Source organism: Taudactylus pleione, unplaced genomic scaffold (assembly GCF_031769625.1).
Source record: "Taudactylus pleione unplaced genomic scaffold, aTauple2 ptg000013l, whole genome shotgun sequence".
Classification (NCBI taxonomy): Eukaryota; Metazoa; Chordata; class Amphibia; order Anura; family Myobatrachidae; genus Taudactylus; species Taudactylus pleione.
The window spans coordinates 1,682,467-1,816,859 of record NW_028284416.1 but is presented as its reverse complement, the minus strand read 5'-3'; the positions used below and the strand labels follow the sequence as shown (position 1 = coordinate 1,816,859).

Genomic DNA, 134,393 nt, shown 5'->3' with positions numbered 1-134,393 from the left:
AGCAGGTGGGCTGTGAGGGAGAGATCTGAGATGGAAGATCAGTGCTAGAGAGTGGGACGGAGAAGCAAATTGGCACTGGAACGTTGAATAATTTCTATTGAGCTATAGCTTCAATGGGCGGGGGCACTGAAATAAATGTATTCAACCATGCCTGACATGGTTTGGGAACCGCTGGGCTAGATCAATATTAATAGGGAGGAACACATCCTATCCACCAGGAGCTAGTGACATAATTTAGACATGAGTCACATGACCAATATAAATACTATATTTTTTTATAGCTTTTTACTATAGATGTATAGGTCTCCCTTCACGCTAATGTTGGTTCAGCCCACAAAATGGATGCCTCCATAGCTTGTCAAGCATTTCAGATTCTGTTTAACTGATAAGATTTGTGATATTAATTTTATAGTCTGTATTTTAGCATTTAAAATACCCGCACATCACATTTTCTTATATTTAGTATCTGAGCATTATAATTAATTTATTTCAAGAGGGTCCGCAAGATAAAGTACTGTATTGTTGGGAATTTCTGTGACAAAGGTTTGCATATAAAACTGGACAGCATCAGTTGTTAATAGGCTAATCATGAACGTAACGCTCCCCCTTGCTTGCTTTCGCATGAATAAGGGGTATCAGCATGCCGATGTCACATTTAGGAATCTGTTATATTGTTAGATGCCTGTCGCTTTTAAACCTTCGAGGCGGCCATTTTGTGGGCTGTGGCAATATTCACAAAGAACTATGATTTTATTGGTTGTATCCTCTTCAATTTTTGCTCAACCCTCAAAATGGCTGCCCTGGCTGTGTGTAGATGATGGAGGTGCTATATGACTTTCAATCTGTTTGGGCAGTGGGGGAATTAAGGTTGCAATGCAGATATATAGCATTTATTATGTTAGCAATTTCTGTAATAACTTGTACACTGCTTTTTTTTTACTTCTTTCTTGCACTTATGCCTTCTTAAAAATTGTAATTGTAATTATTAAAAAAATATGTACAAATATGCCCCACCCTCTTTAAATAATACTTGCAGTTAATGCTCCATAGCTGTAGGCAAAACTAATCTAGAGTATTGCACATGTCACTTATTAGTAGAGTAACTGCACATCCCAAAAAAAATAATCATATTTTGCCCAATTAAAATCATATTTCGCTAGGTATCGTGCAGTAGAATAACTTCTGATATTTGAATGAGGACTTTTATCTGAAATTGGCTGCTGACACTTGACAGAAAGGAATGACGTTCCTAGTAAACAAACTTAGGCAGCAACAGACTATTACTGCATTCTAAGCCTGCAATTTCAGGCAGTCCTAGTTTATGTATCACACGTTATTCCTCTAAGTTACTATCCAGTATAATGATTTTTATGGAGAGTGACTCTCAAAGATGTCATGATCACTATGACCTATCTTTAATCCATATTTTGTACTAATAGAGAAACTGACCAATGATATTGCCATATAATACCATTTTCATAGCAAGTCGAATGGGGCCCAAGTCAATTTGGGTATCCACCTGGTGGGCCAGACTGCATAGATCTGATCAGATTGTTATGATCCATAAAAATTAGATTGCAGCAAAAATAGATTGCACACTCTACCCAATCTGTTTGGGGACCTGTCAATGACCATGTAAGTTTGGGTATCACCGACCAACATGATTTTAAATCCTGTAAAATCAAATCCATTCCAAATCAGATTTTTATTGGTCAGCATATTCATACACTGTACAGTGGTTGGTCTATTTATTTGAATTGAGCAAACTGACCTAATGCTTTTACTTTGTGTCAGCAGCTTTTTAATCCATTAACATACCACTGACATTATTGCAAAGTATGTCACTTTCTTTGCCTTACAAATTGTAAAATATATTGGACAATCAGTTAAAATATTATATATATTAATTTACAATTATATCATGGTTACTGTTTTCTTTTTAATAAATTTAGTCCTTAGTATTATATACTATAATATTGTTTTCTTTGCCTTCTGTTTTTGTTTACTCTGTACTGTATGTGCTAATGTCTTTTATATATATATATATATATATATACATATATATATAAAAAAAATTATTTATTCTGTATACTGATAGAGTATTATTATATAAGTTTATAGGACAGATTCAAATACACCCAAGCAGCTTCACATGATGGGGCCTGTGTACGTTACAGCAATTATGGTGGCTCATTTCTTTTTGCACCTCCATGGGATGTGAGCAAGGGGCACAGGCCACGCATCTGTTGTGGCGACATCTCACGTGCAATTGAATCAGCCTTTATTTGTAGTTAATAAATAGCCAAACACCGTTACAATTAAATTACAGATTATATATTTGATTATTATTGCATGCAGAGGTTAACTAGCAAAACATGTCAATTGTCTATATTAAATGTAGTAAATGTCCGAAATTTCGAATATGGTCTGGGTAATATTTTGGGTGTGTGAGTCTGTAAATGATGGGGTATTTTCCCTTAATTAAAAAGACTTGCACTAGACCTTCATCAGGCAGCCTGCGGCTCTGTAACTGTTGTGGAACTACCAAAAGACTGATGGGAGATGCTGGGATTTGTAGTTCCACAGCTGTTGGTGAGCAACTGATTGCCTGTCTCTCCACCAGACCACTGTTCGAGGTTCAAAAGACTAACAAGAGGGGTGATGTCAGACATACGTTTATAGTTCATATATAAATATATATTGCTATCATTTGTTTTTACAAATTTGTATTCCAATTATATTGTTGAATGCTCAGTAATTAGATTTTCTGGGTGACCGTTCCTGTATATATGCCACATAAATGTTACAGAAATGAAAAGAAATTTCTAAATAAAGTTCTTTCAAAAAAATATTTTTTCCATTTTTTTTATTTAATAATGTTATGACGTGAAAAAAAATTGTTAATTTTACTAAATCAATTTCCAAAAATATACACAAATTCAATGACTAAAAATGTAAATGTTAAATTACTGTATGTTGTTGAGAAAAAAAATATATGAAGGTGAATCAATGATTATGAAAAAAATATTGCAAAGAATTCACAAAAGTTAAATTTTGTTTAAGAAACAAGGGAGCAAATTCAATTAGAGGCGATAAGTCTGGTTTGGTGAAAAGCGCGATGATTTTGCCTCCTTCGCCTGTTTGGACGCAATGTTGTGGTCATGCACGTCCCCACTTTTCTCCCTATTTAATTTCAAAACAGGCGAAAACGCGGATAGGCGAATGTAGTGAATAGCAAAACTAGCGAAAAGGACAGCATTTTTTGTGGAGTCTGTACCCCATAAAAAGACTAACTTACCCAGGGAATAATTATAGAAGAGTATTAATAGCCCTTATAAAAATATTTAGTGAGCTTATATTGAGTGAAAAGGCTGTTATATGCATAATTGCATAAGTGTGGAAAAATAATATAATACAATGTTTTTTTAGAAAAATAAGTACCGTAGTTAAATTTGGGGTACATGTAAATGTGTACTAGTATATTTTGGTGTCTCTAAAGTGAAGATTTAAAAAAAAAATCTAAAAAAAAAACTTGCAATCCTAAAAACACCTGTCACTCTCAACCTTATAGCCCCCCAAAATACCAGGCCCACTACTTTTTACCCATTTCCAACACTTTTTACATTTTCTCCCCAAAAATGACATGTCTTTTTTGGGGTGAATTAAGATAATTTTTTTTGCCTAATTTGTCATTAGGGGGTGTCCAAAGGGTTCTGAACCAATTACCCAAATTTTTGCAACAAAATATGGCTTTTGCATTTCTTTTCTCTTGCTTTTTGCTGGAGAAACTTTTTCACCTGTTTTTGCCTATGGAGTTTTCGCCTAGGTGAAAACGTCCTGGAATTGAACACAGAGATACTTTGAAAACAGGCGAAAATCGCAAATCAGCGGAAAATTTTCGCCGATCACGGCTCTTCAGCCTCTAATTGAATATGGCCCAAGGTCTTAAAATGATTTAGTTGCAAAATTCGCAAACTAACAAAAAAAAGTATTTGCAATTTTACCTGTTTAAACAATGACAAATAGAATCGAATTACTAAGTGACTAATTTTGAGTTGGGTGTATGACCATTTGCTTAGTGAAAAATATGCATTCGTACTGTTATGCTCACAAAAAAAACATATGCCAATGTCCATGCAGACATTTGGACATGTCCGTGGTCTGGCAGTGTAGGGAAAGGGGGGACGCTGTCTTAATACAGTATGGGTACATCCTTGGAAGACAGACCCGCACTTAGACGCAGGTACCCCAGTCAATTCTCATATCACTTCAGTCGCATATTCTAAGAAAAACTTTAAATCTGTTTTAAAAGCCACTATTAATGGTATTTAAAAAAACAAAACAATTTTTAGACGTCTTTAGATGCACAATCGGTCGCAACATCAGAACTTTTTTGAACGCAGCCGCTTTTAGCGAGATGACCATATAGGCTTCGCCACCTTCGCTGTTACCTCTCAGGAACGAGCACTAAAATTCTCAGACTGTGCTTACGATTATGTGCTGCGTCTCTGTGCCCTGAAAATCAGAAGGCATGCGCTCTGCGACTCACGGCATGCACAAACTTAAAACATTGGCTGTTTACATGCACCATCAACAGTGCGGCCACCTCTGTATCAGGCCCATGGTTAACAAAAAAACTTATTGGCGACTCTCAAAAAAATTGTGATCAAGGTAATAAAATAAACATTAAAGCATGCATGAATTTTACATTACACAATAAAAAATATATCCTTCGTATTTTGACATTGACAACTGTTTTTGAATTGTGTTCAACTCCCATATTGGAGAGATTCATCTTTCGCAAAGCCAGTATTCTACTACAATCAATGACATTTTGGACAATGGTGGTTCTATTTTATCAAGCATGAGTGGCCATTGAAGGTGCAAACCACCGATTGTTGTTCACCACCGTTGGTTTTATGTCATTGAGTTAATCACTGATGGCTCCATCAGTGGTGACCATTGATGGTTTATCCACCGATGGCCACCCCTACATCACTGACTATGAAAGAGTGTTGGTTGGGGGGTCACATTAGGCACTGATTAATGAGGGGCAACTGTTACCATGGGTATGCCTGCTCTCAAAACCCACTGATTTGTGCATATTTTTTTTAAAGTAGAAAAAAAAATATAAAAAGCAAATTGTTTTGTTTTATTACAAACAAAACTGAAAAATGCCAAAAAACATAGAAAAAAGGTGAATTGGGCCAATTAAAAAAAACACAAGATAAAGCATTTTTTATTGTTTCATTTAAATAAATATTTTCATTAAATTTGGAGTGCAAAAATTAACAATAAATATTAATTTGGGGTAATTTGAGGCCATTATTGGTTTTAACAACTAATAATGACATGTAATTACTGGGCTAAATAAGCTAACGAGAAACTTCTAAATGCTTAATTAGTCTTAGGGGTTCTGAAGCAAGTACCGACAATCTTTCCTTAAAATAGTGAATTTTAGGAAAATTGCACTTGCTCTGACGGTGAAAAAAAAGATGTGTTAATTTCTATAGAAAATACCGTGCCTGATTTTCTTCATTTGAATAAGAAAACCCTGCGGCTGCGAGAAAAACCCCATGCCACGAGTTTTTTTTTAAATTTTGCCTGCACTTGGATATGCACCTTGGTGTTCATCTTGGTGTTCATCACCATGGATGGATATTATTACCAGTAGATGAACAGTGTAACATCTCTCTACTGTAGAGTCATAAAGGCCACTTTGGGGTCCTGTGGTGGTGCACTGTTACAAGGTACGTTAAAGTGCTTTTTTGACCAGATAGGTGCAATTTTGGACACAGGAGTGGCATCACCAGTTGGTCTATATACGGCACACTGGTATGTGGTGCCCATTTGTTATGCTCTGGCGTTTTCTAACAGTTTTCTTCTTGTACACATGCGGCCTCCTGTGGGCTCGCAGCAAAACCCGCTCGTAGCAAATGATTACTGACCCAGTCAGGAGGCAGAGTAAGATGCTCATAATGAACAATGCGATGCCTATTGACAAAATATATAAGTATTCGAAGAGAGTGAAGTAGTGCTGGCAGTGGTCAAATGAATCCCTCTCAATTTCCATGATCGGATATTGGTCCAGGTATTTCGGGACTCCGCACAGGGTCCTTTCCTTCTCTGAAAGACAAATATTATTTCACTGTTCAATAAAACATATATGTCAACCATATTCGTGTTTATTCATCTTAGTGGGAGCTGCCTTATCGCTTGTAAGGCAGAGGTACAAAGTGATAACAGATTTATGTTTTAATGAAACAGTGCCCTCCAGTGGCCAAATACTTACATGACGTTGCAGATTTCTGGGTTGGTTTTATCTGACACAGAACTACCTCAGACAATGCAGAGAAGAGTCGTAGGACTTTGATATCAAAATTTCCTGAACCTCGAAAGTGGAGCCATTTTGTGGGTTTATTCAATGTTTATGAGAAACAAAGCCTATCCATTCTGCAACCGGTGACATCACTGATGGCTCTGGCAAAATAGCAGAATCCGTAATGTGTAGAAGAGGGAGGGATGTGTGATTACAATAGATGAGAAGGAAATATTTTGTAAATCAAATAGGGTAGGCAGATACATATACTTATTATAATATGTATATATTATATATACACATATATATGTATATGCATATGTCATTAGTGAACATAGTATACAGTATATTCACATTGTATGAACGTCTAACAGAGATTAGTGAATCTGTTGCAGTTTGACCATATGTTGTTTTATATACGCAAACTAAGTAAAGGGTAATGTTAGGTACATGTACCAGCATGTCAGCAGACAGCCTGAATCCACATCCGCTGTCTGCAACAACCTGGTCTGAGGTGCACACATGTACTATTTACACGTGTTTCGCATGTTTCAATAATTGGGAGCACTGCTGTGCAGCATATTCTGAATTTGGGGTGCACTGATGTGTGGCCTAAGAATTGGGTGTGGTATATTATGTCGACATGTTCAGTATGCTGACATTTAACATGCTGACATTCACAATGTCGACACCGATTTATTATTATTATTATTACATGTTATTTATAGGGTGCCACAAGTGGTCCGCAGCGCCGTACATATAGTAAAGGGTACACAGAACATTACATTACAATACAGTAACCAAAATATAAACACAACACAGGTAACAATTAGCAACACAATTCTCCATACACCGTACAGCTGTGAAGGTGAAGGCTGTCATAGAAGTGCTGGAGAAGAAGGCTGTGAGACAGTGGGGAGGAGGACCCTGCTCCTAGGAGCTTACAATCTAGGGGGCTTAGGGCCTGATTCAGCAGAGAACACCGTTCTGGATATTCATGCAGATTTACGATTATCGGAAATTTGCGCACGAGCAGGACCCGTTCTGCACATGTGCAGAACGGGTCCTGCGAGATCGCATGCAGGCCCCCTCTATGCCTCTGCCTGATTGATAGGAAGAGGCATTTGCTGGGCGGTGTGGGGGAGGCCTGCGTTCCCGGAAATGGGGGCGTGGCGCCCCGTTCTCCAAAAGGGTCTAGGCTAGCTTCTGCATCTGTGGACGCAGACTTCTTGTCCTCGCAAACTGGCCAGCCTGCGTAAGCTGAGGCTTACTGAGCTTGTCGGTAACTTGGTTGCAGAACTGGAATCGCATACGCTGACAGGAGGAGTCTCTTCACTTCAGACGCCTCCTGCAGTATTTGAATATAAGCAGGACGGAATTGCAAAGGTGCTTTGTAATTCCGTCCACTGCTGAATCAGCCCCTGATGTTAACATTGCCAGAATGGTATTTTAAGCTAAACGTAACTCTAAGCCTAACCCTCAAATCATGTGCCAGCATTTGTTTTAATTAGTTTTAGTGTTACTTAGAATAAGATTTACTCACTATATAACCCTTTCCTAATTGCTGGGAGTCAAACTGGGAGAAATAAATTTGTGGCCGCCCGTTCAAAGTCTTTCTCTTGATATGGCAGGAAAAAGTTTGGACGCCCCTGCTGTAATGCCCAGCTCATACACTGCACACCTTTATAGGGAGGTGATTTCATAACCTATTTCCAAGTGAGCAGTCAGGTATCCTTTCATTAGCAGAAGCTAATTTATGCACGCCCCTGTAATGGCGTTCAAACGCCCTGGCACGCCTGCGTTTTGCCGACCACCCCCCCGTCAACACCCCCAAATGGTACCTACTATCAATCACTCTGCGATGGGTCTGCATAGTCCCTGCGATCGCAGTCCCGTTCGCAGTGGAGTGTTTGCGCACGCACACTGCAATGCAAACGCATGCGCAGAAGGCAAAAATCGGCCGATTACGTGTGTAATCAGGAAGAGTTGGGGAACCTCTGCCTAGAGATTAACTCAGAGGCAATTGCTGTTTGGTTGCAACTGCACAACTATACCATAATAACCAATCCCTCCCCCCCAGTCCCGACATTCTTTTAGGTTTGTTAATGTGAAATGATCAAGCCTGGAAGAGCTTACCATGGAGCAACTAAACCCACATCGCTGGCCTGTATATTAAGGACTTTTATTAGACCTTCAAATGTAGATGAACTTTTCTACAAGCAATAGCATCTTACCATTAACTTTCTGAGCATTGTCAAGCATCCAAGTTAAAAGATATTGAATCTGACAAGTGCACATCCACGGGTTTCCATCTAGCCTCAGATGCATCAGCTGTGGCAATCTGCACAGAATGTCTACCCTCAGGCCAGTCAGGGCATTGTTGTGTAAATACAGTATCTGCAGATTCACCAGGGGCTCTAGAACCTCCGCGTAGAGCCTGGCAATCCGGTTGTTGCCTAAATTCAAAGCCTTTAGACTGGGCAATGGGCGGAAAACCTCAGGTTTTAGAGTGGTCAGCTGGTTGCTGCTGAGGTCCAAGTAGCTGAGGTTCTGAAGGTGCTGGAAGGCCTGAGGGTCAATATTGGAGATGATATTGTTCTGCAACTCCAGATGTTTAAGGTATGGGTACTTGTTGAATGAAAAGGTCTTCAGGGAGGTGATCTTATTGTAGGCCAGCAGCATGGTATGAGTGTCTTCTTCCATATCTTCTGGAATAAAATATAGACCTTTCCCATAGCAGTCTATGTGTCCTCCAAGGCAACTACAGACATCGGGGCAAGAAGAGATCTGAAGGCTACTTAAACTTAGGAGGGTCAGGTATAGGGAGAGCTCCACAAAGCCCTTCATCGCGTTATATATACTCCATCCAAGCTGGCGTCAATTATCAACAGGGAAAAGTATCTGAAAACTTTCCAAGGCCCAAAGATAAACATGGAGAGGTGGACTACAAGCATCTCCTAGTCAATTCCAGGTCACCACAACCTTCTTCAAACGGTAGCGAAGATTTCCTAAGTTCTGCGAACCACCTTAAACGTTTGGTACGTAGAAGTATACTGGAGCAATTTTCTAAACCAGTCCTATCGTCTTAGGGAAACGACAGGTCACATGAGTTGTGCAAATATTAGCAGAGATTAATGAAGGGTTATGTGGCTGCTATATTCTTATTTCTGCATTGTTCTGCTATTGACAGAGAACCGAGACACAACTCCACCCTCCAGGATAGAGAAACAGATAAATATTTCTCACTATGCACAGAAAGGACATACTGTGCGAGATTAGCAAGGTGGATATTGACACTGGGGGATGAATCCTCTGAAGTTTCCTCAACTTTCAGGTTGGAATATAAGAAATAGTTTATGAACAGACTAATTGTGAGACATTAAAGGGACATTATACTGAAAGAAAAAAAAAATACTTATAGGCACACTTTGCTTTAAATCTAAGGATATACTGCAAATCCCCTGATTAACACATCCTGTTTGATATTAAGCTAAGAAGGAGCTTCGAGGGGGCCTGCTCATCATACTGCTGTTCATGAGCATGGGGTGGCATGATAGAAATGACCTGAAGGCGAATAACCCCTTATATTTGATAGTGACAATGTTTAAATGATCCCTAGTGGGTGAAGCCTTTATACTCCCATTGGTGTCCAACTCCTACGTCTCATGCTTTGAAACATTAATTTGAATGCAGAAATAGCACTGTCCTCTCCTGCTTCTCTGTATAGCTCCTGTTTTTGAAGTAGTTAGGAACAGAACAAGCATTAGTTAATTTTAGCAGATAACCAGAAAGCTCACAGCAGCACAGAGCATCTACAGAGCGGATTGTCTGATAGGGTGGCCGTCCAGTCCACACTATCAGACACTGTTCTCCGTTCTTTTCATGCCTTGCGTCTTCCCATCCTTCACTCTTTCTCATTGCCATCTTGCTCCTTCCCTATCATTTCTCACTGCCTCTCAGTCCCACCCTGCTCTCCCCGCTCCACGTGGGTTAACAACCCCCCATGCTTCAGTACATGCGAGGCTAGCGCTGGCACGAGACCCTGCAGCAGGCTCACACAAGAATCTTAATATACTGGAGTGTATTCATATAATGTGACGACTAGGGAGGCCAGTCGCGGGATCGGTGGGATCCTGGGATTTTGACCTAAAAATGGCCGGGATGGAAAGCCTCCAATCCCAATCCCAGCATTGGCCATAAATATTTTTTTTTTCAAATGCCGGGCAGCGCTTAGCACCTCCAGCTCCCCCTTCCCCCGGCACTACACAGTGTGATGTGAGGACAGAGGTCACGCTGCGCAGCCCGATGCCGGCTGGAACGCTGGTTGGGGGGGGGATTTCCTTTTTTTTTAAAACCAGGCCAATCCCGGGTCTCTCGAGATTGATTTTTTTTTTTTTCAATCCTGAATCCCGAAATTGAAAAAAAAGCCTCGGGATTGGCTTTCCTAGTGATGACTATTAATGTCATTTAGTCATTGTATTATTATAATATAAGGTCTATTTATGTAGTGTTAAAGTCATGTGGTGTCTTTATTAAATGTAGGGGCTAATAATATGTTGGAGGGGCTGATAATATGACTTGGCTTTGTATTAAATACAGCGGCGTCTCCAGATATGGGGCTGCAGCACGGTCCAAAATTCAAATATGGGATAATAAACACCAACTGCCAGTTATGCAGCAGTTGGGGTGGCAGTTGGTGTGACTCCCCTATTTCTAATTTTGGAGCTGCCACTGATTAAATATGAGGACTTTTTTCACTGACTGGCTCAGGGGGAGGCAACCTGTTTATTAAATGTGTGTGTTATAGCTTTAGACCCGTACTCAATTTGAGTCGAAAAGTCAGTTGCCAGACTTTTCGCCGTCATCGCTGGTTTCAGGTGCGAAAAAGTATCGCTCGCGTCTCTGCGTATCCCCGTATTCTATTCCAAATCAGCTAAAACGGGACCTGGCGAAATGCAAACAGGCGAAAAGTCGTGTCGTTTTGGGGAAATCAGCCTGACACCCCCCCATAAGATGCTCTGACATGGGGGTTCACTATGGGTACCCCCGATTAGCCCTGCTGAAGGTATTTTGGGGTCTTTCAATGGTCTCAGTAGGTGCTATTTAGCGTCTTTGGTGACAGGGGTGAAGAATAGTTTTTAGCAATTTTTTTGGGGGGGAAAATAATTATTCCCATCAAATTTGGGGTACATGAAAATGGGTGCAAGCATATTTTAAAGTTGCTAAAGTACAGCATTAAATAGCGCCAAAAACGCACCTTCGGCAAGCACCTGCAATCAAAAATACACCTCCCCCATACTTCAAGACACCCCCAAAAGCTATTTCACTACTTTTTGAACTTGTACCCCCACTTTGATTTTCTTTCACTCATTTTTTCAAAGTGCTTGTTTTGGGGTGTCTTTAGTGGGGGTTTCTTTGCGTTTTTGACATAATTAACATCAAGGGGGGTGTACAAAGGGTTTAGGGGGGTTGCCGCAATTTTTCACCCCAAAATCCCGATTCTGCACTTTTTCCTGCCGGGCGTCCATTGCCGATACTTTTCCGCTGGTTACAATGCGCAAACTTTTCACACCGGCGAAAAGTCGGGGAAATTGAACACAGGGGGAAATGAAATTGGCGAAAATGACGTCATTGGCGAAACTGACTTTTCGCTCCAAATTGAATACGAGCCTTGATGTTGGGTCTAGTTGGGGAAAGAATGAGATTGTGCCAAACTACACTTTTGAGACACATTTGCTTGCCTTGTTTTTAATTAGATTGTAAGCTCTCTAAGTAGCACGAACCTCACTACTCTTTTTCAGGTCTACATTTATTCTCGCTCTCTCCGGGGCTCGCTCACGCGTATTGCGCATGCCGCGCGTGCGCACTGGCCGACCATCGACCCGCTTGCAAGCGCTATGCATTCGCGAGGGGGCCTGGATCAGGCCCATAGTTTTGAGACTGGCGGCTGCGATGCTGCCAGTCTCAAAACAGATATCCAGAGCCTGACAAGGGACTTAAGATAGGTGTCAAAGAACGCCAAGACGAACGAGGTAAGTCCGGGGCGCCCTTAGCGTTAACGGCGGGGAGGGGGGGGGGAGGGTTAGGTTTAGGGAGCATAGCGGGGTTAGGTTTTGGGTGGGGAGGGTTAGGCTACAAGGTTAGGGGGAGAAGGTGGGATGGTAAGTATACTTACCCGACCCCTGTCGGGATACCATTGGGATGCAGCTGTCGTTAATCTGACAGGAGGCATTACATACCCATGCCGTTTATAGGAATACCCTATTGTTAGGTTCCGCTTCTTAGTACATATGATAATGATGACATCATGATGATATATAATGATGACATCATGATGACATATGATAATGATGACATCATGATGACATATGATAATGATGACACCTGTTTGTGTAGTTGCAGCTCCATTTGCGATCCTTCCGAATTCGTACCTGTGAGCAACTTAGAATCAGGCCCGATCCTTGTAGTGCCACATCAAGGCGCCTGTTTTTTGGTGGTCCTAACACTACATTATAATAGCTCCCACTTTGGGTCATACATTTTGTATTTTCTTATGCTACATGATAATAGCACAGACACATTTATATATTTCTAAAATGAGAGCTAACTCGCCTGGAGGCACCCCATGATCCGCCAACATGGCACTACAAGGACCAGCACACCCTCCAACTACTGGTCCCATACCTGCCTCTCAGATTAATAGTATACAGAATGGCAGTTGCTCAAATCAATTTATTGGTCCATCACAGGTGCTGGTAAGGAAGGGATTTATTGGTCCATCACAGGTGCTGGTAAGGAAGAGATTTATTGGTCCATCACAGGTGCTAGTAAGGAAGGGATTTATTGGTCCATCACAAGTGCTGGTAAGGAAGGGATTTATTGGTCCATCACAGGTGCTGGTAAGGAAGGGATTTATTGGTCCATCACAGGTGCTGGTAAGGAAGGGATTTATTGGTCCATCACAGGTGCTGGTAAGGAAGGGATTTATTGGTCCATCACAGGTGCTAGTAAGGAAGGGATTTATTGGTCCATCACAAGTGCTGGTAAGTAAGGGATTTATTGGTCCATCACAGGTGCTGGTAAGGAAGGGATTTATTGGTCCATCACAAGTGCTGGTAAGGAAGGGATTTATTGGTCCATCACAGGTGCTGGTAAGGAAGGGATTTATTGGTCCATCACAGGTGCTAGTAAGGAAGGGATTTATTGGTCCATCACAAGTGCTGGTAAGGAAGGGATTTATTGGTCCATCACAGGTGCTGGTAAGGAAGGGATTTATTGGTCCATCACAGGTGCTGGTAAGGAAGGGATTTATTGGTCCATCACAAGTGCTGGTAAGGAAGGGACAGATCTAAACAATTCCCCAACACACTGCAAAGGACCAGCACAGGAGGTTCTCATCCTACATTAGAATAGCAAAAATAACGTCAACATGTTACAATGACATTTGTTATACTATGAATGGAATTCAACATACATTGAATTTTGTAACAAAATGTTAATCAATTGTCTATTGGCATCTTCCCATTATATACTCAAATTCTCTATAATAGATCATGAGTAAACTAATACCCCTTTTACACCGGAGCTAAAACCCGGGTTATTGCAGGGTTAACCCAGGTAGCTCCTTGGTGTAAAAGGGGAGAGGGTTGGATTCCTTCGTTGTGTGACCCGGCAATCCAACCCAGGTAACTAGCAGGGTTAAACACGGGAGTAACCCGTGAAACCCTGCAGTCTGAACGGCGCGCTCCGGGTCACAATGACCTGGAGCGCGCCACATGCCGCCCGATTGGTCCGGCTTCAGTGGAGCTTGGAGATGACGTCATCTCCAAGCGTCCACTTCAACGCCGGAAAAGCCGGGTCTATGCAGACCCGACTCCAGTGTGAACAGCGCCGACTCGGGAATATCCTGGGTCGGCGCCAGCTAGATTCCGGGTCTGATCCAGATTGGAACCCTGTTCCGTCTCCGGGTCAGACTCGGAATTTAGGTGTAAAAGTGGTATAAATTATGGAACATTGGCTTTAAAAATTGGAACAAATATTCAGTAGCAAGAAAAAAATAGCTGTTTTCAGCTACGTCACTTTTAATAGATAGGCTCATTAGCGAGCCTAACATTTCTTGGGACATAGAGGATGGCAGCTAAGTCTTTATTCATTTCAATTTTGAAAAACTTCTCTCTCAACCAAGCCACAGAAACTGGTGTATTTAATAAGATTCTCAAAGAAACCCAAACGCTCGGCTATAGATCATTCTAGCTTTGTCGTTTTGATAAAATTCAATAGGTTGGGTAAGGTTGGCATTTCCATGGTTTCTGCTATTGGCAGACAGCGCTCTCCGAACCGCTCTTTATATTCCTTCATAAACTTCATACAAGTTACCACTTGTTACTTCCACAGTTTTGTTCACATCCAAACTCACATCATATCACTGCCCCTGTCACATGCAGCCCTGTCCTTACTAACACATTTACTCACCCATCTCCTGATATACTCTGTGCTGCTTGGGGACACTGCTCCTTGTACTATGTAATACCCCTTTTACACCAGAGCTAAAACCTGGGTTATTGCAGGGTTAACCCGGTTAGCTCCTTGGTGTAAAAGGGGACAGGGTTGGATTCCTGGGTCGAGTGACCCGGCAATCCAACCCAGGTAATTTGCAGGGTTTAACACGGGAGTAACCCGTGAAACCCTGCATATACAGTAATAAAGTTACAAACAAACGTGACGCAGTTATTACCTGGGCGAGTTGGGGCTCAGTATAAACTAGATAATGGAAATCAGAAGTCACAGTCACATATTTACAAACTTTATTGAACAGAATCCTATCTATTGTTACACAGGTGTTTACTGTCCCTGAGCTAAACAGTCTGACTTATTGCAGTTATAGCTCATTACAATCATCTCACCTTACAGAGGAAATAAATATAAAAGCATATTGAATAAGACAGGAGACTATGGGGGGAAATATTTCAAAAACATTCAATTTCTAGGTGTTTTTCAACTGGGGAACTTGACCTCCTCTCTGTGAAGTCTTCATGGTGCTTTGACACTATACAGAATGTTTTGGGGAGCGTTCTGTGGCCCCACGTCGGTGTCTGAGTAAATGCTGAGGAACTGTTGAGCTTTGAATTCCGTAATTGAAACAAAAGCAACTTCCTCATTGGTCAGGACGCCAGACCCGGTGGCTGTGGAATAAGGAGCCGGAAAAGAGGGATATGGTCATTCGTGAAAGCAAAGTATTCACAGCGAGTGTGGCTACCTACTCTGGGACCTGTTACATTAACCTCTAGGCTTATCTGTTAATGCATGGGAACTAGCCGGGATCAGTCTGCTGCATGCTAGGCCAACACAAGCTAACATATGATTGGTTTGCACTATTTACACCACTGACGCACCTAGGAAGCAGATGGAACTGAAGAGCTCTCTCTTTGCACTCCGACAGCTATCTCTATGGCTAATGACATGCGAAGATGACTTTATATTTTATATTTTATATCACTTCTATAGCTAATCACTCACCAGGACAAATTGGGACACACTTATTGCAGTCGACGGACAGTTTTTGCCGCAGGCAGAGTGAGACGCAATCCATCACGGGAACGTTACACACTGGAACAAAAAGCCAGATGGGGAACTACATGATAGATGATATAAAGACCAGCAAATCTTATCCCTAGCGCGTTTCGCAACAGCCATTAGATACATTGGGACAAATATTAGGTTCTGCACACCTTGTACCAGCTGAGGTCACCGGCTACCACATCAAGCAGCTTTGTGAATTGTAGGTACTAACATGAGAAGCATAGATTCCACACAGAAGTCACCCAAGCTGGCCATCTACTTATAATATTAATATCTGATGTCGATGAACAGCACTTCTCTGACATAAGTCTGCTAGAAAGTAGGGACCTCGGGCCTCTGCTTTATAAAGAGTTAAGGGGGAAGGTTTTTTGTTGTCAAAGAAGAATTGTGTGGGGTCTGCATAACCAGACTTTGGGGGAGTGGACCTACATAGCCACCAGTGGTTTAAGAGTCTGCATTGTATAGTGGACACTAAGATGCTCTCTGTATTGTATAGGGGTAACTTGGAAGGCTCTTTGTATTGAATATAAGCCATAAGAATAATTACAAACAGTTATGTGTATAACGTCAGACAGGGGAGTATTAAGAGAGGAGGTGGTCCATGTTCATTCCCCGTCCGGGGCCCCCTCCTCTCTCCTCGGCAGCACACCGATGAAAAAGTAGACTCTGGGCACTAGTCTGTGTCCAGAGACTACTGCACATGCACAGGTCACCGGGAAAATGGCGGGCATTTTCCCAGCGATTTCCCTATTGCGCATGCGCAAAACGCAGAGAAAATGGCCGCGGTGGCCATTTTCCAGGGTCTTTGTGTAGCTTTGCTACAGCCAATGCGGGGCTTCGGGGAGGTGAGTATAAAAAATATGGGTGCAGGATGTGCAATGTGTGCCCAGTGTGACCCAATATAGATATGCCCCTGACATCAGAGTACGGTGACGCCTGCTGGGGCGGGGGTGAAGGGCAGTGCTCGGCACGCGTTAGTTCTGCCTGTGCTGTGCTGATTATAGTTTAGGCAATAGGAGCTGGGGGATCAGTGGGTAACAGCCACTGAGTCCTTATTCAGGGCCGTAGCTAGAGTAGTGCAGCCGGTGCCATCGCACAGGGCACCACAGGTCAGGGGGTGCTGTTTGGGCCTGTCAAATTTCTGTTTATTATCATTCTCACTTGTAGCTTCCTCTTATTTCATCCCCAGCATCTCCTGGCCTCCCCTATCTCTTCCGTGGCCCTTCCCCATGAGGCCATGGCCCTTTTTTGGGTGCATTATGTCCCTTTGAAAAATGAGGGGGGCGCCAATGCTCTTTCTGGCACAGGGCACCAAAAAGTCTAGTTACGGCTCTGATGGTCATGCTTAATGACAACTAGGCATGAACATCAAACTGTAAGATAGTTTAGGTACTATCAGTGGAACTAAGATATGGATTATCAATGTGTCCGAATCCAACACTATTACTTATAGTACTACAGATCAGATATATAGGTTATCTTGATTATTAGAATAGAATAGGATCATTAGATAATTAGAATATGATATAAAATAATGACACTTGGTTAACGCAGTATTACTGATAACTAGAGATGTGCGGTTCAGTTTTTCTGAAATATGAACACACCCGGACTTAGAGGTTCCGAGCTGAATCGAGTCCCAGTTTGGAATCACTTAGGGAACCCGAGTGCAACCGAGTACCGGCTCGGGTCTGCTGCCAGTTCCTAACTCGGATTTATAACCGAGCTGAGGTTTTGGATTGCATATAAACAGTCAATTTGATCGATTTAATATAGATTTTTATGAAACCCCAAACCGAATCAAAACCGAACCAAATCACTTGAGGGTGGTTTTGCCAAAAACAAAACCAAAACACGATGAGTTAGAACTGAAACCAAAACACGGGGGTCCGCGCTCATCTCTACTGATAAAATATATTGTTATATAGTGTTAACAATGCTATTACTAATCAGATATTCTACTAAGGCTACTATTTATTAGATATGTACATATGGATAAATACATGATAATACAGTATATATTCTATAGATTTCTATGGTCCCCTCCAGACACTATAGAGGTCTTACCTACACCAAGAGGAGTTGCAATGCTGCCCGTACAGTCACATTTTAGGGCGGCCGCAGGTCTTTTCGGTACAATACATTGTGTCCCACTTATCCCGATGGCGCAGACTGGAAGAGAAGGGGTCATACAATAATTTGCAGTTAGAGATAAAGCTGATACGCCGTACAGAACAGGGCCAATATCAATAATGAACATGATGTCCCGGAATTAGAGACCCCATCTCACAAGCTGCTCGTCTATGAGACACCTAGAACGGCTAAACCTGCCGGGCTCCAGTTACACAATTATTATTACCAGTTAGTTATACAGCGCATACATATTCTGCAGCGCTTTACAGAGAATATTTGGCCATTCACATCAGTACCTGCCCCAGTGGAGCTTACACTCTATGGGCCTGATTCAGACCCGCTCACAAGTGCATTGCGCTCGCAAGCGGGTCCATGGTGGCCCAGTGTGCACGTGCGGCATGTGTACTGCGCTTGCGCGAGCCCCGGAGCGAGCGCAAAAAGCGCTCGCTCCGGGACTCACTACAAAAGGGGCGGCTGTCGATGTTGATCGACAGCTCGCCCCGTTTTGTAGGCATGGCAGGGGGGGGGGCTTCACAAACGGATAACACACAGCTATGTGAGCGGCCAAGAGGCCGCAACTAAAAAAACCTGCGCCCGCCCTGATTCAGAGCGAGCGCTGGCTTTTTGCGAGTGCCTCTGAATCAGGCCCTATATTCCCTATGAGATGCTCACGCACATACGCACTAGGGTTAATTTGTGTTGGGAGCCAATAAACCTACCTGTATATTTTTGGAGTGTGGGAGGAAACCGGAGTACACTGAGGAAACCCACGCAGGCACAGGGAGAATACACAAATTCTGCACAGGTAGGGACGTGGTGGGAATCGAACCCATGACCTCAGTGCTGTGAGGCAGTAATGCTAAGCACTACACTGTCTGTGCTGCCACACAAGTGGGTGTTGCATTTAATAAGAGGGATGGAGTCCATATTGCATGTTATGGGGGAGACCTGGCTTGGAGGGGATCCTGTGAAGCCTCTCTAACTTTGTAGGTCACCCATTAAAGGCTATTGGGTAACGCCATCTCAGCATGGCATTACCTAGCGGGGAAAAGCGCAATTGGTAAATTGAGGCAGATGGACGCCGCGGCCAATCACAGGCTACGGAACAGTGATAGACTAGGAAAACCCTCTTCCTAAATAGGAGGAAACGGTGATAACGCTCTTCTCCGGCAATAATGGTCTACTGCGCATGTGCAGGTCACCCGGGAAATGACGCGGCAGCCATTTTCCCAGCGATATTCCTACTCGGAAAATGGCTGCTGCGCCGACACGGGACTCCGGAGAGGTAAGTAATGAAGAAATGAGTACAGGGTGCGCGGTGTGGGCCTCCCTAGAGTCAGGGGCCTGTGTGCACCACACACCCTGCCTGCACCCAGTATAGAGACACCACTGTATATGAGATAAGAGAAGTGGTACTGTGCAGCTATACCTACAAACAGTATACTAACAGATAATAAGAATTACATCTAGGGTATGAGATAAGGGAAGTAATACTGTGCAGTTTTCCCTATGTACAGTATAAGAACTGATAATAAGAATTACATCTAGTGTATGAGATAAGGGAAGTGGTACTGTGCAGTTTTCCCTATGTACAGTATAGGAATAGATAATAAGAATTACATCTACTGTATGAGATAAGAGAGGTGGTACTGTGCAGTTTTCCCTATGTACAGTATAAGAACAGATAATAAGTACATCTAGTGTATGAGATAAGAGAAGTGGTACTGTGCAGTTATCCCTATGTACAGTATAAGAACAGATAATAAAATTACATCTACTGTATGAGATAAGGGAAGTAATACTGTGCAGTTATCCCTATGTACAGTATAAGAACTGATAATAAAATTACATCTACTGTATGAGATAAGGGAAGTATTACTGTGCAGTTATCCCTATGTACAGTATAAGAACAGATAATAAGAATTACATCTACTGTATGAGATAAGGGAAGTATTACTGTGCAGTTATCCCTATGTATAGTATAACAACTGATAATAAAATTACATCTACTGTATGAGATAAGGGAAGTAATACTGTGCAGTTATCCCTATGTACAGTATAAGAACAGATAAGAATTACATCTAGTGTATGAGACAAGAGAAGTGGTACTGTGTAGTTATCCCTATGTACAGTATACGAACAGATAATAAGAATTACATCTACTCTATGAGATAAGAGAAGTGACACTGTGCAGTTATCCCTATGTACAGTATAAGAGCAGATAATAAGAATTACATCTACTGTATGAGATAAGAGAAGTGGTACTGTGCAGTTATCCCTATGTATAGTATAACAACTGATAATAAAATTACATCAACTGTATGAGATAAGGGAAGTAATACTGTGCAGTTATCCCTATGTACAGTATAAGAACAGATACGAATTGCATCTAGTGCATGAGATAAGAGACCTGTGTAGGAAGAATTACACCTAGTGTATTGCTGTAAGGGATATTGCTGCAATGTCCATACATAAATAAGATGAAGCTATACTGAGAATTGCTCATAGTGTAGGTATACAGTATAGCACAATAGTTTGTACAGTGACAATCTCGGTCATTGTGGTATTATCAGGCAATAAAGAAGTGTTGTGTACAATGTACAGTCCCCAATAACCTGTCCCTGGTTCTCTCTTACCCTGGCGGGTATAAGCTGTAGTCCCAACGTTGGAGACCATAGGTGAGCTCCTCGCCGTCACCAGGTAAAAGTGTGCCCCGTTCTGTATGATGCCATGACACCGGCTTTGGCGGTAATGACAGGTCTCTTTAGCGCTGCTTAGGGTTTCCTCCACCGGAAACATGGAGGACAGGTCCCCGGGGAGGCCTTGGTCTGGGGACTCCTCGTACCACTCTGTGGCTGGGAACAGATTATAGCAAATGTCACTCTCCCACTACGGCTTTGTGAACGTAACACATTACACGGTACACGGCTGAGCCATGTGATCAGGATAGCCATGTGTGCTTACACCCCGCACCAGGTAACTGCGACATTGCTCAAGGTCCCTCTATCTCCCTACACTAAGGGCCCATTCATGACTATTTCAGCTATTCTAGATCGACAAATACTTGTAAATAAAGATGATTAGTAATATATATACTGTAGTATGTGTATATAGAATAAGTCCTGCTTATTTACACAGATTTATAACTGCAAAGCAGACATGACATTTGTGAGGTGCAGATCGTCTATTGCTTACTGGAATTACTGGGATCATTATAACAATAATCTGAAATATGGACTGGAACAGATCTGTAATCTGCACCTACTGTATCCCCACGAACAATACACACCTATGTGCAATGAATTATGGATAGCGTGTATTAACGAATATCATCTGGAATACTGCCCAGACTCATAGGTATCCGAGCCTGTTAATACACAGGTGTAGTGATCATGCCATGAGCTCTGTTACCAGTAAGAACATTGTTCAGGCATCTAGTGCAATAAAGCAATAAGCGGCTTGCGGTCTTATAGGTAACACGTGATGTGGTTGAGTGGATAGGATGGAATTTTATAATAGGAGAAGAAAACATAATGCTGTAACCAATGATAGAGCTGATGTATGAGGACACATCTGTATGTCTCTTATTACGGAAAGTAAGAACAGAGGCCCTGATTCAGAGCCAGACGCTCTGACAGAGCGCTCACTCTGAATCAGGGCCGGGCTATTTTTTTTTTTTTAGAATGGCCTCCTGGCCGCTCGCATAGCTGTGGGTGACCACCCACAGCTATAGCGAGCGGCCAGGAAGTTGGTCGCGATGGTCAAGACCCTTGTGGTAGGGTTTCGTTGCCGCAAGCCCCAGAGAGATTTTGGCTCTAACAGAGCCGAGATCTCTCCCACTGACATCACTCGTTTGGGCAGCCACTCCCCCGGCCCGCCCACCCTTTGGTGCGAGACTCAGAGCAACGGTTTGCCCGACGCTATCCGGGTCTCGCGCATGCGCACGACGGAGCCGGCTCCGTCGTGCGCATGCGGTCTGGGCCACCATCGACGCAGTTGCGAACGCTCAGCGCTTGCGACCGGGTCTGAATCAGGCCCAGAGAGCAGTTTCACTGTAACTCACCTGGAGGACGCAGGTGCTGCATAGATGCCGGATAATTGCACCTGCAGGCAGGTGTTGGACAATTTACATACAGGGAACGTACAGAAAACACACAGCACAGGTGAATTTCTTATGGCAGAATCGTATGATCAACAAACGTCAAATGTCACAGGTTTTCTTTAAGGACATTTCCAGGTTGCCACCTCCACTGTTATACTACAGGTATGCTACAGGTATGCTACAGGTATGCTACAGGTAAGCTACAGTGCACATTCACTGCATCCGGATCCCGCAGAGAGCAGCGACGCACTCACCTCCACTGTTATACTACAGGTATGCTACAGTGCACATTCCCTGCATCCGGATCCTGCAGTGAGCAGCGATATACTCACCTCTACTGTTATACTACAGGTATGCTACAGTGCACATTCACTGCATCCGGATCCTGCAGTGAGCAGCGACACACTCACCTCCACTGTTATACTACAGGTATGCTACAGTGCACATTCACTGCATCCGGATCCTGCAGTGAGCAGCGATATACTCACCTCTACTGTTATACTACAGGTATGCTACAGTGCACATTCACTGCATCCGGATCCTGCAGTGAGCAGCGATATACTCACCTCCACTGTTATACTACAGGTATGCTACAGTGCACATTCACTGCATCCGGATCATGCAGTGAGCTGCGACACACTCACCTCTACTGTTATACTACAGGTATGCTACAGTGTACCTTCACTGCATCCGGATCCTGCAGAGAGCAGCGACGCACTCACCTCCACTGTTATACTACAGGTATGCTACAGGTACTACAGGTATGCTACAGGTACGCTACAGTGCACATTCATTGCATCCGGATCCCGCAGAGAGCAGCGACGCACTCACCTCCACTGTTATACTACAGGTATGCTACAGGTACTACAGGTATGCTACAGTGCACATTCATTGCATCCGGATCCCGCAGAGAGCAGCGACGCACTCACCTCTACTGTTATACTACAGGTATGCTACAGTGCACAGTCACTGCATCCGGATCCTGCAGTGAGCAGCGATATACTCACCTCTACTGTTATACTACAGGTATGCTACAGTGCACATTCACTGCATCCGGATCCTGCAGTGAGCAGCGACACACTCACCTCTACTGTTATACTACAGGTATGCTACAGTGCACATTCACTGCATCCGGATCCTGCAGTGAGCAGCGACACACTCACCTCTACTGTTATACTACAGGTATGCTACAGTGCACATTCACTGCATCCGGATCCTGCAGTGAGCAGCGACACACTCACCTCCACTGTTATACTACAGGTATGCTACAGTGCACATTCATTGCATCTGGATCCTGCAGTGAGCAGCGACACACTCACCTCCACTGTTATACTACAGGTATGCTACAGTGTACATTCACTGCATCCGGATCCTGCACTGAGCAGCGATACACTCACCTCCACTGTTATACTACAGGTATGTTACAGTGCACATTCACTGTATCCGGATCATGCAGTGAGCAGCGACACACTCACCTCCACTGTTATACTACAGGTACGCTACAGTGCACATTCATTGCATCCGGATCCTGCAGTGAGCAGCGACACACTCACCTCTACTGTTATACTACAGGTATGCTACAGTGCACATTCACTGCATCTGGATCCTGCAGTGAGCAGCGATATACTCACCTCTACTGTTATACTACAGGTACGCTACAGTGCACATTCACTGCATCCGGATCCTGCAGTGAGCAGCGATATACTCACCTCCACTGTTATACTACAGGTATGCTACAGTGCACATTCACTGCATCCGGATCCTGCAGTGAGCAGCGATATACTCACCTCCACTGTTATACTACAGGTACGCTACAGTGCACATTCACTGCATCCGGATCATGCAGTGAGCTGCGACACACTCACCTCTACTGTTATACTACAGGTATGCTAAAGTGTACATTCACTGCATTCGGATCCTGCAGTGAGCAGCGACACACTCACCTCTACTGTTATACTACAGGTATGCTACAGGTACTACAGGTATGCTACAGTGCACATTCGCTGCATCCGGATCCTGCACTGAGCAGCGATATACTCACCTTCACTGCACTTGCATATAAATGGCCTCTTCTCATTGCAGTTACTGTCCATTAAAATCCTGAACTGTGTGTCAATCAGCACGCAGTCCTTAGAGCCACCATCCGCCATGTCGTCTTTCAGAGACCTGCAGAAAGGTATATATTATATTTATATATCCCTGAGGAAATTGCACAATTGACATGAAACGTTGGAAATAAAATTGCCTTATTTGTGTCTATTTTCCGGAGTGTCAGAACTCGAGCGCCATCCTTCACTGTTGAGTAATGTTATTATTTTATTGGACGGGCACCCTGGTAAGCTGATTATGGATGTGGAGAGTGCCGGACAGCTATGTTCAATATAACTGTATACATGTATATATGATTCCTAGATGATTGCTAATGCAGCAGCTCTTGCATGAACGGTTGCATGAATACGAAAATTATCATCTCAGCATTCCCTTCGTGCTCCATAGCGCAATGGAGTGTGCGAGCGGTGAGACGACCACTCTTAGGCTGCGCGGTCTGTGCATTGGCGATGGAAATAGTAAACACTCCAACATCGATGCAACATCGGCTGCACTATTGACATTTGCGGTAGCCTAGGGTATACTCTACCTACTCTCTAACCGAGCTAACCATGGCCTCTGAAGCTGATTTTTTTTTTTGTGCATGTGCAGTAGAAAAACATCGCTCAACCGCGGGAACATCGGCACTGCGGGCGCCCATCTCTGAATCCCAGAGTTGTACGTTTTTCATTTAGTATCGGATCTACTCACTTGGAAACCTCGGCACCAAGGGGCTCTCCAGTGCTCCATACAAACACAGACTCCATGTTCTGATCACTAAGACCGGTCCACAAAGACCCTGTGAAAATCGTGGAGACGGCATCCTAGGAAAAAAATAAAGATTTACTCGTATTAGGAACTTAGGGAATGGTTCACAGATGACCCCAAATCCAGTTTGCTGACGGATCTCTCTGCATTATACGTATCGAGCGCGCCCATCTATACCCGATTAAGAGTCATACGCGTCTTACTCACATCTCCACCTGAATGTGTGTAACTGGGTGGTAATGGGGCGCACGCACCTAGGCTAAGTCAGACTGCTGTATTGTGGGCCATGTTCAGACTTATGCGACCAGAGATCCGCCTGATGTCAGCCAGAACTCTAAGCACCGATGGTCAATGTTTTTGCCATCGATGGGGGAGAACCAACAGAGCCTGGCGATGTTTTTCCTTTCTCCCCGGCGCTGGGACATGGAGCATAGCTCTGCTCCCCCCGACACGACCTGCAAAGCCCTGCCCAACAACTGCAATTGGTCCGCTGCCCCTTAAGTCAGAAAGCAGGGATGACCATCGGTGGGCGAAACCATCGATGGTTCCCCATCCATGGTTTCATACCATCAGAACACAGATTGTTTTGGGGGATTCAACGCAGGCAAATTAGCAAAAAAAAAAAAAAATCGCTAAATTCCGTGAACATAGGCATCGCGTGCGACTGAGCGCCAGGCCCTGTGTGAGGAGCTAAATTACTTAGTGACTACCTTTTCATCAGGGGATGCGATGTACAGGAGCTTTGTGTCCTTGTAGCTGCTACAGACCAGCTCAGCCTCTGCCCATGTGACCGACATAGACGGATCCTGAAAATAGCAGCTTCCTTTCCAGTGATGCCACCCGGGATCAGCGGGGCAACGGGTCAGCAGGCCTGCAGGAGAGCACACAGACATAGGGCATTGTTAATGCCCAGCACGAGAGAGGCAGTCACAGATTACTGATGTCTTATCTAAGGGCTGGTGTAGCACAATTAGGAGACAAATCAATTAGCGGATCGTGTCCCTGAACGCAATCCTGCATTGCCCCATAGATCGTGGATTTTTGTTCGCCCCTATGGAGGTGCGCCACCAAAAATCTGTGATTTTGCCGCAATTCCGGTGGTACCATATATGACAATTTTATATACACCGCCGCATTGCTGGAATCGCAGCTCTCTAATTGAACTGATCCCTAAAGGTGTCCACACACTGGACGATTTTAGCCACGATTTCCATGAAAAGATGCATCGGAACTATACATCGTTTAAAAACGTTCAAATCGTGCAGCTTCCAGGAACGGTAACGATCCAATGCGCGGTCCCGCGGGTCGTTTGTCGTATCTTCAGATCTTACCTACTGCAGGTAAGATCTGGCAATCTCCTTAACGATGCACTGGAAATCATTAAGGACGCACGACAGGTCGTTAATCACACTGCACAGTTTAGCAAGATATCGTCTGTCCAGAAGTGCTGGTAATTTGCCCGGGGAGTTCACGGGAAATCGTTGATGACATTGCATCTTTTGCAAGTCGTCCAGTGTGTGGGCACCTTTAGAATAAAACTACCCTGGGGTTTACAACAGGATCATTTATGACCTCATAAGATGGAGAAACGCATTTGTTTTTCCCTTTTCTCCTACTAATATCATATCCTTGAAGCAAATATTCTATTTTTATCATTTAATAACAGATCATAATTAATAACTAATTATAAACCATTTAATAACCTACTTGCAAATTTACCCAAGATTACTGTATATACCTTTAAATCATTTGGATAATTCATTCATAAACGAGTAGACACAGGTAAGAAATAAAGTAAAGGAAAAGTGTATTTCAATAACAATTTCTTATTCAATAACATTCACATATATGTAAAACAGTATTATCACATTTCCAATATTTCAATGGGCTCTATTTACTACAATCCGCATATTGAATGCGGATTGTAGTGTGATATTACCGAGTGAATTCGCATTGCGAATTCAGGTAATATCACAGGGATTTACTATAAATCCCTTGCAGGGACAGAGCTTGCGATAAAGCTCTGTCCCTGCGGATCCCATCCGCACTCTAGTCGCGGTATTTTCGGAAAAAATACCGCGACTAAGAGCCCGCGCATGCGCCGACCGACCACCGCTACTACCCCCCACCGACGCTAAGCCCCGCCCCCTGGTGCTAAGCCCCGCCCCCCGCGATCGCGGACCCCTGCGACCCCCCTCCCTTCATTACACTTACCTGCATCCTCCTGGCCTCCGGTGGTCTTCTCCGGGCTTCCCGATCAGGTGATCTCCCATACTGCACTGGGGCCCGATCACCTGATGACCGGGCCCCAGTGCACTGTGGGAGACCAGCTGACCGGAGAGGAGCCATCACCGGAGGCCCGATCACCGGTCCCTGGATTCAGGTAAGTGAAAAAAAAAATGTTTAATTTTTTTTTTCTTTTTTTTACAGCAATCAGCTTGCGATCTATTTAGACCACACAGCTGATTACTGGTACCGGCTCCCGCCTCTGCTCTCCCCGTTAGAGCAGAGTGGGAGCCCGGTAACCGGGGGAGACCCTGGATAACGCCACCTCCAGGTAGCGTTATTATCACAGGGCTTCCCCCGGTATTTTTTTACAATTTATTTTTAGTAACTTGCACACAGATCACATTTCCCATTACAATTATGGGAAATGCGATCTGCTTTACTAAAAATAAGTGATACTGGGGGTTGGAGTAGAATTTTACTAATTCTACTCCAATTGCCCTGTAATAAATACAGGTGAAACTAAAATAATGTGAAAAGGGTGTGAAAACACCCTTTTTCACTTTATTTTAGTAAAAATAATGTTAATAAATAGAGACCAATATGTTTTAACAATATGTATTTAGAAAAGGTCACAGCTTTTTATTTATAATTAGAATTAATCAACCTAACCAGGGTGGCAAAGAGACGCTGCAAGACCAGTTCCAGCTTTCACCTCGCTTAGAATACTCGGAGGACGACTAACATGTCCCCCCTCTAGACGCACTAACAATGTGAGAATCTCACTTCCCTCCTGGGCCAATCCGAGGCGCTTACGCACAGAAAAGCACCCGGGTCCCCCCCGCACGGAGAATGACAAATTCGCCAGGGGCATCGAGGGCAAGTGCCCCCACAAAGTAATCTTACGCCACCTAAAGCCACTAAGCTGCAGCCTACTCCCGCCATGCTGCCCCTCCCCTATGTTGGGAAAAGAAGGTTAGTGTGACACAACATATAATGCATATAATGGGTGGGATGCTGGGTGGCGAAGATCCAGCAAAAGAGGCTGGTTAGTTACCAAACAGGCCAATATATACTAGCATTCAAACCCCTCCTTCCATCAATATCATTGGCTCATCACACCAGCTGACCACCGAAACTTACCCAGCAACAAGGCTGTCATCACCACAACATTCAGCAAAAAAACAGCAATCTTATTTATCCTCAATCCTATTCAGATTTCGTCTACACTTGTGTATTGGTGCTATGGGGTATGTGAGAGATTGAAGATTACATGGTACATGGATTACTTTACTAATGTATATTTATGGGAATAAACACCATATAAGGAATGATACATATCTACCATCTCTGTTCCTCTGGCCTCCATCTTCTCCTGCCCCTATACTCACCATACCTCCTCTTCCCTATTGCCACTATATATATATATATATATATATATATATATATATATATATATACCCCTAATCTCATCTAACTGGGATCTTCTCATGGCATGTTCAGACAGAGTGACATAACCGGTGATGATAATTACCCTCACTTCTTTGCATATTACGTTTCCATGAGGCCTTAGCATATTTGGACAAACACAAATGACTTGATCAAAAGTGAACTTCTTGTAAACAACAAATGGATCTATTATCTGACCTTCAAGGTAGATCAAAGGAAAACCTGTTCTGATTAACATTGTGGGGCCCATTTATCATTCAATATTTGAGGTAAAATCCCCGAAAACACATGTTTTCGGGGGTTTACCTCAAATACTAAGTATCCCCCGGATGTATGAAGGAGGGACCTCAGCAGGTATCTCCGATATCTATATATAGGATGATCTCCGATACCTGCTGCGATCCCTCCATTGCCGCCGGCGGACGCCTCCCCCGTAGGTTTCTATGGGGGATGCGATGCTGCCAAATGTATCAATATCGGGAATGCAAAGCATTCCCGATATTGGCCCCAGCAGCTAACGTCATCTGAAGATACCGTTAGCCGCTGTAGTCTATGGGGACTTACCGCATGTCAGCCAGCGGAGGGATCTCCCAGATCCCTCCGCCGGCAATGGGCGCCGCTCATGTGCAGTCCGCGGTACTACGCATGTGCAACAGCCCCGGATGCACTCCGGCCACATCCCAGGAACGGGCTCCTTTCAGAGCCCGTCACCCTGCATGTGCCGGTTAATACATCCGGCCGCTATGATGGCATTTTGCAATGCGCACATGGGCGGTACTGCATGCCCTGATCACATTGCAAAATGCGATCATTAATAAATGGATCCCATAGTAACTATTGTCACTTCACTTTCTAATCTCAATATCTAGTCTAAGCAAGACAACCTGTTTCTCCAAGATACACAATGACTGTAGTTGGCTCTCTAAAAAGCAATTATGGGAATGACATTCCTGCACAGCGTCATCCTGCCGGATTTCCCTGTCCTCCTAACGCTACTAGGAGAATATATCTACACCCAGCTTTATGCAACCATGGACAATGCACGTGACAGAGAGAATAAAACTTGGCCTCTAATAAGACATTAGTAGCCCTCCCTTTATTCATTCAACTTCTCAGTTTTAATCCTAGAATCCATCTCTGTTTGGCCTCCTGTATAGATTCATTGATCCCCGCAGTAAGTTTTTCATCATAAACCCTGGAACTGTAGGGAATGCAGATGGTTTCTCTACGCTACAGTGGTCATAAGATCCCTCTAAATTATATTCTTCGGTATGATACAATATATAGCAGAGGCATATAAGCTGTGGGCGACTATCCTGCTGTTATGGAACTACAAGTTCCAGCATTCTCTATCAGCCAGTTGCATAACAGCTGGATAGTTATAGGCTCCCTGACGCATAATATCTGAATCGCAGGACGTCAGTCACAGAACTGAGGGAATGTTACTCTCGTTGCCCTTAATCCTAGGCCACAAACATCTACCTACCTTCCATCCCCTCACATATAAAGAAGGAGGAGGACTGACAGGCTGTAGAACTTTGCTCCCCTCCAGCAGTGAGGACTGGGCAGTCTGTTGCAGCAGGAGAGTCACTTCCTAGCAGCCTAAGAGTTAACAGAGACGTCGTTTGTGACCAAAATTTAGTACTTTAACCAAGGGAAAGGTATTTGTTAGAGATAGAAAACCTGGTTCAGAGGGGGACTCAATGTCAATGTTTGCGCAGTTGAAGGATTTTTTTGCTACTGAGCATGTGTAAAAAAGATGAGAAACCCCTACGGAGCATGCGTACCACCGAGTGTACACAGAGACCGCTGTTGCGAAACGCGTCGCTTGTAATAGAGCAAGAGATGGACAGCCATGGGCGTTCCTGGGAGGTGGCCTAAAGTGAACGTGAATGTTATGGGAGGGTCCTGGCACTGTTAGTGATCGCAGCTTCATTCTGAAACATAGAGCCACAGCTGAAGAGGCCATGATCAGAGAAGGTTCAGTAGGTGACACTGCGCCAGCCATAGGGATTCATGTCGATGGTGATCGCAATGGTGCGCCGATTGTGGAGGGTTTGGGTCCACTGGCGATTTTGCACCGTGCACGGACATTGAAGGTGGGCGGCTCAAGGCTTGCAATCTCCGGCATTTGCAGTTACACAAGCGGGAAGCAGAGATTATCATTTGCAAATTAACGCAGCAGCGAATCCGGAAAAGATTACAGCTGCGAGAGCATTATCGCCCACCTCTAAATCAGGCCCAAAGTAACTGAACAAAGGGGCACATGTCTCACAAGAAAGCGGTGGGTCTCCTTATTAATAATTACATATAACACCTGACTCCCAATCCTCTTTGGAACAGTTTCTTTTTTCACACACAGCTGAGGCGGCCATTTTGTGGGACTAACATTCATGAGGTGCTGCTTCCTACTACATTCCCATTAATATTACTTCAATCAGCCCACAAAATGGCAGCAGTGGGTGGTGCCAGAACCATTGCTAAAAGATTTTCCTAAGAAAAGTGTAATATTGCCTAATGGGAGAAATAACCCATTTTATAACTGGGTTTTATGTTCTTTCTATCTAAAACTACTCAATACAATATTGGTTCTAAGTTTCCAACCAATGTATATTATATATTTGCATCTTTACTTTCTAAAGCCTCTACCTGCCAGGCAGTTTTCTTTATATCCCTCGCCCTTAGATACAAAAACCGATCTGATACTGTATGTATGTATACAATAGTATTTAGTGCACATGCATTAACTCTTTACTGAATTGGAAAAAACATATAATAATAATCATAATAATAATAATAATAATAATAATAAATAACTATTTTCTTACCAATATGTTGTATTCTTGACTAGGGAGCCCTGTGTCATATGCTGTATGGCAGACAGAATCCAATTCTGAAATGAAAACAAAACCTAGAAAATTGTAGGATATGTAATATGTGGGTTTAGCAGGATGTGTAATATGTGGGGTTTAACAAGATGTGTAATATGTAGGGGTTAGTAGGATGTTTAAGATATGGGGTTTAGCTGGATGTGTAATATGTAGGCTTAGCAGGATGTATAATAAGTGGGGATAGCAGGATGTATACTATGTGGGCTTGCCACTTTAACAGGATGTATAATATCTGGGGTTAGCAGGATGTATAATATGTGGGGCTAGTAGGATGTATACTATGTGGGTTTAACAGGATGTATAATATCTGGGTTTAGCAGGATGTATACTATCTGGGTTTAGCAGGATGTATAATATGTAGGGTTTAGCAGGATGTGTAATATGTAGGGATAGCAGGATGTGTAATATGTAGGGATAGCAGGATGTATAATATGTGGGGTTAGTAGGATGTATAATATGTGGTGTTAGCAGGATGTATAATATGTGGGGTTAGCAGGATGTATAATATGTGGGGTTAGTAGGATGTATAATATGTGGAGTTAGTAGGATGTATAATATGTGGGTTTAGCAGGATGTATAATATGTGGGGTTAGTAGGATGTATAATATGTGGGGTTAGCAGGATGTATAATATGTGGGGCTAGTAGGATGTGTAGTATGTGGGGCTAGTAGGATGTGTAATATGTGGGGCTAGTAGGATGTGTAATATGTGGGGTTAGTAGAATGTGTAATATGTGGGGTTTAGCTGGATGTTTAATATGTGGGGTTTACCTGGATGTAATGTATAATATGTAGGGTTTAGCAGGATGTGTAATATGTAGGGATAGCAGGATGTGTAATATGTAGGGATAGCAGGATGTATAATATCTGGGTTTAGCAGGATGTATAATATGTGGGGTTAGTAGGATGTATAATATGTGGGGTTAGCAGGATGTATAATATGTGGGGTTAGTAGGATGTATAATATGTGGGGTTAGCAGGATGTATAATATGTGGGGTTAGTAGGATGTATAATATGTAGGGTTTAGCAGGTGCAATATGTGGGGTTAGTAGGATGTGTAATATGTGGGGTTAGTAGAATGTGTAATATGTTGGTTTAGTAGGATGTATAATATGTGGGGTTTAGTAGGATGTGTAATATGTTGGTTTAGTAGGATGTATAATATGTGGGGTTGAGCAGGATGTGTAATATGTGGGGTTAGTTATAGTTAGTAGGATGTGTAATTACATGACAGGTATACCTTCTCCTCGGTATCCTCTATATGCATGAGCTGTGTTTCTCGGAACCTCTCACAGAACAGGGACGAGTCTTGTCCTGATTTTCCCGCTGTGGTCTCTATGTAATAACAATGTCCTTTCCAGACCCGCCACAGATCGCTGGGACACAGGCTGCTGGTGAGGGCTGGGAGCAGCACAGAGAGTACATCAGCACATGCTTAGTACATGGAGAGATGCATGTAAGAATGTAAATGGGCTAATAAAAGTGTTAGCGCACTGCCTACGTCATATTCTGTATATGAAACTAAGCTAAGTAAATTGGGACAGACAGCGCAATCCCTGATCATCTACACCACATACAGCCATGCCCCAGGACAGCCGATACCCCCCCCCTCCTCTATGGTAAATGGTGGCTGTAGGGGGTGTATATAAAATGACCATTTGCTAAAATCCCCACCACCAGCTTTGCTTCCACATTTTTTGCCTTGTTTTATGCACTCGCCCTATGAGCTGACGATCTTAGAAATGGAGAATAATTCCTAGAATTATACATTTTTGCTTGAGCTTTGTGGGGAAGGAGAATGAGAGTATATACTGTACCGTATACCTAGTAATTAGGCCCCAGCAGCAGCCACACCTTATATAACTCAATGCTTTCGTTCATTAATAAGAATTGCCGGCATATGCACCACATTATAACTATATAAATCGTTACTAATATAATTTATATGGCATCTAGTCAGAATCACAATGTCGGCACCAGAATGTCCACAGTTTCTAAATGTCGACAGTGAGAATGTCGACATGGACTTTAGGTTGACAATCAATACGTCGACATTCAAAAATATCGACATGATTAAAATAACAGGCTCATAATGTTGACATTTAACACGTCAACACCAGAATGTCGACATACGGTTTATTTTTTTGCTTATTTTTTAGGATTAGGCTACAGTAAGCAAAAAACAATTAAATGTCGACATATTGGTTGTCAACCTAACGTCCATGTCAATAGTCTGACTGTCGATATTCAGAACCTGTCGATATTCTGGTGTCGACTCTTCATACCACACCCAATGTATATGCGCTGGTGTTATAGTGTAAGGCTATTACTGCTCTGGGTACTTGTATACGCTAATTGATTATTACCGCCTGTATGGTAAATAAGCGTGATTATAGCGCTGATGGACACGTGGATCACTCACCGAAGTGGCAGTCTGTGAGGAGTTGTGTGGTGGCCACACACGTCTGGTCCCCCTGACAAACTCCTAGGACAGAATTACAGGTCAGGTCTTGGAAGCAGACCGGACAGCGCTGAGTACATCGAGGGCCGTAGAATCCCACCGAACAAGCTGGAAAGGAAACACACTGTGTCTGGGTGACTGCAGAATGGGGTACGGCTGGGGGAGAGGCGATGCTTCACTAAAATCACTGCACACCAGAATCCTACAAATGTATCTGAGGAACATACTTTGAATACAGATAAGCACCATATTAGGGATGGCCAGCGGAGAGTGATGGTTGGCAAGCATCGATGTTCCCGATCCGATGGAGAGGTCTTTTCCATTCGATGCTGGGACTGCAATGGTTTCCACCATTGCGTGCTAGTTTCTGGTGGCTGCGGAGTTCACTAGTACCGGAAGGAGGATCTCAGTGCTTGCGCAGTAGAGATCTTTTGCGCATCAGCAAACGTCAGCAGCCAACTGCGCACCTCCATACCATCGTTTGTAGAACCATTAAATCGTTGCCATGCGATGGATTCATGCCACTGTAAGGCATGTTCCAATGGCGGCAATGATGCCACTATCCATTGGTCCCTTTCGATGGCCGTCTGTAGTACATAGCTGCTATTAAAATTCATTTGTCACATGCAGCCTGGAGGCAGACTTACACCCCTGCAAAATATATCAGCAGTTAATGGTTGGTCATACTGAAAAACCATCACTGTGATATATCTGGCCCGGGGTGGTCCCGCTGGCCGGGGGTCGTGTCGCGCCCCGCTCCCTGGCGGCCTCTGCAGCAAGTGTACGGGCGGTCAGCTAACCGCCTGTACACACAACACGATGCATATCTGCAGATATATTGGGCATCGGCTGTGCAGCACTGCCGACGCGAAGTGTCTTTGAACTACGTAGTTTACAGACATATCTTTGGTACGCACTGGCCGACGCGCACATGATATACCGGCTGTTCAATTGATCGGCCAATATATCTGCCAGTGTGTACCCAGCATGAGACAGGACAATTCAGCCAATGAATTCACTAGGAAGCAGTGACATCACTGAGGCAGAACTCCTCAACTGAATGATTGCAGTTCAGCCCCCGAAGTGCCTCCGTCAATTAGGTCTAATAGTGTGTGTGTCTCTATCCTGGGTGGGCGTGTAGTGTGTGTGGCTCTATCCTGGGTGGGCGTGTAGTGTGTGTGGCTCTGTCCTGGGTGGGCGTGTAGTGTGTGTGGCTCTGTCCTGGGTGGGCGTGTAGTGTGTGTGGCTCTATCCTGGGTGGGTGTGTAGTGTGTGTGTCTCTGTCCTGGGTGGGCGTGTAGTGTGTGTGTCTCTGTCCTGGGTGGGCGTGTAGTGTGTGTGTCTCTGTCCTGGGTGGGCGTGTAGTGTGTGTGTCTCTGTCCTGGGTGGGCGTGTAGTGTGTGTGTCTCTATCCTGGCTGGGTGTGTAGTGTGCGTGGCTCTATCCTGAGTGGGCGTGTAGTGTGTGTGGCTCTCTCCTGGGTGGGTGTGTAGTGTGTGTGGCTCTGTACTGAGTGGGCGTGTAGTGTGCGTGGCTCTATCCTGGGTGGGTGTGTAGTGTGTGTGTCTCTGTCCTGGGTGGGTGTGTAGTGTGCGTGGCTCTGTCCTGGGTGGGTGTGTAGTGTGTGTGTCTGTCCTGGGTGGGTGTGTAGTGTGTGTGTCTCTGTCCTGGGTGGGTGTGTAGTGTGTGTGTCTCTGTCCTGGGTGGGTGTGTAGTGTGTGTGTCTCTGTCCTGGGTGGGTGTGTAGTGTGTGTGTCTCTGTCCTGGGTGGGTGTGTAGTGTGTGTGTCTCTGTCCTGGGTGGGTGTGTAGTGTGTGTGTCTCTGTCCTGGGTGGGTGTGCAGTGTGTGTGGGTCTGTCCTGGGTGGGCGTGTAGTGTGTGTGGCTCTGTCCTGAGTGGGCGTGTAGTGTGTGTGTCTCTATCCTGGGTGGGCGTGTAGTGTGTGTGGCTCTGTCCTGAGTGGGCGTGTAGTGTGTGTGTCTCTTTCCTGGGTGGGCGTGTAGTGCGTGTGGCTCTGTCCTGGGTGGGCGTGTAGTGTGTGTGGCTCTGTCCTGGGTGGGCGTGTAGTGTGTGTGGCTCTGCCCTGAGTGGCTGTGTAGTGCGTGTGCTCTGTCATTGATGGATTCTCAGTGCGTGTGGCTCTGTCCTGGGTGGGCGTGTTGTGTGTGTGCTCTGTCATTGATGGATTCTCAGTGCGTGTGGCTCTGTCCTGGGTGGGCGTGTTGTGTGTGTGGCTCTGTCCTGGGTGGATGGGCAGTGTGCGTGGTTCTGCCTTGAGTGGCTGTGTAGTGTGTGTGCTCTGTCATTGGTGGATTCTCAGTGCGTGTGGCTCTGTCATTGGTGGATGTGCAGTGTGTGTGGCTCTGTCATTGGTGGATGTGCAGTGTGTGTGTGGCTCTGTCATTGGTGGATGTGCAGTGTGTGTGTGGCTCTGTCATTGGTGGATGTGCAGTGTGTGTTGCTCTGTCATTGGTGGATGGGCAGTGTGTACGGATCTTTCATTGGTGGATGGGCAGTGTGTGGTTTTTATCCTGTGTGGATGTACATTTGGGTAATCAAGAGTGGGCTAATGCCACTGCTGATATAATCATGTGTGGGCACTGGCATGGCTGGTACACTGGGGATTAATGTTATGTGTGGGAGTAGTATTGGTATAATTATGTATTGGGGTATAGCTAGTATAAATGTGTGTGCAGGGGAGCGAGGATATGAGAGAGTCGGTATATGAGATGGGGATTAACAATTATATAAACAGCAAATTGTGATAAAATCTTTCATTACCCTGTGTTACAGGGTATTTATACGTGCGGGGTATTACCTGATCTCAGGTACGCCGCATCTGTAAGATGTGTACTCTTTACCAAGGCTGCCCCAGTGACAGCGTAATGAAGACCGCGCCTTACGGTGACACCAGTGCATTGTGGGATTTGCGCCAAGCAGCCAGCCACCGCAGCAGCCAGTACCCGGTGTCCTTCCAGACTTCTTAGCAGTGGCTCCAAAATGACCATCCCTTGGTGTTCTTCAAACGTGCTGATCACTGAGAGGGGACAGGGCAGATTGTGGAGACATAAATGCCAAAAGTCAATTGTGCAGAGTTGCCCTGGACAGAAGACTCTCAATACAGCCCTGAAGGGTGAAATTCTCATTAATCACTTTAACCATTTCAGATACTAAAAGCAGAGCCGGGATTGTGCTAAATCCTTACTCCGTAAAGTGTCCATCCTGTCCCCTTGGATTATTATAGCAAATATTTAGTATTAAATATGAAGGAGTGATTGGTATGTATATAAAAGCTGTATATTACTTAACTTTTTTTTTAACACTCTTCAATCCAATCCAATTAATTATTCCCATTTTTAACTTCATGAAACAGCCAGTACCCGGCTCAAGAGCCCTGGGGGCCACAGCTACTGTATAATCTCCTAAATCAGAGGGAGGCAACGTCTGTCACTCCAGCTGCTGTGGAACAACACATCCCAGCATTCCCTTGTACATTTTTAGCATGCCCTAACAGCAAAACCGAGGCAGGGCATGCTGGGATGTGTAGTTCCACAGCAGCTGGAGTGCCACACATTGCCTACCTCCTCCTACCATCCCTAGTAAGGCAGGTGGTGATGATGAAACTTAATTGTTATGAGCGGAGCGCCATGGGATCCGGAGGGTGCAGGAAAAGCCCCCTCCCTCCCGGCGCTATTTTGATGATATATACGCACAGGGGGAGGGACTGGAGGAGGGAAGGGGCGGCCAAACAGGACGGCGCTGGGCGCAGCAAAGCCTAGCGTCGGCCCTGGCGTTGCGCCCGGGTCTGAATCGCCCCCTGTGTGTGATCTGGGACTGAGACTCTGCTGCCCCCTGCTGGCTATCTTATAAAGTCACCAGCTATTGACTCTACACAGAATATTTTGGAGAGATATTTAGAAAAAGAGGCGCAAAAGGAAAAAAGTAGTGTTGCCCATAGCAACCCAGTTATAAATACGAGGGTTTTTTTTTTAGCGCTGTTTAGATAATAGAAGAAAATATGAAATGGGCTGTCATGGCCACAACACATTTTACCTGGCGCCAGTTTATATAAATATTCCCCTTTGTCAGTGAGAAAGCAGAAAACAAGTTTGTTTTTACTCAAAGTTCTTCTCATAGGCCCCAAACTCAGGACGACGGTAATGACGGCTACTGACTCAGAGACACCAGTACTGACATGTGGGGTGTAGGATAGGCCCGGATTTCCCACAAGGCAACCTAGGCGCTCGCCTAGGGCCCCACGAGTCCAAAGGGGCCCGTGGATGGGCCCCTTTGGACTCGCGGGGCCCTAGACGGGCCCCTTTTTCCCAAGAAATCTGGCCGGTCAAAATGCTCCCAGAGGAGCACTGTACAAGTACAGCGTGACATCATGATGTCACAAGGACCCGCTTATAGAGTCCCGCTGTGGCACCACTGTCTGCATTGTCACAGTGTGACTGTGCATAAGAGGGAGGGCAAGGGTCAGTGGGTCCTCCGACCAGCCCCATATAGCTCCAGCCCACCGCCAGCACAGCAGCCTCCGCCACTGACTGCCAGGCTTGCAGCTTGCCACCAGCAGCACGCATCGGTGGCACCCAGCGAGGAGCAGAGGGACAGGCCAAGGCAGAGTCTGGCTGAGTGAGACAGTGACCGAGGATCCAGATCTCAGGGAATCACAGCAGCCAGGCAGGTAGGGTCACGTACTGTGCTATTCTCAACTACTCTAATATAGATTGTATTATGTAGGATTTATTTTTTATGGTTGATGGGGTCTGGGAAGTGGACAGGACTGCCTTATATTTCAAGCATATAGTAATATACATTATGATGATCATGATATTATTAGTACATCAATCCAGGATGATGGTATTTTCATGTTAGGCAATTGTAATATACTATAATGCAGTCCTGTCCACTCCCCACCTACCATTACAAAAATAAATCCTATAGTGTACTTTAAAAAAAAAGGGGGGGGGTGTAATGGGGATGACTCCTCCCCATCATTGCACTAAGCTGAGCGCAGTCACAAACAATACTGGGCATGGCCACACCACAATCCCCACTGCAGATGCCACCTCGCAGCTACCTTCTAATCCTTAGCACTCCTCAGGCTTATGTGATGTATTTAATGGATAATGAGGAGGAAAACCTTAGGGTATTAGGTTTACTTTGGCTTTTGGCATTAGGGATAAGGTATTAGGGTTGGTGTATATGTTTGGGTTAGGGTGTTAGGGTCAGATTAGGTGTTTGAGTTGGGGTATTAGGGATGGTGTAGGGTTTAGCGGTTAGGGTATTAGGGTTAGAGGTTATGGTTAGGGTCAGGTTTGAGCTCAGGGTTGAGTGAGGGTCAGGATTAGGGTAGAGATGCTATGCATGAATCAGAAATGCACATAAAGTGCTATGGATTGTTTGAGGTAGGGGGGCCCCAAACTGGTATCTTGCCTAGGGCCCCATGAGGTCTAAATCCATCTCTGGTGTAGGAGGAATACCAGCTACACAATACATAGTTATCATATGATGTATTCCCAGTGATGGGAAACCTGAAACAATTCAGGGGTTGCATTTTCCGCCCTCTAACCTTCAAAGTGGCCGCACGTTACCAGGGCCATAGGGAGGGGTCTGCGAGTGGTGCCATCACCTAGGGCCCGGCACGGTCGCTGCCCCATGGCCTCTGCATCTGACTTGCAGCACGGCGCCTGGAATGGCACTCTGTCTCCAGTAGTGCTGCTTTAGTGCTATCAGGATGTCCTGTGCATGCGTCCTGCAGTGTGTAGAGCCGTTCAGAGCGTTACCAGAGATTGGCAAACATGGCCACAATAAGGGTGCTGCCCGCCCCTGCTCCCAGCACTTAGCTCTCAGCTCCTTCAAGCGAATCAAGACGCTATCACCAGGGAACTGGCTGATTATCCGAGGTGCCAGTTAGAACCAGGAGGTGGGGGTAGTGCACAGCACAGCCTGCCAAGCTAGGGCACTATAACAAAGAAATGTGACAACTAAGCAGGAAGGGTCTGAGGGCACAAACATCCTTGCCAACTCTCACTGAATGTCCAGGTGTTTTCTGAAACTCATACCAGCCAGTCTAGGGACTTAATGACCTGATTCACATTATAGGGGCCTATTTACCAACAAGCTTTATCATACGCAATGAGCGATAAAACTTGCTGCATATGATATATGATGCTCCAGCCAATCAGCTCCCAACCGTCATTTTTCAAACAGATAACAGTTAGGAGCTGATTGGCTGGAGCACCATTATCATTCGTAATGAGTTCTAAACCTTGCTGCATATGATAAATGATGCTCCAGCCAATCAGCTCCCAACTGTCATTTTTCAAACAGATGACAGTTAGGAGCTGATTGGCTGGGGCACCATTATCATACGTAATGAGTTCTAAAACTTGCTGCATATGATAAATGATGCTCCAGCCAATCAGCTCCCAACTGTCATTTTTCAAACAGATGATAGTTAGGAGCTGATTGGCTGGGGCACCATTATCATACGTAATGAGTTCTAAAACTTGCTGCATATGATAAATGATGCTCCAGCCAATCAGCTCCCAACTGTCATTTTTCAAACAGATGACAGTTAGGAGCTGATTGGCTGGGGCACCATTATCATACACAGCGAGTTTTAAAACTTGTTGCATATGATAAAACTCGTTGATAAATGGGCTCCCTAATAATCAACCCTGGATGACCCCTCCAGGATTCAGCCCCAGTGGAAATGTAGAAAGTCAGCGAGTATGGTTAAAGTAAATGCTATGAGGACTGCATGCACCCCTAAGGCTGCCTGCTGGTTCTCACTGCTCTAGAAACTGGAGTTAACAGGGGCGAGGGACACAGCAAGAAACGCTTGGAGAGCTAAATCTATACTCTGTCTCTGATGTGTGTATTAATGGACAAGACAGAAGCCGCAGAGAACAGTGAGTGGTGCCCAGCCGCAAGCCGGGCTGAATAATCCTTTACCAGGCTGCTCGCATACCCATCCATTGGGAACCGAGCAGGCCTCTGACGCCAGTGCAGCCGGGGTTGGACTTAGGCTCACGCAGAAAGCGTTCATTACATATCCGGGTGGGGCGATGGACCACCTGGCAAGGAAAGAACAGGTAATCAGTACTTTATACAAAGCAATGTCACACAGGGCATCACTGAATCTATAATGGTGGGGAAGTCTCACAATGATGGCGTATATGTAAAATTAGCTGCAATTCCCATTGAAAAATAATTATTTTAGAGCTGACTGGAGGCATTGCGGGTTGGGTTTATGGCCGGTAACATTGGTGCCAACGTTTAGCAACACGCCAGAGATCCAACGGGCGACTTCAACGTTCAACACGTTTAGCGGTCATCATGTATATCGCTCACTTCTATGATATTGTTGGCATACAGTATCCCATATGTCACTGACCAGGGTGCTGATGTATCGGGCCTCTGCCCGTCTGCCCAAGTCCATACGAGGCCCCGAGACGTGGTGCTGAGTCCTGTCCACACGTTGCTCTCTATCATGGAGGACACCCATCCCTGGTGAAAAGGAAAATCTGGTTAAAGGAGTCCACAAGTGTCAGCAACCGGGGTGCTTTTGCCTTTTAAATTATTTCCCCTTTTAAAATAGGGGCTAATCTGCTATAATTGCACCCGTGTCTGCATCTCGCAGGCGAATACATAAGGCTCATGAAGCCAGCAGCTCACAATGGGGGCTGTGACAAGTAGATATTCAGGGAGATCTCCTGGACCTGGTTTTACAGATGACAATCTCACCCCCCACTTATATAGTTATTGAGTGGTGGGTGATGGTCGTTGTCATTAGGATTGTTTTGGATAAGAGGCGCGAGGTGCTAACACGATCTGGTCGTCATGGATGGTGTCTCACATCGAACCAAGTCACCTTTTCCTCCAGGCTGTTAATAGTCAGAAGCCAGGTCCTCCTGTAATTGGCGCAGGCAAGCTTTGCGTCATCCCACGACTTGGTCTCACCGCCCTCGGATATGAAATAACATCGCTCATCCCAGAACCACCACCCCGTTTCCTGAGGACACTCCAGGCTCACCGCCTCTGTGGTCATTAGAGCATACGACAGACTTTAAATGAACACTCATCTAGTAATAATACACACAACGGTCTCACATAACACTACACATGATCAAAGGCAAATAATCACTCAAGTGTTATTTTATTCATTCATTTCATTACAATGAGGCTACTCCCATTGGTGAGAAAAGCATTACTCAAGTATAGAGACTCTGGCCCTCATTCAGAGGCGGTCGCAAGAAGCGACCGCTCGCTCTGAATGAGGGTGGCCGCTTGCTTTTTCTAGTGCGGGTTCCTGGTTACTAGCTGAGCTGTGGGTTACCACCAACAGCTTAGCGACCGACAAGATTGATGGTCGCGATGGTCAAGACCATCGCGACCATCGGGGCTTGCGACGAGACCCTAAGGTTGGGTCTCTGCAACTGCAAGCCCCAGGGAGCTTCCTGCTCTGATCGAGCAGAAAGCTCCCCACTGACATCACTGCTGATGTCAGTGCGGCCGCTCACAAAACGGTAGGCGTTTCTTAAGGAACGCCTCCGTTTGTGAAACCAGTGCCCCGCCTACAAAACGGGCCGAGATGTCGATCAACATCGACAGCCGACCCTTTTGTAGTGAGCTCCGGAGCGAGAGAGTTTCTCTTGCTCCGAGGCTTGCGCAGTGCGGCCGCCGCACGTGCGCAGGAACAAAACATCGACCCGGTTGCGAGCGCGCAGCGCTCGCGACCAGGTCTCAATGAGGTCCTTTAACTGGTCGCAGATCCATTAAACCAACAGAGGAAGTTGAACAGGTTTAACCATATTGAAGTCACTGTGACCAGATCCGACCAGGGGTAGAGTGTCACCATTGGTCACACATGATCAAAGAGGGTCACGTATGACTGAGCCAGCTCACATATGATCAAGCCGGTTTGCACATTTACATTTTTAAATGGACAGGAAACTTGGGAACTGCGACCGCAAAAGTATAAAAATTTAAATATTTTCAAAACTGAATATTTTTATTAAGTAATGCAGTAAAAAAGGGATTTAAGGAATACAGATTTGTTTCAAAGCCGATGACGCTGGTTATAGTTATTTCCAGCGATAACACTTTGTTGTATAGGATGATGCATTAACGATTAGGTTTTCACCTCTCTTCAATAGACCCCTCAGCCTTGAAATAAGCAGGATTATTTTCAAATATGTTTAATGTATATCAACAACACCTTAGTCAGCGTTGCACGCAAGCTTGCCGCAATTGGATTGTCATTGCGTGTACGCAAATAACAGCGAGGTATTCGCCTATATGTATGCTGAATTGTACGCATCTATGTAACTGCGCTGCCCCTGTCCATTCGCTTGGCAGCCGCCATCGTTATCAGCACGCACGCGCACCAGCCCTCTACCTGGCGCAGGAGATCTGTTGGAAAAACAGCTGGATCCCTGCGTGCGCACATCTGAGCATAGCCCGCAATCCCGCCTGCACGCCCTTGACACGCCCTCCCTAAGCTTAGCTCACAATGAAATGCCCCTTTACCACCCAGTAACGCCAATTCAGATAGACTGAGCTGCCTACCACTCTGAATGGTATGCAATCGGGAAGCCGGCGGACGTAAGCCTGACAGCTGGCTTTCCAACTGCTTTATCCCGGCGAGGGATTCTAGACGCCTGGCATTTTTTTTTTTGTCAAATATTTTTATTCAAATTTTCCAATATAACAATGACATTGAAAAAGAAAAGAAAAGCATACTTGAGTAAACATTTACAGACATATACTGGAAAATGGAGAGTCACAAAACACATATCAATAATAGATATAGTAATACCTGTACTCTCCAATATCACAAATATTATTGCTGAAGGGAAAACTTTTAACAACTGAGTTTTTCCATACTTATAATTCGCAAACATTTAGAACTAAGGATAACCAGTATCCTCAACTCAATTATCAAAAAGATCAAAGAGAGGAAAGCATATAGTAATTCCACTTCTAAATCAAGTATCTTAAGTACTTAAGTACATACAAATGCACACATAAAAACAAAAAGCAAAAACATAAGAACATACACAGGGTATACATATTAGGGAAAGAGAAGATACAATAGGAATGAGGGACATAGGAAAAATGAAACATAGAAAGTGTCATAATATATATTATCATTATCAGAAAATTACTGCAATCTTTGATATAAATACCAATTAGTAGCCTCGAACAGTTTTAGAATTCGCTCCCGGGATGAGGAGTCTAGGGTCTCAATATACGGCCCCCATTTTATATAAAATCGCAGTACTCCAGATCATACATGCCTACCCTCCCGGTTTTCGCAGGAGGCTCCCGATTTTTCGGGTAACCCCCCGCACCCTAGGAAGGGTAGGCATTTCTCCCGCATTCTGACCACTCCCTAGTGAAGTCGGCAGAATGAGGAGAATACCCGCGGCGATCGCGGGTCTCCGTGTAGGGGGCGGGGCTTAAAACATGATTCTACATGAATCTTGCCATTTGGCCCCACCCCCTATGCAAATTCTAGCCTGTCGCGGGAATTTTACCGTGAGGGGGCGGGGCTTAATGACACAAATCGACAGGCCCCGCCCCCATCCTGCTTCTCTTACCCGGGCTTCTCCCGGGAAGAGAACTGCAAAGGTAGGCAACTCTGCTCCAGATTCAATATCCGGTAATGCACATTGTCTCTCCAGATAAATCAAAAGTAATAGAGCTGTAGTAACTTGCTCCAGTCTTGGAGGGGAACGTTCTATCCATTTATTAAGTATAGCTTTTTTCGCTAAAGTTATAATAACAGTAATTAAAAGTATAAAACGTTTATGTGTAGATTGTACTCCCCAAGACGTAAAAGTTAGCACACAATAAAGCAACTGGTTCTAATGTCAGACTTAATCTAAAAGTCCTATTCAGAAAAAACACTATTTTGTTCCAGAATTTTTGAACCTTAGGGCAACTCCAAAAATTGTGAAAAAACAAAGCGTTGGGAGCACAGCATTTAGGGCATTGTCCTGTCTCTTCCTCGACCATGTGTTTGCGTTGACCCTGTGAAATATATGCCCTACGAAGGGTACGAATATGGACCTCTCGTCATAGGACCATTTAGACATAGTAGCCCCCCAAATCTTGTCTACATTAGAGAGAAGTAAGTCCCAGTATAGAAATCGAGTTTTGTAGGGAAGAGAGGCAGTGGCGGAACTCCCGGAGACAATGGAGTCATTTGCCGCCGGGCGCCAGCCCTGAAGGGGGCACCTGGCTCCATTGTCAACGGGCACTGCATGTAGAAGCGCCGCTGATCCCTACAGAGGGTGCAGGGGGTGCGGTTGCAACCCCTTCCCTCTCCAATTGCCGGGCGCCCGCTGAGTGTGTTACCAGCGGGCGCCCGCTCCTTCTTTCCTCCCCCCGGCGCCAGGAGCAGCCGGAGGACGGAGCTCACTCCTGAACCCCGTCTTCCGGGTTGCGCAGTGCACTATGGGAGTGACGTCATGACGTCACTCCCATAGTTCCGAGGAGCGGACGCCGGGGAACGACGGCAGCAGCACTGGAGCGGGGTTCAAGGTAAGTATTGTTTTTTTTTTCGTATGTGTGCATGCAGAGGGCTCACTAGAGAGGTCTTACTACTGGGGGCATTACAGGGGGGGGGCACTCCAGGTGGCTTACTAGTAGCACTACTGGGGGCATTACAGGGGGGGACTACAGGTGGCTTACTATTGGCACTACTGGGGACATTACAGGGGGGGCACTACAGGTGGCTTACTAGTGGCACAACTGGGGGCATTACAGGGGGGGGCTACAGGTGGCTTACTAGTGGCACTACTGGGGGAATTACAGAGGGGGGCATTATAGGGGGCTTACTAGTGGCATTATGGGGGGCACTACAGGGGGCTTACTAGTGGCACTACAGGGGGCTTATTAGTAGCACTACAGGGGGCTTACTAGTGGCACTACAGGGGGCTTACTAGTGGCACTACAGGGTGCTTACTAGTAGCACTACAGGGGGCATTACGGGAGGGGGCACTACAGGGGTCTTACTAGTGGCACCTCAGGGGGCTTACTAGTAGCACTACACGGGGGCTTACTAGTAGCACTACAGGGGGCATTACAGGAGGGGGCACTACTGGGGGCATACTACTGGGGGTATCATATGGGGGAACTACAGCGGCATTACTACTGGGGCATCATATGGGAGCATCATATGGGGGCACTACAGGGGCCTTGCTATTGGGGGCACTACAGGGGCCTTACTATTGAGGGCACTACAGGGGCCTTACTATTGGGGGCACTACAGGGGCCTTACTATTGAGGGCACTACAGGGGCCTTACTATTGGGGGCACTACAGGGGCCTTGCTATTGGGGGCACTACAGGGGCCTTGCTATTGGGGGCACTACAGGGGCCTTGCTATTGGGGGCACTACAGGGGCCACTACAATTGGGGGCACCACTACTGGAGGTACTGCAAAGGTGGACCATTACTGGGGGGCACTACATATGTGGACCTCTACTGTGGGAACTGCATAGGGGGACCACTACTTGGGGAACTGTATAAAAGGAACTGCATAGGGGGGTGGCGGCAGCTGGGGCTGGCATAGGTGCTAGGGGGGTGGTAAATTTTAATTTTGGGGGGGGGGGGCACCAACATTTATCTTGCCTTCGGGCACCTGGGATAAAGTTACGCCACTGAAGAGAGGAAACAAAGTTTAACAAAGATAACAACTGATCAGAAGTATTATCTGAATCATAAGCTTTAGGGATGGAGTGTACGTAATGTCTAAGTTGTAAATACATATAAAATTGCCTGTTGCTGATACCAAATTTAATAGCTAATTCTTGAAAAGAGAGCAGGCCACCCCCCCCCCGGATCGAAAACATCTTTAATCCTCATAATACCCTTATTCTTCCAAGATAAAAAAAACAGAATTGTCCAAGGCTGGTTGGAATCCCGGATTGCCACAAAAGGTAATGTATGGAGATGACAATGGATTCCTCTACAAAGACTTGTTGAAGGCCCACCAAGACAGATATGTATCTTTGAATAAAATATTTGACAAAACTTGGGAGGGAAGAGAATGTTTTGGAGAATGTAATAATGCGCTTGGGTAGTATGGGAAAAAGACTGATAATTCAATATCCAAATTAGTATAGGAAGACCTATATAAGAGCCAGTCTGATATGTATTGAAAGTGAACTGCATGAGTAAAGGCCATTATGTCTGGAACAGCTAAACCCCCATCTTTCTTCTGTAGTTTCAATTTAGCTGCAGCTATGCGTGACACAAAAATGCAGAAATCATTGTATTCCATGCTGCAATGTCTGACTGTGACATTCTTATAGGTAGCATTTGAATAGGATATGACAGCTTTGGAAATATAATACTTTTAATGACTGCAACTCGCCCTAATAAAGACAACAAAAGAGATCTCCAATTACTCAGACTGGCTGAAATTTGTTTTAGAATAGATGTATAGTTAACTATATATAAATCTTGTAACTTAGCAGTTAAATATATACCTAAGTATTTTAATTTAAAGGGTGCCTTTTGAAATTGAGTAGTAATTTCTAGAACCTTGGTGGCTAACCTTGACACTCCAGATGTTGTGGAACTACATATCCCAGCATGCACTGCTACCATTTTGCTATTAGGGCATGCTAAAACTGTGGCAAGGCATGCTGGGATATGTATTTCCACAACATCTGGAGTGTCAAGGTTAGCCACCACTGTTCTAGAACTTCCGAAGACACTGATGAAGAAACCAATGGGAGGAGCTCCGACTTGGCTCTATTAACCCTAAACCCTGAAAATGATTCATATTCAGCTATGGTTCTAAATATTGCAGGAATAGACACAAAGGGGTCTGAAATAAAAAGCAGCATGTCATCTGCAAATAAGGCAAGTTTTAATTCCATATGGTTAATATTTATCCCACTGAAGTCACGCAAATTTCGAAGAGCGACGGCCAATGGTTCAATTGCAATTGCAAAAAGCAATGGCGAGAGTGGACACCCCTGACGGGTACCTTTTTGTAATGAAATTGGAGCCGATAAATAGCCGTTACAAGCCACCCGTGACGAGGGAGATGAATAAATAGTCTGAATCAATAGGATAAATTCCTCTGGAAAACCAAACCGTCCCATTGATTCATACAAATGATCCCACGAGACAAGATCAAAAGCCTTTTCGGCATCTAGGGACAATATATATTGAGGTTGTGATGAGCCCGAAGAAGAAACCCACTGCATCGCTGCCGGGACGAAACTAGGATATCTGTCACCCGGTGCAAGGCAGCAATTTTGCGCCCCCTCCCTTCCTGTACCTGGAGTTTGTCCTTGCTCCTCCATAAGGCAGTGCGCTACTCAGATGTCCCTGATATAGTGACTTACATTATTCCACACACCATAAAGCCCATTACAAATTATGCCACACACTGTAATGCCTATTACCAAAGTGCCACTTACATATTTGCCCGACACCATTTTATACCCCACAGTAAGGCTTCTAATTACTTTAAAATTACATGCTCGTTGTCAGGGGTTACATGCTCGTTGCCATGGGGTTACATGCTCGTTGTCATGGGGTTTCATGCTTGTTGCCAGGGGGTTTCATGCTTGTTGCCATGGGGTTTCATGCTCATTGCCAGGGGTTACATGCTCGTTGCCAGGGGTTACATGCTCGTTGCCATGGGGTTTATGCTCATTGCCATGGGGTTTATGCTCGTTGCCAGGAGGGTTTCATGCTCATTGCCAGGGGGCATTGCATTGGCCTAACAGACACTAGAGGTCCAGTAGGACCTCTAGCATCTGTCTCTTCCTAGGCGGTGGCCATTTTTGGATGGCTATTTTCAGCAGAGTCCATGCGGACTGCTAGTCCACATGGAATCTGCTGAAAACGGACATCCAAAAATGGCCACCACCAAGGAGTGGACAAACCCTAGAGGGCCAGTAAGTACCTAGCATTTGTTTCCTCTTTGGCGGCGACCATTTTTGGATGGCCGATTTCTGAATCTGCAGCCCCCAAGCCACCTCGAGTCAGCTTTTTTCACCCTCTGCAATCCGGTACCCGGTGCACGTGCACCTCTAGCCCCCCCCTAGTTGCGGCCCTGATCGCTGCCATTACCTTACGAATGTTACAAACAGAATGCCGTCCCCAAATAAAACCTGTCTGATCTAAATTTATAATACTAGGGAGAACTAATTTAATTCTATCTGCCAGTATCTTGGTCATAATTTTATAATCAGTATTCAGGAGGGAAATAGGGTGATAGGAGCTAGGAAACTCCAAATCTTTACCAGGTTTGGGGAGGACTTTAATTATGGCATCATTAAAATATCTTGGCAAAAAACGATTCTTAATAATAGCCTATCACAAATAATAAGCCTATCACAAATACGGGAAAGCATAAGCTTATAATATTCTCCTGTAAACCCACCCGGGCCTGGGGATTTTAAAGGTTTCATTCTTGTAATACATTTACTCACTTCTGAAGTAACAGGGGCATAAATATCTTTAACTAAGTCTGAGTCTAATCGAGGTAAAGTTAACTTTGACCAAAAAGAGCATTTAGTCTCTACATCTATCGGGCCTGTGTATATAAATCATTGTAAAAAAGACTAAACACTTCTGCTATATCCTTACTATTAGAGGAGAAAGTATTATCCGGTTTACGAATATGTTAATAGAGGAGGACTGTGAACCTTTCAGTAGGTTAGATAATAATCTACCCACTTTGTTGCCGTATTTATAAAATCTAAATGAGCCATAAAAAGAGTGTCTTTCCCCCAGTTTGGATAATAATTCATCAAAAAACAGTTTATCCTCTGAATATCGTTGCTTTGTAACAGGGGAGGGTGAGGTTTTAAACAATTGATAGGACTCCGTCAGAGATGCCTGAGACTGTTTATACAACGTAGCAAACTCCTGTCGCCGTTGAGACATATACTCTATTATTCGACCTCTAGCTACTGCTTTGGAAGTTTGCCAACACATTAACGGATCATTTTGCGCATGTTGTATATTGTCAACTCGGAACTCCTCCCAGAATGACTCAACCTTGCTTTTAAACTTCGCAGATGATGCAAGGTGTGACGGAAATCTCCACTGTCTAAACGGGCCTCTATCTGTCGTGGTGGAAACCAACACCCAAACCAGTGCGTGATCCGAAAAACACATCGGCTCAATCTCAGACTCCAAAACATTAGGAAATAGAGCATCTGCCACAAATATATAATCTATTCTTGATAACGTACCGCGGGCAGCAGATAAGCAGATATACTCTCTGTCTAGGGGATGGCGTGCCCTCCAGGTATCAGTAAGCTTGAGCTGTCCCACAAAATGAGAAAGGCCAAGCCCAGGAATACGATGACTAACATCAGCTTTAGTATTAGTATCCATATATCTGGAGGTAAGCAGATTAAAATCTCCCCCTACTATAAGAGAATAAGACATAAAAGGATATAACTGCGTAAGAAGTGTTTGAAAAAAGGATTTACTATATGCGTTAGGTGCATATACCGTGCATAAAGCATAACGTGATTGATTGATGAGAACATCTACAATAAGATATCTGCCCTCCTTATCAACCATGCTAGACACCAATTCCACCTGCAATTGCTTTCTAGACAGAATCAGAACCCCTCTAGCCTTTGATGTATAAGGTGCTGAGGCCAAAACAGACCATTCTAAAGTATTACGTTTGAGAATCTCTTGCGGGAGGAGATGAGTTTCCTGCAGGAACACCATATCTAAATGTAATTTCTTTAAATATATCAATATTTTTTTCCTCTTAATAGGGGAATGAATGCCTCCCACATTTCAGGAACCTACTTTAAGTGTACCCATAATTGGTTATCCAACGTATATTTATTGACATAATTGCAGTAAACATATCGACCCATGAAACACTTAATGATTTAAAGTTCAGCAAAGATACCATAGAACGACAAGGCGGGGAAGGAAAGAACATGAGGGAAGGTAGACATACACTAAGACACAAACAATACACAAATAAACATACAATAGAATCAAAAATATATCTCCAATGACCCCAAAGTGGGTATGGAGAATTCAATAATATTTTGGACTTCACGGAGCAAATACTTTTCAAGAAATAAATGAAGCGAGAGAGCTCCAAACCAGCTCCGCCACACTGAAAATATGGAAATAAAATAGATTTGCTGCATTTTTTTTTCACACGCCTGTCATTTTACCGACGCCGGGAAACTGGCACCCGGCAATCCGGTCGAAGTGATGCCGGGCGCCTCTGCGGACAGCCACGCGGGGGGGGAAGGTTAGGTTTAGGGCTCCCGGGGGGGACTTAGGGTTAGGCATCCCCCCGGGAGGTTAGGGTTAGGCTAGGGGGAGGGAGGGTTAGGGTTAGGCACCCCCGGGGGGGACTTAGGGTTAGGCACCCCCCCGGGGGACTTAGGTTTAGGCTGCGGGGAAGGGGGGGTTAGGTTTAGGCACTTAGAGGGAGGGTTAGGCACTGGGGGGGAAGGTTAGGGTTAGGCACCCCTAAGGAGGGTTAGGGTTAGGGGGGTTAGGTTAGGTTAGTTGATACTTACCTGGGGACGATCGGGATTTTCACCCGTGTCGGCCTGCTGCTGTCGAGATTTGAACCGCCGGACTTGTGTCCGGCGGTAATTCATACCGATTCCCTCTGAATCACCCGCAGATCGGGGTGCACGGCTACAAAGCACAGCGCAAAAAAAACGTGGCTATTAGTGGTCACCTGTCAGCGACAAAGTCCTTCCCTGGCGTGCATCCGAGCGTATGAATGTGCAGGGTCTGAGACGCCCATCGTCAGCGTCCTTAGGCGCTGAAATACCGTTTAGTGCATCGGTATACGACACCATCAGCCTCGCCATTGGTTGCAGCGTCAAAACTTACACCAGCCCTATAAAAGGTGCAGTTTCTGTGTCCATGTACGGCCTCCTATGTAAGCGGTCGGGAGTCTGTGTACACGACCACTATTAGTGACATGGCCGCAACACTCTCAAGACATCTCTGATACCGCGCATCTCAATCGCAGCAGCACGTTTGTGCGTAAGCTCTGTGTAACGCATGCGCTGTAAGGAGGTTTTTAGGCGTTTTCGTGCATGCGCAGTAGCAAAGAATCACTCAGTTACGTGAACATCGCCATTGCGTGCGGCTCTGAATCAGGACCAATGACTGCAGAATACGAGTCTTTTTTTAATGCTATTTTCCAAAACCAAACATTATGAGAGTCACCTCTATAAATCCTGCATAGGCCCCTGGGGGCGTCCGGCGTGACGCTGTAAAAGGCCCGGGAATAAGCACTTACTTTGGCAGCCCGTTAGCTGTAGCCCAGCAATGCAAGTCACCACATTGTCACATAAACCTGTGACCGAGTTACAGGCGGCATCCTCAGGGCACTGGTAGCACTCGTTACTGCATTCTGTCCCGTAGAATCCTGGGGTGCAGGCTGGGAAGCACATGCAAAGGCCTCTGCATTAATACATTACATGCAGCGAGTGCAATGTTTTATGGGTGAATGTGTGACTGCCTCCAGATCAGAGTATCGCAACTCACCCGTTTTCAGATAAGCGGTGACAGAGATAGACGTAGAAGCCATCAACCGTTTACCCGTAACCAGCACATAGGCGCTGTCCCACTGGGTGACGCCGCTGCAGTTCTGGAACTCCAGGACGCAGGCTTCCTTGGCTTGGGTCAGGGTGGAGAGAGAACCGGGGTTGTAAGTTCCCGGCGTGAGCAGCGCTTGGCTGCGAAACTCCTGGAATAAATCTACACCTGGAAACAGATGATGGGGGTTATCCGGACTACTGCTCGCAATCTCATCGTGTACATTGTAATCAGCTTTCTAGGGAGCCTAATGCTGAGCAGATGTATACAGGCACATCAGTGCAGACCCTGGGGGAGATGTACTAAGTTCTGGACAGTGATAAAGTGGAGAGTGATAAAGTACCAGCCACTCAGCTCCTAACTGTCATGTCACAGGCTGTGTTTGAAAAAATGACAGTTTTTATGGACTGTGTAGGTGGCGGACATTCACCAAAATGTGAGCGCTGTGGGCAGATCAGGGGCGAGACGCACTAAACGGAAAATGCGGTAAAAACCCCCGTTTCCGGGAATTTACCGCATTTTCCGTATGCACTATTGACCTGGCCGCCGGGCTCCGATGCGGCATCGCGCTGCTATGAGGGATCTGATCGGATCCTTCCCAGCATGCCCCGCGTCAGCAATTGGTATGATTTACCGCCGGACTCATGCCCGGTGGTTGGAATCCCGACAGCGGCATCCCGGCAGAGGAGGAAATCCCGATCGTCCTAAGGTAAGTATTGACTAACCTATTTCTACCCCCTAACCCTCCCTTAGGGGTGCCTAACCCTAACCTCCCCCTCAGTGCCTAATCCTAATCCCCCCTCTAAGTGCCTAAACCTAACCCCCCCTTCCCTGCCGTTTAAACCTAAGTCACCCAGGGGGGTGCCTAACCCTAAGTCCCCCTCGGGGGTGCCTAACGCTAACCCCCCCTTCCCCTAGCCTAAACCTAACCTCCCGGGGGGGGTGCCTAACCCTAAGTTCCCCCTGGGAAACCTAAACCTAACCCTCCCCCCCCGCGTCTATCCGTGCCCGGCGTCCCTTCGTTCGGGATGCTGGGCATTAGGCTCCCAGCGTATGTCTAATGACAGGCGTTGGCATATCGACGCCTGTCTTTAGACTCTTGCCGGGATATGACAGTCAGGAAGCCGGCTGTCGGGATTAGGTCCGCTGGTTTCCCGACTGCATACCTAATATCTGATTGGTTGCTCTGGGTTTTTTTTGTCGTGCTTTTCACCGTGACTAATTTTACAAAGTACGCAATATGACAGTCGGGAAGCCGGCTGTCGAGATTAGGTCCGCCGGCTTCCCGACTGCATACCCCGCGTCACTATGCACATGCGCAGATGGACTCCCAGGTCATAAACCCGGAAGTCCAGGACGCAGCGGAGTTCGCAAAGGACGGCTCTTATCGGAAGAGCGGTCCTTTGCTGTACTGATCGCATAGGTTAGTGCGTATGCAATCAGTACAAATGCATTGACTGGCGGTAAGTTCTGCACTGTGTTAGTGCATCTCGCCCCAGGTGCGCCAGGGCCGTAACTAGGGTGGTGCGGCCTGTGCCATGGCACCGCAGGGCAGGGGGCGCTGTTTGGGTCTGTCAGTTTTTCTATTTATTATCATTCTCATTTGTAGCTTCCTCTTCTTTTATCCCCAGCATCTCCTGGCCTCCCCTATCTCTTCCCTGGCCCTTCCCCATGAGGCCATGGCCCTCTCTCAGGTGCACTATATTATGTCCCTATTTATCCCCAGCATCTCCTGGCCTCTCCTATCTCTTCCCTGGCCCTTCCCCATGAGGCCATGGCCCTCTCTCAGGTGCACTATATTATGTCCCTATTTATCCCCAGCATCTCCTGGCCTCCCCCATCTCTTCCCTGGCCCTTCCCCATGAGGCCATGGCCCTCTCTCAGGTGCACTATTTTATGTCCCTATTTATCCCCAGCATCTCCTGGCCTCCCCTATCTCTTCCCTGGCCCTTCCCCATGAGGCCATGGCCCTCTCTCAGGTGCACTATTTTATGTCCCTATTTATCCCCAGCATCTCCTGGCCTCTCCTTATCTCTTCCCTGGCCCTTCCCCATGAGGCCATGGCCCTCTCTCAGGTGCACTATATTATGTCCCTATTTATCCCCAGCATCTCCTGGCCTCTCCTATCTCTTCCCTGGCCCTTCCCCATGAGGCCATGGCCCTTTTTTAGGTGCACTATCTTAGGTCCCTATTTAAAAAATGGGGGTGGGGGGGGACGTGGCAATGCTCTCTCTGGCACAGGGCACCAAAAAGTCTAGTTACAGCTCTGAGGTGCGCAGTTTGGGTGAATCGGCAGTGGGGCTTAATCTGATTTTGCATGTGTAAATATCGTCTGGTACGACTTGTCTCACCTTCGTCTCTCTCACAGATCCAGGGTCTCTTTACTGTACAGTCCGCTTCAGGCACAAGTTTCCCGCCAGAATCCAGCTGTACACAGCCGCCAGCAGCAGATGGCACCTCACTGAGCCTGCAAGATGCCGGATATTCAGATTGGTGCATGTAATTAGGCTTTTACGATGGATCCACTTTGCCCTGGGACCTGCTCTCTGGGTATAACTGTAACACATGCACATGTGTGTGGGGGAAGGGGTGAGGGAGTGGGGGGCTGCTGGTTCAAGTCCTCACAAAATTGAAAGGTATGTATCCTCCTATCCCATGACCACAAAAGTAAAGGTCTGAGCCTGATGTTACAAATACATGATTGAAAAGCAGAAATGGAGATAAGACAATAAAACAATGTACGAGGGTGGATCAAAAAGTAAGGTAACAAGACCTCTCACATGTGTAATGTTCTCTGGACCTGATTCAGACCCGCTCGCGAGTGGGTCAATGGCTGGGCAGTGCGCATGGGCGTCGTGCGTGAGCCCTGGAGCGAGCGAGAAATCACTCGCTCCGGGGCTCGCTACAAGACGGGGCGGCTGTCGATGTTGATCGACAGCTCGTCGCGTTTTGTAGGCGGGTCGGGGGGGTGGCTGCACAAACGGAGGCGTTCCCTTAGGAACGCCTGCCGTTTGTGGGCAGCCCTACTGACATCACACGTGATGTCAGTAGTGAACTTCCTGCTCTATTAGAGCAGGAAGTTCACTGGGGCTTGCGATGGACGAGACCCTACCACAAGGGTCTCATCGCAAGCCCAATGGTCACGATAATCGCCAGGCCGCCCGCTAAAGCTGTGGGTGGTCACCCACAGCTTAGCGAGCGGCCTGGGGGCCGAGGTTAAAAAAAAACGGTCCGCCCTGATTCAGAGCGAGCACTTGCAAATAGCGAGCGGCTCTGAATCAGGCCCTCTGTTTCATTCTAATTTCCCGCCAGGCCAGGGCAGGTAGAGCATGGCTTCCCCTCACGCCCATTAGACCGCACCTCATATCAGTCATACTATCCCAACATCAGCTGTAAGAAGGCGGGGCTGGTGGGAACATGGTCACACATTGAGGTGCGCAGTGTAATCAGATTTCAGCATCTAAAGGGCACATCAGCAGCTGAAATTCATCTCCAACTTGTCAAGGTGTACGGTGATAACGTCATGCCACAGGAACAGGTTTGGGTTTTGGTGCACGGCAGGACAGGCGTTCGAGATGAGCAGCGATCCGGCCGGCCGAGCACGTCCACCACATATGACAATTTATGCCGCATTGAAGGTCTGATTCAGACGCATTCGAGTTAGTGATATTGCTGAAGAACCGAACATCTCAGTGGGTCCTGTGCACAACATCGTTCATTAGCAACTGGGGTACAGGAAAAGGTGCTCGCGCTGGGTACCGAATAGGATGGAATTGTCCCTCGTGCACGTTATGCGGTACCATGAGGCAGTGCAGTTCCTGCAGCGTATTGTTACAGGCGATGAAACGTGAGTGCGTCATGTGACCAGAGACGACCACCTTCAAGGGCGTGCTTTTTGTTGATTTCCTCACCAAGGCCTTCATTCACTGAAAACCGATATTGCAGAAATTGGTGGCAGAAGTGACCAACTTGAGAGATGAGTAGAGGAGGTGGTGTCGTTCCAGCATTCTTTCGAGACTGATTTCCATCAAATGCATCAAGCCATCTCCCAACTACAGGAAGACCATGAAGATCAAGACAATAGGGCGTGGAGGAATAATTTAAGAATCCGGGGGATCCCGGAGGAGGTTGAACAAGCGCATCTTGAACTTTACCTTAAACGTTTCTTTACCAAGCTTTCTCCTGAGACCCCCGAAGATCACCTCCTTTTGGATTGGGCCCTACGTTCTCGCTCACAAGATACCTCCCAACCCAGAGATGTCATTCTCAGAATGCATTACTTCACTGCGAAGGAGGCAGTCATGAGGGAAGCTCGACGACTTGACTCTGTATCCTTTGATTTCCTCACCAAGGGAGACACTGTGAATGCAATGCTGTCTGCTATTGTGACACACTGAGCCGGCTGTGGGGAGCATTTCGTCGAAGACAATCTGGGTTGCTGCAAACAGGCGTCGTAATACTACACGATAACGCCAGGCCACACTCCGCCAACCGTACGTGTGAGTTGTTACAGCGCTACCATTGGGAGGTACTGGACCATCCTCCCTACAGCCCTGACCTGGCACAGAGTGATTTCCATCTCTTTGGACCACTGAAGAATCACCTGGGTGGAAGGCGATTCGCATTCGTCGGTGAAGTTCAGCAAGCGCCATGTCCTGGCTTCAGGCGCTTCACACGGATTTCCTCTATGCCGGGATAGATGCCTTGGTGTACCGTTTGGACAAAATGCATAGTATGGGGACTATGTGGAAAAATAATCTGTACCAAGGCCATACTATTGGTTATACGTATATGTACGAGTTGAATAAATTTACACAATGTAAGGTCTTGTTACTTTATTTATTGAACCGCCCTCATATTAAATAAAAGTTGGAGGGTGGTACGCAAAGGGGAAAAAAGACATCTGAAGGTGGACCAGGCTTTTAAGGTTACTGCTTGGCTTAATACTGACCATGGAACTGATGTATCTGCTGGTGCCCCTCCTCCCCACGTCCATGTTCCATCTCTATCAAAGTCATTGAGCCCCGTCCAGCTGGGTCCGGAGATCATGGCAGTGACCCACATCTCACAGAGCAAAACACACAGAGATCATTCAATTAGCTTTATTCATAAATTACATTATATCCTTAATCCTAAAATAGAGATTGTTGATCAGTAGAGAGGAGTCAAGGCGTATGGTCCAGACTGAGAACCTGCAACTGTGGGCTATGCGGACAGAATTAGATGTAAGTGAAAATACACCTGCTTTTTGGTAAATGCGTAAAGTTTTGAAGCTGTGTGGTATCATCAATATGTGGTACTCATCATTATGTGGTACTCATCATTATGTGGTATTCATCAATATGTGGTACTCATCAATATGTGGTACTCATCAATATGTGGTACTCATCAATATGTGGTACTCATCATTATGTGGTGCTCATCATTACGTGGTATTCATCATTACGTGGTATTCATCATTACGTGGTATTCATCATTACGTGGTACTCATCAATATGTGCTACTCATCATTATGTGGTACTCATCAATATGTGGTACTCATCAATATGTGGTACTCATCATTATGTGGTACTCATCATTATGTGGTACTCATCATTATGTGGTATTCATCAATATGTTCTACTCATCATTATGTGGTACTCATCAATATGTGGTACTCATCAATATGTGGTGCTCATCAATATGTGGTGCTCATCATTATGTGCTACTCATCAATATGTGGTACTCATCAATATGTGGTACTTATTATCATTATGTGGTACTCATCATTATGTGGTATTCATCATTATGTGGTACTCATCATTATGTGGTACTCATCATTATGTGGTACTCATCATTATGTGGTACTCATCATTATGTGGTACTCATCATTATGTGGTACTCATCATTATGTGGTACTCATCATTATGTGGTACTCATCATTATGTGGTACTCATCATGTGGTACTCATCAATATGTGGTACTCATCATTATGTGGTACTCATCATTATGTGGTACTCATCATTATGTGGTACTCATCATTATGTGGTACTCATCAATATGTGGTGCTCATCAATATGTGGTACTCATCATTATGTGGTACTCATCATTATGTGGTATCATCATTATGTGGTATCATCATTATGTGGTACTCATCAATATGTGGTACTCATCATTATGTGGTATTCATCAATATGTGCTACTCATCATTATGTAGTACTCATCAATATGTGGTACTCATCAATATGTGGTGCTCATCATTATGTTCTACTCATCATTATGTGGTACTCATCAATATGTGGTACTCATCAATATGTGGTGCTCATCATTATGTGCTACTCATCAATATGTGGTGCTCATCATTATGTGCTACTCATCAATATGTGGTGCTCATCATTATGTGGTGCTCATCATTATGTGGTGCTCATCAATATGTGGTACTCATCATTATGTGGTGCTCATCATTATGTGCTGCTCATCATTATGTGCTGCTCATCATTATGTGGTGCTCATCATTATGTGGTGCTCATCAATATGTGGTGCTCATCAATATGTGGTGCTCATCAATATGTGGTGCTCATCAATATGTGGTATCATCAATATGTGGTACTTATTATCATTATGTGGAGCCCATTATGTAGTACTTATCATTATGTGGTACTCATCAATATGTGGTATCATCAATATGTGCTACTCATCATTATGTGGTACTCATCATTATGTGGCATCATCATTATGTGCTACTCATCAATATGTGGCATCATCATTATGTGGTACTCATCATTATGTGGTACTCATCATTATGTGGTACTCATCATTATGTGGTACTCATCATTATGTGGTACTCATCATTATGTGGTACTCATCATTATGTGGTACTCATCATTATGTGGTACTCATCATTATGTGGTACTCATCATTATGTGGTACTCATCATTATGTGGTACTCATCATTATGTGGTACTCATCATTATGTGGTACTCATCATTATGTGGTACTTATTATCATTATGTGGAGCCCATTATGTAGTACTTATCATTATATGGCACCCATCATTGTGGCCTATTCATCAACACTAAAATAACAGTTTTAAGGACATTTTCCTTAATTACCGTTTTTTTTAGTATTCATGAAGACACTTAACACAGAGTTACCACAGCTGTAGGCAGCCGATTGTGTGAACATAACAGCGCATGCGCAGCACTGATTACAGCTGCGGTAAGTTACAGCAGGCAGGGAAAAGGATCTATTTCCTGAAAAGCTGTCCTCGCAAAAATGACAGCTTTTCAGAATAGATAGTTATAGGGAGGAGGAATGATGGATTCCTCCGGTAATTACGTAGAGCTCCGTGCGAGTTCTAAACCTAATTAACTCCATCAAATTTTTAGTAATGATGAATAGGCCCTATTATGTGGTATTTATCATTATGTGGTATTTATCATTATGTGGTATTTATCATTATGTGGTATTTAAAATTGAGTGGTATTTAACATAATGTGGAACCCATTATGTGGTACTTATCATTATGTGGTACTTATCATTATGTGGAACCCATTATGTGGTACTTATCATTATGTGGTACTTATCATTATGTGGTACATTATGTGGTACTCATCATTATGTGGTACCCATTATGTGGTAATTATCATTATGTTGTACCCATTATTATGTGGTAATTATCATTCTGTAGTACTTATCATTATGATGTGCTCATTATTATGTGGTACTTATCATTATGTGGTACTCATCATTGTGTGGAAACCATTATGTGGTACTTATCATTATGTGGTATTTAGTTGTGTTTTTCATGATAGGTTCGCATACACACTTTCCTGTGAAAAAAACACTGTAATAGCTATGTACTGTATACTAACCTGTTAACCAAAATACAACAAAAATAAAATAAAATGTTCAAATGACAGAAATACGCTGAGAAAAAAAATTTGATGGTCAGTAAATTGAACAAAGATTGACTAACAATCACCTTCTCCTCCAGGCTTTCAATGTCCAGCAGGCCGGTTCCCTCGTAGCGGCTACAGGCCGTCTTTCCATCCGACCATGACTTGCTATCTGTTGTCTCTATATAGTAACAGTGACCGCGCCAGAACCACCATTTGGAGTCTTGGGGACACTTGACACTGACCAGGCCTGACAGACAAAATTAACAACACCCTGTGACATCACCATCAATCCAACCAAAAACCATATAGGTAAAAACAGGTCTATGGAGTTTTGGCCATTGGCAATGTAGAATCCACATACCGTGCAAGCAGGAGAGGGAATATCTTCGTACGCATCGGAGAAAGCTGTCACAGAGTCCCGTGGAGGGATTGCAAATCTGCGACTTGTGACATGGAGGACACTTCTCTTCACAGTTCTTCCCCAAATATCCCAACGCACATACTGAAACAAATACAACACAACATAACATGAGGCCGCATACACAGGTTTTAGGTAATACACCTCATCATATCTCGTTTACAGTTCATTTATCATTTTGCTTTCTACCATTTTGTCTCTTCAAAAATACGTAACGGCCAACTGGCGGCGTGATCCAATTATGGCCAGTCCCCAAAAGGCATTTATTTCGGGTCAGCCCAATTGCAGAACAAAAATTAACACTTCTACTGAAGGCAGAAAATACATTCACCTTTCATAGGCTGGATTTCTACGGGTAAGGGCAGTATATATGTAGAATAGAAGCATTTTCTGTGGGTAAGTGCAGTATATATGTAGACTAGAAACTATTTCTGTGGGTAAGGGCAGTATATATGTAGAATATAAACTATTTCTGTGGGTAAGGGCAGTATATATGTAGAATATAAACTATTTCTGTGGGTAAGGGCAGTATATATGTAGAATATAAACTATTTCTGTGGGTAAGGGCAGTATATATGTAGAATATAAACATTTTCTACGGGGAAGGGCAGTATATATGTAGAATAGAAATGTTTTCTAGGGGTAAAGGGGGAATATATATAGAATAGAAACATTTTTTGTGGGTAAGGGCAGTATATATGTAGAATATAAACATTTTCTACGGGGAAGGGCAGTATATATGTAGAATAGAAATGTTTTCTAGGGGTAAAGGGGGAATATATATAGAATAGAAACATTTTCTGTGGGTAAGGGCAGTATATATGTAGAATATAAACATTTTCTACTGGTAAGGGCAGTATATATGTAGAATAGAAACATTTTCTAGGGGTAAAGGCAGAATATATATGGAATAGAAACATTTTTCATACAGTAGTGTATGATTTGTCTCTTCTTCTGGAACAATGGGATAACACTTGTGTCTATTGGCAATCTTAGCAGCTATACAGCTCAACTCAACACAACTCAAGGACTTATCCACTCAAGGACCCCAAGAGTTGGTGGAACTAATTACTCAGGTCTGGGCTTGTCTGAAAGACCCGGGCCTGCCATGATTAAAGGTGCGGGCATGGCCACGCCCCCATGTGTAGCCACACCCCCATCTAGCACCTGGGCCCGCAGCATGTCTCGATAGCCCTGTAGCCACAAGAGCAGTTTTGCAGTATCTCTTGTTTAATTATCATTTATATATAATGGTAAACGGGCAGATGGGGGCTGCTACTATTTTCCATGTGTACAAACATGCCTTTAGAACGCTAGATAAATAATCCTGGCCAAACAAGTCTGAAACGTGGCAGAAATTCACATCTGGAACCTGTACCTGTCTTTATGTAGAGCGCTGCCTTTGATCCCGGGCTATCTGCAATCACTGTGCCACTGACTGCATAGTAAATACCGTTCAATTGAACAACTGTGCTGCATTTTGTGGCCATCATGTAACAGGTGTCCTGGGCCTCCGCCAACGATTTCTTAGACCAAAGCCCGGTGTCAGTGGCCGAAATCAATAACTTCTCAGGAAGTTCAGCAAACACGGCCTCTGTAGATGAAGACTTCTGATTAGGACATGCAGAGAACTTTTTGGAGAGTTAATCAACTAAACTAAGAGAATTTCTCCAACGTCAACCAGAAAAGTGGACTTCTATTAACTGTGCTGTTGTGTTTGGCAGTGAACTTGCTCAATGCCAAGATTTACAATCATTTTTATTTGATTTTCCACATTCACTACCTCTGTATAAGGGCGTTTGGTTAATTTGTCAAATTTGACCAAGCCAATCAACCGTTATATTGTGTATGTGCAGCAAAGTAATTACAATCTCATCAGTTTGGCAATGCAAAGACCCCTTGTTAATCGTTGAAGTACTTAAGAGAACCATATGGGGAAAATGACCAGTGATCAAATTTTGCACCGATCCGGCATTTTGATGGTCAAGCCTATACAACGCGTGGTGTGCACGTATTATAATGAAATAGGTCTCACCCAAAGGCCGCTGGCAGCTCCACCTGGGGATTAAAGGACATTCACGTGCTGGGTCACCACCTCTTGTAATGACGTCAGCCTCACAGGCCTGCAGGCACAAAGAGTTGGGCTTACAAGATTTCTTATGTTTCCAAAAACAGATCTATATGGGCCACTAGTTACAAAATACAAGTTGGACCCATATGGATAGAGATCTTTCAATATATAAAAGTATATAAAAAGTTTACGAATTGTATATATATTTGCATTTGGCATTTCAGGCTGTGAGTGGCTCCTGTCTGCAGTGTTATCCAAACTACAGTTTCCGTAACCACAGCTTAAGTCACTCGCCAGGTCGCCGGTTATTGTGGCCGCTGTTGCAATGTTTTTTTTTCTCCCGTCTGTTTTCTGTCACGTTACTATCTATCTCTCTCTCTACCAACTCCCCTTCTTCTCTCTCTCTCTCTTTCCCTATTCTCTCTCCATCTCCCCCTATTATTTTTTTTCCCTTTTCCCTATATTCTGACTTTCCTTCTCCTTTTCTCCCCTATTCTCTCTATCTCCCTCCCATTTCCTCAATTGTCTCTCACTCCCCTTATTTTTTCTCTATCTCCCCCTCTCCACTCCGCTTTCTCTCCCTCTCCAGCAATTTTGTGTTTCTCCCCTATTCTCTCTCCCTCCCTCTCAAGCTATTCTGTATCTCTCTCCCTACTCTCTTTCCTTCTCTCTCCCCCTATTTTCTCTCTCCCTTTCTTGCTACTCTCTCCCCTTCCCTCTCTCTCTCAGTCCTTCTCCCTCTCCAGTTATGCTCCCTCCCTCTCTCTGTCCTTCTCCCTCTCCAGTTATGCTCCCTCCATCTCTCTGTCCTTCTCCCTCTCCAGCTATGCTCCCTCTCTCTCTGTCCTTCTCCCTCTCCAGTTATGCTCCCTCTATCTCTGTCCTTCTCCCTCTCCAGTTATGCTCCCTCTCTCTCTGTCCTTCTTCCTCTCCAGTTATGCTCCCTCTCTCTCTCTGTCCTTCTCCCTCTCCAGTTATGCTCCCTCCCTCTCTCTGTCCTTCTTCCTCTCCAGTTATGCTCCCTCCCTCTCTCTGTCCTTCTCCCTCTCCAGTTATGCTCCCTCTCTCTCTGTCCTTCTCCCTCTCCAGTTATGCTCCCTCTCTCTCTGTCCTTCTTCCTCTCCAGTTATGCTCCCTCCCTCTCTCTGTACTTCTCCCTCTCTCTGTCCTTCTCCCTCTCCAGTTATGCTCCCTCTCTCTCTGTCCTTCTTCCTCTCCAGTTATGCTCCCTCTCTCTCTCTGTCCTTCTCCCTCTCCAGTTATGCTCCCTCCCTCTCTCTGTCCTTCTTCCTCTCCAGTTATGCTCCCTCCCTCTCTCTGTCCTTTTTCCTCTCCAGTTATGCTCCCTCCCTCTCTCTGTCCTTCTTCCTCTCCAGTTATGCTCCCTCCCTCTCTCTGTCCTTCTCCCTCTCCAGTTATGCTCCCTCTCTCTCTGTGTCCTTCTCCCTCTCCAGTTATGCTCCCTCCCTCTCTCTGTCCTTCTCCCTCTCCAGTTATGCTCCCTCTCTCTCTGTCCTTCTCCCTCTCCAGTTATGCTCCCTCCCTCTCTCTGTCCTTCTCCCTCTCCAGTTATGCTCCCTCCCTCTCTCTGTACTTCTCCCTCTCCAGTTATGCTCCCTCTCTCTCTGTCCTTCTTCCTCTCCAGTTATGCTCCCTCTCTCTCTCTGTCCTTCTCCCTCTCCAGTTATGCTCCCTCCCTCTCTCTGTCCTTCTTCCTCTCCAGTTATGCTCCCTCCCTCTCTCTGTCCTTTTTCCTCTCCAGTTATGCTCCCTCCCTCTCTCTGTCCTTCTCCCTCTCCAGTTATGCTCCCTCCCTCTCTCTGTCCTTCTCCCTCTCCAGTTATGCTCCCTCCCTCTCTGTCCTTCTCCCTCTCCAGTTATGCTCCCTCCCTCTCTCTGTCCTTCTTCCTCTCCAGTTATGCTCCCTCCCTCTCTCTGTCCTTCTCCCTCTCCAGTTATGCTCCCTCTCTCTCTCTGTCCTTCTCCCTCTCCAGTTGTGCTCCCTCTCTCTCTGTCCTTCTCCCTCTCCAGTTATGCTCCCTCTCTCTCTGACCTTCTTCCTCTCCAGTTATGCTCCCTCTCTCTCTCTGTCCTTCTCCCTCTCCAGTTATGCTCCCTCCCTCTCTCTGTCCTTCTTCCTCTCCAGTTATGCTCCCTCCCTCTCTCTGTCCTTTTTCCTCTCCAGTTATGCTCCCTCCCTCTCTCTGTCCTTCTCCCTCTCCAGTTATGCTCCCTCCCTCTCTCTGTCCTTCTCCCTCTCCAGTTATGCTCCCTCCCTCTCTGTCCTTCTCGCTCTTCAGTTATGCTCCCTCCCTCTCTCTGTCCTTCTTCCTCTCCAGTTATGCTCCCTCCCTCTCTCTGTCCTTCTTCCTCTTCAGTTATGCTCCCTTCCTCTCTCTGTCCTTTTCCCTCTCCAGTTATGCTCCCTCCCTCTCTCTGTCCTTCTCCCTCTCCAGTTATGATCCCTCTCTCTCTGTCCTTCTCCCTCTCCAGTTATGCTCCCTCTCTCTCTGTCCTTCTTCCTCTCCAGTTATGCTCCCTCCCTCTCTCTGTCCTTCTCCCTCTCCAGTTATGCTCCCTCCCTCTCTCTGTCCTTCTCCCTCTCCAGTTATGCTCCCTCTCTCTCTGTGTCCTTCTCCCTCTCCAGTTATGCTCCCTCTCTCTCTGTCCTTCTCCCTCTCCAGTTATGCTCCCTCCCTCTCTCAGTCCTTCTCCCTCTCCAGTTATGCTCCCTCCCTCTCTCTGTCCTTCTCCCTCTCCAGTTATGCTCCCTCTCTCTCTGTCCTTCTCCCTCTCCAGTTATGCTCCCTCTCTCTCTGACCTTCTTCCTCTCCAGTTATGCTCCCTCTCTCTCTCTGTCCTTCTCCCTCTCCAGTTATGCTCCCTCCCTCTCTCTGTCCTTCTTCCTCTCCAGTTATGCTCCCTCCCTCTCTCTGTCCTTTTTCCTCTCCAGTTATGCTCCCTCCCTCTCTCTGTCCTTCTCCCTCTCCAGTTATGCTCCCTCCCTCTCTCTGTCCTTCTCCCTCTCCAGTTATGCTCCCTCCCTCTCTCTGTCCTTCTTCCTCTCCAGTTATGCTCCCTCCCTCTCTCTGTCCTTCTTCCTCCAGTTATGCTCCCTTCCTCTCTCTGTCCTTCTCCCTCTCCAGTTATGCTCCCTCCCTCTCTCTGTCCTTCTCCCTCTCCAGTTATGCTCCCTCACTCTCTCTGTCCTTTTCCCTCTCCAGTTATGCTCCCTCCCTCTCTCTGTCCTTCTCCCTCTCCATTTATGCTCCCTCTCTCTCTCTGTCCTTCTTCCTCTCGTTATGCTCACTCTCTCTCTCTGTCCTTCTTCCTCTCCAGTTATGCTCCCTCCCTCTCTCTGTCCTTCTTCCTCTCCAGTTATGCTCCCTCCCTCTCTTTGTCCTTCTCCCTCTCCAGTTATGCTCCCTCCCTCTCTCTGTCCTTCTTCCTCTCCAGTTATGCTCCCTCCCTCTCTCTGTCCTTCTTCCTCTCCAGTTATGCTCCCTCCCTCTCTCTGTCCTTCTCCCTCTCCAGTTATGCTCCCTCCCTCTCTCTGTCCTTCTCCCTCTCCAGTTATGCTCCCTCTCTCTCTGTCCTTCTCCCTCTCCAGTTATGCTCCCTCTCTCTCTGTCCTTCTTCCTCTCCAGTTATGCTCCCTCCCTCTCTCTGTCCTTCTCCCTCTCTCTGTCCTTCTCCCTCTCCAGTTATGCTCCCTCTCTCTCTGTCCTTCTTCCTCTCCAGTTATGCTCCCTCCCTCTCTCTGTCCTTCTCCCTCTCTCTGTCCTTCTCCCTCTCCAGTTATGCTCCCTCTCTCTCTGTCCTTCTCCCTCTCCAGTTATGCTCCCTTTCTCTCTGTCCTTCTTCCTCTCCAGTTATGCTCCCTCTCTCTCTCTGTCCTTCTCCCTCTCCAGTTATGCTCCCTTCCTCTCTCTCTGTCCTTCTTCCTCTCCAGTTATGCTCCCTCCCTCTCTCTGTCCTTCTCCCTCTCCAGTTATGCTCCCTCCCTCTCTCTGTCCTTCTCCCTCTCCAGTTATGCTCCCTCCCTCTCTCTGTCCTTCTCCCTCTCCAGTTATGCTCCCTCCCTCTCTCTGTCCTTCTTCCTCTCCAGTTATGCTCCCTCTCTCTCTCTGTCCTTCTTCCTCTCCAGTTATGCTCCCTCCCTCTCTCTGTCCTTCTCCAGTAATGCTCCCTCCCTCTCTCTGTCCTTCTCCCTCTCCAGTTATGCTCCCTCCCTCTCTCTGTCCTTCTCCCTCTCCAGTTATGCTCCCTCCCTCTCTCTGTCCTTCTCCAGTAATGCTCCCTCCCTCTCTCTGTCCTTCTCCCTCTCCAGTTATGCTCCCTCCCTCTCTCTGTCCTTCTCCCTCTCCATTTATGCTCCCTCTCTCTCTCTGTCCTTCTTCCTCTCCAGTTATGCTCCCTCCCTCTCTCTGTCCTTCTCCCTCTCCAGTTATGCTCCCTCCCTCTCTCTGTCCTTCTTCCTCTCCAGTTATGCTCCCTCTCTATCTCTGTCCTCCTTCCTCTCCAGTTATGCTCCCTCCCTGTCTCTGTCCTTCTCCCTCTCCAGTTATGCTCCCTCCCTCTCTCTGTCCTTCTCCCTCTCCATTTATGCTCCCTCTCTCTCTCTGTCCTTCTTCCTCTCCAGTTATGCTCCCTCTCTCTCTCTGTCCTTCTTCCTCTCCAGTTATGCTCCCTCCCTCTCTCTGTCCTTCTTCCTCTGCAGTTATGCTCCCTCCCTCTCTCTGTCCTCCTTCCTCTCCAGTTATGCTCCCTCCCTCTCTCTGTCCTTCTCCCTCTCCAGTTATGCTCCCTCTCTCTGTCCTTCTCCCTCTCCAGTTATGCTCCCTCTCTCTGTCCTTCTCCCTCTCCAGTTATGCTCTCTCTCTCTCTGTCCTTCTCCTACCCCTATTTTCTCTCTCCCTTTCTCGCTACTCTCTCCCCTTCTCCCTCTCCAGTTATGTTTCCTCTCTCTCTCTGTTTCCTGTACCTGCCGCCAAAACTCTGTAGCAAAGCTACCATTACAATTGACCGATGAGATCACTGTGCAATGGCTTCAATTTCCAGCGAAGGATCCCGAAGCAAGCAGGTTGGCCAGAGAACAGGTTCTGTTCTGCAGCTTGTAAGTCCAGTTGTGATCTTCTCAGCCCAGCCTTACTGTGCCTATGATGAGAGAGTAGGACTGGGCTGCCTGGAGCGAGGGACAGGAAGCACTTAGAGGAAATGTTGGGGATGTGACCTGCGGGTAGCTGCCTCTTTAATACTTGGAGCCGTATTCAATTTGAGCTGAGCCGCTTTACCTCATATTCAATTTGAAAGTACGCGAAAATGGGACCCGCGAAACTTGAACAGGCGGAAAGTACTGTCAGATTTGGGGAAATCAGCCTGACACCCCCCAAAAGATGCTCTGACATGGGGGTTAGCTATGGTTACCCCCGATTTGGCTTGCTGAAGGTATTTGGTGTTTTTAAACGGGCTCAATAGCTGCTAAATAGCGTTTTTTTATACGTGGTGCAGAATAGTATTCAGGAGTATTTTTTCCTGAAAATAACTTATCCCAGCAAATTTGGGGTACTTGAAAATGGGGGTCAGCATATTTAAAAGTTGCTAAAGTGAAGTTGAATAAATCGTGAAAAATCCACCTGCCGCAAGCACCTGCAATCCAAAAAACACTTGGGGCATACTTGGGGACCCCCCAGAGTCAAGTTCGGTAGATTTTAACTTTGTACCCCAACTTTTTTTTTTCCGCCCCCTTTTTCAAAATAATTTTTTGGGGTGTCCTTAAGTGTTTTTTAAAAGTTTTTTTTACACAGTTTACCTTTGGGGGACTGTCTGAATGCTGCACCCCAAAACCCCAATTCTGCACTTTTTTCCTCCTGTTATTCATAGGCAAAACTTTTTCGCCTAGTACATTGCATTGACTTTCCGCCTGTATATTGTAGATGTTGTTTGTAGTTCTTTCATAGAAACCAGCTTGTATTTAAGGTTTAGCGGTAATTCATAATCATGATGATGGCCAATTTCTGAAGAAGAAAAAGTATCATTACACCAGAAGAGAGTTCTCCGTGCTGGCACTCACCACGTCCCACGTCAGCGTCTCCCTCGCCTCGGTGTACAGGAATCTCTGGCACACTAGCTCTGCTTCATCTCTGGACTCTTTAGATTCCGTATGGACACATAAATCATTCAGAAAACTCCACCCATGGAACGGGGGACATTTGATATGGTAAAAAACTGCAAGGAAATATTGCTACGGGTTAGTACTAGCTACTGTAACTATGACGTTATTTGTTCTGCACTGTTGTTGTAAGGCGGGAATAATTGTGCTGGTGACGCTCACCATCATCGGGATCTTTCCGATAAAATATCATCCCATCACAAAGACTGGTAGCGGGGTTACATTCCAGCCCAAACTCACAGGCAGGGCACGATGTCTGGCAGTCTGACCCGGAGTATCCTGGGGGACATCCTGAGTAGGACAATGTGTGAGTAATAAATACCAGTTACTTGGAGTGAGCATCCATGCTGCACATGTAGCTGCCCCCGCACCAAACTGCTTCCTACTGTTCCAACAGAGTGTACAAATACTGCCCCATCCATGAGTGACGCTGCTGCCCCATCAATGTCTATTCCTTCCATTAGATGGTCTATTACTACCACGCTATGAGTTCCCGTTACTTCCACCAAGCCACCAATATCTCTTACTAATACCACCACTCCGCACCAGTGTCTTACTGCCACCCCACCAATATCTCCTACTAATACTCTGCACCAGAGTCTTACTGCCACCCCACCAATATCTCCTACTAATACTCTGCACCAATGTCTTACTGCCACCCCACCAAAATCTCCTACTAATACTCTGCACTGTCTTACTGCCACCCCACCAATATCTCCTACTAATACTACACACTGATTTCTTACTGCCACCCTTTGTACAAACATCCCACCAATGTATAATACTGCTATGTAACTGCCTCTCTAATATCTAATACTACCACCCCACCAATATATAATATTACCATCCTACCAATATCTAATACTACCATCCTACCAATATCTAATACTACCATCATCTAATACTACCACCCCAGTAATATCTAATACTAGCATCCTACCAATATCTAATACTACCACCCCACCAATATCTAATATTACCACCACCACTACCCTACCAATATCTAATGCTAACACACCACCATTAGCTAATACTACCTCCCAACCAATATCTAATACTACTACCCTACCAATAAAGTCAGTTACTGTCATCCCACCAATATCTAATACTACCATCCCACCAATATCTATTACCAATGCCTAATACTGACACCCTAACACAGTCTGTTGCTGCCACCCTGTCGTCATCTAATACTACCTCCCCACCAATGTCTGCTATTGATACCTACGTGTCTTTATATATGTAACTGCACCACTGTCTATATTCGGGTCTTCCAGGTTTGCAAAATGGTGCCCGTAATACAAGTAATGTACTCCAAGCATCGTTACTACTGCGGAACACCCTAAGCCAAGTCTGGCACAATATCTCTTGGCCTCTTCGAGGTTCGCGTAATTGACTTCAGCCGACATCGACCCATAGAAGTATTTGCCCTTTAGTGTAATGTACGTCTCTGTTAATATAAGAGGAGACAGAGTTATGACAGTGTATTTGTCATTAGAATTAAAATTTTCTCTCAACAACGGTCAACGCAGGCTGATAAATGTACCGATGATTGCGGGTGACTCGCACACTAGTCCCAGCTGTCTGGAACAGTCGGTGTCTACCCAGAATCCACCTGGCTGCATCGATACACAGTCATAGCGTTGGCGGTCAGCACTGGGCGCAAACAAAATCTGCCTGAAAGGATGCAGAGAAACGTCAATCTCTTATCAGTTTAAGCATTGACAAAAATACATAGTGACAATTTACCTGGCAAAGTTTCGAATGATCCTTTCAAACATACTGCATCAGCCTTTATTATAACTGTATAATTCTTAATTGAGATAAATGTTTAATACATTTATCTCAATTAAGAACATAATGACAAAACCCGGTTGGTATTGCTTTAAAACTAAATGCAGCTTAAAATTTAGCTACTAAGGCCCGTATTCAATTTGAAGCGAAAAGCCGTTTTCGCGTGTTTTTGGCAAAAACTTTTCGCCGATGACGTCATTTTCGCCTGTTTTGATTTTACTCCGTATTCAATTTGGAAGACTTTCCGCCTAGGCGGAAAGTCAATGCAATGTCATAGGTGAAAAAGTTTCGCCCATGAATAGCAGGCGGAAAAAAGTGCAGAATTGGGGTTTTGGGGTGCAACGTTGCGGGAACCCCCCTGCAGCCTTCAGACAGTCCCCCAAAGGTAAACTGTGTAAAAAAAAAAAACACTTAAGGACATCCCAAGAAATCACTTTGAATTTGGGGGCGGGAAAAATTTTCTTTGGGGACAAAGGTAAAAACTAGCGAACATAACTCTGGGGGGGTCCCCAAGTATGCCCCAAGTGTTTTTTGGATTGCAGGTGCTTGCGGCAGGTGGATTTTTCACGATTTTTCCAACTTCACTTTAGCAACTTTAAAATATGCTGACCCCCATTTTCAAGTACCCCAAATTTGCTGGGAATAGTTATTTTCTGCAAAAAATACTCCTGAATACTATTCTGCACCACTTATACAAAAACGCTATTTAGCAGCTATTGAGCCCGTTTAAAAACACCAAATACCTTCAGCAAGCCAAATCGGGGGGTACCATAGGGAACCCCCATGTCAGAGCATCTTTTGGGGTGTGTCAGGCTGATTTCCCCAAATCTGACAAGACTTTCCGCTTGTTTAAGTTTCGCCGGGTCCCGTTTCCGCGTCCTTTAAAATTGAATACAGCGAAAAGCGGGCGCGCTCGCGGAAAGGGTTTTCTCCAAAAACACGCGATGTAGGCGGAAAGTCCGGCAGGCGAAAAGTCCGGGACTTTTCGCCTGAAATTAAATATGGACCTATATTGGAAAACTCATGACGGTGCTCCCAATTCACAGGATATTATATTTGGCTCTATGTATTCATGCACCGAAACACTGGGCTTGCACTCCAATTTCTGTACCATCAAAGATACAAACACACATACAAGGGCCAGTCAGAGCTATTCTGCTTAGGCTGTAGGAAACCAGAGGAAGCCACAAGGTCACAGGGACAATGCACATAGGGCCTGATTCAGAGCCGCTCGCAAAAAGCGAGCGCTCGCTCTGAATCAGGGCGGCCGCATGTTTTTTGTTGTTCGGCCTCCTGGCCGCTCGCTAAGCTGTGGGTGACCACTCACAGCTTTAGCGAGCGGCCAGATGGTGGTTGTGATGGTCACGACCAACGTGACCATCGGGCTTGCGACGAGACCCTTGTGGTAGGGTCTCGACCGTCGCAAGTCCCAGTGAGCTTCCAGCTCTAATAGAGCCGGAAGCTCACCACTGATGTCAGTGGGGCCGCTCCCAAACCCCTACCGTTTGGCCAGCCCCACCCCCCCGACCCGCCTACCAAACAGGGCGAGCTGTCGATCAACATCGTCAGCCGCCCCTTTTGGATGCAAGTGCCGGAGCGAGTGATTTCTCGCTCGCTCCAGGGCTTGCGCGTGCGCACTGCCCGGCCATCGACCCGCTGGCGAGCGCATAGCGCTGGCGAGCGGGTCTGACTCAGGCCCATAGTTCATGCTCATGGTACCCTTGGTCAGAATCAAACCCGAGGCGCTAGCAAGCTAACCACTGTGCCACCCATCTTATTTTATTTATTACCATTTATAGTCGGTAGTGGTTTTCAAGCACATGAATAAAGCAAGGCCGTGTATAATAACAGACTGAGTGCTTGACTCAGCACGGAACGCAGTTGCTAATACACACGCAATCGGCCGATTGTTGCGTTTTGCGCATGCATCGCAGTGTGCGTGCGCAAATCAGCCACTGCGATCGGGACTGCGATTGCAGTGACTACGCAGACTCATCGCAGTGTGATTGACAGGAAGTGCCGTTTGGGGGTGGTGACGGGGTGGTCGGCGAAACGCAGGCGTACCAGTGCACTTCAACGTCGTTGCATGGGCGTGCATAAATTATACAGTGCGATGCCGTACGCAGCCTGAGGTCTCATAGCGTGCGCTGAAGTTAGCAATTACTGAGTAAGGTCAGAGATTGTGCAAGTGTGCGTGAGGCTGCGATGGTACTCACTGTTACTGATGGTTTTGCAGTCTTGCTAAACATTACGGATGTGTGTAAGGTAAAGTGGGCGTCCTTGTGTAGCGCAGCGACGGCATAGCGATCGCAATGGATTAGCATACTATCGCAGTTGAACCTAGATCGCAGTAGCGATCCGTAGTGAATCGGGCCATGAGATTGGGGTAAGAGGGTACTGCTCACTAGCTTACACTCTACAGGGAAATAGAAGTTTCATGCATGAGGTTACATGTCAAATATTATATATTTGCAATGGGAAACTTACTTATATGTATGTACAAAAGAGCAATGACATTTAAATATTAGGTTGCATTCAGTCACACAACAGACACCATGAAATAAATGATTCTGTTACTTGTATAGAGTTGGGTTTAAGGGGGAACCATCTGTCCATAATCGATTGTCCTCACTTGCTATATCATTGAGACCTATCCAGCTGTTTGTCTTGATGTATGTCCTCAGCCAGGTCTGTAGAGAGAACGCAATGACAGGACGGCCATACGGCACTCTATAAAATCCAATCTTAAGATCCAATATTCAAATAAGAGAATGTAAAATGTATGTGGGTGACAGCAGATTAACAGACCAGATGTAGATGTCTGATTTGATTGGCCACAAAAAAGGGAATCGTGGGACGGTTTAAATGGCAATTGCAGTCTGTGCTTTCTAATCATGGGATAAAAGTCGACAAGTGTATTGTGTGATGTTGTATTGTGTGATATTGTATTGTGTGATTATCACTCAGCTGCCCTAGAGACTATTTACATTTTTGGGATAAATGGTGGCAATAAGGTATTATATACATAATTATAGATATCTAGTCATACATATATATACAGTAGTACATTATACTAATTCACACTTCTATCTATATAATTATTCTCTGAGGCAGAGGTTCTCGAAATCGGTCCTCAAGTCACTCTAACGATCCAGGATTTAAGGATATTAATGGTTCAGCACAGATAGTTAAATTAAAAGACTAAGGGGTCATTCAGACCCACTCGCAAGCGGCAATACGCTCGCAAGTGGGTCGATATTCCCCACTGCACATGCGTACGACGGAGGGAGCTCCGTCGTGCACATGCGCGAGACCCGGCGAGCCTCGTACCAAAGGGGGCGTGCTGTCGATGGTGACTGACAGCACGCCCCCTTTGGTGGGCGTGCCTGCCAGACGGAGGCGTTCCCATGGGAACGCCTACCGTCTGAAGCCGGCACCACTGACATCACTAGTGATGTCAGTGGGAGTGATTTTGGCTCTGATAGAGCCAAAATCACTCCAGGGCTTGTGGCTGGGAAACCCGACCGCAGGGTTTCACTCGCAAGTCCGATGGTCGCGATGGTCAAGACCATCGCGACCATCTTTTTAGACGCTCGTATATGCTGTGGGTGGTGACGCTCCATTTTAATGGAGGAGAGCCCTGATTCAGAGCGAGCGCTCTGGACAGAGCGAGCGGCTCTGAATCAGGGCCTAAGGTACTAATTAAGTCACCTGTGCCCAAGCATGGATATCCTTAAAACTTGAACTGTTAGGCCAGTTACACACCTGCCAGTTTTGGCCGGGCGGGCAAGAACCTGGTGGTAGCCGGACGGGTTTTTTCAGGCGCTCAGTGCCTTTCACAAGCAGCGGCTTTGAGACGCTTTTAATGTGTGTGGGTTTTTTTTATCATCTATTGGGCATGTGCAGCAGCAGCAGCAGCAGCACAGGTCCGGCCGGCACGATCCCGTGTGTGTGAAAGGAAACATTGTTTCCTATACACCACCGGCGTGCAGGGACGGACACGGCACGGCAGCCATCCTGCACAGTGTATATTCCCGGCTGTAACACGGCGACCGTGCCGTGCCCGTGCCGTGTGAAAGAAGGCACCTGCTTCCAGCCACCGTTATTTTTCACACCCGGCAAAAAAACGGGCGGCTTTTTGCCGCCCGGTTAAAATCGGCAAGTGTGAAACTAGCCTTAGGGTGCCTTGAGGGCCAAGTTTGGGAACCTCTGCTCTAAGGTCTGTCCTGTCTCCAACATGCATGCCAGCGCACGCTGCCCGTCCAACTGCTCCCACTGCTACGGGACAGGCCTAGCCTGAGAGGAGGAGAACCGCCAGGAACGGAGTAAGTATGGGGGGCAGGAGAGAGCTAGGATGGGACAGAGCAGCAGGGAGGCGTTACTGATCACCCAGGCTTTCTGGAGGGCCCCGCAGGCGCCTGGGTCTGCACGTGGTGTGGGCCAGGGTCAGCAAGCAGCGCCGCTCACAGTATTTTTTTGGAAGGGGGTGTGGCCACTCCCCATCAGGCGGAGTAGCGGATAGAGAGTGGGCTGGGTGGGACAGAGTGGTGGGCGTGACCAGATGGAGCAGGGGGCAGACTGAGGTGATCCGGCATATGCCGGGTACCGTTACTAGTGGATACCGATTTATGCATGTAAATTGATAAATAGATACACACAGGCATGCATACACAGACATACCTAGATACATAGATGGACATACATGTATACATAATCATACATAAAGTAAGATAGCAAAAGTGCACAGGTCATACTGAGCTCCTTTATCTACTGACCAATTTCTCCTGATTGTTCACCGTAATAAAATCTGAAGCCTCAAACTTCTGGCAAAATGTCCTTGCCTCCTGCCAGCTGAGGGACCTCCGAGGCTCTATGTACACGCACTGATCCTTCCACTGCTTCCAGCTATCCTCTCTGGGACAATGAGCCTCTGTGCACAAAATGATCAATATATAATGCTTTAGGAAAGTGTCCCTACTAAATACTAAGGGGGTATATTTACTAAAAGTACGAGTTTTTAGAAGTGGAAATGTGGCCCATAGCAACCAATCAGATTCTAGCTATTATCTTCTAGAAGGTGCTAGTTAAATGTTAAGTAGAATCTAATTGGTTGCTATGGGCCACATCTCCACTGCTAAAAACTCTCACTTTAGTAAATATACCCATTATTGTCAATGTATTTATTTTATTTATTAAACAAAAGGTGGGGAATGTCTGGGTTTCCCTTCCCCGATGAGCCAGAAGTGGTCTCCACCACTCTCCCCTGATGTAGCATTGGGGATGTTCCTCAATAGTTGTTACTATGCACTTGATGCATATTTTTGGCGCTACCTCCAAGAAATATAACTCAACATTCTCAATCTTCAAAATTAAGACACTTTTGGTCAATCTACTGATCAATTCACAGCTTGGCACATCTGTCCAAATCAGAGGGAGTGGTTCTGGAAGAGAGGGGAGGGGCTTAATAAATTATTACAGGACAAAGGAAGAACCAAACTGGAATTGCCTATTGCCATTATTTACTATTTGTACCTTACAAGTAATATAAATTAAACTAACAAGGGGTCACTCTCTGACAGGCCCATCTTAAATAACTTCACATACGAAACTTCACAATAAATCACTCCATACCTTCCAACAGTGCCACAAACAGAGAAGCACCAGAACATTTCTGTAGTTCAACAATCTCGGAGGACCTTGAATATGTCAAACAGAATCCAGAGTTTATGTTCTGTATACGTCCATCTCTGAGCAGGCGAAACGCGTTGGTTGCACTCTCTTTGCAATCTGTAGTCATGTACACCATGTGTAACTCAACGATCTGGAGTGCAAAGAGAATCAGACACATTGCCTCTATGTGATAAGAGAGCCAGGGTGTATACTCTAAATCTGTATCATTCTTTATTTGTCAAACACTTATCCACTTAGTGTAGTGGTCGATTGATGATTACCACTAATACTGTTTCTAGGCTCTTGCTGGACCGATTGAGTTGTATGGACTCTGGAATGCATTGGGCATTCCCTGGCAGTGACTGGGCGGTGAGTATGCAGATGCACAAAGAAATTTTATCTAATGGCCGTGTTATGGTAGCGTTGTGGGCATATCGCTGGAACGGTTTCGGACTCAGACGCATAATCACGTACATTGGAGACCAGACTCTCCTGATGGTGCTACCAATGGTTGCGACTGCAGGCGCACAAATTGGGCGTCACAGCTATTGCTCATTCAAACGCACGCTTGCACACCAGGGGAAGAGCTTATGATACTATTAGCACAAACTTGCAGGCTCAACCGCTAATGCGGTCCCTTTGTTTGTTATTTCTTTTTCTACCAAGACTGCAATGAGGTTCTATGATCACTAGTAACGTCAATCACTTTACCGTGACACAAGATGGAGGAATCATGACGTTGCGGAGTCTCCCGTTCTTTTGTTGGGCCCAGAAGGAGCTATTGACGCATTTTGCCAGTGTTGTCTCCATGTAGATCTTTTGGCTGGTGGCGTTCACACACAGGTGGGCAGAGGCGCCTACAGAATACAGCAGCCCGGACCACATGAAAGGTGCATCTGGATGGGAAGACAAGTGAGAGGAAAAGAAGAAGTTCTGGTCCAAGGAACCAACAATGTATATCACTAAGCTTCCCCAATCGATGGTAAAACCATCACACAGAGACTCATGTACATTACAGTGTGCATCCCCTTCACTGTAATTACCCTACAGTAAATATAAATGTGTGTTTTACAATAAGATGTTGTTTATCTTTAAGGCCTTGGTCACCATTGTCTTGTCCTGGAGAAACCATCTGGGCATCTCCTCTCCTTCCCTCCATAAAAGACATCCAGCTCGCAGCGTTTCCGGGGAATTTCCACTTCATCTTCGTAGAGGCCAGCAGCTTAACATCGTTGGGCGACAGGACGTGGTCCCAAATATTCAGTTCACTAATGTCACCAATGAATGACTTGCTGGTCTGGAACCCACCTGTAGAACGTGCGGGAAGATGGAGACAAGCTGGTTTTATATAGGGAATAGATACTGTATATACGCAGGTCCTGATGCAGAGTGGGATGGAAATTGGGCACATCTGCTCCCGTACCACCTCTTTCAGGCATCCCCATAATGTATCTGGGGGGACAGCTGCAGATATTGGCAATAATTGCAGCCCCCATAGGAGATTTAACACGTCCCGTAATGTGAAGCCAATGGACTACCTAAGCACATTTGTGTACGGAGGGGGACGCCCCATTAGGCTGACAGATAGAACCCAAAGATAACAATGTTGGGATATATCACACGCTATACATATCGAGCACCAATACCTCTATGTTTGCACTATAGGGTTATACAATTTTGAATAAACTAAGAGTAACCTAATATAGACTACTTGTTTGTGCCTAGAATACATTTACGTGATTTAAAATAAATAAGCAACAATTGCGACTTTCTTATTACACCGTCCTTTTATTATAGCAGCAAGACCTCTCATGGAATCTGTGTAACTGTTTAGCATATTAAAAAAAAAATTCTGATGCGTTTCATGGCCACCGAAACGTTCCTGGTTTTTGGTGATAAACCTAATTGGAAATATTGATACAATCGTTTCACCGGAACAATGCTTTATAACCTATAGCAACCAGGTTGTCTTTTTCTCTGAGCGTCTGAAGAAAATCAAACGCCTGATTGGCTGTCACGAATGACAGCACCTTTACCCTGCGCACCCGTTTTCATAAGCAACAATGACTTTGAAAATGAAGGAAGTAAAATCGTTATTAAAAACCGATGTCTGCACCTGGCTCAGAGGCGCGCTCTAGATCGATGCCACAAGCAAGCGGCAGATATTTTAAGTCTGCGCAGGCATCCGAGCCGCACTGTGCATGCGTACCACAGAAAGACGCAGAAGGAATTTGGACGCAGAGAGAGACAATTTCAGTGGGCGTTTCTGGGTGGTAACGGGGGGGTGGCTAGCCGGACGATGGCGTGTCACGGTCAATGACTGCGTCTTTTTGCAGCAGCTCCACTGCAGTCGCGCTGTGGCATAAGACAGAGTCGCGGCTGCCATAGCGTCCATCTCTGGATCAGGACGGTTTTGCCGAGGTGCAAATTTGCTCTCTTTTTGTTTTATGCTTTTGCTCCCACCTCTGAGAGAGCGCCTGTGCTCTTAAGTGCGGCTGGGTCTGTTCATGGAGCCAAGTTCTGTACAAAACCCCAAAAATGACTCAGAACGTCCTCTAACCATTTTTCCTTACCTCCCTCAGTTGGCTCAAACTGTCCCACAACTAGTGACCCTCCGCTCGGGACCCTCATCTTCTCAAACTCCTCAACATTCACATAATCTGGGCTCCAGGGGAAACCATCAATAAACACAGAGTACCGGGGGGCAGACACAGCGATGTGATGCCACCTCCCATCCAGGAGCGCCCCCTTTGTCCCATTTAGCAGGACTCTTCTGTGGATGATGAGAAGATTTAAAAGGTTACAACTTACTGGGAGCTAGTTTGGTTCTATTAAATACAGCTGTTATAGTGCATGACGCCTCCAGACCTATACCTAGCGCCTGAGTAAGACCCCCAGGGTCATTAGGCAACCTACTGATTTGGGACCTCCGTTCTCGCCTTAACATTTACCAATACGAACATATAATAACTCAACAGAGTCATCCTCACCCCTCAGTGCCTAGGTGGTGAAGTAGGTTACCTAATGGATGATCCGGTTCTGCCTATACCTGACGTATCAATCTATGGGGGAAATGGGCTGAGTCAGGAATGGTCAGTGTGTAGCAGTTTTGCCATTTTCTATTAGTGTCCTGATTCACTACGGATCGCAATTGCGATCACAGCCACGATTACGCACGGAGGTGCGCTGCGAAAATACGCTAATGGATAATGGATGCAATCGCAAAGCCGTCGCACAGCCAGCATAGAGACACCCACTACCTCTATCTCACATCCGTAATACCGTGCAGTCCTGCGTATACATCGGGAACATCGAGTAACATCGGCCCCTCACGCACAATTACAACAGGTCTGACCTTACCTAGAAATCGCTAACCTCGTCGCACGCAGTGAGTACACAAGCTGCGTATGCCGTCGCAGTGGCTAATTTATGCACGCCCATGCAATAGCGTTCAAACGGACAGGCACGCCTGCGTTACTCCGACCACTCTCCCGTCACCACCCCCAAACGCTCACAGCCTGTCACTCACTCTACGACGGCTTTCATTCTGCTTGAGTGAATGCAAAGCGATCGCAATGCTAACTCACGTATGCGCACTGCGCTGCATACGCAGTACGCACCATCGATCGATCTGCGTGCGCTGTTGCAGTTGCGATCCATGCTAAATCAGGCCCTATGTTCCAGCTTCTCCCCACCAAGGTAAGGAACATACAGTAAAAATAAGGTTTGAATAGTACATGGGTAAACAGAGTTTATTCTTATGGAAAAAGTTGGAAGAAGTTGGAAGATCACCATTGTTTCTTATTAAAATGCACTTATATAGCATCAGCTTTAAAACTGGGAACAAAACAGTAATAAAACAAGACTGGGTAATATATCAGACAGACAAAGGGGTAACAATCTATAGGATGACATCGTTATTTGGTGTTTTACCAAAGTAATCTTATACGATTTAGTCGGGATGTAGTTAATAGACCGGCAGACGCAATGCCGCCGGTCTAAATCCCAACACGAATTACCCAACAGTGGAAATAAGGTAGGTATCGACAAGCCGACGCCTATCTTAAGCCCGACGTCAGAAGACCGACCCCCACCATCCTGATCGTCCTCTGATGGGTAAGTATAACACTTAGCCCGGGGATGGGGGGGTTAGGTTTAGGGACCCCCCGGGGACACTTGGGGTTAGGCACCCCCCCGGGGAGGGTTAGGCTAGGGGAAGGGGGGGCTAGGGTTAGGCACTAGCGGGGGAAGTTAGGGTTATGCACCCCGCCGGGAGGGTTAGGTTTAAGGTACGGGGAGGGGGGGTTAGGTTTAGGCACCCCTGGGGGGAGGTTAGGTTTAGGCACTAGGAGGGAAGGTTAGGGTTAGGCACCCCTAAGGGAGGGTTGGGGGAGGGGATGGAGGATTAGGGTATTTACCAACGCCCGTTGGGATCTCGATCTGTCGCACTGTCACTGAACCGGCGGCTCAACAGTATTTCAATCCCAGTCCGGTTTAGTCTAAAGGATACTTCGGTTGTTGGTGACTTGAAAAGATTTCGAAATTGTTTTTGAATCGATTAATCTAACTGATCCTAAGGTTCGAAAAAATTTGGACCAAGGTTTGGTCACCGGTGATACAGTTTGCACGCGATCGAGCCGGAGTGCCGGCACATGGCCCCTCTTCCATGGGAAGGAATGGAGATATTGACAAACATAATGTCGACAATGAGAACGGAGAGCATGTTAGGTGGAACAGGGGATGCCGACATACTAATAATGCGATGTAAAGCTTTATAACAGTGTCGGCTTTAGAACTTCAAGCCGTAAATGCTTTAAATGGCGATATTAGCATGTCTGCATCCCACTACGTATCATTGACTGCGTTCTCATTGTCGGGAAATAACATACGGTAACCACTTACATAACTGGATTTTAACTTGTTTCCAATTTAGACGGCGAACATCGCCCACAAATGAAATTAGGGACGTACTCTTATCATATTGAAAACAATAGTTAAAATACTATATTTTAATATTTAAAAATGTTATGTAAATAATATATAAATAATAAATACTATTTTTTAAACACTGTGAACTTAGGGGCTGATTCAGGTTGAATCGCAAGTCTGTGGACGCACGCAGCCGGCCGATGCGAATTTATGCAAATGAATGCAATTCCACTGCGATCGCAGCACTATACCAAGACGCCCACCAGCCTATAAAACCTCCCACTTCCCATTACATACATCCGCAAGTCAGCGAAAACATCGGTAACATCGAGTAACATCGGACCCGCACGCACACTTGTGGTTCAGCTTGACGTGACTTACCCACTGCGATTCCTCCTGTCGCCATCTAGACCCCTGGCTGCGTATGCCGTCGCAGGGGTATAATTATGCAAGCCCCTGTAATGGCGTTCAACCGCACAGGCACGCCTGCGTTCCTTCGACCCCGCCCCCTCTTCACCCCCAAACAGCACGTCTCTGCGTATCCACTGCATTGGCTTTCGTGATCGCATCGTCCGTTTCGTGCATGCGGTGCGTACGCATGCACAGAGCGCAAACATCGACCCGGTGCGTGCGAACGCAGACTTGCGATCCAACCTGAATCAGGCCCTTAAATCGGAAATGCCAAACCTCAAATGTGAGCCGGACATATCGCACAAACATTGTGTTGTACTGAATTGTGTTGAGTTTTAAACCAGTTGTTTTTTAACAATCTAGTGAATTGATCGTCAGCTTTCTACCACTTTATTATCTAGGAACAATATATGCAAATAATCTAATTCACCCGTTTATCTGGAGGGAGAGACCTGTGGGGGACAGCGTAAAGAGTGCAAGCTCCGCTGGTTGGGATTTCAGAGAATAAGTGCAGACACACGTCATATCGTTAGTGCTAGCGGTGCTTTTTATCCACACGGCTAGGGTGAGGCTGGTCAGGTAGGTTTGGATGGCTCCTTCCAGGCGTAGATAGTTAGATGGATCTGCCGGAAATCGCATATCGAATGAACCGAGGTATCCTGTGAGGAAATTACAGGTGTCTCAACTTTTTTTTACATTACAGAAGATGGTATATAAGTGTTTAATACATTTGAAACTTACGTACTTTGTAAAATTAGTCACGGTGAAAAGCACAACAAAAGAAACCCAGAGCAACCAATCAGATATTAGGTATGCAGTCGGGAAACCTGCGGACCTAATCCCGACAGCCGGCTTCCCGACTGTCATATCCCGGCAAGGGTCTAAAGACAGGCGCCGATATGCCGATGCCTGTCATTAGACATACGCCGGGAGCCCGACATCCCGATCGAAGGTACGCCGGGCACCGAGTGCGGATAGCCGTGGGGGGGGGGGGGGGGGAGGGTTAGGTTTAGGGTTCCTGGGGGGGGGGACTTAGGGTTAGGCACCCCCCCGGGAGGTTAGGTTTAGGCTAGGGGAGGAGGGGGTTAGCGTTAGGCACCACCGGAGGAGACTTAGGGTTAGGCGGTGGGGAAGGGGGGGTTAGGTTAAGGCACTGGGGGGGGAAGGTTAGGGTTAGGCACCCCTAAGGGAGGCTTAGGGGGTAGAAATAGGTTAGTATATACTTACCTTTGATGATCGGGATTTCCTCCTCTGCCGGGATGCCGCTGCCAGGCTTCCAACCACCGGGCATTGGTCCGGCGGTAAATTGTACCGATTCCTGATTTAGATTGATTGGTCAGCGCAAGTAACAGAGCGATGACAATGGAATTGCTATGGTGGTATCAGAGCTGGATTTAGACCCCCTAAACAAGGTAACTTTCTGGTGTGGGTCTCGCTTCCATTGTCGTACGTAAAAGTCCTCATTCAGAGGTGGGCGCAGTGTGGATGCTGCAAGCAGTTGGCCAATGTCGTAAGCCTTAAGCTGGATACACACTTAAACGATATCGGCACCGATTTGTAGTTTCCGGGCAAATCAGAGCGAAACATCAGGCATATCGTTAAGTGGGTATACCAAATTTGCGCGCTCCAGTGGTCGCATGCGATATCTTCTGGTTGGCCGTGCTGCGCGGTCAATCAGAAGATTTAGTGCACGATGCCATGCTGACGAATGCTGCACGGCATCCTACATCGCGCTGTCGCCCTCTGCATCGCGCAAGTGTGTATGCACTTGCCGATGCGGGGTCCAGTCTCCCATCGCTCACCAACCGATGGTCATCCCTGATTGGCCCGTGGGCCAATCAGAACTGGGGACGTGGCTTCGCAGGCATCGGGGGCGGAGCTATGCTCAGTGTTGTCGGCACCTTGAAGAAAAAAAACAAAAACTATTCAGTTTTGTTCTTCCATTGATGGAGGGAAACCATCTGGTTCTCCCCCATCGATGGGAAAAACATTCAACATCGTCCATAAACCATCGATGATTATGAATCATCGATGGCCATCACTACCCAGCATGGGGTACAGTATACTGATGATGGTTAGGGCTGCAGATGGAAAAACTGAGTGCATGTTAAGCTGCAAGGATGGCTTATTATCTTAAAGTACTAAATCTGGCTGCCGCGACTATCCGGGCTGTCGGCCCTGTGCCAGTGACTCAGAATTAGGCCCTATGGCCATACACGGCAGAAAACTAGCTAGGAGACTTGTATAAAATGTTGGAAACTGTCGAAGTGACGATCCCTCTAGGGCAGGTAAGGAAATACCATTTGTAGACACCTGTGATTAATTACAGGTGTTTCTAATTATAGGTAATAGCCTGGGGCTCTACTGCCTGTATGTTCAGTGTACACAGCGTAACAGCCATCTCTGCAATGTATAATGAATCATAAATACAATTGTAGTAAAGTCCGCGAGTCATAGCCAAATGCTGATTTTCTACAGCTAGGATCAGTGGCGCTTACAGCTGCCGATTCTCAGGGCGCTGTTCTCGTTATGGGGTCTTTTTCAGAAGTGGAGATAAGTGAAATATTTGATGTCAACCCTGTAGAAATAGTTTTTTCTTTTCTCAAATTAAGAAAAGGTTAATCCAGAGCAAATCAGAGATTTCGCCAGCGATAACCTATTTTAGACCACTTACCATCATCCTCAAAGACTTCTATGGAAACTGCGGCCTTAGGGCCTGATTCAGAGCCGCTTCACTGCTAACGAGCGCTCGCTCTGAATCAGGGCCTGTTTTTTTTTTTCTTTCTCCAGGCCACTCGCAAAGCTCTGGGTGACCACCCACAGCTTGTGCGAGCAGCCTGGAGTCCGTCACGATTATTGTGACCATCGGGCTTGCGACGAGACCCTATTGTAGGGTCTCGGCTCCCGCAAGCCCGAGTGGACTTCCTGCTCTAATAGCGCAGGAAGTCAACTACTGACATCACGAGTGATGTCAGTAGGTCCGCCTTCAAACACCAGGCATTCCTTTGGAACCACCCCCCCCTCCCCGCCTACAAAACAGGGCGAGTATATACTAGTCACCAGATTTGGGGTCTGTTATACACTAACATCTAGATTGGGATGTGTGCTGTGAACTATCCACTAGATTAGGACATGTGCTTCAGACCAGTTGCCAGACGAGATCTGTTATACAGAACACTAACCAACAGACTGTGAGGTCCCTGTATACTAGCTACAATACTGAGGGGTCTGTTATACACAACACTAACCAACAGACTGTGAGGTGTCTGTATACTAGCTACAATACTGAGGGGTCTGTTATACACAACACTAACCAACAGACTGTGAGGTCCCTATAAACTAGCTACAATACTGAGGGGTCTGTTATACAGAACACTAACCAACAGACTGTGAGGTGTCTGTATACTAGCTACAATACTGAGGGGTCTGTTATACAGAACACTAACCAACAGACTGTGAGGTCCCTGTATACTAGCTACAATACTGAGGGGTCTGTTATACACAACACTAACCAACAGACTGTGAGGTCCCTGTATACTAGCTACAATACTGAGGGGTCTGTTATACAGAACACTAACCAACAGACTGTGAGGTGCCTGTATACTAGCTACAATACTGAGGGGTCTGTTATACACAACACTAACCAACATACTGTGAGGTCCCTGTATACTAGCTACAATACTGAGGGGTCTGTTATACACAACACTAACCAACAGACTGTGAGGTCCCTGTATACTAGCTACAATACTGAGGGGTCTGTTATACACAACACTAACCAACAGACTGTGAGGTCCCTGTATACTAGCTACAGTACTGAGGGGTCTGTTCTACACAACACTAACCAACAGACTGTGAGGAGTCTGTATACTAGCTACAGTACTGAGGGGTCTGTTATACACAACACTAACCAACAGACTGTGAGGTCCCTGTATACTAGCTACAATACTGAGGGGTCTGTTATACACAACACTAACCAACAGACTGTGAGGTACCTGTATACTAGCTACAATACTGAGGGGTCTGTTATACACAACACTAACCAACAGACTGTGAGGTCCCTGTATACTAGCTACAATACTGAGGGGTCTGTTATACAGAACACTAACCAACAGACTGTGAGGTCCCTGTATACTAGCTACAATACTGAGGGGTCTGTTATACAGAACAATAACCAACAGACTGTGAGGTCCCTGTATACTAGCTACAATACTGAGGGGTCTGTTATACAGAACAATAACCAACAGACTGTGAGGTCCCTGTATACTAGCTACAATACTGAGGGGTCTGTTATACACAACACTAACCAACAGGCTGTGAGGTCCCTGTATACTAGCTACAGTACTGAGGGGTCTGTTATACACAACACTAACCAACAGACTGTGAGGTCCCTGTATACTAGCTACAGTACTGAGGGGTCTGTTATACACAACACTAACCAACAGACTGTGAGGAGTCTGTATACTAGCTACAGTACTGAGGGGTCTGTTATACACAACACTAACCAACAGACTGTGAGGTCCCTGTATACTAGCTACAATACTGAGGGGTCTGTTATACACAACACTAACCAACAGACTGTGAGGTACCTGTATACTAGCTACAATACTGAGGGGTCTGTTATACACAACACTAACCAACAGACTGTGAGGTCCCTGTATACTAGCTACAATACTGAGGGGTCTGTTATACAGAACACTAACCAACAGACTGTGAGGTCCCTGTATACTAGCTACAATACTGAGGGGTCTGTTATACAGAACAATAACCAACAGACTGTGAGGTCCCTGTATACTAGCTACAATACTGAGGGGTCTGTTATACAGAACAATAACCAACAGACTGTGAGGTCCCTGTATACTAGCTACAATACTGAGGGGTCTGTTATACACAACACTAACCAACAGGCTGTGAGGTCCCTGTATACTAGCTACAATACTGAGGGGTCTGTTATACACAACACTAACCAACAGACTGTGAGGTCCTGTATACTAGCTACAATACTGAGGGGTCTGTTATACACAACACTAACCAACAGACTGTGAGGTCCCTGTATACTAGCTACAGTACTGAGGGGTCTGTTATACACAACACTAACCAACAGACTGTGAGGAGTCTGTATACTAGCTACAGTACTGAGGGGTCTGTTATACACAACACTAACCAACAGACTGTGAGGTCCCTGTATACTAGCTACAATACTGAGGGGTCTGTTATACACAACACTAACCAACAGACTGTGAGGTACCTGTATACTAGCTACAATACTGAGGGGTCTGTTATACACAACACTAACCAACAGACTGTGAGGTCCCTGTATACTAGCTACAATACTGAGGGGTCTGTTATACAGAACACTAACCAACAGACTGTGAGGTCCCTGTATACTAGCTACAATACTGAGGGGTCTGTTATACAGAACAATAACCAACAGACTGTGAGGTCCCTGTATACTAGCTACAATACTGAGGGGTCTGTTATACAGAACAATAACCAACAGACTGTGAGGTCCCTGTATACTAGCTACAATACTGAGGGGTCTGTTATACACAACACTAACCAACAGGCTGTGAGGTCCCTGTATACTAGCTACAATACTGAGGGGTCTGTTATACACAACACTAACCAACAGACTGTGAGGTCCTGTATACTAGCTACAATACTGAGGGGTCTGTTATACACAACACTAACCAACAGACTGTGAGGTCCCTGTATACTAGCTACAATACTGAGGGGTCTGTTATACACAACAACAACCAACAGACTGTGAGGTCCCTGTATACTAGCTACAGTACTGAGGGGTCTGTTATACACAACACTAACCAACAGGCTGTGAGGTCCCTGTATACTAGCTACAATACTGATGGGTCTGTTATACACAACACTAACCAACAGACTGTGAGGTCCCTGTATACTAGCTACAATACTGATGGGTCTGTTATACAGAACACTAACCAACAGACTGTGGGGTCCCTGTATACTAGCTACAATACTGATGGGTCTGTTATACACAACACTAACCAACAGACTGTGAGGTCCCTGTATACTAGCTACAATACTGAGGGGTCTGTTATACACAACACTAACCAACAGGCTGTGAGGTCCCTGTATACTAGCTACAATACTGAGGGGTCTGTTATACAGAACACTAACCAACAGACTGTGAGGTCCCTGTATACAAGCGACAGTACTGAGGGGTCTGTTATACACAACACTAACCAACAGACTGTGAGGTCCCTGTATACTAGCTACAATACTGAGGGGTCTGTTATACACAACACTAACCAACAGTCTGTGAGGTCCTGTGTACTAGCGACAGTACTGAGGGGTCTGTTATACACAACACTAACCAACAGACTGTGAGGTCCCTGTATACTAGCGACAGTACTGAGGGGTCTGTTATACAGAACACTAACCAACAGACTGTGAGGTCCCTGTATACTAGCTACAATACTGAGGGGTCTGTTATACACAACACTAACCAACAGACTGTGAGGTCCCTGTATACTAGCTACAATACTGAGGGGTCTGTTACACACAACACTAACCAACAGACTGTGAGGTCCCTGTATACTAGCTACAATACTGAGGGGTCTGTTACACACAACACTAACCAACAGACTGTGAGGTCCCTGTATACTAGCTACAATACTGAGGGGTCTGTTATACACAACACTAACCAACAGACTGTGAGGTCCCTGTATACTAGCTACAATACTGAGGGGTCTGTTATACACAACACTAACCAACAGACTGTGAGGTCCCTGTTATACAGAACACTAACCAACAGACTGTGAGGTCCTGTATACTAGCTACAATACTGAGGGGTCTGTTATACACAACACTAACCAACAGACTGTGAGGTCCCTGTATACTAGCTACAATACTGAGGGGTCTGTTATACAGAACACTAACCTACAGACTGTGAGGTCCCTGTATACTAGCTACAATACTGAGGGGTCTGTTATACACAACCTTAACCAACAGACTGTGAGGTCCTGTATACTAGCTACAATACTGAGGGGTCTGTTATACACAACACTAACCAACAGACTGTGAGGTCCCTGTATACTAGCTACAATACTGAGGGGTCTGTTACACACAACACTAACCAACAGACTGTGAGGTCCTGTATACTAGCTACAATACTGATGGGTCTGTTATACAGAACACTAACCAACAGACTGTGAGGTCCCTGTATACCAGCTACAATACTGATGGGTCTGTTATACAGAACATTAACCAACAGACTGTGAGGTCCCTGTATACTAGCTACAATACTGAGGGGTCTGTTATACACAACACTAACCAACAGACTGTGAGGTCCCTGTATACTAGCTACAATACTGAGGGGTCTGTAATACACAACACTAACCAACAGACTGTGAGGTCCTGTATACTAGCTACAATACTGAGGGGTCTGTTATACACAACACTAACCAACAGACTGTGAGGTCCCTGTATACTAGCTACAATACTGAGGGGTCTGTTATACAGAACACTAACCAACAGACTGTGAGGTCCCTGTATACTAGCTACAATACTGATGGGTCTGTTATACAGAACATTAACCAACAGACTGTGAGGTCCCTGTATACTAGCTACAATACTGAGGGGTCTGTTATACACAACACTAACCAACAGACTGTGAGGTCCCTGTATACTAGCTACAATACTGAGGGGTCTGTTATACACAACACTAACCAACAGACTGTGAGGTCCCTGTATACTAGCTACAATACTGATGGGTCTGTTATACAGAACATTAACCAACAGACTGTGAGGTCCCTGTATACTAGCTACAATACTGAGGGGTCTGTTATACACAACACTAACCAACAGACTGTGAGGTCCTGTATACTAGCTACAATACTGAGGGGTCTGTTATACACAACACTAACCAACAGACTGTGAGGTCCCTGTATACTAGCTACAATACTGAGGGGTCTGTTATACAGAACACTAACCAACAGACTGTGAGGTCCCTGTATACTAGCTACAATACTGAGGGGTCTGTTATACACAACACTAACCAACTGTGAGGTCCTGTATACTAGCTACAATACTGAGGGGTCTGTTATACACAACACTAACCAACAGACTGTGAGGTCCCTGTATACTAGCTACAATACTGAGGGGTCTGTTATACACTAACAACCAGACTGAGGGGCCTATTCATTATCGGAGGCCGTATTGGCCTCCGATGATTAAGTATTGAACTCGCTGCGAGCGATACTTAAGTATCCAACTTGCAGCGGGGGATGGTTTACACTGAAGCACTTCATCATTGCTCCGGTGCGAGGACAGCTGCTCCGAAAAGCAGCTATCACCTAGTATTGCAGCTAATAATGAGCTGCGTTACTTACCTCCTCCCCATCGGCCTGGCTACGCACAGCCGCCAAGGAGTCTGTGAGAAGGCGGCGGAGGGATCTGCTCGGATCCCTCTTCACATCCCCGGAACTCCTTCCCGTCTGAAGATGGCACTTCTCGTGAGCAAACTCAGAAAACTTTCAGTTTTTGGAGTTTGCTGAATATGAATAGGAGGTCACCAGACAAGGAGCTCTGATGTACACTAGCCACCAGACAAGGAGCTCTGCTGTACACTAGCCACCAGACAAGGAGCTCTGATGTACACTAGCCATCAGAATAGGAGGTCTGCTGTGCACAAGCCACCAGACAAGGAGCTCTGATGTACACTAGCCATCAGAATAGGAGGTCTGCTGTGCACAAGCCACCAGACAAGGAGCTCTGATGTACACTAGTCACCAGACAAGGAGCTCTGATGTACACTAGTCACCAGACAAGGAGCTCTGATGTGCACAAGTCACCAGACAAGGAGCTCTGATGTACACTAGTCACCAGACAAGGAGCTTTGATGTACACTAGCCACCAGACAAGGAGCTCTGATGTACACTAGCCACCAGACAAGGAGCTCTGATGTGCACAAGTCACCAGACAAGGAGCTCTGATTTACACTAGCCACCAGACAAGGAGCTTTGATGTACACTAGCCACCAGACAAGGAGCTCTGATGTACACTAGCCATCAGAATAGGAGGTCTGCTGTGCACAAGCCACCAGACAAGGAGCTCTGATGTACACTAGCCATCAGAATAGGAGGTCTGCTGTGCACAAGCCACCAGACAAGGAGCTCTGATGTACACTAGTCACCAGACAAGGAGCTCTGATGTACACTAGTCACCAGACAAGGAGCTCTGATGTGCACAAGTCACCAGACAAGGAGCTCTGATGTACACTAGTCACCAGACAAGGAGCTTTGATGTACACTAGCCACCAGACAAGGAGCTCTGATGTACACTAGCCACCAGACAAGGAGCTCTGATGTGCACAAGTCACCAGACAAGGAGCTCTGATTTACACTAGCCACCAGACAAGGAGCTCTGATGTACACTAGCCACCAGACAAGGAGCTCTGATGTACACTAGCCACCAGACAAGGAGCTCTGATGTACACTAGCCACCGGACTTTGGATGTTTTATGTACTGACCATCAGTTGGGTGTCTGCTTTATAGAAAGCACAGTCCCAGGTTTAAAGTTTTATCTAGGATTACCATACTACCCCTTTAAACCAGGACACATATGAATTACACAGGCTCTGTGGCTGGCTGACTTCAAGTTGGCATTTCACCTGGTTTTAGTCAGCCACAGAAACTTTGTAATTCAGGATGTGCTGGTTTAAAGGGGCAGTAAGGTAAGCCTAGATTTATATAACTCAGAGGTTCTCAAACTCAGGCCCTGATTCAGAGCCGGACGCTCTGACAGAGCACTCGCTCTGAATCAGGGCCGTCCCTCTGAAATTAAGAGCGGCCAGGAGGTGACCACCCACAGCTATAGCGAGCGGCCAAAAAGATGGTCGCGATGGTCAAGACCATCGCGACCATCGGGCTTGCGACGAGACCCTTGCGGTAGGCTCTCGTTACCGCAAGCCCTGGAGTGCTTTTGGCTCTATCAGAGCCGGAAGCGCTCCACTGACATCACTTGTGATGTCAGTGGGGCCGGCCCCAGACAGTAGGCGTTCCCATGGGAACGCCTCCGTCTGGGCAGCCACACCCCCGGCATGCCCACCAAAGGGGGCGTGCTGTCACTCACCATCGACAGCACGCCCCCTTTGGTGCGAGACCCATAACGACGGCTTGGCCGTCGTTATTCGGGTCTCACGCATGCGCACGACGGAGCCGCCTCCGTCATGCGCATGCGCACTTGGCCAACATCGACCCACTTGCGAGCGCTCAGCGCACGCGAGCGGGTCTGAATTAGGCCCTCAGACCTCAAGGCACCATAGCAGTCCAGGTTTTAAGAATATCCATGCTTGACCGAAGGTGACTTAATTAGTATCTCACTCAATTTGATTTAAGCACCTGGGTTCAACCATGGATATAAAACCTAAACTGTTGGGGTGCTTTGAGGACCGCATTTGGGAACCTCTGATATAACTGAGAGTGTTTGTAATTATCCCTATTTTTCTAATACTGCAAAACTGCACACAAAACATCTCATGTTAGATGCAATTATGACAATTCCTTCTGTTCCTCTGTGCTTTATATGTTAATATTTATTTAAATGGAGTATTTAAAATCATTACACACAATGTAAAGGGGATTGTAATACTTACAGGTCCCCCAAATGTCTTATTGTACATGACTGGCCTAGATACATCAACCCAACAGCATAGTGCCGCTTGGCAGCAATAGTTTCTCTATGAGACAACAGGTGTTTATAAGGTTTTTGGGGTCCCTGATCAAAGACACAGCTTAACAGGGTAACACAGGAGTGCAGTGACCTTTATCAATATAATCGATTTAACCAGAAAAGACAAATGGACTTCTTACCTAGGGAGGCCACAGTAACTCTGCCCCCAGAGATCTCTATGAAATTCACAGACTGGAAGTAAGACACCTGGTTCCCGGGGATTGTGAGATGCTCTTGATAGTTAATATAACTTGTCACTCCGGATGGAAATATTAGAATGCCCCATGTGAAGTCTGTGCTGTGAATCTGGATGGGGGTCAGGCTGCTCTCCTGAAGACCACCGAACCAGGATGTGGCTCTGCCAGTGACCTGGGTTCTGCTGATGTCCAGATTTATCAGGAAAGTTGGAGATGACGCCTTGGTCTGCTTAAGAGCAATTCTGCAGAGAGAATCTACAGGGGCCGAGAGGGCAATGTCAATGGTGGAATAGGGGCCGAGCCCCCCGATCATCTGGAGATTGGTGGTAACTGGCTTACAGGTGTCTAGAAAAGATGTGAGTTTTAAGATTACCGACTGAGAACAATTATTATGTGTTATAATGTTATGGATATGAAAGCGGTGCATCAACTTAATCAGACTAAAGCTGGGTACACATAAAAAACTGTGTGTACCCTGCGATCCGACGGGCGACTGCATGGGTGACAGGCCGACATATCAGGCGGCTGGTACACATTAGACGATCCGGTGCCTGACCGCCCGATATGTCGGCCCCAGCCGCATTGTGCTGCATGGAGTCGTCAGTCGCATTGGAAGACTGAGCTGCATGTAGGGACGGCCTGGCGATGTGACCCACGACCTAACGAAGCCGCGCATGGCCCGACATACCCATAAGACGCTATTAACAATATATCGGACCAATCCGTCGGATTGGCCGAAATATCGTCTAATGTGGACCCAGCTTTAGATTTGAACTTTTTAATCCTCAACCGTAGAGATCCACAGTCCTAAATACCCCGACCCCACATACACACATCCCCTGATGAAGTCACTGGATAGATGAAACGCGTAGTAAGATAAGACGCATAGGGAATTGGACAACTTCTGATCAATATTGTTATTCATTGCTCTCCCCCTGTACTGGTCAGCGCTGTGATGTTATTGGACATATTTTGTACTACCTGGGTCCCCATTGTGAGTTCTTTCAGGAATATCAGGACTTTACCCAAGTTACCATCCTGAGTAATATGCACATAAATCCAAATAAGGAATTATGGCCCTCATTCAGAGCCGTACGCTCTGAGCAGAGCGCACGCTCTGAATGAGGGCCGGGCTCCATTTTCATGGAGCGTCCTCCTGGACGCTCGTATAACTGTAGGTCACCACCCACAGGCTATACGAGCGTGCATTGTGATGGCCGCGATGGTCGTGACCATCGCGACCATCGAAATTGCGAGCCGGAGCCTGCGGTTGAGGTTTTCAACCGCAAGCTCCGGAGTGATTTTGGCTCTATCAGAGCCAAAATCACTCCCACTGACATCACTAGTGATGTCAGTGGGCCGGCTTTTGACGGGAGGCGTTCCCGTGGGAACGCCCCCGTCAGGGAGGCACGCCCCCGGCACGCCCACCAAAGGGGGCGTGCTGTCAATCAACATTGACAGCACGCCCCCTTTGATCGGACACAACGAGCGAAGGACTTTCCTTCGCTCGTCGCGTCTGGCGCATGCGCACGACGGAGCTCCCTCCGTCGTGCGCATGCTCAGTCCATAAACTCGACCCACTTGCGAGCGGACAGTCGCTCGCGAGTGAGTCTGAATCAGGCCCTATGTTTTTATCTTCTGTATGTAGTTTGTATTGCCTTTGTGATTAAATTGTATTTGTCTAAAGTACTACACTATGCAGATGTCTCTTTCTTTCCTGAGTGTTATAAAAAGATTACCACAAAATTCGGAACCTGATGAGGACCAAAAGTCAAAACAGAGAAGCGATTACTTGGTTTTCATTCTGCTACGCAGTTTGGCATAACCACTTTACATCCATACTACTGTACTGTGCACAAATTGACCATTGCTCCATAATACAGTACTGTCCTACTGGTTTTCTATTCTGAATCAATTATATATCGGCATAAAGAAGAACTCAACAACTTATCTGAAGAATACCTAGGACCGTAGTCACCAACTAAACAAATAATGTCAAAATTAAAATCTTTTTGGTACGCACGTACTTAACACCTTACATATTGATTGACTGGTTCTTAAATCACTGCACTATATCAGGCACTTGCCTCTGCTTCTGAAGAGCCTGATAGAGCTCTTGATAGTCCTGCCTGGATCTACCAATTAGCTCAGTCGATTCTTCTGCACTGGATGCAGTAAGAATTAAGTGTCCCAGGTTTGGCACGCCTATCGGTCATAGAATGCCGGCTAATGTACTTGATTTATCTGCGGTCAATGAGAGGTAGGTTCTCACTGGTAGGTAGGTTCTCAAAAATACCTGGACATTGTTCCACAACCTAGTCCACACCTTTTATATTCACCCCTAACATGCCCACATTCGTGGTACAAAGTTACAAGTGAAGATATTAAAAAGATAAAAACTATTTAGACCCACGGATCCTGGAACCAACTCCCCAACTTACTGCCCACCATGCCCAATTAGTGACTAATGGTGAGAAGGCACGAGGAACGTACTTATATCAGATTTGCAGATGAAGCCGGTAGGATTGGTCGGTGATGTGTCAATACAGCTTTGGCTAACCCAAAAACCATGGCGAAGGGGGTCACTGGACAACAGGTACATAGCCCCACAATATCCATTAAAATTCAGCACAGCGGCCTCTACAATGACAGAAAAACAAAGTTACACATAACCATGACCAAAACTGTAAGTATCAGGCTCCATCACAACCGGTAACTCATATTAAATTTCTGAAAGTCTTATTTACAGCCCAAGCAGGATGGAGGCTCTGTAAGTTTTACTTACCACCCCAGCAAGACGGAGGCTCTGTAAGTCTTACTTACCGACCCAGCAGGATGGAGGCTCTGTAAGTCTTACTTACCGCCCAAGCAGGATGAAGACTCTGTAAATCTTACTTACCACCCCAGCAAGACGGAGGCTCTGTAAGTCTTACTTACCACCCCAGCAGGACGGAGGCTCTGTAAGTCTTACTTATTGCCCCAGCAGGACGGAGGCTCTGTAAGTCTTACTTACCGCCCCAACAGGACGGAGGCTCTGTAAGTCTCATAGAGTGGGTAACAAATAAATGTCTGTTTGGCTCAAATATGACCATTCAGTGTATTAAGATATAAGAATTGTGATTAATATGTACAGCAAATTAAATCCGACACATGGATGCTTTCTTCTCTGTGTTCTCGCGTAGGCAAAGTTCAGTGAGGGCCATACAGATATCATATGCTAATATACGCAAATCCGCGTGTTCGGAAGCGTATCTTATGCACTTGCACAGGGGGGGGGGGTGCCGTTTTGCGCAGATAATACGCTGAAGAATACCAGCTACCTTTCCAGAGGCGTAAGCATCTCGGGTGTATCTTATGTGCGTAACTACTTTTTTTTTGCGCTAATGATTCTTTTGTGTTACTCTCATTTTACTTCCAACTCTCCATCACCTCCTAAATGTATATATAGATATATATAGATAACATACGGCTCTGCCAAGCGAAGAAGTTAGCGGATGACCCATCAGTCCACTTCCAGCTGGTACTGTATTGAAGACCCAGCCACATAAACCAGTTGTCTTCAGGGTAGGCATCTATAGGGGACAACACAGTATTAAACTAGGCGCTGGGAGTTAGTGATAACTCTGTGCACCACCAAAAGCAGCTGCAAATGGGTAGCCCACCCAATATTAAAAGACAAAGAGAATATAAGCAACGCTATAGTGGTGGTAATTATTCACAAACACATATGGGTAAAAAAAACTTTTTTATTAATTAAAATATAGAATATATTCTGTTAATCAATCTTTAATCATAAGCATCCTGTAAAAAAAAAAAAATAACTTTTGCAAACATCCACCCCCGGAAGAGTATCCGCATCTCCCGCATGCCGCTCTGTATGGAGGGGGGCGGGGCTAATGGCGCATTTTTTTTGCATCATTTAGCCCTGCCCTCTCCTCATGCAGTTTGCCGTGATGGGGGCGGGCCTAATTTCACAGGCATCCTATGTCATTAGGCCACGCCCCCCCAAAGTGGCGGGGAAGAGATACTAAAAGTAGGTAAGTACAGTATGTGACAACATCAAGTCAGGGAAACAGGTTTGGTGTACTGCCTATGATAACATGCAGGAGAGCAAGCCGTCACGTCCTGTCTTCAGGCGCTTGTCACTGATTTCTGCTATGCCGGGATGGATGCCTTGGTGTACAGTTGGAACAAATGCTTAAGCTGGGTACACACTGACAGATACAGTACATTGATCGGCCAATGTATCTGTTGCCTGTCGGGCAGTGTGTACCCGCGATAGGTATATCGCATTGGCTGTGCTGCACAGCCGATGGACAGATATATCTGCAGACATACAGTATCTGTCCATCGGCTGTTGTGTATGAGTGGTCGGCAGCACCTCCTCTGGATCTTTTAACAGGTGTCAGTCAGTAATAAATACACCTGTGCTCCAACTAGGAGATCTGGAAAACATGCACAGTTAGGGGTGCACTGCTATAGACCATCAATAGGGCTAATTATTAATACCATTTAATAACACACTATCCAGTGTATAACAAGACCAATATGTACATATATGTCCAGGGCAGTGCTAAGCTCTTCTGCTGCTCCCCCAGACTCCCGGACTTGCTCCCATGCTCTGGAATGGTGCCCACATGAGATCAATACATTCAACGCAGGCAGAATGGCCCTACTGCCGCATATAATGGCTTACTGTGATCACTGGTCCTGTATATGCTGGAATTATGACACACAATACACTTTGTATGACGCATATTAAAGCTGCTTAAGTGCTAATTGTGCCCTCTTCATGGACTGGCCACATTTGCTGTAAAACCAAGCATTTGGAAACCCCCCCTCTAGAAATCCTGCGTTTGCCACTGGGATCTTGCGTGTTTTCGCACCTCGCATGCTCCGCAGACACTCTTCATCACAGACACATTATAGTGTAGAACTGATGCCTAAAAAAGCAGCGATAGATAACCCCCAACATCCAACTTGCTTTAAACTTCCATTATTCATTTCTGGAACATTCACCTGAATTTTAATTGACTATTTAACCGTATTGCTGGAGACTGCAGACATACACAATGATTTATGAAGGTTGAGTCTTCTCTAAACCACTCTTTCATTTTACTCGCCATTCAAGTGATATAAAGAATCTGCCACTCTACACAAAGGACCTGTCAGCCGCCATGTGCTCTCCAGTCCATAGACCCATCAGACACACCGTACACTCCCACCGCACACTGCCAAATGTACTTGGGGCCCTTGTATGTCACACGCCAATCTGGATAAACAGCAGATGCCTCCGATAATGATAACACCCCCACTTTTTCCCTTGAGATAGCATTTATCAAGTACATTCTATAAAATGATAGGTAGAAGCTGACTGATAGGTTGCTATGGGCAACGTCCCCACTGGTCCACTTCTACATTGCCAAATCAATAGCAGCAAGAGATAAACTGAAAAATGCTGGGGTATATATAATTATTTAGCTTAACCCCCAACACCATACCCCACCTCCCCGTGATGCTGAACCGGAGGGATAGGCCACAGAACATTCAAACTATGCAAGTTTCTTTGAAGTTCTAACAGAGAAACAGAAATCCTAACTTTGCTTATGCAAAGCCTGGAAGAAGTGAGAGTCATACTGTATATTGGGCCTGATTCAGAGCCGGACGCTATTTGCGCTCGCTCGTTAAGAAAAAAGGGGTGGCTATTCAAATGAACCGTTCGCTCTTTGCGGTCTGTTGACGCCTCTAGGTTTGAACGAGCGAACCAAACATGCGGTCGTTTTTTGGAAAACTACCCCCCCTGGCCGCTCGCATCCTATATCATGTCCGCTATTTATTAGATTAATCGAGTAAATCGACCAGCGTATGAACTGCTCGCTATTCTTGTGGTTGGTTTTTCCTACCGCAATCTTGCGAGCAGTTCTGACTATAAAATAACCCAGTGACGTGGTCAATGACGCTGCTTTATTAATTATGCACACCCATAAAACGCCCGTTATGACTTTTAAGCACGCCTGCGTTCGGATCTCCACTCCCCGTTTTCAAGCACCTTCCCCTGTTACCACCCACATACGCCTCCTCCTGTCACTCAAAATAGCAGGCATTCGCTATTTAGCGAACAAACGATTTTTGGCCGCACTGACTGGTTCGCGCATGCGTATTACGATCCGAACGTATGCGCAGTTGTGCAAACATCACTCGGAACGAACGAGCGGCCGCTTACGAGCGGCTCTGAATCAGGCCCATAGGCTGGATACAGGAGCGGTCACCTACTCACAACCTGTAGCACCAAGTCATCATTAGTAAAGGTTATATACTGTGGGAGAGTTGCATTTGAATAAAGTGAGAGTGCACTGCCACCTGTCATCTGTCATCTGTTGTCGGTATTGCAATGGATCTTCACATTGGGGCTGATTCTTTCAGATAACATCTTACAGAACCCGGCTCACTGTCCAGTCTTCACAATGTTATGTATAATGTTGTTGTTTTTTGTGTATATTAAGTATATATTATTTTATATACTTTTCAAATTAAAATTCTATCATTTAAACCAAGAAAACTTTTGCTAACGACACTTAACGGGTTATTGCTGGTGATAAAAGGCTTATCGCCAACAATAATTCCTTTGATGTATGGGACAATGCGATATCGGGCACTATCGCGTGTTTTCACCGAGGCCTGGGCTCTACGGCATCTGATAAATAAACCCCCCCCAGGTGTCCTTTGCAGCTGGTGACCAGTTAGGCCATAATGTCCTCTGGAGGCCAAGGGACAGTCTTGTTCTCTACTTTTATATTTTGTGAGTAAGAATAATCACCTGCAAGAAAGGCGTTCTCCTCGCTGTCCGCCACGCTGGTCAGGAACCCCCCAGAGCCGCGGCATGCGTCAGAGGCGTGAGGCCATGTTTTTGTGTCTGCTCCGGTAGGGAAGTAGAACGTGTAGCACTTGGAGCGGAATATGGACTGCTTGCTGGTGACACTGGCGGAAACTGTAAGAAGAAATGACATAAAATTAGATGTACCTGGGGAACCCTGTCCAATATGAATATTACTTCTTTAGAATAAAATATTTGCTGTGAAATGTCAGTGGATAATAATAGTTATCTGACCAATCTAAGATGATTAAACCACATAATAAATGACATTTGAGTCAAATTTAATTATACATACAAATTCTTTTATGGCACCCTGCCGAATAATACAATGAAATTGCATCCATTATGCTCCCTTTATGAGACTGTACATCTGCTCTAATAATACTGGGGGGCCCATTTATCAAAGTGTATTTGAAGTATAATCCCTGAAAACACCCGTTTTTCGGGGGTTTACCTCAAATACTATCCCCCGTATGTATTAAGGAGGGACCTCAGCAGGTATCTCCGATACCTGCTGTGATCCCTCCGTTACCGCTGGCAACCGCCTCCCCCATAGGTTTCTATGGGGGATGCGATGCTGCCAAAGTTACCAATATCCGGAGTGCGATACATTCCACATTGGCCCCGGCTGTAGCCTATGGGTTACACCACGCACTATTAGCCGGCGGAGGGATCCGCCGGAACCCTCCCAGGCTATGGCGGCTGTGTATGTGCAGTCCACGGGACTGCGTATGTGCACCACACCCCGCACTGACTGGCCGTTCTCCGGAGACATCGCAGTGTCCCTGCATGTCCCGGATGATACATCCGGCCGGTATGATCGCATTTTGCAATGCGAACATGGGCGTAACTGGCGTTCCCTGATCGCGTTGCAAAAGCGATCGTTCATAAATGGGGGCCTAAATCAGCCATAGTCGTATAAAATATAAAAGTAGTGTAACTGCCCTGTCTTTAATACTATTGTGTAAAATCTGCCACTGCAAGAGTGAACAGATAACGATGCTGGCTATGAGGCAATTCGTACAGATGAGGGCGGCGAAATTGTGTACCACTCTCCATACTGGCGAATGTCCGCACTTAGGTCCTGATTCAGAGGCACTCGCTCTGAATCAGGGCGGATTATTTTTTTTTTAAATCCGCCTCCAGGCCGCTCGCATAGCTGTGGGTGACCACATCGCAACCATCGGGCTTGCGACGAGACCCTTGTGGTAGGGTCTCGTCCACCGCAAGCCCCAGTGAACTTCCTGCTCTAATAGAGCAGGAAGTTCACTACTGACATCACGTGTGATGTCAGTAGGGCCACCCACAAACGGCAGGTGTTCCTTAGGGAATGCCTCCGTTTATGCAGCCACCCCCCCGCCTACAAAACTGAGCGAGATGTTTATCGACATCGACAGCCGCCCCGTTTTGCTGCGAGCCCCGAGCGAGTGAAGCTCTCACTCGCTCCGGGGTGCACGCCTCGCGTGCGCACTGCCCGACCATCGACCCGCTTGCGAGCGCTATGCGGGTCTGAATCAGGCCCTTAGTTCTGTGCACACCATGCACCAACAATTACGCCCACTGACCTCTTATGCTTCCATGTAGTGTTTCCCTGAGGAATGTAATATAAGCAATTGTAAAGTGCAACGGAATCTGCTGGGCTATATAAGAATTGGAAACTGTTAATAAATAAATAAAATAAATAAGTTTACTTGCCAGCATTCCGCCTGCCCCCTCCAGGAGAGGGGGTAGCCAGGTCAGCATAGCGGGGGGACCAGCGCAGCATAGGGTGGGGCATAGCTGGGGACGTTATCCACCATTAAGGGTCACGATTTCAGGAGCCCCTGCTTTGGGTATTCATGCCTCCCTCCAGCTGCTGTGGAACTACACATCCCAGCATGCTTTGCCACAATTTTGCTATTAGGGCATATTAAAACTGAGATGCTGGGAAGTGTAGTTCCACAGCAGCTGGAGGGCCACAAGTTGAATACTACTGTTCTAGATAAACAACGGCCTCCCATCTCCATCTCAGGGAAATATTCAATTAGCTGCGAAAAAAGTCCCGTACTTTTTGCATGCCGGACTTTTCGCCGACATCGCTGGTTTTCCATGCGGATAAGTATCGCGCTCGTTCCCGCTTATCCCCGTATTCAATTCCAAATCAGCGAAAACGGAACCCGGTGAATTCAAAACCAGGGAAAAGTCCTGTCAGCCTGACACCCCCCAAAAGATGCACTTACATTGGGGATCACTCTAGATACTCCCGAATAGCCCTGCTGAAGGTATTTGGGGTACTTAAATGCTCTCAATAGCTGCTAATTAGCATCTTTGCAGAAGTGGTGAAGAATAGCATTTAGCAGTATTTTTTGGTGAAAATAAGTAGTCCCAGCAAATTTGGGGTACATGAAAATGGGGGCTAGCATATTTTAAAGTTGCTAAAGTAAAGTTTTAAAAAGCAGTAAAAATCCACCTACCAAAAGCACCTGCAATCTTAAAAACACCTGGGGCACACTTGGGGACCCCCCTGGGGTCTATTTTGCTAGTTTTTTAGTTAGTCCCCCAACTTTAGTTTTTTCGACCCCAAAATGAAAATACTTTTCTGGGGTGTTCTTAAGGTTTTTTTTTTACTTTTTCTGACACAGTTTACCTTTGGGGGGCTGTCCCAAGGGTGCAGGGTGGTTCCCGCAAGTTTGCACCCCAAACCCCAATTCTGCACTTTTTTGCGCCTAGTATCACAGGCGAAACTTTTTCGCCTATTCCAATGCATTGACTTTCTGCACCGGCGAAAAGTCTTTGGAATTGAATACGGGGTTAAGTTTTCGCCTGGCGAAATGACGTCCCCGGCTAAAGCTTTTCGCCGGATACGGCTTATCGCGGCTAATTGAATATGGCCTTCATGAAACCAACTATAGAAGTAAAGTTACCCCATCTCTCTGCCTTACAGGTACAAGCAGATATGACAGGACTGTACTATAAAGGACAATATATCCTCTAATGTAAAATAACAAGATTTTAGGTCCCCTACATGCATGACCTACATGAAGGCCGACCAGCATCCAGGTGCTATTTATATGGACACAGGTCATGGATTCTAATATCCTTATATTTTATTAAAATATAAGAACCCCCCACCTCCCCAGCTGTTGTAGAACTACATAATCCAACATTTCCTGCCATCGTTTTGCTATTTGGCCATGCTAAAACTGCATTGCAATGCATGCTGGGATTTGTAGTTTACCAACAGCTGAACAGTCACTTATTGCCCACGCCTGACCATACACCATCCGTTTGTTCGCTCATGTACGCCAGAGTTCCCGATCTCATTACCAAGGTTTACGGCGCAGAGCAGTGTTAGCGCAACACACAGCCGTTCCGGAGAGCAGAGCTTTTTCATCCTGACTCAATTCTAGAAGTACAAACACAAAAGGAGCAGTTAGAGATTATTCACTATAACTATGTCGCCAAATGGGTATTTAAGAGAAGTTAGGCTGTAAATAATAACCATGTTAGTTGGGCCTGTCATGTCATGATGAGGGTTTCGGTGTATTTTGAAAGAACTGGAACTGCAAACTTTTTTTAATATTGCTATTATGTCTAAACTAAAATTATCATCAACGTCGGAGTCAGAATTCTAAGGTTTATATTTTGAACATTTGCAGAGCCGTAACTAGACTTTTTGGTGCCTTGTGCCAAAGAGAGCATTGGTGCCCCCCCCCCCCCCCCCCATTTTTTAAATAGTGACATAATATAGTGCACCTGTAAAAGGGCCAGGGAAGAGATAGGGGAGGCCAGGAGATGCTGGGGATAAATAGGGACATAATATAGTGCACCTGAGAGAGGGCCATGGCCTCATGGGGAAGGGCCAGGGAAGAGATAGGGGAGGCCAGGAGATGCTGGGGATAAATAGGGACATAATATAGTGCACCTGAGAGAGGGCCATGGCCTCATGGGGAAGGGCCAGGGAAGAGATAGGAGAGGCCAGGAGATGCTGGGGATAAATAGGGACATAATATAATGCACCTGAGAGAGGGCCATGGCCTCATGGGGAAGGGCCAGGGAAGAGATAGGGGAGGCCAGGAGATGCTGGGGATAAATAGTGACATAATATAGTGCACCTGAGAGAGGGCCATGGCCTCATGGGGAAGGGCCAGGGAAGAGATAGGAGAGGCCAGGAGATGCTGGGGATAAATAGGGACATAATATAGTGCACCTGAGAGGGGGCCATGGCCTCATGGGGAAGGGCCAGGGAAGAGATAGGGGAGGCCAGGAGATGCTGGGGATAAATAGGGACATAATATAGTGCACCTGAGAGAGGGCCATGGCCTCATGGGGAAGGGCCAGGGAAGAGATAGGGGTACTCCTGGGGCAGCTAGGAGATGCTGGGGATAAAAGAAGAGGAAGCTACAAGCAGGGCCAGATTAACAATGGGGCAGATGGAGCTACAGTACAACTCCAGGCCATACATGCCGACATTCAGTTCCCTCGTTCCGGGAGGGAGCTGAATGTTTGTGTACAGTGGGGGGCGTGGCCGGGCGATGCCGAGGGTTTAGGGGCGGAGCCATGCAATCATGTCATAGTGGCTCCGCCCCCTCTTCACAATGTCAAAAATATTGGCATTGTGCAGCAGGGGGCTGAGCCACGATGACGCGATTCAGCGCGAATCGCTTCATCGGGCCCCCCGCTGTGGGGGTTTCTTGTAGTAGTTGGGGGGGTCAGGCGGCAGCCGGGAAGCTTGCCTGCCTTTCCGGGGGGTCGGGAGCGGCACCCGATATTCAGGAGGCTCCCGACCAAATCGGGAGGGTAGGCAAGCCTGCTCCAGGCCTCCACATAAAAATAGGCCCATTGTCATGACAACATGTTGACTGATCTGCTCTCCACACGGTCAGCCATAAATCATAAGTAGTGAAATTGTATTTCTATTTACCTCACAAAATAAAGCATTTTTTTTATTTTACATATTTATGGAGACATTGGAGTATAGGGGTGTACACGCCCACATGGCACTGGCCACACCCACACAGCACTGGTCACACCTCCTCTGCTTCTCATAATAGGCCGTTGGTCATTTTTAGCTCCAGGCCCAGGGTTGTGTGGGCCCTGGGCAAAGCAATGCACTGGGGCCCCTACCCACCCATTCATGGGAAAAAAAATTAAATGGTCAATAAAATTAAACTCTTCTGCATGCACATCAGACCTCCACACATGCAGATAGACTCTGTCTGACTGATCTGAAGCCGGCAGAAGAAGTGAAACTGGGACTGAGGTGAGTACTCATCCCGGGGTGGGGGGAGGTTAGATCAGAATACAGTGCACCGGCGGCGGCTTTTAAAAATATCACAAATTTACCAACTGGCCGCAACTGCAGGGGGCGGGTTGATGGGCCCCTACAAGCTTCGGGCCCTTAAGCAACTGCCCAACAAGCCCAATGGAAGAGATGGCCCTGTCCAGGCCCATGTGACCCTCAATCCGGCCCTGGCTACAAGTGAGAATGATAACAGCAAAATTGACAGGCCCAAACAGCGCCCCCTGCCCTGCGGTGTCCTGTGCCATGGCACAGGTCGCACTACCCTAGTTACTGCCCTGGTTATTTATCTGGGTACATTTAGGGGCCTATTCATCATCACTTAATTTTTACAAAACCAGGTGAAAATGCACATTTTCATCAGCAATTGTAAAAATGAAGTATTCGGGCCATTCATCAATAAGGTAAAGCAGGAGGTATCACAGATATCTCCTACTTACCTTCCGCTTACGGAATGGCCCACTGTCCCCATACACTAGTATCACAGATATCTCCTGCTTACCTTCCTCTTGCGGAATGGCCCGCTGTCCCCATACACTAGTATCACAGATATCTCCTGCTTACCTTCCTCTTGCGGAATGGCCCGCTGTCCCCATACACTAGTATCACAGATATCTCCTGCTTACCGTCCTCTCCCGGAATGGCCCACTGTCCCCATACCATAGCATCACAGATATCTCCTACTTACCTTCCTCTTGCGGAATGGCCCGCTGTCCCCATACACTAGTATCACAGATATCTCCTGCTTACCGTCCTCTCCCGGAATGGCCCGCTGTCCCCATACCATAGTATCACAGATATCTCCTGCTTACCTTCCTCTCCCGGAATGGCCCGCTGTCCCCATACACTAGTATCACAGATATATCCTATTACCTTTCTCTCCCGGAATGGCCCGTGGCCCCATACACTAGTATCACAGATATCTCCTGCTTACCTTTCTCTCCCGGAATGGCCTGCTGTCCCCCTACACTAGTATCACAGATATCTTCTACTTACCTTCCGCTTGCGGAATGCTGTCCCCATACACTAGTATCACAAATATTTCCTACTTACCTTCTGCTTGCGGAATGGCCCCCTATTATACACAGATATCTCCTACATATCCTTTCAAATCCCTCCACCCCTGTCCGGCTCCTTCCGCCGGACATCGGGACTCTTGTGCGCATGCAAGATTCACTGTTCCAAAAAGGAGCAGTGAAGCCGCTCGCTGGGACAGCTGATGTTCGAATCAGCTGTCTCAGCGCCGGCAGGCCCGCCAATAGCCGTGGCAGGCTCCGGTGACAGGAGGCGTGGCCTAATCGCAGGAGGCATGGCCACGCCCTCTTGCCGAGAAAAAAAAAGATTTGCAGCGTGCTGCGCGCTGGGGAGGGGGGGCGCTGAGCCCCCTCAGCCCGGCGCAAAGCCAGGGGGGCGCGATCAGTGTGATCGCTCCCCCGCACAGGCATAGGAGACTGCTGTGGCTGCTGTGAGGGGGGGAGCGGCACCGGACCCGGGCCCCCGCCGGGCCCCTCAGGAAGCCCGGGCCCGGGTAATCTGTACCCGCTCCCCCCCCTCTCGACGCCCCTGAGCGCCGGAGCAATGATGAATTGCTCCCGTGTCGAGTCAGCGTGTTCATTATTCGGACATCGATAATTAACATCTTGAATAGGCCCCTGAGTCTGTGTAAGGACACCCCTGTTTAGGCACACAGGGCTTGATTCAGACCTGTTCGCTAGCAAACGTCCGCTCGTTTCTTGTCGACGTTAGGTAATCTGCGCATGCGTATGCTTCGCAATGCGCGTGCGCGAACTACTCATTGCGATCGGGAACCGCTCGCTCGCCCTGCAAAGACAGCCCAGTGTAATGAGTGTCAGGAGAGGCCGTTTGTGGGTGGTAACAGGGGCAGGCCATTAAAAACGGGGGAGTGGAGGTTCTAACGCAGGCATGCCTGATTATTTTAACGCCGTTTCAGGGGCGTGCATAAATAACAGGCAGCGTCATAGTACACGTCACTTGGCTTGTTTTTACACTCAAGTCCTTGCAGTGCTTGCGGTAGGGTAGAGTCTACCACAAGTGCTGCGATCCCTTCCGATGGTCCTCGATGTACCAATGTTTACACACACTTCCTAGAGATGACGTGCGCTAGTGGGCATCTCTAGACACACTATTGCGCGTATATTTACACAAACTGATCGCTCGCCAATACATAGTGGGCGTGCTTATGACTTGTCCTGCGAGTCACTTAGCCGAATTTGCATACGCCGGGAGCGAGCGATCGCATCTAGCGAACGGGTCTGAATCAGGCCCACAGTCCATGTAAATTAGAATAGGTATCCAATCTCCTAGGGACAGCAGACAATCACCTGGACACCGGCCCTCTTTCTGTATGTATGGAAGACTGCACAATGCCACTTCCTCTGCTTCTCCTATTTCTATACAAGATGCTTTTCTGTATAGTAGCTGCCCTTAATCCGTACAGGGCCGGTGCAAGGTTTTTCGGCATCCTAGGCAATACTTCAACCTACCCCCCCCCCCACCCTCCCCTGCATAAGCCGTCTTAAACGCATTCTAACGAGGTCGCCCTGTCCCTGCTCCCTGTCTCAGCCCGCCTAGGCTCCAGGCACGGCTCAGAGAACAGCACCCTGAGTGGCCCAATCTGTCTGACCCCACCCTTCTCTACCCTCAGTAAAGCCGACAGCTACAGTGTTGATTACTTTTAATAGTTGCATAGATTAAATGTATTTACTTATTTTATGTTCTGCAGCCTACACCAGCAGACCCCTATGGTAGTCTTATGTGAATGATTATATACAAATAATTATATTACTACAGTAGTAGTTTAATTATTTGTATACAATAATTCATATAAGATCACTACACAACACAAAACTTGCTGATCTGATTTACCAACACATTTTTTTTAAAATCATATTCTTCTTCGCAGGCTCAGCCAATCCGCCGGCAGTCCTGCTCCTCGTCTTTTGCGAAGGAGGAGGAGTTAGGGCTAAGTGAAGGAGAGAGCAGGCTGGCCGGGGGGCGGGCGGCCCACATTAGTAATCAACAGTGCATGTGTGGCAAGGCAGACGATCGCACAGCAAGGCATAAGCACGCCCACTATGTCTTGGCGTGCGATCACTTTGTGTATGCAGACGCCCACCAGCCTATCTGAAGACGCCCACTTGTGCACGTCATCTCCAGGAAGTGTAAGCAACCATCGGTACATCGGGTAACATCGGATACGATCGCCGCGCTTGAGATTGACTAAACCCTACCGCAAGCACTTCAGTGTGAAATACAACCAGGTGACGGGTACTATGATGCTGCCTCTTAATTATGCACGCCTCTACAACGGCGTTAAGACGCTCAGGTACGCCTGCGTTCACACCTCCACTCCCCCGTTTCTAGTGGTCAGCCCCTGTCACCACCCACAAACGGCTTCTCCTGTCACTCACTCTGCTGGGCTGTCTGTGCGCAGCGAGCGAACGCTTCCTCAGCCTTCGCACTGTTTCACGCAGGCGCACTGCATACGCATCCGCAGAGTGCAAACATCGGAGCGAACACTTCTTAGCGTCCGGGTCTGAATCAGATCCATAGTGCAGACTCTCAGGCTATTGCGTTTACCCCTCCGGCTCAGCACCAGGCCCACTGTGTATGTTGGATTTAGCTCTCTAGTCTCTGCATGTACGGTCGGCACTGGTTGTCCTGTGCGGAGTGTTTGCTGTAATTCTCAGCACCATGCTAGATGGAGAAGTACCCTACTTGTAATCCCGCAGATCAGGGCGGTACATAGTCAAGGCTGTCTGGATCATTTCCGACCACAATGTTCTGTACTGTAATAATACTGATAAATTCCTTGTATAATAATATACTGCATCTCGTGTAAGTGCACTCTCTCACTGTCAGATAAAACTGCTATACTGGCACACGCTATTCAGTTTTGTATGCAATAAGTAGAACCTGTTTCACTGCGCAGACAGCCAGGACATTTGTTGGAATGTTGGAAGCTACATACAGCACAGTCAGATTCTGGCAGCAATGGAGAGTTACCTCCTGGGGAGAGGTGTTGGGGATAGTCTAGAGAGCTTCAGAAGTGCTATACAAGACATCCAGGTGACTATGTATGTTTCAATTCAGAAAAGTTGAATGTTGGATGGTGTCTTGTTTTTCGTGTGTCTAAATTTTGGGAGGTATAATATATATCCCCCCTTCCTAATCTCTGGGGATATCACTGTTCAGATCCCCCTGCCTAATCTCTGGAGATATCACTGTTCAGATCCCCTTTCCTAATCTCTGGGGATATCACTGTTCAGATCCCCCTTCCTAATCTATGGAGATATCGCTGTACATATCCCCCCTTCCTAATCTCTGGGGATATCACTGTACAGATCCCCCCTTCCTAATCTATGGGGATATCACTGTACAGATCCCCCCTTCCTAATCTATGGGGATATCACTGTACAGATCCCCCTTCCTAATCTATGGGGATATCACTGTACATATCCCCCTTCCTAATCTATGGAGATATCACTGTACAGATCCCACTTCCTAATCTATGGGGCTATCACTGTACAGATCCCACTTCCTAATCTATGGGGCTATCACTGTACAGATCCCACTTCCTAATCTATGGAGATATCACTGTACATATCCCCCTTCCTAATCTATGGAGATATCACTGTACATATCCCCCTTCCTAATCTATGGAGATATCACTGTACATATCCCCCTTCCTAATCTATGGGGATATCACTGTACATATCCCCCTTCCTAATCTATGGAGATATCACTGTACAGATCCCACTTCCTAATCTATGGGGCTATCACTGTACAGATCCCACTTCCTAATCTATAGGGCTATCACTGTACAGATCCCCCTTCCTAATCTATGGAGATATCACTATACAGATCCCACTTCCTAATCTATGGGGATATCACTGTACAGATCCCATTTCCTAATCTATGGAGATATCACTGTACAGATCCCACTTCCTAATCTATGGAGATATCACTGTACAGATCCCCCTTCCTAATCTATGGAGATATCACTGTACAGATCCCACTTCCTAATCTATGGGGCTATCACTGTACAGATCCCACTTCCTAATCTATAGGGCTATCACTGTACAGATCCCACTTTCTAATCTATGGAGATATCACTGTACAGATCCCACTTCCTAATCTATGGAGATATCACTGTACAGATCCCACTTCCTAATCTATGGAGATATCACTGTATAGATCCCCCTTCCTAATCTATGGAGATATCACTGTACAGATCCCACTTCCTAATCTATGGGGCTATCACTGTACAGATCCCACTTCCTAATCTATGGGGCTATCACTGTACAGATCCCACTTCCTAATCTATGGGGATATCACTGTACATATCCCACTTCCTAATCTATGGAGCTATCACTGTACAGATCCCCCTTCCTAATCTATGGGGATATCACTGTACAGATCCCCTTCCTAATCTATGGAGATATCACTGTACAGATCCCACTTCCTAATCTATGGAGATATCACTGGACAGATCCCACTTCCTAATCTATGGGGCTATCACTATACAGATCCCACTTCCTAATCTATGGGGCTATCACTATACAGATCCCACTTCCTAATCTATGGAGATATCACTGTACAGATCCCACTTCCTAATCTATGGAGATATCACTGTACAGATCCCACTTCCTAATTGAAAAAGCATATTTGTGGCATAAAAAATATATGTTGGATGAAATCGTTATCAGTTTAGAAGTATATAAGGAATTAAAGAAAATACCATGTATTTGTTTAAGCTATATGTTACTTATTGCAACTCTGAGTGTGTTTAAAATAGAATATACTTGTAGTTCAACATTAGGCTGTGTAAGAGGATAAGGTCATTCGTAGAAGAGTAGTCTTAGAAGATCCTAGAAGCTCCTTATTTGTAAAGTAACTGTGTTATTTATATTCCAGCATGAAGACGTGTCATATATGGTGTATGTATGACTTGTTTGAGCAATGTATACTCTGTATCAGTAGACTGGAGGCAGGCTTGTAAGCTCACTTACGGTACATGTGCAATAAAGACCATTTGCTTTTCACACTTGCTGTTTTGAAAGAGTGCTACAATATTTGGAAGCTGCCACCGAGATACATCTGTAAAATCTCTCAGTGAACAAGGAACGGGGAACGGAGACCTGAAGTACGGGATCACAAGTGGCCACAAAGGTAAATATTGTTATCTGACAATGATCACCGTACTTCTAGTTCCTGACCTCTGACTTTGCTGAAAGGTATTTACAGTGTTATTTACGTAAGTGTGAAATTGCAACTATTTATTTGTTTATATATAATATGCATATAGAAATGGTACCAGTTGATATTCCCTTTTTGCTGTTTATTTAAGAGATTGTTAAAACCTTGTTGACCATAGTATAAAATGACTGAATGTATATGAGTGTGATTGGGCTACTTTTACAGAGCCAGGATCTGGTCAGGTTCGGATTTCAAGTATCACTTCGGCAGGGGCGTAGGGAGGGCAGCTTCAGTGGAGCGCAAGCTCCAGGCGCAGCAGCTGTCCGTAGGGCGCCTCGCGTTGCTGTGTACCTGGCAGCTGTCTTAGCTGACAGCATGCCGGGCGCCAGCATTGAACTGTGAGCGCTGGCCTCTGAAGCGATCGGAGGCTAAGGAAGCGTTCCCAGTAATGCAGTGTGCGGGTGACGTCATGACATCACCCGTGCACTGAGGAGCCGTCGCGGCCGCGCCTGCTGGATCTAGTTAGATCCAGTCAGGGCGCCAGCGGCAATTACATCACGGCCGACAGCTCAGGTAAGTACTGGGGGGGGGGGCAGAACTACAGGGGGGACAACGACACAGAACTACAGGGGCACTACTGGGGGTACTGCATATGGGCACCTATACAGGGGACACTGCATAAGGACACCACATCAGGGGGCATTGCATATGGGCACCACTACAGGGGGGGAACTGCATATGGGCACAACTACAGGGGCACTACTTTAAGGGGCACAACTACTGGGGGCACTGCATATGGGCACCTATACAGAGGGCACTGCATAAGGGCACCACTACAGGGGGCAATGCATATGGGCACCACTACAGGGGGCACTGCAAATGGGCACCACAACAGGGGGCATTGCAAATGGGCACCACTATAGGGGGCACTGCATATGGGCACCACAACAGGGGGCATTGCAAATGGGCACCACTACAGGGGGCACTGCATATGGGCACCACAACAGGGGGCATTGCATATGGGCACTACTAACGGGGGCACAGTATGGGACCAGAACTACAGGGGCACTACTTTAAAGCTTTAAAGGGCACAACTACTGGGGCACTGCATATGGGCACCTATACATGTGGCACTGCATAAGGGCACCACTACAGGGGGGCACTGCATATGGGCACCACTACAGGGTGCACTGCATATGGGCACCACTACAGGGGGGAACTGCATATGGGCACTACTACAGGGGGCACAGTATGGGGGGCAGAACTACAGTGGCACTACTTTAAGGGGCACAACTACTGGGGGGACTACATATGGGCACCTATACAGGGGGCACTGCATAAGGGCACCACTACAGGTCACTGCATAAGGGCACCACTACAGGGGGCACTGCATATGGGCACCGCAACTGGGGGCATTGCATATGGGCACCACTACAGGGGGGAACTGCATATGGGCACTACTACTATTATAGAGCTATACTTGCAGAGGTATTAATTAAACTACAAAGGTTGTATAAAACTCATAGGAGTAGATGTACGAAACCTAGAAGCGGTATCAGCGCACGTTATGTGCGCTGATGCCGCTTCTTCCCGATGTATGATCGGGGGTCTGGCCGGTAAATGACAGGGGCGCTACGCGCCCGTCATTATCGGCGCTGCTATCTACAAGATAGCAGCGTCGAGCGGCAGGGCCATGTACGATCGGTCATACCGCATGACCGTTCGGCCGGCTGTAGGTGTCGTTATTGACAGCTACAGCCTGGCGCTAGCCTATCCCCACAGCAGGGACAGTGCTATGATTTCATAGCACCCAGGGATGATAATAGGGGTAATATTGATACACAATGGGAAAGTGCAAAAAATATGTGTAAAGAAATGTTTCCAATTAAGGTTGATTGGTCCAAAGTTTTTCTGATTAAACAGACTCCTATTGAAGGAGCTAGAGAATATAATGCTAGATTCAGAGGGGTATTCAATACGGGAGCGAAAAGTCCGTGCTGGACTTTTCACTCCACATCGGAGATTTTCCTGGGATAAAGTATCGGGCGCGCGCCCACTTTATCCCCGTATTCAATATCAAACCTACGAAAACAGGAACTTTGCGAAGTGGGATCTGCGAAAAAAAACTAAATTTATCTGGAATAATTTGTAGGGCCCTCCTAAAACTGTAAAAACATGGGGGATCACTATGGGTACCCCCGTTTTAGCCTGCAAATGAAAGTCGGGGTTTTAAATAGCCGCAGCAGGTGTTTTTTTCCCGACGTTGAAGAAGTGATGCAGAAGAGCACTTAGGTTATTTTTTTCATTTTTTTAAGTGGTCCCATTAAATTTGGGGTACATGAAAATGGGTACTAGCATATTTTTATGTCCCTAAAGTAAGTTTTAAAAAATTCTGCAACTAGGCACCTGCCGCTAATAATCTATTCTAGAATACACCTGCCGCTAATAATCTATTCTAGAATACACCTGCCGCTAATAATCTATTCTAGAATACACCTGCCGCTAATAATCTATTCTAGAATACACCTGCCGCTAATAGCTTATTCTAGAAAACACCTGCCGCTAATAATCTATTCTACAAAACACCTGCCGCTAATAATCTATTCTAGAATACACCTGCCGCTAATAATCTATTCTAGAATACACCTGCCGCTAGTAATCTATTGTAGAATACCCTGCCGCTAATAATCTATTCTAGAATACACCTGCCGCTAGTAATCTATTCTAGAATACACCTGCCACTAATATTCTATTCTAGAATACACCTGCCACTAGTAATCTATTCTAGAATACCCTGCCGCTAATAATCTATTCTAGAATACATCTGCCGCTAATAATCTATTCTAGAATACACCTGCCACTAATATTCTATTCTAGAATACACCTGCCGCTAGTAATCTATTCTAGAATACCCTGCCGCTAATAATCTATTCTAGAATACACCTGCCGCTAATAGCCTATTCTAGAAAACACCTGCCGCTAATAGCCTATTCTAGAATACACCTGCCGCTAATAGCCTATTCTACAAAACACCTGCCGCTAATAGCCTATTCTAGAATACACCTGCCGCTAATAGCCTATTCTAGAAAACACCTGCCGCTAATAGCCTATTCTAGAATACACCTGCCGCTAATAGCCTATTCTACAAAACACCTGCCGCTAATAGCCTATTCTAGAATACACCTGCCGCTAATAGCCTATTCTACAAAACACCTGCCGCTAATAGCCTATTCTAGAATACACCTGCTGCTAATAATCTATTCTAGAATACACCTGCTGCATACCAGCAGAATAGCCCTGAACCTATTTCCCTATTGTTAAACACTTTTTCCCTTTTTTTTTTATCACCCCAATTTTTAAATCAATTTTTTGGGGTGTCCCTATTTTTTTTTAAACTTTTTTTGACACAGTTATTTTTAAGCTGTCATTCCCAGGGGTGCAGGCTATTTTTTTTTAAGCCTGCACCCCTAAACCCCAATTCTGCACTTTTTTTCCCCACCTATTCAGTGGTGAAAAGTTATCCCCGTTTTTTTTCAAAGACTTTTCGAGCCTGCGAAAAGTCTTTGAAATTGAATACGGTGTAAAACCAAAACCTGCGAAAATGACGTCATCGGTGCGAAAACATCGCAAAAACTGAGTTTTCGCTCCATATTGAATACCCCTATTAGAAGGGAAGTTTTAAGTTATTCAGGTGTCTCTGATGTATTTACAAAAGATGATTATAAGAGTATCCTAAATTGTGCTTTTGTAGAAGGATTAAGACAAAGTGTAAAGACTAGAATTCAGATTCAAGATCCCTTGTGGGCTACTAAGGACATTGGGCCTGATTCAGACCCACTCGCGAGCGGCTGTCCGCTCGCAAGTGGGTCGATGTTATGCACTGAGCATGCGCACGACGGAGGGAAGGAAAGTCCTTCGCTCGTTGTGTCCGATCAAAGGGGGCGTGCTGTCAATGTTGATTGACAGCACGCCCCCTTTGGTGGGCGTGCCGGGGGCGTGCCTCCCTGACGGGGACGCCACGGGAACGCCTCCCGTCAGAAGCCGGCCCACTGACATCACTAGTGATGTCAGTGGGAGTGATTTTGGCTCTGATAGAGCCAAAATCACTCCGGAGCTTGCGGTTGAAAACCTCAACCGCAGGCTCCGGCTCGCAATTTCGATGGTCGCGATGGTCTCGACCATCGCGGCCATCAAAAAGCACGCTCGTATAGCCTGTGGGTGGTGACCCACAGCTATACGAGCGTCCAGGAGGACGCTCCATGAAAATGGAGCCCGGCCCTCATTCAGAGCGTGCGCTCTGCTCAGAGCGTACGGCTCTGAATGAGGGCCATTGATACTGTGGCTTTGCTAGCAGCTCTTCATGAGGATAATATGGTGATTAGGAAAATTCAAACAGAAACGAAACTAATGAATCTGCAAATAGAAGCTGCAAAAGCAACTATAAAATGAGTCCAGTTTGTTTTAAGGTGCGTACACACTGGGCGATAAAGTGGACGACTGAACGATAACGATATCGTTCAGTCGTCCACTTTATCGGCCATTTTTAACCCCAAAAAGATGAACGTTAACGACGACGCGCGTTCCCGCGGGTCGTTCGTCATTATCGTTCATCGGGCTGACATGCAGGCCAACCTGACGATCTCGTCAGGTTGCTGCATGTCAGGGAATGGGGGAGAGAGCCCGGCGCTGAACGATATCGCTAATGATATCGTTCAGCGGCTGTGCTCAATGTCATGAACGACATTGAGCACAGCCTGCCGGGGACAACACTACACGATATCGCTCAGGGAGCATATCGTGTAGTGTGTACGCACCATAACAGCTGTAGCAGCTTACTATTTTGTTCATAGACATATGTGCTGATGTATGCTCAGGTATTATATTGCCAGAAGACTAGACATGTTACTAACGTTACACTTGTCAGATGCAATGTTTTAAACTCTGCAACTTTGTGGACTATAGCTTTGGAAATTGAACCCTGTAAGGTTCAAAGAGAGGAAAAGGTATATTTGGATACAGATAATGAGTTAACATTAAGCAAATCAGATGAGGAAGATATAAACAGGAGTAAAAGTTTGAATTTTACAGATTTTGCTCATGATCCAACAGGACTGTATAATGTATATACAACAAACTATTTCACTAAGACCAGACTTAACAGAAACACCATTGCAGAATTCTGGTTTAGTAGATGGAAGTTGTCATAGGAACAATGATACAGGAACATTACAATCAGGGTTTGCAGCAGACAATAAACTGTATACTCTGAAGTTTTGCTACCTGAAATTTTGTAACAGCCAACGGTACATCAGTTGTTGATCATAAAATTGTAAGTGAATGAAGTTGCTATACAGGCAGAACAAATGGGTATTGTACTAAAATATTAAATGTACTCCCTGATCAAACTAAACTAATTGAAAAAAAAAGGCCAGATGGGCAGGATGCCACATTGATAATAAATGGTATGGAAAGGGAGGTAGGCCTGTAATTCCCAATGTACTCTTGCCAGCATTGAGTCATGGATTGACCAATGCTGATAAGACTGCTATGCAGAATATAGTCCAAATATATTGGTATGCACCTGGATACTCAGCCATAGCTACCAGGTACTGTGCTTCGTGTATTATCTGGTTACAGAGTAGTGCAGGGAAGTCAGTGAAGACATTACCTAATCACCTGCTACACATCAAGGTCATTTCCAGATAGTTCAAATTGATTTCATCCAATGTTCTAAGTGTAGGATGTTAGAAAATGTGTTGATGAATTTTATGGATACACATTATCTAGAGTTACAGCTACTATTATTGCTAAAAGACAGTATAGAAATTTACATGTAGATATGGTATACCGGGATGCAATCGGGAAACCGGCTGCTTTAATACCGACAGCCGGCTTCCCGACTGTCATATCCCGGCGCGGGTGAAATGCAGAGACAGGCGCCCAGCATCCCAATCGAAGGGATGCCGGGTACCGCAAGCAGACAGCTGCGGGGGGGGAGGGTTAGGTTTAGGACTTAGGGTTAGGCACCCCCCCGGGAGGGTTAGGCTAGGGGGAGAGAGGGTTAGGCACCCCCAGGGGGGACTTAGGGTTAGGCACCCCCCCGGGGGAGTTAGGTTAAGGCAGCGGGGAAGGGGGGTGTTAGGAACTTAGAGGGGGGATTAGGGTTAGGCATGCGGCCGGCGGTATTTCATACCGTTTCTGGTATACCTCAGGAAATTTCCTTTGATCAAGGTATTCATTTATTAATTTGACTAGATTTTTTTTTTTTTTAACAAATGTATGAGTTGTCCAGTATAAAACAGCAGTTGTATACTTTGTATAATCCACAAATGCAAAAGTTTTAAAAAGAAACAGCAGTGCAATGGCCAGAGGCATTGCCAGTGGTCTTACATGCTATTAGAGTAACCCTTTGAGGACCTCTTAACTTATCACCAAATGAAATCCTTTTTGGAAAACTTTCTATATTGACTCTGAACTGTAATACCAGCCAAAACCAAGTCAATGATATGACTGTTACCTACATTTTATTATTTGCTAAACAGTGAAAACCGATTCAAGCTTCTGTGATAGGCACACAACCAATTCCAATTGACAGCGCCTGTCATAACCTGCATCTTGGATGATGAGAAGTTTCTTGAGATCTGGCTTGCTAATTGATCGGCGGGAAAGGTCCATATCAAGTGCTGCTGACAACACCTGCTGTGGTTAAAGTCAAGGAGAAGAGCACGTGGATACATGCATCCCATTGTAAAAATACAACAGATCCAGATAAAGTATGTGGATGTCCACCAACGGGCACAACCAACAAGTAAGGGATATTTCTGAGACCATAATAATGTTTCAGCCCTTACCAACGCAAGACACCATCACCCTGATAAAATCAGGAGAGGTAATTCTTGTGAAGAGGAAAAGTCAAGAGTCACAGAGACACTGGTAGACAGAGTTAATGGGTCCTCAACCAAACATGAAAATTATGGTTACTTCTGATGCTGTTTCTAATAAGTATATGTTTACCAACTTGTAAATGGACTACAGAAAATTATGAAAAGGAGAAACTATATTTGCATCAAAAGAACATTGTTAAAAATGTATCTCCAATCCTAGCATGTATTTGTAAATATTGAAAATACCATTCAGAAGAGCGATGTATAAAAAATATATATATTTTTCATCAGTTGATGGGAAGAAAACTAAATACAAGTAATTGTTGGGTTTGTACTCAAATACATGGTAGTCCTCATAATGTAGGTTTGATACCATTTCCATTGAATGCAAGTAAATTAGGTAAAAACTTGTGGAAACAAGACTAGAGGGGAATATAATACTATTATGCCCCCACATATAAGTTATTAAAACATAATGTTATTCATGAAAATATAACATACTATAATAAAACTGCTGAGCAAACAATAGGACAAAAATTAGTAAACTATAATACAATTAAATAGAAATTAAGTAATGTATAACCTTTCTACAATGTAATAAAATATTATTGAAGAGTAAGTTTCAAATAAAGAGTCGTCATGATAATGAAAAATATTCTTGGTGGAATCCTTCCAATTGGTTTCAAGTATATGTTCAGGATTATGTACATAGTGGAAAGGTTTATTTTTATTTTTTTTTTATTTTTTTAACATTCATTTTTATTGAATATTTTGTTAGGTTTTTTTTTTCAAATAAAAAAAAGAAAAAAGGGGTACAGAAAAAAGAAAAGATACAGGCAATAAAATATTTTTTTTTTTATTATTTTTAATATATTTAGTGATTTACCTTTGTCTTGAGATATGTACCAGGTATATTAGGTAAACTATGTAAAGATGGAACAAAAGATTCTGTAGATAATTATTGTATGAGAATCCAAAGGAAAATTGCTACATAAATCAAGTAAGATTAGAAATAATTATATAAGAATAGACAAAAGGGATATTTGTGCCACAACTTTAATGTAAGATTCTCTTTTGATATATAGAAATGTTTTATTAAGAAATAGGACATTGAAGTCATATTATTTTTTTCTTAAATAATTTTTTTTAGTTAAAAGATAAAATGTGTGAATATAATTCACAAAGAGAGTATTGATAAAGTATATTTGTGGCATAAAAAATATATGTTGGATGAAATCGTTATCAGTTTAGAAGTATATAAAGAATTAAAGAAAAGACCATGTAGTTGTTTAAGATATATGTTACTTATTGCAACTCTGTGTGTGTTTAAAATAGAATATACTTGTAGTTCAACTTTAGGCTGTGTAAGAGGATAAGGTCATTCGTAGAAGAGTAGTCTTAGTAGATTCTAGAAGCTCCTTATTTGTAAAGTAACTGTGTTATTTATATTCCAGCATGAAGACGTGTAATATATGGTGTATTTGTAAAAACATATTGTACTGTCATGACTTGTTTGAGCAATGTATATATACTCTGTATCAGTAGACTGGAGGCAGTCTTGTAAACTCTTTACAAGACTCACTTGCACATGCAATAAAGACCATTTGCTTTTCACACTTGCTGTTTTGAAAGAGTGCTACAACATAATCTATGGGGATATCATAGTATAGATTCTCCCTTCCTAATCTATGGAGATATCACTGTACAGATCCCCTTTCCTAATCTATGGAGATATCACTGTACAGATCCCACTTCCTAATCTATGGGGATATCACTGTACATATCCCACTTCCTAATCTATGGGGATATCACTGTACAGATCCCCTTTCCTAATCTATGGGGCTATCACTGTACAGATCCCACTTACTAATCTATGGAGATATCACTGTACAGATCCCACTTCCTAATCTATGGGGCTATCACTGTACAGATCCCCTATTTCCTAATCTATGTAGATATCACTGTACAGATCCCTTCCTTCCTAATCTATGGGGATATTACTGTACAGACCCCCCTTCCTAATCTATGGGACATCACTGTACAGATCCTCTTTCCTAATCTATGGAGGTATCACTGTACAGATCCCACTTCCTAATCTATGGGGATATCACTGTACATATCCCACTTCCTAATCTATGGGGATATCACTGTACAGATCCCCTTTCCTAATCTATGGGGATATCACTGTACAGATCCCACTTACTAATCTATGGAGATATCACTCTACAGATCCCACTTCCTAATCTATGGGGCTATCACTGTACAGATCCCCTATTTCCTAATCTATGTAGATATCACTGTACAGATCCCTTCCTTCCTAATCTATGGGGATATTACTGTACAGACCCCCCTTCCTAATCTATGGGACATCACTGTACAGATCCTCTTTCCTAATCTATGGAGGTATCACTGTACAGATCCCCTTTCCTAATCTATGGGGATATCACTGTACAGATCCCCCTTCCTAATCTATGGGGATATCACAGTACATATCCCCCTTCCTAATCTATGGGGATATCACTATACATATCCCCCTTCCTAATCTATGGAGATATCACTGTACAGATCCCCTTTCCTAATCTATGGAGATATCACAGTACAGATCCCCTCCCCTAATCTATGGAGATATCACAGTACAGATCCCCTTCCCTAATCTATGGAGATATCACAGTACAGATCCCCCCTTCCTAATCTAAGGAGATATAACTGTACAGATCCCCCTTCCTAATCTATGGGGATATCGCTGTACATATCCCCCTTCCTAATCTATGGAGATATCACTGTACATATCCCCCTTCCTAATCTATGGAGATATCACTGTACAGATCCCCTTTTCTAATCTATGGAGATATCACAGTACAGATCCCCTTCCCTAATCTATGGAGATATCACTGTACAGATCCCCCCTTCCTAATCTGTGGAGATATCACAGTACAGATCCCCCCTTCCTCATCTATGGAGATATCACTGTACTACACATCCCACTTCCTAATCTATGGGGATATCACTGTACAGATCCCCCTTCCTCATCTATGGGGATATCACAGTACAGATCCCCTCCATCCTAATCTATGGGGATATCACTGTATCACCTTTTGTAATCTATGGGATATCACTGTACAGATCCCCTTTCCAAATCTATTGGGATATCACTGTACAGATCCTCCTTCCTAATCTATGGGAATATCACTGTACAGATCCCTCCTTCCTAATCTATGGAGATTTCACTGTACAGATCCCCTCTTCCTAATCTATGGGGCATCACTGTACAGATACCCCTTCCTAATCTATGGGGCTATCACTGTACAGATCCCCCCTTCCTAATCTATGGGATATCACTGTACAGATCCCCTTTCCAAATCTATGGGATATCACTGTACATATCCCCTACTTCCTAATCTATGGCGATATCACTGTACAGAATAGATCCCCTTTCCTAATCTATGGGAATATCACTGTACAGATCCCCCTTCCTAATCTATGGGGATATCACTGTACAGATCCCCCCTCCTAATCTATGGAGATATCACTGTACAGATCCCACTTCCTAATCTATGGAGATATCACTGTACATATCCCACTTCCTAATCTATGGAGATATCACTGTACATATCCCCCCTTCCTAATCTATGGGGATATCACTGTCCAGATCCCACTTCCTAATCTATGGAGATATCACTGTACATATCCCCCCTTCCTAATCTATGGAAATATCACTGTACAGATCCCCCTTCCTAATCTATGGAGATATCACTGTACATATCTCCCCTTCCTAATCTATGGGGATATCACTGTACAGATCCCCTTTCCTAATCTATGGAGATATCACTGTACGGATCCCTTCCTTCCTAATCTATGGGGATATCACTGTACAGATCCCCTTTCCTAATCTATGGAGATATCACTGTACAGATCCCCCTTCCTAATCTATGGAGATATCACTGTTCAGACCCCACTTCCTAATCTATGGAGATATCACTGTACAGATACCCCCTTCCTAATTTATGGTATATCACTATACAGATCCCCCTTCCTAATCTATGAAGATATCACTGTACAGATCCCCCCTTCCTAATCTATGGGGCTATCACTGTATAGATCCCCCTTCCTAATCTATGGAGATATCACTGTACAGATCCCCTCCTTCGTAATCTATGAGGATATCACTGTACAGATCCCCTTTTCTAATCTATGGGGATATCACTGTACAGATTCCTCCTTCCTAAACTATGGAGGTATCACTGTACAGACCCCCTTCCTAATCTATGGGGATATCACTGTACAGATCCCCTTTCTGAATCTATGGGATATCACTGTATAGATCCCCCTTCCTAATATATGGGATATCATTGTACATATCCCCCTTCCTAATCTATGGGAATATCACTGTACAGATTCACCCTTCCTAATCTATGGGGATATCACTGTTCAGATCCCCCCTTCATAATCTATGGGGATATCACTGTACAGATCCCCCTTTTTAATCTATGGGATATCAGTGTACAGATCACCCCTTCCTCATCTATGGGGATATCACTGTACATATCCCCCCTTCCTAATCTATGGGGATATCACTGTAGAGATCCCCCTTCCTAATCTATGGGGATATCACTGTACAGAATAGATCCCCTTTCCTAATCTATGGGGATATCACTGTACAGAATAGATCCCCTTTCCTAATCTATGGGGATATCACTGTACAGATCCCATTTCCTCATCTATGGGATATCACTGTACAGATCCCCCTTCCTAATCTATGGGGATATCACTGTACAGATCCCACTTCCTAATCTATGGGGATATCACTGTAACAGAACACAGACCTCAGGTAGGACAATCTGAGAAAGCGCAAACTTCAAATGCTGGTCAGATGTCGGTTAAACTATGCCGACGCAAGGAATCATATCCACTATATGCGATGGTCCCCTCCTGATCAACATCCCTAGTATGTCTATGTTGGTATGCCCTTTATACCCAACAGACAGCTCCCAGCACTCTGAATGGTGGATAGCTCCAGCCACTCATTAATCAGCTTGTGGGGACCACCGGACACTCTGACTGGTGAATGGCCGAGGCCATCCAAAGGTGAGTATGCTAAGAGCCATCTACTGCGTATGACAGAGGCCAACATACCTAGTCAATGTGCGACTGTACATGGCTGAGGCCGAGAGACAGGCAGAAGATCGGACGCACCATCGAAACTTGCACATGTCCTATAACAGGTGCAGTTTTTCCGTCTGACCATGGAGCCCTGTGTGAGCAGCTGTGCATCTTTAGACATAAGCGTTATAAGCATCAGGCCCGCATCAGCCTAGCCACTCCTCCCAGGAACGCCTATTAAAAACCACATTCCCTTCCTCCAAATGTGTTCTGTGTCTCGGGCCTATTCACCAAACAATAAATGGCCCGGTAACCATGCCGAAATGCTAGTTACTGCATATTTTAGTTACTGGGTCATTCATCATCAGGGCCCCTTGGTTTTCGGCAAACTCCAAAAACTGAAAGTTCTTGGAGTTTGCTGCCGAGAACAAGCTCCATCTTCAGACGGCGTTTGCGCTCATAGCCCCGCTCCTTCCCATGGGAAGGAGTTCCGGGGATGCGAAGAGGGATCCGAGCAGATCCCGCCGCCACCGCTTCCTCACTACCTCCCTGGAGGCTGTGCGCATGTGTGACCTCGGGTCAGGCATGCGTAGCCGGGCCGACGGGGAGGAGGTAGTAACGCAGATACTTCTGTAGCTGTGATACTAACCGAGGGGACAGCTGCTTTTTGGAGCAGTTGTCCCCTCAAAGGAGCAATGATGAATTGCTCCGGTGTAAACTATCCCCCGCTGCGAGTTCAATACTCCATAATCAGAGGCCATACGCTCTTCAATGATGAATAGGCCCCTACAGTAGGTGTGTAGTGTTCACTCTAGCTCCGGCGCGAGGCAGGGCGCCGGAGCTAGAGAGGGCACGCGGCCGAGAAGGGGGCGTGGTCATCGAAAAGGGAGCGTGTCTATAAGACGTGTCCCCTTTTCGTCACTCTTGGGGGTGTGCCCGGCACTTACGGACACGCCGGGCAGCCCCCAAGCCCTGCAGAGAGGGAGAATAGATGCGACCCGCGGGTGAAGACGGTTCCCGCAGGCTGTTAGGCAGGGCGCTTCTTGCCCTCCTTCTGGAGGGCAGGGCGCTTTTTGCCTTCCAGAAAGAGGGCAGGGCGCCGCGCCCCGCTAATGATGCACGCACAATGCTATTCAGTCGCATACGCAGTACTTAAAACATCGTCCAACTGCGCTCGTATCGGCATAGCGTGCGACACAGAATCATTTACGTGCTGAAAGAAGGAGTGGCATTGCAAAATGGGCCCTCTCTGTGGGTCCTGTAATACAGTATGGCACTTGCTTGTACCTTCCCTTTCCCTAATTGTTCATTTCATAAGCCTGGGAAGAGGATGTGATCATCAATGCGAAAAGAATTTCAAAATGATTTCCAGGAACACTTGGCCGGTGAATCGAAGCGCGATACAAGCGTTTGAGGCTAGACGAAACACTCTGTACTACAAACACAATCGTGACATGTTTAATGACATTGATTATATACTGTCATATATATATATTTTTTTGCATTTTAAATAGTTTAAACATTAACTTGCAGGAAATAAAAAAAAAAACCTGTGAGAACTGCAACCAGTGTACCGAGTATGTGCGTTGGGTCTGAAGAACAGGAATAATGGTATTTGTTAAAGTCAGTGAACAGAAGGGCGGGCCCTTATCTGCAGGATAAATACTTGTCTTCTGCCCATTGTACAGCACAGTCTCATCTGACGGTGACTGGCTGCACAGCAGAAATCAGGTAGGATGTGTGTTAGTATAATCTCTATGTACGCCCAGAGTCTGCCATACACCAATCTGCTCCTAAATCCCTAGGACAGAGTTGGCACTGGGGCAGATCAGAAAGGGGCACGTGGATTATTTCCAGGGATCGGCTCAGAGCGGTGCCGGCTAGTGTTGTGCTCCTGTCTGGCTGCAAATGTCAGACAGTTATGGTGTAGCTCTAAGTTGTATTTATTAATCTGTTTTATGGTCAAGATTCTATTTTTTTTTTATTGTCATATTTTCAGTTATTGTGATGCTTCAATATAGAGATTTGCGGTTCGGTCCTCCAGAAATCTGAATGCACCCGGATTTCGTGAATCTGGACACATCTGAGTCACTTTTCTGAACTTCTGAGGAGATACGAACAGATCCGAGTCGGAGTTCTGATCTTCCCGTGGTTCGGAAATTCGGATTTTAAATCCGAATTTCGGGTTTTTGGATTGCAAAACATTAGAGATGTGCTCCGACCCCCCTTCGTGTTTTGTTTTTGTTTTTCGCAAAACCACCCTCACGTGTTTTGGTTTCAGATAAAAATCGATAATAATAAAAAAAAAAAAATCGATAAAAACAGCTAAAATCTCCGAATCCAAAACCTGAGTTCGGTCATCAGTGATGTCAGTGGGGAGCTTCCTGCTCAAACAGAGCAGGAAGCCCCCTGGGGCTTAAGGTTGACGAGACCCTACCTTAGGGTCTCGTCATTAGCCCGATGGTCGCGATGGTCTTGACCATCGAGACCATCACCCTTAGCGGTCATTAGAGCTGTGGGTGTTAACCCACAGCCTAACGACCGACATGGAGGTGGCCGTTCAGGATGAAAGCGTCCGCCCTGTTTCAGAACGACCGCTTGCATCCTACGACCGCCTCTGAATGAGGCCCTCTGTTCGGACCGGGTCACAAAAGTGGAATTCGGGTTTGTTTGGATTTCAGAAAAAAAATACATGATTTTAGTTGTTTTTAAAAACATTTTATAATTTTTAAAAAACAAAAACAAAACCCAGATCCAAAACCAAAAACACGAGGATCACCGCACATATTAAAAAGAAAGGCATTGACATTGTCAATTACTTTCAAATACTACTTATAACTATCCCCCCACATTCCCCACTTCCGATTCCCATCCGCCTGTTATGGCCGCCAGACTCTGACAACATGGTTCCGGGAGTTAGGACACATCCGGTATTCTTTGATGTACCAGCCTGCCAGTCAAAATATTTAGGAAACGGCTGGCGAAAATTATGCACGCCCAACCGTAGGTGATACATGCGCACTGTGGGTCTGATTCTAAGTCACCGGCAAAGTGGCTGTAATTGCGGGCAGCCGCGGAAGCCTGATTTACTGCTGTATGCTAATGTGAAATTCCGTTCACCTAATACGGGATGTGCCCTCTATTGATTTTACGACGCCTGCCATAACAGTCATCGTTAGTATCGGCACATGCTCCGGCTAGGTGCAAGAGATCCGTCAGAAACAGGCCTCGCCTCCCTGTACGTAGAATCGCACGGACTCTAAGATACACGCCCACGACTCTGCCATGGCACTCCCACAGGAAAGGGCAGTTTCCGTGCGCTTGCCTTGTAGCTCCCTACTTCCCGTCCTGACGCGTCCAATTTCATGAAAGAACAGATCTGGCCAAGTTCCGTACAACTCAGAAAGTTGGACATACGCAGAAATGCGTACATTTACATCCGCGCATTGCTCTGTATCTAGAAATTCGCCATTTCCATCTGTGCACAAATGACAGCTTTTCGGAATAGATAGTTATGGAGAGGAGGAATGATGAATTCCTCCGGTAATTAGGTAGAACTCCATGCCAGCTCTAAACCTAATTACCTCCAGAGAATTTTTAGTTATGATGAATAGGCCCCTAAGGTACTTTTTGTTGTTGTTGTTGACACCTTAGGTCACACTGAGTTTACTTTTCTCACACCTGAGGCGTAAACACACGCTTGTGTGTCATGGCTCGTTCTGTAAAGTAAATAAACCAGTTTTGTGGAAATATCTGGCTTTCCTCATATAAAGAAATGCAAAATGCAGACAACATAACCCTCGATCCATCTAAGCCCTTCCCATATCCACCACAAATGCCCACTATTGGATGAAACTCCGCCCCGCCCCACTCATGAAAGCCCAGCCCCTTTCGAGGTCCATGTTTTCGGTTTGTGATACCGAACTCTGGACAGTTGTGAGGTATATGTCATAGCTTCCTATACATATTAAAGCAGACCCATCTCTTATGCCTGCAGCAGTGAAAGGGTGTTTTCAGGGGAGGTTGGTGAAGGCTTAACATTTCAGAGGTTCTGGGCACAACCATGGGAGGCGTGTTGCATGTTGCCCTTGTTACATGACCGGGTACCCTTATGCGAGCATGCCACTGTCACAATTCTAAAGCTGGGAGCTCTGGCTTGCGATCTAAGGGCCTGATTCAGAGCCACTCGTAAGCGGCCGCTTCACTATGAGCGATGTTCGCACAACTGCGCATGCGTATGGGTCGTAATGCGCATGCGCAAACCAGTCATTGCGGTCGGGAATCGTGCGCTCGCAAAACAGCGAGGGGCTGCTAATTTGATTGACAGAATGTACCGTTTGTGGGTGGTAACAGGGGAAGGTGCTTGAAAACGGGGGAGTGGAGATCCGAACACAGGCATGCCAAACGGAAAAAAGGGCGTTTAATGGGAGTGCATAATTAGTAAGGGAGCGTCATCGACCACGTCACTTGGTTGTCTTTTAGCCTGAACTGCTCGCAGTGATAGCGGGAAGTAAATCCTACCACAAGCACAGCGAGCAGTTCAGATGCCTTTCGACGTACCCGATTAATCAAATAAATACCGGAGATGACGTGTGATGCGAACGGCAAAGGGGCATCTTTACAAAATAGCGAGCGCATTTTTCGTTCGCTCGCTCAGACATAGAGGCGTCAACAAACCGCAATGAGCGAGCGCTCAATTTAAATTTTTAAATAGCCGTCCCCTTTTTTGGAACAACCGTCCGCAAATAGCGTCCGGCTCTGAATCAGGCCCTAAGTTTGGGCTTTGCCTATGCTTTCAATGGTGCATTTTTTTGCACCTGCATCCAATTCTACCATTAGATTCCAATGCATGATGGGCCTTTGCCCCCACACTTACCCCTTTGGACCAAAAAGTGGATAAGTATGATGCAACCTAGTAACACTTTAGCCCTTTCGTTCATTCCTACTTTACAAGGGAATAATGCGGGATCAGGGGGTAGGTTGTGCTGCTGTCCCGGGAGTCTGGGAGAACTTCCTGAAATTCTGCAGTCTCCTCTGGGAAAGTGAACATGTATGAAGTGACAAGTTACTGTTTTCATCACATGCATTTCAATCCTGACATTCCTCTTTAAAACTCTAGGATTTGAACATTGCTGTTTGCAAATAACGATGACAGATAGCAACAGGTTGGTCGCTTAACGTCTATATATTTTTTTCTGCAGATCAGACTCATGGTTAACCAATGACGGATTTAGAAAGATCCTGGAGACATAACTACAATGGAATCCAAGATCTTACGCTTTGGAGAGGTAGAACAAAGTGTCTCCACACCACTGTTCTGTACCCAGCTCCCCTCTGCAGTGAAAGAGACTTTCCCTGATCCTAAGTTTGCAAACTTGGACCTCACATTTTGGAAGAAAGGGATGTTGGTGATGGGAGTCATGTTGGTCTTCATCTTGATGTTGATCCTGCTTTTTTGGAACTATAAATGCATTGTGATTGACCAATTCTGTGAAGGAATTGATGAGTTTGAGACCCCCATATTCCGGGAGGATAAGACTTCCTAAAACCTGGACAGAAGCATCTTTGATCTACCCTAATGCAAACTTGGTGCATAACACTGGACTGACGGGACCACTGGCAAAACCATAAACGGATCCACAATGGTCCATTGGCACAATTGGTGATCTCCCTCGTTGGCTGCAAATTGTCACCGGCTACTGCTATACCCCAAGAGATTTGTATACCAACTGTAAAGGGGCTGTCCATCTTCTGGCTACTTGGGAAACTCTCCTGCAACTTTGACTAAATTATTTACTTTATTTTTCAAATACTTTTTTCCTCTTCATGTATTTATATGTTCAGGCAGAGAAGTATCTCTTCTCGCTCGGGGGTTCAAAACCGTGTAGCCTTACTTCCTTATGGGTGACCCCAGAATGAATGCCAAGAGTTCCCCTTTTCTATCTTATATAGTTAAGAAGGTTTAGTTAATATAAACAATGACTGACAGTCCAGGATGGTGATAGATGTCTTAAGATCCCTACTAGGACTGGTTATTGTGCTACCTTATCAATTGTTCCCCATGCCGCTTAGATTGTAAGCGCACGTGGGCAAGGCCACTTAAAGCTCTTGTTTCATGTACAGTACATTGTATATTATTTATTATTATACTGATCCCCTCAGTGCACCGGGCTGTGTTATATGCTGATGCTTTATAATAATAATAATTAGAATAATAAAGAGATTGCTACACAAGTACAAGTGTATTTCCTCTGTAAGGAAGAAGGCCGGTCTGCTTAGGTTTCCCGTTGTCATTTACAACAGCTAGTCTATAGCTTTGGTACCGCTGCACTTGGAAAATGTGGAATGACTGCAGCCGCTTGTTAGTAGCCTGGAAACACGTCCGGATATGTCCTGGAGACGTACCCAACAGTACTGGAGATAAGACCCACTAACAGCCCTAATGCTCGTCTATTGTGATTCTATTGTCGTCACGGTTTAATTGCTCACTAATGACTGTCACCCTCATAAAACCACTGTAGTGCATGTAAACATCAAACTTGTGTCTGCTCCAATTGAAGGACATGTGAAACAAGTAACGGTCTCACGATGGGAGAGATTTATCAAACGTAAAGAGGACAAGTGCAGGTGTTGCCCAAAGCTACCAATCAGCTTGTAGCTATAATTTTACTAACGTATTCTGCAAAATGGTAGCTGGAATCTGATTAGTTGTTATGGAACTTAGGGGTAAATTTACTAAAGTGAGAGTTTTTAGAAGTGAGTTTTAAAAGTGATGTTGCCCATAGCAACCAATCGGATTCTACTTAACATCTAAATAGCACCTTCTAGAATATAATAGCTAGAATCTGATTGGTTGCTATGGGCAACATCACTATTAAAACTCACTTCTAAAAACTGTCACTTTAGTAAATTTAACCCCCAGCCTCAATACACCAGGCAGCGCCAGATGCATGGCGTGAGTAAGCCGCCAGGCGTGAGTGACTCGGCTTGCGCGGGGGGGGGGGGGGCTTGGGGGCTTTTTTGCCCGAAAAATGTGTCTTAATAGCAAACGAATGCGACAAGCAACTTCACAAGACTTCACTGATTAATTTGACATGCAACCAGGGTGCCGGGGTTTTTACTTACAATCGCAGGGGGGTGCACATATCCCCAGGGCCCGGGGGAGGCTTACCTGCCTTTCCGGGGGGCCGGGAGTGGCACCCGATTTTCGGGAGGCTCCCGTCCAAATCGGGAGGGTAGGCAAGTATGACACACAGCTGCCCCACGCCCCGCATACAGTCACACACACACAGTCACACACACAGCTCCCCCACGCCCCACACACAGTCACACACACACAGCTCGCACACAGCTCCCCCACGCCCCACACACAGTCAGACACACACAGCTTCCCCACGCGCCTCACACAGTAACACACGCACAGGGGTCTATTCATGAGGCAGTGAAAACACTGGAGGAGTGTGCCAGTGGAGAAGTTGCCCATGGCAATTAATCAGCTTTGAGGTTGCATTTATCAAATACAGTCTATAAAATAATAGGTAGGAGCTGATTGGTTGCCATGGGCAACTTCTCCCCTGGTCCACACTTCTCCAGTCTTTTCACTGCTTCATGAATAGACCCTTTAGTCACACACACACAACTCACGCACACACACACACACACAGCTCACACATACACACACACACAGCTCACACACACACACAGCTCACACATACACATACACAGCTCACGCACACACACACACACACAGCTCACACATACACACACACACAGCTCACACACACACACAGCTCACACATACACATACACAGCTCACGCACACACACACACACAGCTCACACACACACATACACAGCTCACACACACAGCTCACACACACACACACACACAGCTCACACACACACACACACACATACACAGCTCACACACACATACACAGCTCACACACACACACACACACACACAGCTCACACACACATACACATACACAGCTCACACACACATACACATACACACAGCTCACACACACACACGCACATGCCACAAAATTAACCACACGTTACCTCAGACAGTCACAATGCGCGGTGGAAGGAGCAGAATGTACTGGACTGTCTCCCTCTCCTCTGATTGGTTGTTGTGGTCACATGGAAGAAAGCTGCTCACATGCACTCTCTGCTTTGTATAAAGTCTCTCTGGGAGCAACTGGCTGGCTAGGGGCAGGTTCAGTGTACCACCTGACCCTAGCATGTGTGCCACCTGACCCTAGCATGTGTACCACCTGACCCTAGGATGTGTGCCACCTGACCCTAGCATGTGTGCCACCTGACCCTAGGATGTGTGCCACCTGACCCTAGCATGTGTGCCACCTGACCCTAGGATGTGTGCCACCTGACCCTAGGATGTGTGCCACCTGACCCTAGCATGTGTGCCACCTGACCCTAGCATGTGTGCCACCTGACCCTAGGATGTGTGCCACCTGACCCTAGGATGTGTGCCACCTGACCCTAGCATGTGTGCCACCTGACCCTAGGATGTGTGCCACCTGACCCTAGCATGTGTGCCACCTGACCCTAGGATGTGTGCCACCTGACCCTAGCATGTGTGCCACCTGACCCTAGGATGTGTGCCACCTGACCCTAGGATGTGTGCCACCTGACCCTAGCATGTGTGCCACCTGACCCTAGCATGTGTGCCACCTGACCCTAGCATGTGTGCCACCTGACCCTAGGATGTGTGCCACCTGACCCTAGCATGTGTGCCACCTGACCCTAGCATGTGTGCCACCTGACCCTAGGATGTGTGCCACCTGACCCTAGGATGTGTGCCACCTGACCCTAGCATGTGTGCCACCTGACCCTAGGATGTGTGCCACCTGACCCTAGCATGTGTGCCACCTGACCCTAGCATGTGTGCCACCTGACCCTAGCATGTGTGCCACCTGACCCTAGGATGTGTGCCACCTGACCCTAGCATGTGTGCCACCTGACCCTAGGATGTGTGCCACCTGACCCTAGCATGTGTGCCACCTGACCCTAGGATGTGTGCCACCTGACCCTAGCATGTGTGCCACCTGACCCTAGCATGTGTGCCACCTGACCCTAGGATGTGTGCCACCTGACCCTAGCATGTGTGCCACCTGACCCTAGCATGTGTGCCACCTGACCCTAGGATGTGTGCCACCTGACCCTAGCATGTGTGCCACCTGACCCTAGCATGTGTGCCACCTGACCCTAGCATGTGTGCCACCTGACCCTAGGATGTGTGCCACCTGACCCTAGCATGTGTGCCACCTGACCCTAGGATGTGTGCCACCTGACCCTAGCATGTGTGCCACCTGACCCTAGCATGTGTGCCACCTGACCCTAGCATGTGTACCACCTGACCCTAGCATGTGTACCACCTGACCCAAGAATGCGTATCACCTGACCTAATACGTTTACCAGCTGACCTAAGGGCCTGATTCAGAGCTGGGAATAGAGTGAGTTATCTCTCTCAACTGTGAACCTGAACAAACCATATTGCAATGCAAGGGGTGTAACACTAACTATATACATTTGTTTTGCATGTGTGGTAAATACTGGCTGCTTTTGCATGTAGCTCACAAATACTGCACAGTTTTATTATTACTCTACAATTTAGATGTCAGTTTGGAAACACTCCTCCCAAATCTAAATCTCTCTGCACATTTTAAATCTGCCCCACGTGCAGTGCAGCATGGTTTCACCAAGATGATCAGTTGAGAGAGATATCACTCTCTATTCCCAACTCTGAATCAGGCCCTAAGTACGTACACCACCTGACCTAATACGTGTACCACCTGACCCTAGTACACATACTACATGACCTTACTATGCGTACCACCTGACCATAGCACACATACTACATGACCTTAGTATGCATACCACCTGACCCTAGTACACATACTACATGACCTTAGTAGGTGTACCACCTGACCCTAGTACACATACTACATGACCTTAGTATGAGTACCATTACCACCTGACCCTAGTACACATACTACATGACCTTAGTATGCGTACCACCTGACCCTAGTACACATACTACATGACCTTAGTATGAGTACCATTACCACCTGACCCTAGTACACATACTACATGACCTTAGTATGCGTACCACCTGACCCTAGTACACATACTACATGGCCTTACTATGCGTACCACCTGACCATAGCACACATACTACATGACCTTAGTATGCGTACCACCTGACCCTAGTACACATACTACATGACCTTAGTATGCCTACCACCTGAACCTAGTACACATACTACATGACCTTACTATGCGTACCACCTGACCCTAGTACACATACTACATGACCTTACTATGCCTACCACCTGACCCTAGTACACATACTACATGACCTTACTATGGCTACCACCTGACCCTAGTACACATACTACATGACCTTACTATGCCTACCACCTGACCCTAGTACACATACTACATGGCCTTACTATGCGTACCACCTGACCCTAGTACACATACTACATGGCCTTACTATGCCTACCGCCTGACCCTAGTACACATACTACATGACCTTACTATGCGTACCGCCTGACCCTAGTACACATACTACATGACCTTACTATGCCTACCACCTGACCCTAGTACACATACTACATGACCTTACTATGCGTACCACCTGACCCTAGTACACATACTACATGACCTTAGTATGCGTACCACCTGACCCTAGTACACATACTACATGACCTTAGTATGCGTACCACCTGACCCTAGTACATATACTACATGACCTTAGTATGCGTACCACCTGACCCTAGTACACATACTACATGACCTTACTATGCGTACCACCTGACCCTAGTACACATACTACATGACCTTACTATGCGTACCACCTGACCCTAGTACATATACTACATGACCTTAGTATGCGTACCACCTGACACTAGTACACATACTACATGACCTTACTATGCGTACCACCTGACCCTAGTACATACTACATGACCTTACTATGCGTACCACCTGACCCTAGTACACATACTACATGGCCTTACTATGCATACCACCTGACCCTAGTACACATACTACAAGACCTTAGTATGTGTACCACCTGACCATAGTACACATACTACATGAACTTACTATGCATACCACCTTACCCTAGTACACATACTACATGACCT

General features: G+C 45.9%; 2 protein-coding genes across 12 annotated transcripts; both read right to left on the bottom strand.

Moving 5' to 3' along the window:
- Nucleotides 1-5,818: 5,818 nt before the first annotated feature.
- LRRC26 (leucine rich repeat containing 26) lies at nucleotides 5,819-9,166 on the bottom strand. Its single transcript, XM_088469054.1, has 2 exons — nucleotides 8,554-9,166; nucleotides 5,819-6,126 (listed from the first exon to the last, which is right to left on the bottom strand). The coding sequence occupies exons 1-2, from the start codon at nucleotides 9,164-9,166 to the stop codon at nucleotides 5,819-5,821; spliced, it is 921 nt and encodes a 306-aa protein (XP_088325180.1).
- A 5,947-nt stretch (nucleotides 9,167-15,113) lies between these two features.
- On the bottom strand, nucleotides 15,114-131,354 carry LOC148542285 (uncharacterized). Of its 11 annotated transcripts, none has more exons than XM_088469731.1 (40): nucleotides 131,281-131,354; nucleotides 103,040-103,118; nucleotides 99,677-99,847; nucleotides 96,327-96,431; nucleotides 95,353-95,499; nucleotides 92,803-93,204; nucleotides 82,388-82,616; nucleotides 79,191-79,390; nucleotides 77,725-77,925; nucleotides 77,329-77,513; nucleotides 76,579-76,768; nucleotides 75,723-75,877; nucleotides 73,525-73,637; nucleotides 70,700-70,830; nucleotides 70,382-70,603; nucleotides 69,316-69,444; nucleotides 69,055-69,209; nucleotides 62,946-63,033; nucleotides 62,289-62,504; nucleotides 60,854-60,994; nucleotides 60,576-60,739; nucleotides 57,564-57,676; nucleotides 54,964-55,079; nucleotides 52,562-52,780; nucleotides 52,314-52,454; nucleotides 41,899-42,065; nucleotides 41,422-41,534; nucleotides 40,980-41,101; nucleotides 36,835-37,053; nucleotides 33,978-34,124; nucleotides 32,796-32,956; nucleotides 31,493-31,557; nucleotides 30,151-30,266; nucleotides 25,700-25,860; nucleotides 24,933-25,045; nucleotides 24,175-24,299; nucleotides 20,668-20,886; nucleotides 17,966-18,070; nucleotides 15,836-15,925; nucleotides 15,114-15,501 (listed from the first exon to the last, which is right to left on the bottom strand). In XM_088469731.1, exons 2-40 carry the CDS (start codon nucleotides 103,104-103,106, stop codon nucleotides 15,350-15,352), a joined length of 6,075 nt encoding a protein of 2,024 aa, XP_088325857.1. In that variant the 5' UTR covers nucleotides 103,107-103,118; nucleotides 131,281-131,354; the 3' UTR covers nucleotides 15,114-15,349. The 11 variants fall into 11 exon arrangements, with proteins under 11 accessions (XP_088325857.1, XP_088325854.1, XP_088325861.1 ...); XM_088469728.1 differs by lacking the exon at nucleotides 131,281-131,354 and adding an exon at nucleotides 130,389-130,473; XM_088469735.1 differs by lacking the exon at nucleotides 131,281-131,354 and adding an exon at nucleotides 130,343-130,360.
- Nucleotides 131,355-134,393: the final 3,039 nt, after the last annotated feature.

Excerpts from the sequence above, each read along its gene's own strand:
- LRRC26 (XM_088469054.1), bottom strand. The coding sequence starts at position 9,166 with ATGAAGGGCTTTGTGGAGCTCTCCCTATACCTGACCCTCCTAAGTTTA. Across the intron at positions 6,127-8,553 it reads CAATGCTCAGAAAGTTAATG|AGAAGGAAAGGACCCTGTGC; the intron begins GTAAGATGCTAT and ends TTTGTCTTTCAG.
- LOC148542285 (XM_088469707.1), bottom strand. The coding sequence starts at position 130,652 with ATGAATAGACCCCTGTGCGTGTGTTACTGTGTGAGGCGCGTGGGGAAG. Across the intron at positions 60,740-60,853 it reads TTCCCTCTCCTGCTTGCACG|GCCTGGTCAGTGTCAAGTGT; the intron begins GTATGTGGATTC and ends TTTGTCTGTCAG. Across the intron at positions 55,080-57,563 it reads GCAGATACATCAGTTCCATG|GCTCAGTGAGGTGCCATCTG; the intron begins GTCAGTATTAAG and ends GGCATCTTGCAG.